Genomic DNA, 128,424 nt, shown 5'->3' on the forward strand with positions numbered 1-128,424 from the left:
GTGGCTCTCTCCAGCCTTTTATCTTCTCCAGTAATTTCTGGATGTGACTGTGGGGCCAAAGGGCAGTCCCAGCACACCCAAGTGAAGAGCAGAATTCCTGGCTGTGTTAATTAACTCGTTTTTCCCTCTTTGCTGAGTTCAGGCAGGTCACTCATGAGCAGCTCTTCGGGGCTGGCTCTCAGTTGCACCAAGCAGTGACCAAGCAGCCCACGATGAGAAAGGGGAAAGGTTTCCAAGGCCAAGGAGAGCCCAGGCACTCAGACCTCTCTGGAGCCATGTGGGAAGGGGCTGAGGGAGGCCCTTGGGCCTGATGGTCCCTGACCAGCTCAGCCAGCACCAGAAGGTGCAGAAGCACCCACATGCCCTTTACTTTTCAGCTGCTTTCCAGCTGCTGGAGCTGGGCAGGTGAGGGCTCCAGGATGGATTCAGAATGATGAATGATAAATTCAGAATGAATCATGAACTCAGAGCAGTCCTGGCCATGCTCTGAGCAGTGCTGGGCAGGTGAGGGCTCCAGGATGGATTCAGAGCAGTGGGTTCCCTGCAGGGCAGGTGAGGGCTCCAGGATGGATTCAGAGCAGTGGATTCCCTGCAGGGCAGGTGAGGGCTCCAGGATGGTTCAGAGCAGTGAATTCCCTGCAGGGCAGGTGAGGGCTCCAGGATGGATTCAGAGCAGTGAATTCCCTGCAGGGCAGGTGAGGGCTCCAGGCTGCATTCAGAGCAGTGGGTTCCCTGCAGGGCAGGTGAGGGCTCCAGGATGGATTCAGAATGATGAATGAGGAATTCAGAGCAGGTCTGGCCATGCTCTGAGCAGTGGATTCCCTGCAGGGCAGGTGAGGGCTCCAGGCTGCATTCAGAGCAGTGGATTCCCTGCAGGGCAGGTGAGGGCTCCAGGCTGCATTCAGAATGTCGTTGAGGATGGATGCTGTCCCTGGCCAGCCCCCTGTGCCTGGGGGTTGTGTCTGGGGCTGGCAGAGCCCCAGCTCTGGCTGGGAGCTGCCCCCACGCCCTGGAGCAGGCCGGGCACACGGAGCTGTCCCTCCGCCCCAAAGGCACAGCCCTGCAGCCCGTGGTGCCATTGCCATGGCAATCAGCACCACACAGGCACTAAAAATAAACCCCAGCTCTGCAGAGATCATCCCGAACCAGCCCTGAGTCAGCCCCAGCCTGGGGCTGTGGGTGCTGCTCCCTGCTCCTGCCCAGCCAGGGCCGCCCCCTCAGCTTTGCCTTCAGCCCGGTCCAGCCCAGGCTCTGCCACTGAGGGTGCCCAGGAGCAGGTGGGCATCACCCCAGTGTTCATCCAGGGAACCTCCTCTTTTCCTCTAAAAGCCCCAGATTCCCCCAATTCCTGCTGCATTCCTGTTCCCTGAGCAGTATCCCCCCCTCCACGCCAGGGAGCCCCGGCAGCTGGGCCAGACCCAGCCCTCAAGAGAGAAGCTGGGCCCTCATCAGTGACTTGTTCCAGGTCACCTTGCCCAAATGGTGACAGAATTTCTGCAAAAGCAGCGCCCAAAGCATTTCCCAGGGGATAAAGGCTGCTCAAGAGCATCATTCCTGGGCAGAAACCCCTCAGGAGCCAGCAGGGCAGGGCCACACCCTGTGGGTTTATCCCCTTGATAAACCCACAGAACCCTCTCCAAAGTTTCATTGACCCCACAACGTTTTTTTCCACCCTAACATTTAAAAAAGGGAAGAAATCCTGCAAGCAGCTTTATATTAATCTCTGTATTCCCAACCACATGGGAAAGGAGGAATATTCTCTGAAGAGCCCTAATGGGGCTCTTGAGCACACATTTAAATTAATTACATCCATAAAACCAGCTTCCTCAACCCAAAATACACTCCTATTCATAATATAGTTTTACACATCAGTCCTTAAAAAATAAAATGAAAAAAAAGTCACGCCAAGGCTCAAACATAATATTTTTATTTGTGGATAAAAATTAAGGCTCACAGTACTTTATCATTTCACAAGCAGAAAAATGTTAAAAATTGAGACTGATGGGGAGTGCCCCCAATACAAATTCCTCTAATTGCTGACATGTTTTACTGAAGACTCGAGGTGAACAACTGTACAGGGGCAGCTACAGGTATTAGTTTGTAAACTAGGTGCTAGATAGAACTGGTTCTTGAGAAATGTGAGCAGAGTGTGATGGTTCTCTCCACTCTGGCTGTCCAGTACACAGGGCTTGCACAGAAACACCCAGAGCTGCTGGGGTGAGCACAGCAACCTCCCAAAAACCAGCCAGAGCTGCTGGGCTGAGCACAGCAACCTCCCAAAAACCAGCCAGAGCTGCTGGGATGAGCACAGCAACCTCCCAAAAACCAGCCAGAGCTGCTGGGCTGAGCACAGCAACCTCCCAGAACACCCAGAGATGCTGGGCTGAGCACAGCAACCTCCCAAAACACCCAGAGATGCTGGGCTGAGCACAGCAACCTCCCAAAACACCCAGAGCTGCTGGGGTGAGCACAGCAACCTCCCAAAAACCAGCCAGAGCTGCTGGGCTGAGCACAGCAACCTCCCAGACCAGCCCAGCAGGGCTCCAATGCATGGCACAGCTGCAGGCAGGGCTGAGGGGCACAGACTCCACTCCCGTGAGCCATTCTGATTCATAGTGCAATAGTTCACGCCTAGAATGTTCCATATCCAACCTTCTGAGCTGAGGAAGGGCAGGAGGTGCTGCCCAGCCCCAGGAGCACAGAGGGGAGCAGCTCAGGGCTCCAGGGATGGTGGCAGTGCATGGCAGACGGGGTGCCCAGGGTCAGGATTGCAGCTCCAAGGACTTTTCCAGGGCTGCAGCCTGCAGGGAACCAAAGGCTCCTGCCCAGGAGAGCTGCAGGGGGGTCCCAGGGCTGTCCCAGCCCCCTGCAGCCCCAGCCCTCACTGGGGGCACATTTCACCCCTCACACACCAACTGCAGCTGCAGGGGACAGCCGGGGACAGCCCGGGCAGAATGCAGCAGGGGCTGGGCTGCAGAGCTCTCTGGATTATTTGCATTATTTTTAGTGATTCCCTCAGCTTTGCTTGTTTGCTGCTGTCAAGGCAACACAGCAGCCACGAGGACGAGCCTGTTGCTGTGAGAACTGAGGGGGTTCTGCCTCTCACCAGGGATTCAGCTCCTGGCTCTGCACCCTTTTTGGAGTGAGACATCACCCAGAAACGACAGCAGCTGCCCCCAGCCCCTCCTGAGCAAGGCTGGATGCACAGAACGTCCCTGGGGAGCTCCCTGTGGGGACAGCCTCACCTGCAGGCCAGGTGCTGCCCCAGCCAACAGCCCCTGCGGGGTGCAGGCAGGCACGGAGCCATCCTGTGGCACAGGAATCAATAATGCCTGACATCACTGCAGCTCTGAGAGGCTGTGACAGCTGTGGGTGCACATCACCACCCCCTTTTGGAAAGGAGGTGACTGAGCAGCTCAGCTCAACGTGCCCAGGCTGCAGAGCCCCCACCCCAATTCCTGCCCCCATGTCCCCAGCAGCCCTGGGAGCACTGGCTGGGATGTGGCACCTCCTCCCCCTCGTGCAGAACAGCCCTCAGTGACACAGGCAGGAAAACACATTTACACCAGCTGGGCATTTCCTAGGAGCAGAAATTTCCAAACCCCATTTCCATAACGTGTGGGCAGGGAATGTAAGAGCAGGAAAATGCCTGCCACCAAAAATATAGAACAAACTCTTTCAGTATGATTCCAGTTCAAAAATCCAGGCAAGGGCAGAGAGGAGGCACAGCCATGGAATACTCCATGTTACTGAACAGTTCAAAGCAAGTATTTCACCCCATAACGCTGCAGTGATCTCACAGCTGAACAAAACACAACTGCTTGAACTGAGAAACCAGGGATAAGAGGGGTGGGTGCACATTGCAGTTCCCCAGTGAGGGGTGCCAGCAGGCTCCTGGAACCTGCCCAGGTCAGAATCCAGCTGCTCCTGTCACAGAGGCTCAGGGGGATGGAAATGGCTTTGCCATAGAACACCAGAAAGCTCCTGTCCAGCAACCACCTCCAATTATTGCTTCACTACCAGCAGCAGGACAGGAGGGACAGGAGGGGCTGCAGGGCTGGGGAGCTCACACACACCTGGGATGGTCTCACAGACTGAGCTAAGCACAGCACACCCCAAACCCTGCCAGAGCCAAGCTGCAGAACACAAACCAGCACCAAAGGCCCTGCCAGAGCCAAGCTGCAGAACACAAACCATCACCAGAAGCCCTGCCAGAGCCAAGCTGCAGAACACAAACCAGCACCAAAGGCCCTGCCAGAGCCAAGCTGCAGAACACAAACCATCACCAGGTACAAGGGAAGCACAGGGCAGTGCTGGGACACAGGAGGCACAGCCCAGGAGCTCTGCCCTGCCAGCTGCACTCCCAGTCTGCCCTTGTGCCATGCCAGAGCCAGGGGCAGGAGGAGCTGGGAGCTCTGCTGCGGCCCAGCAGGGACAGACACACGGACAGGCCGTGCCAGGAGAGGCCAGCACTGCTCCCCCTCGCTGCCATGCCCAGGAGCACAGAGCAAGGGCACAGCACAGGGCACACGCAGCCACTCCACGACTCAACAGCACCCACCACTCCATTTGGCAAAATATTTATTTATAATAAATCCGTCCCAAAGCGGTTGGTCACAAAGATTCAACTCCTCTTACACGTCCGGGCTGTAACAATGCTTTTGGTAGAAGTAAATAAACTGCTTCTTTTTCCACAGTGTACAAAAACAAAGAGACACCAAAATGACAGGCAACAGGACACGGGGGACTGGGGGCACTGGAGAGGCAAAGGCAAAGCAGAGGGGCCTGGCTGGCAGCGCTGGCACCGTCATTTACCCGTACAGTCTCAGCCCTGGGCTGCACCTCTGCTCCAGCAGGGCAGGCTGGCGCCCTGCAGCAGCTCCAGTCGCTCTTTCACAGTACTGCATGTCAACACTGGGAATGGTTTCTGATATGGTTTAGACTGCACACAGTACTTGCAGAGGGAAAAGGGAGTTACTCCCACTCCGTGGTTCCCGGCGGCTTCGATGTCAGGTCGTACATCACCCGAGAGATGCCAGGGATCTTCTTGATCTCTGCCACCATCTTCAACACCACCTGTGGGGCAGGGGAGGCAGAGTATCAGGAAAACAGCGTGTGAAACAGACCTGACGAAAATCTGTCGCCCTGGTTTTTTAACATTTTCTAAACCTTCTGATGTTTGCATTCTTGTAACGAGCTTTCTCACACACTTTCTGTAAATAACTTACTGTTTCGCATTCTTTTATAAAAGAAGAGAAATTTGTTAGACTGTTGGTTTGTCCAGTGTCATTGGAGAGGTGGCACTGTCACCCTCCAATCCACTGTCACTTTTGGAAATCTATAAATGTTAGAGTCAGGAAATAAACCCCCCCTTTTCCACTTTGAGAACAGTGGTGTGCACTCGTGTTACTTCGTGTCCTTTAGTGACAAAAATCACCCTGGAAAGGCTGCAGGGCAAACTGCTGACACCAGTTGTGCTGGACACCAGAGCCTGTTGGTACCAGCACTTTGCCACCAGACATGGAATAAAATCAGCTGGAAGAAAACCTCTGCTTTCCAGTGAGAGCCATCTTCCAGGGCTCACAGTTAATCCAGGTCAGCAGCAACATTCCAGGCGAGAATCTGATGATCCTGAGAAGTTCAGCTTCCTTAAAAATCCCCCAGTTCCCAGCATCACTTACATGACCTGCTGTTCTGTTTATAGTGAAAGCACAAATTAACGCTGCATTGCTCTGCATAGAAAAATTTCATTATTTCCCCCATAAATATTGTTCATTTATTTATTTATGATTATTCTCTATAACCTCTACCACTTAGCCACCACACTACCACCTATCCTTAAAATGACCATTTTTCCTTTTGAAGAATGCAGGGTTTTTGTTTGGGGGTGGGTTTTGTGGTGTTTGGTTGTTTTTAAAGACAAATGAATCCTCATTTGATGCAATGGGACAGTACTTTACATGGCAACCTGAGCTGTTCTTTCCATGGATAGGCTGCCCTAAAGTAGAGGGCTTCAATTATATACAATTACTAAACAATGCTCATATGCTCCTAAAGTGTGTTTAAAATAAAAGGTCAATCCTCCTCCTACAGTGCATTCCCAGAGGGACAAAGTACTTGACTGGACATGGATAAAGTCAGGAAAAAAAGAAAAAGCTTGAACCTGACTCATAAGTCCCCTTAGTGACCTAAAGAGCAAACAGGGCACTGAGATATTAAACTGCAAGTTCCAGTAAAAGCAGAAGTGCCAAATAAAGGCAATTCCTAACATCAGGAAAGTTCCAACTATGATGCAAAAATTAACTCCAAATCCCAGGAATGGCTGGGGTATTCTTTCCTTTTAACTGGTGGTATTTTAGCTCAGCTCTGCTGGAAAGCCTTTGAGTTGTCACACCCACCTGCCAGCCCCTCAATTTGTTAGTTTTTCCTCCCAGAATGCCACAACTTTTTAATGATTAATTACAACAGGGTAAAACAGCAATAAACTCGAGGTGAAGGCAGCGGGGGTGAGAGTGCAGTGAGAGGAGAGCTGAGTCAGGAGCAGGGGCTGAGGAGGGAGAGCAGGGACTGAGGAGGGGAGCAGGGGCAGCAAGGGCTCAGGAGGGGAACAGGAGCTGGAACACCAAGGAACAATGAGTGCTCCAGGGATGAGCTCCCTGACTTTGGAATATGCATCCATCCAGAAGAGGCCAGCACAGAAAAAGTTGTATTTCTGTGTTATTTCCACCAGAATCACCTTTTTGTGCTCTGTCCAAGATCATCTAGCACCAAAACCAAAGTACAAAATACATTGCTGTATTGATATGCAAATATCTCATGGGATAGACATGAAATAAGTTACGGTCAGAGTAAAGCATCCACACTGAAATCCACATGGGGCTTTCCCCAACATTTCCCAAATGTAGGACAGATCAATATTTAAAAAACCATCCATTCTTATTTTTCAGCAGTGCTGCAGGAGAAAAGCCAAGGTGTATTCTGTGTATTGTGAGGGTGCACACAGGATCCCTCGTGCTGGGGTGCCCTCACCTCCTCGGGCACCTCGCTGCCCGGCGTGGCGGCGATGCCCGTCATGAAGTCGCTGGTGATGAAGGGCCTGATGACCACAGACCTCTGGCACGAGGGCTGCTTCTGCAGGGGGTCCCGGTCGAAGTGCAGCGGGGTCAGGATTATTGGCATCTGGCTGATCTTCCCAGCATAGCCTGCAGCACACACGGGGCACACGCGGGGCACGGTGACACCAGCTCTGCAATGCTCCCACTCGCGCCTCCTGCTCTGAACCACGAGTGCTCCTCACCCTGTGGGATCTGCTGCTCACCCCGTGGGATATCTGCTCCTCACCCCGTGGGATATCTGCTCCTCACCCCATGGGATATCTGCTGCCCACCCCGTGGGATATCTGCTGCCCACCCCGTGGGATATCTGCTGCCCACCCCGTGGGATATCTGCTGCTCACCCCGTGGGATCTGCTGCTCACCCCGTGGGATATCTGCTCCTCACCCCGTGGGATATCTGCTCCTCACACCCCGTGGGATATCTGCTCCTCACCCCGTGGGATATCTGCTCCTCACCCCGTGGGATATCTGCTCCTCACCCCGTGGGATATCTGCTCCTCACCCCGTGGGATATCTGCTCCCTCACATCCCATGGGATCTGCTCCTCATCCTATAGGATCTGCTTCTCTCACCCTGTGGGATCTGCTCCCCCATCCTGTGGGAGCCGTTCCCTCACCTCCTCTGGGATCTGCTCCTCATCCTACAGGATCTGCTCCCTTCACCCCATGGGATCTGCTCCCCCACCTCCTGTGGGATCTGCTCCTCATCCTATAGGATCTGCTTCCTCATCCCATGGGATCTGCTCCTCATCCTATAGGATCTGCTCCCCCCCACCCTGTGGGATCTGCTCCCCCATCCTACAGGATCTGCTCCCCCACACCCCATGGGATCTGCTCCCCCCACACCCTGTGGGATTCTGCTCCCTCTGGTCCCACAGCAGTGGTGCAGCTCTACAGCTGCAAACAGCACTGGGAGGGCTCTGGCACAGGTTCCCAGAGCAGCTGTGGCTGCCCCATCCCTGGAAGGGTCCAAGGCCAGGCTGGACAAGGCTTGGAGCAGCCTGGGATAAGTGGAAGTTGTCCCCAGGGCCTGGGGCAGATGATCCCTGATGTCCTTTCCAACCCAAACCGTTCTGAGATTCTATAAATTGCCACTTGAGATGATCCTCAGCCTTTGCAGGCATGCAGAAAAAATCCCAGCTAATCTGTGTTATCCCTGTAACTCACTGTGAATCAATGGAAGAGCCACTTTCCTTCCCACATAACATAAAACCAGGGGGCTTTATCAGTCCCCATTTCAAGCCCAATAAAGAGATATTCCCAAATAAATCTTTGAAATAGTCTTTGAACTAGTCTTTGAAATACTATTCTTTGAAATAGTCTTTGAAACACTCAGGAGAAAGCTCTCCAGTATTGCTGGCTAGGGGTGGGCAGGTAACTCCAGACATTTCCCTCATTTTCCAGCATCTGCTCCTGAAAGGCAATGCACAGCTCCCCAGTTTCCCTGCTTCAAGGTCCAAAATCCAGGTGTGAGGAGCTCCCACTGCTCAGGCTCCCTCCCTCTGCCAGCCCTGGCCTGAGCTGCTGCACAGGGAGGGTTTCTCACTGAGCCACAACTCCAGGCTTATTTTTAGGAGCAATTCATTCACACAGAGCCAAGTGTCACCAAAAGTTAGCGAGACACAGCTACAGCTTTACCAACACAGCCAACAGTGTTATCTCAGCCTTTTGAGGTTAATTCTGTACAAATTCTGTTCACACAGCTCTGCAAACTGAGTATGGATCCTCAGAGAGAGGGATCTGCTGTAACTTGATTTATAGCAAATACAGGCAGGGCTGTGCTTCCCACACAGATCACATCTCCAAAGGTAATTAAGTAAAAACCTGAAGAGGCTGAACCTCAGAACTGTTTATTCCCAGGCTGTGCCTGTGTAGCACATCCAGGGGACCCCACACTCCCTGGCAGTGCAGGGTTGGGGCTGCAGCTTTGACTTCAAGTTAAGAAATCTGAAACCACCACAGGCTGTGAGCATCACCCCCACGAGAAACCTGGCATCTGGGCCTTCACCAAAACCAACACCATTTAAAAACTGTGTCAAGTTCCTTCACCTCAGGTAAACACTGAGCTCAGCAAAGAGAAGGGATTTGGGTAACTGAGTTGCCTGCACAAGTCTGCAGTGAAGCAGCACAGCTTTGATCTTCATGATGTGTCAGAGGCAAGTCAGTCCCCAAAATCCCCTAAAATTAATTCCTGGCCTTTGGCTACCAGCTTCCACAAATTTTCACTGCCATTCCACTAACTGATCACTTTTTGGACTGCCATTCCACTAACTGATCACTTTTTTTGAGACACCTGCTTGCAGATTTTGACAGCACCACTCTGATGGCGCCCACTGGGCTTGCAGGGGTCTGGAAACACGGGTGTGACCCCTGGGACGAGCTGGAGCACCTACCAGACTCCCTGAGAATGTTGTGAGCCTCGAAGTCAGCTTGCCGTAAAGTGCTGAGGACTCCTGTGGTCAGGAAGGTGGGGGTGACATCTGTGGGGGGCTCCTTGACAGGGGGGCCAAACACATACACCACTCTGCAAGAGACAGAACAAAGCACCCTGCCTCCAGCTGCTGCTGCTGCTGCAGAGCCAGCACTGAGCTGGCAGCCAGCGCCAGGCTTCACTCTGCCCACAGCTCTGGACAGGAAAGCACCAGGCCCCTGTGAAATGCTGCACCTCACTGTTAATGAAGGGCTTCAGCACAGGCCACTAACTGCAATTTATAAATCTACACAAGCACATCTGCAACAAAACATCTTCTGAATTCAGAGCAGTCACATCAGCTTCATGGTTTTAGTGTCGTTCCTTGTGTTTCAGAGGCTGCAGGAGAAGCAGCAGAGCTGGAGAGGCCTCGTGCATGGATCCACCACGAGGGGCTCCCAGCTGCTGTGTGGGCCTGCAGACACAAAGCAGGAGTGCTTGTCTGAGGCCCAAAACACACAGATACACCAGTTTGTGTGTGGATTTCTGTGTGGAATGCAAAGCCAGCTGGGCAGGAGCCTCCTCAGTGCGGCTGGAACAGCAGAGGAGCCTGCAACGAGAGCAGAGCTCCCAGAGCTGTGGGATGCTCAGGAGGGCACTGCTGAACCCAGCAGAGCTTAAGGAAATCAGCAGTGCTCTGAAGCCACAAACTGGCTTTTATTTTCATTTTTTGACACACTCTGGAACTGCACAGGCAATCCTGATTTACGCCTTCTTTTGTCCCCTCTGCACTTAATTAAAACAGGTGCCTTGCAATTCCAGGTCTCACCTTTCAGAGTAAAAGCTCTGTCAGTAGGTGTCACTTACGTGAGAAAATGAAGTTTTGCTATAAGCAATTCTAAGCACTTTTGGCAGAAATCTCACAGCCAGGCAAGGAGGGTATAATTCTCCAGAGCTGATTTCATGTCTAAGCACCTTCAGCTGCTGGAAAAGTTATGGACTCGAGTGGGCAGGAAATGTATCCTCAGAGAGCTCAGCTGAGATCAAACTGCCCAGCTCTGGAGCCCTCCCTGTGCATCAGAACTGACAGCCCCTCACAAATCCCTTCCTGACACAAAGGCAAAGCAAAGTGCAGCACATCACAGCTCAGCCCCAGCCCCAGCCCTGCAGAAGAGATTTGCATAAATTATAGTGGGGGCTGCCTAATCCAAGGATATAGGCCAGCAATTTCTTTTCAAGGAAATAAATCCATATTTTGATGTAGTGTGTATTTTGTGACCTCTGTATGAGACACCTGTCCAACATATAAAAATATCACAGCCCAGACTAAACAGAGAAACGTCTGCACCTGCCAAACTTCCACATGTGAATGAGACAATTAAAAATAAAGGTAGGTCAGTACTCACCTGTTGATGTTGTGGCACATGCGTGGTATGAGCCTGGCAAGGAACATCAGGGACTCCCAGTGTGGGGCATCCTTGCTGGAGATGCCACAGACGTAGCTGTAGGAGCGACAGTCACCCTGGGGACACAACAGCCACACTGAGGGCCAGCCCTGCTGCCACAGCCACTCACAGCCCCTCCTGCCCATGCTGCAGGTGACAGCAGCACAGCTGGGGACAACATCCAGCACACACCAGGCTGCTGACACCAGTGAGAGACTGAGTGGGTCAGAAAACAGAGAGCAAGATGAGAGAGCTGTAAAAGGAAATAGTCAGGCTGGGAAGGCTCATCTCCAGTGGCCAGTGTTGGTATTTAGGTGACAAAACACAGAAATTTGGTGACACTGCAGCCTGAGACAGTAACCAAAGCTGACTGCAAAGAGCCACACGCAGCATTAGGGAGGTGAAGATAAAATATGAGGAGGAATTCAACACTGAGGGTGCAGAGAAAGGTGCTTGACTGCTCAGGAAGGCAATCCCAGAGTTACTGCACACAGCTCCAGGAGTGCCAGCCCTGCACCTGCACCTGGCTGTGTCTGTCCCACGGGCAGGGAAGGGCAAGGGGCTCAGCTGCTGCCCAGATCCCAGTGCCCTGCACTGCTCCAGCTCCTCAGGGGTCAGCAGAGCTCACACAAGTGCTGGAAAGGGCAACAAGCAGCCCAAAAGCAGCAGAGTGGGGTTTTAGAGCTCTCCTGAGCCTTGCTGGGGCCAGCAGGGTGACAGCAGAGCTCAGGAGCTGCAGTGACCCCCCCAGGCTGGACAGTGCCCCCAGAGAGGCCCTGGCACGAGTCAGGGACCCCAACCCTGCCTGCACCCACCAGGGCAGGGCTGGCACAGCTTCCCTGCAGAGCCAGGCTGCATTCCCAGCCCTGCATTCCCAGCCCTGCAGCTGCACAGGGGCTCCCCAAGCCTGCCCTGCTCCCTGCACAGCTGGGGGAGCCCTGTACCTGCACTCCCACAGTTTTGATGGGCAGCAAGAAGGCATTCAGTGAATGTAGGCTGGTGATCTGCATCAGCTTCTCCTGGTCCTCCTCACTCGTGCACGCCTTCACCCTCTGCAGCAGCGTGTGGGGCTGCCAAGGATGCAGAACAAAAATTTAAATACATTAAATTAAACACAGCTCCCAGCCCCTCAAACACAACCTGCACGGCACAAATAAAATTGCAATTTAAATAAATGTTTGCTTAGTCTACATTTACCCCTTGGAGCTATTTAAAGCAGACCCCTCATCTGACAATTAAACATCAGCTGAAGCACTTCTCTGTGATTACACTGAGTTTGAGGCTGAAGCTCTCCAAGGCCATAGGGGAAGCTCTTTTCCTGTGCTCATTTTCTCCTTCACAAAGCTGCACTTTCCAGTTTTATGGCGCCACAATTCCATCTTTTAAAGGAAAGGCAGATGGAAATCCCTGCCCTTCAGGATTTACCAGAAAGGCTCTGGAAGTTGTTTTGAACTCACACCTCAGAGCAGACCCCAGTAATGCCTGACAGCCTCCACAAAGGTCAGCACAGGTAGGAGATGGGGAAGTCAAACATCAGCCACTGGAAATTCCAGGTTTTGGATCAGGGCACCTGGGCAGCTCCTGGCTCCTGCACTTGCATTTACACACCCAGTGATTTTGGGGTGAGCAAACCTGGAATGCTACAACTCCTTCAGGGGGGGGAAGACCTTTTCCTGTCACTGTGTGATCTCATCTGCACAAAGTTTAACTACAACAGCATTTGTTTATTATTTGCAAGGTAAATAAAGTTCCATTTTCCAGAAATGCTTCAAAACACTTGCACCAGTGACAGCACTAAAAATTCCACTGAACAGCTTCAATTGAGCTGCACTTGGAGGCAGCATTCCTCAAGGAGCACAAACCTTTCAACCTTTCAGCAGACTAAACCTCCTTTTAACCTTCCAGCAGGCTAGGCCTCCCTGCAGCTCACTTCAGAGCCATCACTCAAAATTAAAATTTAGGATTTCCTTACCTTCTTCACACTGGCAGAAAAATCTGCCACTATTTTCAAGATGTTGTTTGTTTCTGGGAAGTCTTTGCACACGTAAGGTTCCTCAGCACAGATCACTCTGATTGCTAGGCCAGGGCCTGCAAAGCAACGTTGAAGAGATATTATACCAAATAACAGGAAGCTGGTTTTCAGCTGGAAGAGTGGAACAGTGAGTCAGTCACTGAGTTCTGTGCATTCTGCCATTCTATCTAAGCTTCAGCTGCACAAACACCCTCAAGGACAGGAAGAAACCAACCCATAATTGCCAACTTTGCTGTTTTCTAGTGGAGAACTCGTGTTGGAAATGTTGAATATTTACTTTCAAGACAGCAAATGCCCCTTGGAAAGGCAGAGCCAGGCCATTATTCCAGCTCAGATCCACGTGGCAGCTCAGGCAGAGCTCACTGCACTTACTGAGAACTCCTCCTTTGGCTTCCCCCAGCAAAGCCAAACAAAGCTCAATCATAGAACATTATGTGAATTTATCAAGCTGCTCTCAAGTCATCTTTCCTGAAAGATTGTGCCTAAGTGAAAGCCTAAATCCATTTTGTCTGTGTTTGAGGATCAGTTCCATACTGCAGTGACTCTGGATGTGCTGAAGAGCCCTGCTGTGACCCAGCAGCTCCATACCTGGGAAGGGATGCCTGGACACCAGCTCTTCAGGCAGGCCAAGCTCTCTGCCCAGCACTCGCACCTCGTCTTTGTGGAAGTCTTTCAGTGGTTCTATTACTTTACCCTAAAAAAGAACATTTAAAAAGAGGCGATTTACACTCCAGCTCAGACATCCCAACAAAAAGCCTCAAATGTTTGGGTCCTGGCACCTAAACTGGCCTGACCTCACAGCACCAGTGCCAATGATTCCATAAACACTGGAAAGAAATCCCAGGTGAATGTGGGCTTTGTAGAACAGCTGCAGGACAGAGGGTGAGACCAGGAAGCTCCAGGTTGTGGCAGAAGAATCCGTGGCTCCAGCAGGGCAGACAGACCTGTAAGGCCAAGCTGGCTCTGCCTGCAGGAACTCAGACCTTTCTTGTCTCTGCTGGATGCTCAGACCAACCCCACAGCCCTGAAAGCACCTTGTGCAGGGAGCAATACTAAAAATGGGATTATTAGTTCTCTCCTGTGGGTAGCTGGAAACTGAGCACCTTCCATCAGATTGCTGGGTGAGGCCTCTCTGCTGTGCTGGTTCCTTCTCTGAGTATAACACAGTTAGAGAACTCACCACTCCAGTGCCAGAAAAACAAACCAGGCAGCCTCCCACCTTTGCCTGACATGCTAACACTAAAGAGCTGTGCACAGAAAGGTGTTTAAAAGGCTGTTCTGGACTGCACACAAACAGACCCTTGGTAACAGAAGAAATGCAATAAATTACAAATGACAATGGACTCTCAGGGGCCTTGTCACAGCCATCAGTGCCAGTGGCAGGAGCAGCAGAGCTCCTGGTTTGGTGCTGGCTGTGTGGCAGAGGCAGGGGCAGCAGAGTTGCTGGTTTGGGTGCAGAGTCCCTGGTTTGCTCCTGGCAGGGGAAGGCAGGGGCAGCACAGTCCCTGGTTTGCTCCTGGCAGGGGCAGCACAGTCCCTGGTTTGCTCCTGTCAGGGGCAGGGGCAGCACAGCCCCTGGTTTGCTCCTGGCAGGAGCAGCACAGCCCCTGTTTTGCTCCTGGCTGTGACAGGGCCAGCACAGTCCCTGGTTTGCTCCTGGCAGGGGCAGTGCCAGCACAGTCCCTGGTTTGCTCCTGGCAGGGACAGCACAGTCCCTGGTTTGCTCCTGGCTGTGGCAGGAGCAGCACAGTCCCTGGTTTGCTCCTGGGAGGGGCAGCACAGTCCCTGGTTTGCTCCTGACAGGGCCAGCACAGTCCCTGGTTTGCTCCTGGCTGTGACAGGGGCAGCACAGTCCCTGGTTTGCTCCTGGCAGGGGCAGGGGCAGCACAGTCCCTGGTTTGCTCCTGGCAGGGGCAGGGGCAGCACAGTCCCTGGTTTGCTCCTGGCTGGGGCAGCACAGTCCCTGGTTTGCTCCTGGCAGGGGCAGCACAGTCCCTGGTTTGCTCCTGGCTGGGGCAGCACAGTCCCTGGTTTGCTCCTGGCTGTGACAGGGCCAGCACAGTCCCTGGTTTGCTCCTGGCTGGGGCAGGAGCAGCACAGTCCCTGGTTTGCTCCTGGCAGGGGCAGCACAGTCCCTGGTTTGCTCCTGGCTGTGGCAGGAGCAGCACAGTCCCTGGTTTGCTGCTGGCAGGGGCAGCACAGTCCCTGGTTTGTTCCTGGCAGGGGCAGCACAGTCCCTGGTTTGCTCCTGGCTGTGACAGGGGCAGCACAGTCCCTGGTTTTGCTCCTGGCAGGGGCAGCACAGTCCCTGGTTTGCTCCTGGCAGGGGCAGCACAGTCCCTGGTTTGCTCCTGGCTGTGACAGGGGCAGCACAGCCCCTGGTTTGCTCCTGGCTGTGGCAGGGGCAGCACAGCCCCTGTTTTGCTCCTGGCTGTGACAGGGGCAGCACAGTCCCTGGTTTGCTCCTGGCAGGGCCAGCACAGTCCCTGGTTTGCTCCTGGCTGTGACAGGGCCAGCACAGTCCCTGGTTTGCTCCTGGCAGGGACAGTCCCAGCAGCAGCCCCGGGCTCACCTCCTCGCGCAGCTTGCGGATCAGCTCGGTGTCGTTGTGGTGGGTTTTGATCACCTCAGCCTTGCCACTGGCCACCAGGGAAGCACTCTCAATGAGGTCAGGCCTCAGGGTGCCCTGAGCAAGGAACACCTCCTCGGGTTTCAGGTTCATCTCCCCGATGACCTCGTTGGCAATCTGCAGGAGGGGCACAAAGAGGAAGAGTTCCGGCACTTTTGGGGCTGTCAAAGATCTCAAGAAATTTACAGCAGGGAGCTGGAAAAGCACAGTCAACCAGCAAACTCAAGATACCACTGTCCCACTGCTGAAACACTCCTGTAACCCCATCTTGTGTTGAGCAGAAAATGGGAAAAGCACCCCCAGAGCACAGGAACACCAGTGCCTGTTAAATATTCTCCCAGACCTTCCCAAACCCTTCTGGGGTCATCCACAGCTCACACAAAACTCCTGACACACTAAAAGATGTACCCAGGAATCACAGTATTTAAAAACTTCAACCAAACTACCAGTAAACATTACCTTAACAAAGGTGTCACCGATAATTTTTCTCTTCTCTTCAGGACTTGTAGTCATATTTAAGGTCTTGCTAATTCTTTTACGTGGAGTTCTGTCCTCGTCTGAGATGGGCAGAGTTGTTGTGCCATTATAGAATGAATGGGCTGCATTCACCACTGCAGGAAATCACAGGGAGTTTTTCGTTTTTTTTTTTTACAAAATCAATAAAGATTTTTGGGCAGGTTACAAAATAGAAGTTTCACTTTATTACTTTAAAAAAAACCCACCCAAAAATAAAAATAATTTCCTTTGACTAACTGCATTAATAGGGCTGCTCAATACCTCAAAAATTAATTTTAACAAGAGCCTTTTATTTCTCTTATTAACCTATTATTTTTTCCGTATCGCGAGATTAGGCAGCCACATGCAAGTCCAGTTCTTGCTTCCCTCTCAGATGATAATTTACTTGCTTTAAACAGTTTACAGACAGTGTTTCCCCAAGGCCTTTCTGCAACCAAAATTAAATGATGCACTATTTACTCATGCTACATTATGCCACTTAATTCAGAGAGGCTCCCAACCCAGAGATCAGCTGGGAGGCTCTCTGGCATCCTTCACCAGCACTGAACTCCCTGACCTGCACAAGGAGCACTTGCAGCAAAGGGATTCCCTCAATTTGCTCCTCTGGCTGCCTGCCAGAGCCCAGGTTTATTGCTCCATGGACTACAAGAATAAGACATGGATTTTCCACTAAAAAAAAAAAAGATAAATGTAGAAAAATGTGTTTAGAATGAAGCTGAGGACACTGCAGCCCAGGCTGCACTGTGCCAGAAGGAAGCACTGCTCACCCAGTGCCAGAACACAGGAGAGCCCCTGGGCAAGGCAGAGAGCCCCAGGAGAGGCAGCCCTGGCTCAGGAGTTCACCAGGGAGCTCAGAGCAGCTCGTGCTGCTGGCACAAACTTGGTCTTCTCTGACCTCCTCATACCTGAGGTACCAAAAACCTCTGAGCCTCCTCATCTGCCACGTCTGGGCACTTGCTGCTCTCTCAGTGAACTCCTTCACAGAATCATAAAGGCTGCAAAACACCTCCCAGATCACTGAGTCCAGCCTTTGACCAATCAACACCTTGTTCTCAAAAGGCCACTCCAAATCCATTAAAATGCACCTCTTTCAAAGCAAGAGAAAATGCCTTGAAAGTCATTTTGCCTATAGTAGCATTCAGTCACCCAAATGAGCTCACAGTCGACAAAGAAAGAGTCTCAGGATAAGAAATGAAGCCCGAAGTGGTAATCAAGATACTGGAGAAAATGGAAATGCAGTGAGCTCTGCAGCAGCTGAACAGGATCCCTCAGCAGAGAAGTGACCAAGGCACAAATCCACTGCTCTGCTGTGCCCCCCCTGCACAGACACCAACATCTGAAGAGATGGGGCAGCTCACTGTGTGCTCCCATCAAGGAAACAAGGCCTAACACTCCAGGTTTAAATTCTGTGCTCAGGTTCAGGTGGTCCCACATCACCGACCCTGCCTCGGTACCAGAGTCTGGAACAGCAGCTCAACAAAGCCCAACCCTAAGGGTGGATTCTGGGGAAACCTTCCCAGGTGGCAGTGGTGGAAGGACAGGGAAGCAGGGGGAGGTACCTTTGACGTGGATGCCCAGCTTCCTGAGGGCCTCCTCCACGGCCTGGCTCTCCCTCTTGCGCATGAAGCCGTTGTCGATGTGCACGGCGATGACCTGCTCGCGGTTCAGCGCGCGGTTCAGCAGCGCCGTGCACACCGTGGAGTCCACACCCCCGCTGAGCAGCACCTGCAGCACAGAAACAGCCTGTCACACCTGGGCTGGGGGCAGGGGCCAACACAGCACCCACCTGCACTGAACAGCACACTGCCCCAGCTGTGCCCCACACTGCGCGATGGCACAGACAGCTTTCATGGAAAATCCTCTCCTTAGGATTGCTCCTCCTGAGAAGCTGAGAGGCCTCAGGAACAAAATGTAACCAATGGTTATCTGCTGCTGTGGAATGCAACAGGTGGGTCTGTGATTGGGCTCATGTGGTTGTTTCTAATTAATGGCCAATCACAGTCAGCTGGCTCGGACTCCCTGTCTGAGCCACAAGCCTTTGTTATCATTCTTTCTTTTTCTATTCTTAGCTAGCCTTCTGATGAAATCCTTTCTTTTAGTATAGTTTTAATACAATATATATCATAAAATAATAAATCAGCCTTCTGAAACATGGAGTCAGGTCCTCATCTCTTCCCTCATCCTCAGACCCCTGAGAACACGGTCACAGGGCGACTCCCCCAAAACCTGGGCGTGCAGCACCCAAACCACCACAATCCTCCACATCAACCCCAGGCAGTGCAAAGCAGCCCCCAGCTCTGCCCCTACTCACCAGGACCTTTGAGGAGCCCACTTTGTCCTTGATGTCCTGGATGCACTGGAGCTCCCTGTTCTCCACGGTGAAGGTGCCGCTGCAGCCCGCGATGTCGTAGAGGAAGTTCTTCAGGATCATCTTCCCATTCACTGTCAGGCTCACCTCGGGGTGGAACTGTGCTCCATACAGCTTTTTAGACTCGTTTGCTATGCCTGGTACACGTGGCAAAACAGAAATGAATAACTGAGCTGGAACTGAAGGTGTAGCCAAGTCAAGCAAGAGACTCAAAGTGGCTCTTTGGGATTGGTAACTCCAGTGGCTTTCAAACTCCAAATTCTAATGTCCCACAATTTCCTGTGACAATCTCTGTGTGATGTTAAAGCCCTGCTTTCAGTACCTACATTATTCCTGCTCAGTTGAACATTCATGCAATATTAAATACAGTAACAAGTTAATAAAGCTTTAATAATTAAACAGTGCCTGACTTGCACTGTGACAGTGCAGAGCCCAAACCCCACTGGCACTGCACACCACAGTGCAGGTCTCCCTCTCCCCTGCCTTAAGGGCACAGGAGATTTTGTTTCTAAGGACAAACAACACATGCATGCTTTAGAACAATATAAGCTATATAAATAATGTTAACTTTAACCACATTTAAATCAGGACCATTTCTTTTAAAGTCTATTTCTTTATAATCATGACAGCTTGACATACAAACACACTCCAGAAATTGTTAAAAACAATCCATTTATCTGGCAATCAAATAACAAGGGCTATTACTCCTGTCTGCCATAATTCTTTACCAAACACTATCAGAAGACAAATTCAGGATAAAATAAATACCTGCTATGATGTTCCCAGACTGTGCCACCACTTTGAATCCATCAGCCACTTTATCCACGCTATCTCCATGAGTGAGGAGCACAAGCTCTTCCTTCTGAAGGCCTCTAAACCAGGATTAAAAACCAGAATCAATTCAGGGAAGAACAAAGACAGAACTCTGTGCCTTTCCGAGAGATGCCCCGAGGGGTTCCCACAAAAGCACATCTCGACAGAGCAGGACATTTGAAATGTCTGCAGGATTTCCTTCCCAGGAACAGCCATCTGCAGATTTGAGATGCCTCCCTTGGAAACTGCCCACGTCTCTGTCCAACACACCCCTCCTGCAAGAGGGAACTGACATTTACTCTGAAGGGTGTGTGGGTTTCTCCTTACAGACACCCCAGTACTGAAGTCCCCTCTGGGACATGGGGAGCCATCTGGAGTCAGTCAGGATAATGGGAGTCTTGCTTTTTATTTCAACAAAGTGAACTTTTCTTGTTCAAAACCAGGTGTTTTCAGGACAATTTGGGCACATCAGACAGCTCTGCATGAGCCCTACAGAGGGAAGATAATAAAACTGGAACAACAGGGATGAGTAAACTGTCAGACTTTTCACAAGGAACTTGAAAGCCATCAACAGAATTATCAAGAAGTCTAATTCTGGTTTATAAAACATCACAAAGCAGTTTTAAAGGAAGGTAGAAGAGGAATGGGTTGGATTTTTTGCGCCCTTTCCAAAACTGGATGGGCACCAACAAATACAAGAGCAGTGCACAGCAGGAGACAAGAGCTTAACTCAAATATTCTCAGATCATGGTGCACTTACAGTGCTCTCAGTGAAGACTCTGAAATAAGGAGTTTATACAACACTCCCAGCAAATACACCTGCTTTTTTAGAGCCAAGTGGAAAGTTATCCCTAAGTATTTGTTTCAGTGAGTAACCTGCTTATTTGTGACCACACTTGTAAAAGTTTTACTAGAAATTATCAGCTAATTCACTGTTTTAAAAAAAAAAATAACCTTCCTCTCATCCAGACAGCCCTTCCCAGGCTGATAGTGCTTTGATAAATGGAAATGTGTGTGCACCTGAAGAGTGAGCAGGTGTTGTCCAGGGTGATGCTGAACACTCCGTCCTCCCGAACGCTCTTCTTGTGCACCGTCCCTCCAAACACCTTGTTCATCATCTGAGAGCAAAGGGATCCATCAGAGAGCACATCCCCACCTGCACCATCCCTCACCTCCAAACACCTTGTTCATCATCTGAGAGCAAAGGGATCCATCAGAGAGCACATCCCCACCTGCACCACCCCTCACCTCACCTCCAAACACCTTGTTCATCATCTGAGAGCAAAGGGATCCATCAGAGAGCTCCTCCCTACCTGCACCATCCCTCACCTCACCTCCAAACACCTTGTTCATCATCTGAGAGCACAGGGATCCATCAGAGAGCTCCTCCCCACCTGCACCACCCCTCACCTCCAAACCCCTTGTTCATCATCTGAGAGCAAAGGCATCCATCAGAGAGCTCCTCCCCACCTGCACCACCCCTCACCTCCAAACCCCTTGTTCATCATCTGAGAGCAAAGGGATCCATCAGAGGGCACCTCCCCACCTGCACCACCCCATCCCTCACCTCCAAACACCTTGTTCATCATCTGAGAGCACAGGGATCCATCAGAGAGCTCCTCCCCACCTGCATCATCCCTCACCTCCAAACACCTCACCACATCCCAAAGCTGTAAGGATTCCCTCCAGAGTTAATCCTGGCTCTGTACTGGGCTCGTTCCCCTCTGCCAGCAGAGCTGCCACACACAGGGAGCAGAGCCCCACAGGCAGAGGTTTGCAAAATTCTGTATATTCCATAGTGTGCAGCCCCTTCCCTCAGAAACAGCTGCTCTGCAAACCAGCTGAGTACCTGAGGCCATGTCAAAAACCTGAATTATTCCCTTGGTTTTATTCTGGGACTAACCCTGGAAAAACCAAGATGCAGGAGCAGAAGCCATGCACCTAAAGCAGCCCTTGTCTCCCTGGAAGTTGGTTTTGCTCAGCTGGGATCCACCAGCTCCCTGCAGGACCACCAGAGAGTCCAAAGGGAAGTAAGGGTTATTTCTTTTCTCATGAGGGAGTGTTAAGCACTCTGAAGAACTCTGCCAGGAACAGCCCATGCCTGAGACACTGCCCCCCTTGTTTCCAGGGGAGGTGCCTTTTTCAGCACCCCCTGGGCAGAATCAATGAGTGACTGACAGGTTATATTCACCCTGACAAGAACAGGGAGTGTGGAGCTCAATTCACAGCACTGCAGCAAAGAAAAACCATGTATGCAACTGATCCCAAACTGGTTTGGGTTGGAAGGACCTTAAAGTTCATCCCATTCCACCATCCCCAGGAGCAGGGACACCTTCCACTACCCCAGGTTGATCCAAGCCCTGTGCAGCCTGGCCTTGGGCACTGCCAGGGATCCAGGGGCAGCCCCAGCTGCTCTGGGCACCTGTGCCAGGGCTGCCCACCCTGCCAGGGAAGAGCTTCTCCCTAATGTCCAACCCAAACCTGGCCTCATTCAGTTTAGGGCCATTACAAGGTCAGGCAGAGCCAAGAGAGGAACACACAGCAAGCTCAGCTCATCCATGATGCTGCTGTGGCTCTGCTCTGGCTGGAGAGCAGCTCCTGCAGCCCTGCCCTGCAGCCATGCAGAAAGGAGCCTGAAGGAGGCTGTGGACAGGCACATTTAACAGCTGCACTGGCTCCTGGAGGTGTTGCCCAGCCCCAAGGACCCCGTGCTGTTCCCCAGCAGCACCTGCATGCCATAGCAGATGCCAAGCACTGGTTTTCCTATTGTGAATATGGCTGGGTCGAACCATGGTGCATCTTCTGCATACACAGAGTTTGGTCCTCCAGATATGATGATGGCTCTGCAGACAGAACAGGAAGAAATCGTTAATCCAAACACACTGGTTGCCTTGAAATCTATTTACTGCAAGCACTGGCACTGTCTCATACCACTCTTAGAACAGATACTTTCTAACACACATTTCAACACAGATATCATTACATGCAACTTGATTTTTGCTGTCAGACCCAGCAGGTTTTCAGGGAGGGATTTCCCCAGTTTAAACAAAGTCAAACACAAACCATCATAAAAAGTATTTAAATTTTAAATTTCTCATAGCCAACCAGCAGCTATGAGAGAAGCAGGATGGCTGGGACAAATATAGAGTATTAGCATCAAGATATATATTTTTATATATGTATATATATACACACACAATTTATGAAGTCTGTGACATCTGGAGGAGACCTGCAGTCAAAAAATCTACTCCCTAACTCCTAAATCTGCTGAAAAAAAAGTCCCTTTGTCCATTCTGGTTATGCAGAGATGGCATTAGCAACAGGCTGAGAATTACAAGCACAATACACATGATCATGTAGGGTTTGGAGTCAATACTTCACCCTATAAAAGAAAATTAAACCATCTAAAAGGGCAAGAGAGAGTTTTTGCAAACCACAGTGATTTCCAGGACCATGAACTGCAGAAGCACCAGTTGGGCAACACTTCTGGCCTCGTGCTGGGATGGAGCAGGGCTGTACCAGACCTTGGACTCAGAACTGTTTGTTTCACAGAGAACATCAAACTTGCTCTGAGCCAGAAGTGCAAACCCAAACCAGACAGGAGCTGCACAAGTGGGATGAACAGAACAGAGCTGTTCTGGCTCTGAGCAGCAGGAGCTGCCCACTCCTGCCCGTGCCACCAACAGGAGCAGCCCTGGCACCAAGGTCACCTGCAGCCAGCAGGGATGGAGCTGCAAGGGGCAGCGTTTGTTCCCCTGCCTGCTGGCACACCCAGGCCAGCTCTGGAACCAGCACAGCTGATGTGGTGCAGTTTGACACAGAACCACCCTGAGAGCTGCTCCCTGCAGCTCCTGCACAGGCACTGCTGGCCAGCCTGGAGACACGGGGCATCTCCTGACCCTGGACTGCCATGAAGAGTCTGAACTCTCTCTGTGGCTGCTGCTGCTCCTGCTCCAAACCACTCCATGCACAGAAGCATCTGCTCAAGTGCCAAATGTACAGAACATTATTTAATATTAATTAGAACCACAGAACATGCTCCTGGAGCTCAGGGCTGTGCCCATTCCCTGGGGAGCCTGGGCAGAGCCTTTCCCTGATCTCCAACCCAGAACCCCCCTGACACAGCTCCAGTGCTCCCTGGGGTTCTAGGAAGGAATTGAAGGAATACAGCCACACCTATAGACTGAACATTGTGATGAGAAGTCAAAATAGTTACACACTTCTCTAGTCAAAAATAGAGTCCTAAACACCTGGGTTTTTTCCATGCCAGTTGAAATTTGGCATAATACAGAGGGGTTTGCAATATGCCCAAGTACTGAAGTACAAAAAAATACAAAAAACAGACAGTTTAGACTAAGAGGACTTGCATCTTCACAGCTGTGCAGGAGAAGTCAGAACCTGCACAGGATGCAGACTGTGCCAGCTTTCCTGCAGCACTGTGTGATTTCCTGCACACTTGTCTGTGCTGGTATGAATATCCCTTTCTCTGGTTACCCTAAACCCCTTCCCAAACAACCTGACCCAGCTCTGGAAAGCCCCTTTGCAGTGGATTACAGGCACCTCAGGAACACATAAAAACACCCAGGGAAAATGTGTGCATTGACAGCCCGAGGTCAGGACTCCTGCCAGAGCCCAGTGCCAGAGCCCAGAGTAAATCCAGAGCCAGGATATTGTGGGAAATGCTCATCCACATTTAGGTGACACTTGTCACTGGAGAGTGCTCTGAATGACGAGGAACTGCCTTTTCAAAGCCACCATGTAAACATGATTTAGCAAAGTGCTGGCTCTTGCTGCCACCTCAAAGCTCAGCACAGGTGCAGCTCCTCAGCCCTTCCATGTGTGAGCTGCAGTGTGGGAGCCTGACTGTGCCCAGGACATGGAAAATGCACCAAACCCTGCAGTGACACCACAGACTCAGTTTGACAGTGACCATGGCTGTGGATCTGTTGGGTTTGCTGACTGACACTGGACACAAACAGGTTTTGTGGACACAAACACAGTTATTGACCAGCCTGGGTGACCTGAAACCACCACCCCAACCTTGGGAAGTGACCTGGGGGAAAAGGCTCTGCCCCATTTCAGACAGCAACTGTTTGCAATGACAGCTCCCACAGGCCTGATCCCAATACTCTGAAAAACTTTCAACTGTTCTGAATTCTTCCCACTGCAAACCTGCATCAACACAAACTATTTACTGCTTCGCTAATTATCACTGATTGGGAAAATGCACTTCTGCAGCACTGTCTTATCTGTTACAGAGCACAACCAAAATCCCACGTGCACCACATTTCTGGATTTGTACCAAACTGACAAGTAAGTACAAATCTTTGGTGAGTTGTAGACTTCAGGGTATTTATTCTCCATACACAGAAGTGATGTATATCCTAGAAAGCCTAACAAAACATGAAAAATTAATGTACAAACTACCAAGTAATTGTGAGACCCTTCTTTGCTGCAAACAATGAGTGGCAGTGTCAATTAGGGATTTTTTTTTAGCTGCTTTCCAGGAACATCTGGCACGATTTACCACAATACCTCCAGTATTCAAGTTAGTTTAATTTAAAAAAATTTAAGTAAAAAAAATAAATTTAGAAGCCTACAAAAAATTCAGCAGGTAAAACAGCAAAATCATCTACATTTTGGCAGATAGTTAAAATGCAGCCTCCTGAAGGATGCTCTGCAATTGAAATTATCAAAATGACATTAGGAAACAAATGTCCAAAAAGGCATGGAGGGACAAATGTACTGGATGGATCTCTGCCCAAGTGTCCCCAGCACAGCTCAGGTGTTCCTGTGGCCACACTCAGATGGAATCATTCACACCATTGGCATTAGAGTGTTGTACACAGGCAGAGATATTATAAAAGAAAGGCTTTATAAAATCAGGGACTAAGCCTGTTGCTTCCTCCAAGTGCAGCTAACCAGCTGGCTTGTAAGCTTGGATCAAAGAAAGAGGCAAAGGAATAAGAAGCAGTTGGCACAACAACCTATTCTAGTAAGAAAAATAGGTTGCACCTGTAGTAACAGAAGATCTGTCCCATAAAAATCCACAAAGAAAAATGTAAACACCTTGGTGAAGAGAGAATCTTCGAAAAATGTAAACACCTTGGTGAAGAGAGAATCTTACCACATACACACAAAAACACCTTTGAACCAATGAATTGGGCAAGAAAACTACCAGCCACTTGGAGCTGGACACAAGGTCTGTGAAAACTACATAAAATGAGTTATGTGAATAAAGAATTGCCTTTCCCTATGTGAAGAAATGGAGTCCCATGTGCTTTGCTGCAACATTAGAGCCACTCCCCAGGTGGTGAGCAGGGAACAGAGAGCAGGGAAGGGGCAGGAGGTGAGCAGGGAACAGAGAGCAGGGCAGGGGCAGGGGCAGGGCCCAGGCAGTGAGCACGGAGCAGGGAAGGGCCAGGGAAGGCCAGCCGTACCTGAATCCCTGCTCGCGGATGGCGAAGGCCGGCGTCTCCAGCGGGAAGATCTCGGACTGCACGAAGAGCTCGCGCACGCGGCGGTCGATGACCTTGCCGTACTGCGCGCCCGCGTCCAGGATCACCACGGCGCCCTCGTAGTGGTGCTGCCCATCCTTGAGCTCTGCCCCGGCGTTCTCGGGCTGCCAACAGCACCCGCGGCAGAAACCACAGTGTCAGCCACACCCGCGGCAGAAACCCCACGGAACCGCCGACACCCACGTCAGAAACCCCACGGAACCGCCGACACCCATGTCAGAAACCCCACGGAACCACTGACACCCATGTCAGAAACCCCACGGAACCACTGACACCCATGTCAGAAACCCCACGGAACCGCCGACACCCATGTCAGAAACCCCACAGAACCGCCGACACCCATGTCAGAAACCCCACAGAACTGCCGACACCCATGTCAGAAACCCGACGGAACCGCCGACACCCATGTCAGAAACCCCACGGAACTGCCGACACCCATGTCAGAAACCCCACGGAACCGCCGACACCCATGTCAGAAACCCCACGGAACCACTGACACCCATGTCAGAAATCCCATGGAACTGCTGACACCCATGTCAGAAACCCGACGGAACCGCCGACACCCATGTCAGAAACCCCATGGAACCGCTGACACCCATGTCAGAAACCCCACGGAACCACTGACACCCATGTCAGAAATCCCATGGAACTGCTGACACCCATGTCAGAAATCCCATGGAACTGCTGACACCCATGTCAGAAACCCGACGGAACTGCCGACACCCATGTCAGAAACCCCACGGAACTGCCGACACCCATGTCAGAAACCCCACGGAACCACTGACACCCATGTCAGAAACCCGACGGAACCGCTGACACCCACTCAGCAATCCCACAGAGTCACCCACACCAGCAATCCTGTAGGGTCACCCACCCAGCAATCCCATGGAATCACCAACACCCATGTCCCACCGAGTCACCCACACCCCTCAGCAATCCCACAGGGTCCCCGAGACACGAGGCTGGAAAAGGCCTCTGTGAGTGGCCAGAGTCCAGGTGTCCACCCAACCCCACCACCCTGTTCACCAGTGAACTGTGCCCTCAAGTGCTGCTTGCACGTATTTTCAGAGCCCTCTCAGGGATGGTGACCCCACCACTACCCCAAGCAGCCCCCCGAATGCTTTACAAATGTTTCTGTCAGGAAACGTCTCTTGATATCCAGCCTAAACCTTCTCTGGCTTTACACTGACAGCCCACTGACTAAGCCAGATCCTTTTAACAACTAACATGTGCAAGGCTTTGCTAATTAACTATGCTAATTTATGATAAAAATTACAAAGACCGGCCAAGAAACTTCAAAATGCAAAAAACAAACAAAAAAGAAATCTTGAAGATGATAAGGACCAGTTGAGGCACTGGCAAGATAAAGGTGCTGGACACCAGCACAGAACATCCACCCCAAGCAGACACACAGACATGACACCCCCATCCCCCAAACAAAACGGCATAAATTAGGGAAGAAAAATGCTAATGATCTAATGAAGGCAGAGCTTTCCACAAGCAAGAGCTCATATGCCCTGATCACCATCTGCAGCCTCTCCATCTCTTTCCAGTTTCCAGTTCCACATGAACCCCAGCACAGCCCATGAGAGCATCAGCCTTTTTCTCAGGCAAAACAGCACAAAACTAAACAAAAAATGTTTTCCCCCCGTCATGCTGGCTCGTATGCTGAACTTGACTTGACATTACCTCCTGGAGAGACTAAAAAGGGGAAATTGAGAACAAATGTCCCTGCTAAATTATTAAAAAAAAAAAACCCAACAGATTTTGAGTGCAGCATTTGAGCAGGCTGCACGTCAGAACAAAGCAGTGGTTTCCTCTGAGCCCCTCACGCCTGAACTGCCAGGCCAACTTCAGCCAAATCTGAAAGAGTGCTAAAATACACAAGGCCAAGTTTCCTCTTTAAAGAAATGTGTGAGGAGAGCAGCTATTCCATGGAAGTGTCCTTATCAGAGCATCCCCGAGTAAGAATCAACAGCCATGCTCCAACACCAAAAATCCACTGCCTAAAGAATTGAATTCTGTTAAGGTGCTCTTCCCCTAACTTAAAGCTTACCCTGTCCTTGCCAATGCAGGATGGGGAAGGACAAACTAGGAAGGGTTTTACTTTGGCAAATGCTGCCTCCAAACACCTTGGAGCTCCATTTCAAGTTTTACTGATGGCAGGTTGGAGTGGTTCTGCTGGTTTGGCCCAGGCAGCAGAACCTCCACCCCAGGACTCGCCTGTGCTCCCATCACTGCTGCTCAGCCACGTCCACCTGGGGCAGGGATTCAGGCCAGAGCAGCCACGGGTGACTCTGGAGAGCATCATCCTGCTGGGACACAGCCTCCCAACAAACACACTGGAAACGTCCAAAGTTCACACCAGCTGCAAGGGGTTTTATCTTAATTAAAGAACCTAAGTGGGGGAAAAAATAGTGCTAAATCCCTCAAAAGCCTAAATCCAGGTTAAACTCAGATATTTAATTTTTGCCCTTCAGCTGGCAGCCAAGTTGCCTGATGGGGAGCTCTTAATGACATTTACTCCTGGGTTACACAACAAAAAGTACACATGCTGGAAGAGAGCAGACTTGAGCAGCCTCACCCCCAGCGAGGCAGAGTCACCAGAGCTGTCCTCCCTTCCAGTGCAGGGAGGGAATCACTTTTACAGTCATTCTGGGCATTTTCACCTGGCAATTTCTAAATTAGCAGCTCTTGCCAGACAGACCAACATCCTTGTGCTTTCCTGAGCCCATCTTGGGGAAAACACTATTCCTAGCAGTGCCATGTTTTTATTTCAAGTCTTTAACTGTTTCAGAGCAATAGGTTGTGTCATTTAGGGCCAGAGCTCTGCAGCCCACCCACAAAAAAACGACTAAACAGAAGTTACTGTTGGTGTCAGCTCAGCTGGACTGATAACCAAGCATCCGCACCTGTAGCTAATAAATAAATGAATAAATCTGGTTTTCAGTGCCCTACCCCCTGGTGCTTTGGGCAGGCAGGTGTGGTTAATGGGGGCATAAGCAACAGTTATGGGGGAGACAGGAGCGTGAAAACAGAAAGAGCCTGAAGTTACACCAGGAGTAGCTTGAGAAGCACTGCTAAAGCAGCATAAGTTGGTCTGTGTCTGAACCTGCATCTCCCTCAGACCCCAGCAGAGGCAGGACAGCAATCCAGACTCCTGTGAACTCACCAGACAAGCAGAACTGTAAGGGGGTTCAGAACTAAGAGAGCCCAATGTGCACCACCGTAAATCACAGGCAAAAAGAGGAAAGGAAAAAGGGAGAAGAGTCATCACAGGATCTGGCTTTACTTATTGAAAGGCACAGTTCCAAGGCTAGGGGTTTTAAACCCCAATTTACCACGGGAAACGTCACTTGATGAAATCCCAAAAGGAACAGATGCTGTTCATGTGCAGCCAGCACGGCAGCTGAGCTCTGCACACCAGGGCGTGCCAGCAGATTTAGAGGACAGCAGACAGCCCAGCTCCTGCAGGGACAGACAGGGCTTATGGAGCCAGCACCTCCTCCTGCTGGGGGCTGACAGCCCTAATGAAAACCCCTTTTCCCCTCAGTACAGGTACAACTAGAGCTCCTTGTCTTCTGGTCTATCACACAAAAGTCAGGAGAACGCACGGGTTTTGAGAGCTCCTGTGGAGCTGCTCTGACACCTGTCCCAGAGGTCCAGGCACGGGGCAGAGGCACCAGACTGCTGTCTCAGAGTGGGACTGAAAACAGGCTAAACCCTCCTGCACACTGAGAGAAGAAAGCCTCTGCTCAGCTAACTCAAGTCACAAGTCACCCTGAACACCACGGACCCGGGACATGGCACCAAGGTGCCACCTGAGCCGCGTGGTCACCCCAGCTGTGCTGCCAGCCTCATCCCAGCACCTCCGCTCCACCACACCAGCACTGGAGGACAGAATCTTCCATCACTGCTGATCTTCTGCATCAAAAACAAACAATTCTGAGTTCTCTAGTGAGCTGAGGTAGGAGAACTGGAACCAGGCTTGGTCACCAGCCAAGGACACCACAAATCCTACCAAGTGCCTTAAACTGAGTGTGCAAGCTCCTAGCAGCCCACTTGTGCAGAATCAGGGGATTTTTCAGCATTTCACACACCCACATGCTTGCAGGTTGGTCATTAATGCAATTTATAAACCACATTTCCATACAGACCAGTCCCATTCTGGAGTACTGGAAAATAGCAGCAGCTCCTCTGTCCAAGCCCCGGGCCCTGAGCTTTCACCCACACTGGTAACTCAGGACAAGCCTAAACCAGGAGCCTTGATCTTAAACTTTCAAGCCAGCACAGGTTTTACAAGAGTTTAACTGTTTCCCTGTGGTATTAAAATTAAGCAGGTCTAAGAATGCTCACTCATATTTCACAGCATAACAGGAAAGCAGCTCCGTCAAACTCAGGCCATCGCCAGGAGCGAGACAAGAGCCCCCAAATCTTTCTATCAGGGAGGCTTTAACAGACAGGTGTGTCCTGCAGGTGTCAGTGGGCTGCAGGAGGAGCAGGAGCCGGTCCCTGCACAATCTGCTCTCACTCTGCAGGATGAGCCGGGGCTGCACACCCCATGGCCAGGAGAACCGGAGCCCCAGGAGCAGCCCCGGCCAGGGAAGGTGCCTGTGACCACGGCGGGGAAAAACAGGCCAGAAAATTCACACAGGAACGAACCGAGCACTCAGAAACCCTGCAGAAGCACAGCTTCTTACAAATGAGATATGGAGCCGAGCAGGAGGGAGGAGAGGAGCAGCCCTGGCCAGGAGGGGAGGTTGCGAACACGGCCAAGGGAAAGCGTGTCAGAAAACTTACACGGGACCAAGCGGGCTCCCAGAACCGAGCGCCCGAATCCCCCGAGTCCCCCCGGGTTTTCCCAAACTAGATAAAGAAACCAGAACAAGTCTTTAATCCCGCCACAGCAGCGGCTGGAGGCAGCTCGGTGGGAAATTGCATTATCAGAAAGCGCTGGAAGTTCCCGCGGCGCACGGCTCGCTCCGTGCCCCGCTGTGCCCGGGCCACACGGACACGCGGCCGCAGCGGGACACGGCCGGTGAGGGGACACCCGCGCCGGGGCTGGGAGCCCTGCCCGTGCCGCTGGATGAACCGAGCCCATGGCCCGGCTGCGAGCGGGGACACGGCAGGGCGGGGTTAGGGTTAGAACGGCCCTGCTCGGGGGGTTAATCAGTTAATTAATGAATTAGCGCTCTGCGAGCAGCCAGGGCTGCGGCTGCGGCGCGGGCGGTCCCGCTCCCCTCCCGGGCCCCGGGGCCCCGCCATGTGCCCGGGCGGGCCGGGCCGGGCCGGGCCGCAGCCCCGCGCCCCGCGGCCGCAGCACTGACCTTGGTGTCCCCGTTGCACAGGGCCATGGGGGCGGCGGGCAGCGCGAAGAAAGGGCCGCGAGGAGCCGCGGCCGATGAGCTAATGCCGCCCGCGGGAGGAGGAGCCGCCCGGCACGGCCGCTCCGGCGGAAGGGGAGGAGCGGCGGCGGGGTCAGGGGCGGGCCGGGGACACGGCGGGGACACGGCCGGAGAGCCCCGCACCCCGTGGGGTTTGCGCTCCGACAGCGCATTTTGCTCGGTTATCGGGGTAAAAACAAATCGGAGCTTTGCAGTGAGTGGGGGTTTGTGCGTGAGCATCCTGTGGTACCATGGGATCGCTGGCTGCTTTGGGTTGGGAGCTTAAGCCCATCTCGTCCCACCCCCTGCCATGGGCACGGACACCTTCCATCGACCAGGTCCATCCCGGCCTTGGACACTGAACCTGCTGTGCCTGCTGGGTGAATTCCCCAGCGGACACCGGAGAACGTGACTGCAGCCGTGGAACCCTCCTGGAGCGGTCCCGGGGCGGTTTTGATGCCTTTCCCTGAGCATCAGTGTAAATAGAAGGAATGAAAGAAGGGGTGAATGAAGGAATTCTGGTAAAGGAATTCGGATTCTGCTGTCAGATTCCAAACACTTCTGACCTGAGCCTTATAGAAATGTACAGGTTTTGTTCAAAGTCGGGCTTTCTGGTCTGTTTTTTCTTGGGGATGTGTCCTTCTTTTACAGTTCTATTTTCATTGGCATTCAGGCAGGGTTATCTCACAGCACATGGCACAGGATTGTGTCCAGACAGGTCTGCAGTATCCCCAGTGAGGAGACTCCACACCCTCTCTGGTCTCTGTTACAGTGCTCGCAGCAGAGATCTTCCTTCTGTCGAGGTGGAACTTTCTGGGCTCAGTCCCGGTGCCATTGCTGGGTCTCGGGAACAGAGCCCTGGCAGAGCAGAGCTCTGACCCTCCCTGCACCCAGGGACAGACGGGGACAGTCAGGGCTGAGAGTCCCTCTTGAGACTGAGCAGCCCCAGCTCCCTCAGCCTTTCCAGGGCACGGAGGCTCCAGTGATCGCGATCCTCACCGGTTCCCGTTCCCGGTTCCGCTCCTGCTGCCCCTGCCCCGTCAATCAGGGTCAGGGGGCGGTGCTATGCATGACGTCACCTCCATTGCACCAATGAGGGGCGGCCACGCCTGGTCCTCGCGGGGCGGGGCCGTTCCCTCAGCGCGGCGGCGGCGCCGGGGCCGCTCCGGGCCGTTCCCGCCCGTGCCGGGGCCGCTGCCGGGCCGTGCCGGACATGGCGCCCGCCATCGCCGCCGAGGAGGGCGGCCGGCAGCGCCGCGCCGCCACCCGCCAGCACAGCCTGGACCTGACGGGCGACCCGCCCCCCGACGGGCTCCCCGGCGACACCGAGGCGCTGCTGCCGGCGCCGGGGCGGGCGCGGGGGTACCGCGCGGAGCTGGGCAGCATCCTGCTGCTGCTGGTGCTGTACGTGCTGCAGGGTATCCCGCTGGGGCTGGCGGGCAGCGTGCCGCTCATCCTGCAGAGCAAGAGCGCTAGCTACACCGACCAGGCCTTCTTCAGCTTCGTGTTCTGGCCCTTCAGCCTGAAGCTGCTGTGGGCGCCCTTGGTAGACGCCGTGTACCTGCGCGGCTTCGGCCGCCGCAAGTCGTGGCTGGTGCCCACGCAGTACGTGCTGGGGCTCTTCATGATCTACATGTCCACGCAGGTGGACGCGCTGCTGGGCGACGGCCACGGCCGCGGCCCCGACGTGGCGGCCCTCACCGTCACCTTCTTCCTCTTCGAGTTCCTGGCGGCCACGCAGGACATCGCGGTGGACGGCTGGGCGCTCACCATGCTGTCCCGGGAGAACGTGGGCTACGCCTCCACCTGCAACTCCGTGGGGCAGACGGCCGGCTACTTCCTGGGAAACGTGCTGTTCCTGGCCCTGGAGTCCGCCTCCTTCTGCAACAAGTACCTGCGCTTCGAGCCGCAGCCGCGGGGCATCGTCACCCTCTCAGGTACGGCCGGGTGTGCCGCCCGCTGTGCTGGGACAGAGCCAGAGTGCGCTGGTTTGGAGGGGACTAAAGCGATCCCATGGCAGGGACACCTCCCACTGCCCCAGGGGCTCCCAGCCCCAGTGCCCAGCCTGGCCTTGGGCACTGTCAGGGATCCAGGGGCAGCCCCAGCTGCTCTGGGCACCTGTGCCAGGGCCTGCCCACCCTGCCAGGGAAGGATTTTTTCCTAATGATAATGGTTATATCTTCCTCAGGATGCTTCTTCCCTGTGCCTGGACCCCTCTGTGGTTTGATGCTGGGAACCAAACAGATTTGGTGTGTCCCTTGCCCCGTGGGAAAGCACAGCCTGCTTGGAGGCTGGCAGAGCCCACTGGTAAATGCATTGGACTTCAGATTTTTCTGGGCTTTAACCTGCCTTGTCATTATCTTGGCTGACCTAAGCACTTTGGAGGAACTCTTTTTTTTTTTTTTCCTCCTGGTTTAATGGCCATGGACTAGATTACTCTTTAAGAAAAGCAAGCCAAAGTCTCCATGTGGGAAAGAAGAAACAAACAAACAAACAAAAAAAGATTCTTCCAATATGATATTTTTCACAGAATAGAAGTGAAAGTGTTCAGGATTGAGCATGTAGCCAGTTTCTGAAGGAAGGCCTTATTTTAGTAAATTAAGGGGGATTTGCTTTTTCTCTTTAGCGAATTAAATGGAGTGTGGTAATCCAAGCATAACTGGCTGTCAGGGATGGAGGGATGTTTCTGTTTGCTGGGGTTTGGGATTTTTCTCAGAAAGGTTCTGTGTGGTAGTTATGTTAGGGGCATTACCCTGGGGATGCTTGGAAGTGCAGCTGGTTTGGTTGCAAGGTTGAGTGAGGACAGGAAATGCTGGCACCATTCTGGCTGCAGCCTCAGGGTGACCCTGGCAGTGGAGAGCAGCTCCCCAAGGTCTCAGTCTCTGCTCCCTCACACTGATTGCCTTGCCTGTGCCATCTCAGAGATCAGGTATGCCAGAACAGGCTGGAATGGTGTGAAGGGGAGCTTTGCTTTCTGTCCTGCCCCTTAGGGATGAGCCAGGACAGCAGTGTCCACACTGCTGTGCTTGCCTGGTCTCTGCAGCTCCCAGCACTGCTCAGCAGTCCTCCCTGTGCTCCCAGCTGCCAGCCTGGTGCCTGGCCTGTGCCAAGGAGCTCAGAGTGGCCCTGCAAGTGTCCCAGCTGGTTCCTGGCTTTCCCTGGGGCTGTGCAGCTCCTGGGCTGGGTGTCCATCCCTCTCACTGCAGTGCACACTGACGTCTCTGCTGCTGATGCAACTTGCAGCCACTGCTGTTCAGACAGCCTGGCTTGGCTGTACTTCCCTCACTGCCCAGGGTTTTGGTTGGTTGGGGTTTTTTCCTCTCAGGGCTGTTTATATAAATGGGTTTTACTATTACCAAAGTGCTGTTTTTAAAAGATATTATCCCCTAACCCAAACAGCACCAATGCCACCTCCTTAACCTGCCCTGGAGTATTGATGTGGGTGGAGTAAGAACAGCAAATAACTGACACTATAGTTGCAGGATATGGTTTTTCAGGTGGTAAAGCTGTAAGAAATTTCTGTTTCTCTGTCGTGTGAGTGGCACAGTTTGGTGTTTCCCTGGAGCAGCTGAGAGCAGCAGGAGTTACCAGCTCACCAAGGAGCACAGGGGCTCATTGGTCCTTGCCCTGGCTGTAATGGGCTCGTGATGAGCAGGTTTGGGCAGGTAAAGCAGCAGAAAACTTCACTGCTGGAAAAGGTGAATGTTCTCTGCCAGCTCAGAGCTCTGAGCACTTTTGTTGTAGGCTGAGCCCCGTGGCAGGGAAAAAACAAGTCAACACTCCATGATCCAGAGGGAGCTGGGCCAGGGCAGGGTTAGGTGGATAGCAGGGAAAGGTTCTTCCCCAGAGGGTGCAGGCACAGCCCCGGGGCTGCCACAGCTCCAGGAGCCTTTGGGCAGCACTGCCAGGGTTGTCTTGTGCCAAACCAGAGCTGGGATGATCCTTGTAGGTCTGTCCCAACTGAAGATATTCTGTGATCCTGAGTCAGCCTGGAGTTGTTGAGAAGCAGCAGCAGCATTTGTTGTTCTCATTAACTTCAGGAAATAATATGGACAGATGTAAACCCATCATCAAACTCACCAAACCAGAGGCTGTGCTGGGCTGTGTCAGGTTGAGTGCCAGAGAAGGAAACAGGAAAAACCCTTCTGTGGGCTGATTGTCCTGGCACGTCCAGGGGTTTATTCAGCACTTGCTGTTCAGGTGACTTCAGTTGATTGAAGAGCAGGGGAAGCTCCCTGGCTGAGTTTGTGATTCCTGCCTGGTTTGCCCATTCCTGGGGAAGGGAGGGACAGGGAAAGAGTGGACACAGAACAAATGTGCCCCTTAAAGGCCTCCCCCACTCAGCTGTGCCAGGGACCGTGGAGCACCCCTCCTCCTGGGATCCTGGGTACCTGTACCACCTGGTGCCTTCTTCAGGCTGTTTGCCAGCCTGATCCATCCCTGATCTAGTTCAAAAACTTGTCTTGCCCCATCTCAGTGGTTTATTTTGTTACTAGCAGTGTAGCTGCAGAAACAAAATAGGGATGGGGGAAGCAGCAGTGGTGGGACCAGAAAGTTTGTCCTTGAAATCCCTTATGTAAACTCGAATTTCAAACTTCTTCTGCTTGTAGCCTGTTAGTGAGTTTCCTTGTATTTGAAAGGAAATGTACCTTATTTTTGTGTAAACTGCCTACAGCCTCAAAAACCCTAGTTTTTCTTGTCTGAACTACTATATATATATATATATGGTGGTTTTTTTTCTTTTTTCTTGCTTTGCTTTGTTGCTGATGCAGCCCCTGCAGTGCTGTGCTGCAGCTGACAGGGCTGGCCTGATCAGGAGCACTCATGTGATGATGCTCAGAGCTATTTCTATCCCCATCCTTGCACTGTGTGTCTTTCACTGCAGTGATAATGCTCAGGGTTATTATTAGAGAGCTGCTCCTCTACATCCTTTGTAGCCAGCAGCTGTGAGTCGTGAGACTCTCAGAAAATGCATCTTTGCTTGAGAATGTCTGCTCAGGGCACCTTGTGTTTTTAGGAGACAGCAATCTGACAGCGTTGCTTCTGAGGTCATGTTTATTTTAGGAAAGGGAAAAGTAGCAGAAATGGCATGAGGAGCCTTTTTTCTGTTACCCTAGGAATGGTGGGACACACCTGGAGCAGTCCTTGCACGTTTTCTTCCCTGCTGTGCAGGAGAAGCAGGCAGTGATTGACCAAACCTTTGTCTCTGCCCTTTCACCAGCCCTGGCTGCTCCTGCTGGGTTTCCTGGAGGCTGCTGGAGCTGCTCCTGACCAGGAGGAGTAAAGGCTGCTTCTGTCCTGCCCCCTGCACAGGCTGGGTTCCTTAGGCTGCTTCTGTCCTGCCCCCTGCACAGGCTGGATTCCTTAGGCTGCTTCTGTCCTACCCCCTGCACAGGCTGGGTTCTTTAGAGGCTGCTTCTGTCCTACCCCCTGCACAGGCTGGGTTCCTTAGGCTGCTTCTGTCCTACCCCCTGCACAGGCTGGGTTCTTTATGCTGCTTCTGTCCTGCCCCCTGCACAGGCTGGGTTCCTTAGAGGCTGCTTCTGTCCTACCCCCTGCACAGGCTGGGTTCTTTATGCTGCTTCTGTCCTACCCCCTGCACAGGCTGGGTTCTTTATGCTGCTTCTGTCCTGCCCCCTGCACAGGCTGGGTTCCTTAGGCTGCTTCTGTCCTACCCCCTGCACAGGCTGGATTCCTTAGGCTGCTTCTGTCCTACCCCCTGCACAGGCTGGGTTCTTTAGAGGCTGCTTCTGTCCTACCCCCTGCACAGGCTGGGTTCCTTAGGCTGCTTCTGTCCTACCCCCTGCACAGGCTGGGTTCTTTATGCTGCTTCTGTCCTGCCCCCTGCACAGGCTGGGTTCTTCAGGCTGCTTCTGTCCTGCCCCCTGCACAGGCTGGGTTCTTTAGAGGCTGCTTCTGTCCTGCCCCCTGCACAGGCTGGGTTCCTTAGGCTGCTTCTGTCCTGCCCCCTGCACAGGCTGGGTTCTTCAGGCTGCTTCTGTCCTGCCCCCTGCACAGGCTGGGTTCTTCAGGCTGCTTCTGTCCTACCCCCTGCACAGGCTGGGTTCTTTATGCTGCTTCTGTCCTGCCCCCTGCACAGGCTGGGTTCTTTATGCTGCTTCTGTCCTACCCCCTGCACAGGCTGGGTTCTTCCCTGCCCCTGTCCTAGAGGCAGAGGATAGGATGATCTTGAACTGGCCATTCACTCAGTCAGAAAGTACTCTGTTGGTGATTTTTTACTGGCCCACATCCATGATTTAGCAGATTCTGATCTGCTTAAAACAGAGCACTGGAGTGCTGCCAAGGATCCACTTCAGCCAGATAAATCTGAGGATTCCTTACAACTCTGTAAAAACTTTCCTTGGGCCATCTTCACCCTCCTAAATGCCTGTTTCCTGCAGGTGGGAGGTGGATATTAGATAGGGCTGTAGAGCTGAGGCACAGAGGTTCCCTGACTGCAGGGTAAGGGAGGAGCTGGGAAGGAGCTCTGCCTCTGGAGGTTCTTCCCTGTTTTCTGACTATTACATGTGGTTTTCCTCCTTCATCAGCCTGTAGTGGTTTTGTGTGTAATCCTTCAACACGTTCATTTTTGCCTCTGTTCCTCCTCCAACGTGCTCACTGTGGTAAGAACCCACCAAGCAGCAGGGAGGTGGCCTGGTTTGCTGCTGCTCCTCTGCCTCAGCTCCAGCAAACACCTCCTTGCAGAGGAGGGCAGAGCTGTGTCACTCACTCTGTGCTTGTGGTTTGATTATTAGGTTTATATTCTACAACTGTCAATCATGGCTGCTGCAAAGAGATTTTTATTTTATTTTATTTTCCTCTCCAGATTTCCTGTTTTTCTGGGGAGCTGTCTTCTTAGTTACCACTACATTGGTTGCCTTTTTGAAAAAGGAAAACGAGGAGCTAATACCAGCAAAGGAGGAAACAAAAGGCATCACTGACACATACAGGCTGCTATTCTCAATAATCAAGATGCCAGCAGTTCTTACTTTCTGTCTCTTGATCCTCACTTCAAAAGTAAGTAAATACATTTAAGAATTGTTAAATGCTGGCATCAGAGTCTGCAAGGCTGCTGAGTCCCCGGGATGTAACTTAGTTTTGCTGTTGGCTGTCACAAGAGCTGTGAATTTTCACATGAAATTCAAGCAGAATGGGTTATCTCATTGTGCTGAGTAGGGCTGTGCAGCAGAAAAGCTTTGTGAGAGCTTTTGTGTTTGACACAAGCATTGAAGAGAAGTTTGGTGGCAATGTGGTATTAAAGTAAAGAACATTTTTAAACAGTCTGCGTAGCCTGCAGTTAAAAGGGCAGGAAATGTTTGTTTTTAGCTCAGAATCCCTAGCTCTGTCCAAGCTGGGTTTCCATGGCTGCTAGTTGGACACTGAAGATGCCAGCAGCAGGGAAGGCACAGGAATGAATGGCAGTGCTGCTTAATGTTCCTGGAATAGTTTTGGCTGTGAGGAGTAAGAGTGTGCAAGTGTAGAACTAATCTGGAAATCAAATCAGGGGCAGAAGTGACTTCAGTGACAGTGTGTTCTGTATCCCATTTCTCAATTTACGTGATAGGGAGTAAATTGAATTTCCAGCCAAACTCCCTGTTCTCCTCAGCTTATTTTGTCTCCCTGACATTGCAGATTGGGTTTTCAGCAGCAGATGCTGTAACAGGACTCAAACTGGTGGAGGAGGGAGTCCCCAAGGAGCACCTGGCTCTGCTGGCAGTTCCAATGGTTCCTCTGCAGATCATCTTGCCTCTGGTTATCAGCAAATACACAGCGGGCCCCCAGCCCCTGAACACCTTCTACAAAGCAATGCCTTACAGGTAAAGCCTCATTTTAGTGGAACACAGTGATATGTGTGCTCAGTTTGTGTGTTCAGATCACCTGGAGGGTTTTGTGTGTAACTCTCTGACTTCCAGGTCCAGGGAAGTGTGTCAGGATTGTCACAGTGAGTTGAACTGTCTGGTTCATGCAGTGTCACTGTGTGGAAGCATGGGATGTGCATGTACAGCAGCATTAGAGCAGTGCTCTCCTGCTCCTAACTAACAATGCCACTGCTTGTCAAGTATTTGATATCTAATTCTGAGATAGAAATAGGTGTAACTATTTGGATCTAAACTCTGGTAATGTACTCTCTGTAGCTGTTCAATGGTTGATTTGTGTTGAGGAAACACATGGGAAGAATTACTTGGAATGACAAATCATCTTTCTCATCCCTCCAGGCTGCTGCTTGGCCTGGAATTTGCTTTCCTGGTGTGGTGGGCTCCTAAAGTAAAGCATGAAGGAGGATTTCCTGTCTACTACTACGCTGTGGTGGTGCTGAGCTATGCTCTACACCAGGTAACAGTCACGGTGTGGGGAGGGGAAATGCTCTTCCCTGTCTTGTCCTGGGTCACACTGGAATCCCTCCAAGCCTGACCTGTGCTATGTGCCAGGACTGACTTCTAATACTCTTGCCAGTGTTATTCCTCCCTATTCCCTGTGCTCCATTGGACGTCATCTGTGAGCTGCTTTGAGTTCTCCATGCCTGGTGTAGTTCCCCAGATTCCTTTTTCCCCAGACCCAGAAGCTCAAAAGCACAGAGGACCTGGAGAAACCCCAGAACTGTGTCTGAGCTTGATAGGCATGCTGATGGTTGTGCAAACAAAGTTATGTGATCCTGGTCCTAGGGAAAATACTCAGTTGTTAGAGGAACATCATAATGGATCTGATCCAAAGACTTGGGAAACAGGCACCTGATACAGCGTGGTCTTTGGATCAGAACTGGAATGCAGAGCCTTGAGAGGTGAATTTTAAATGCAGAAGGGTTGTGTTTAGGTGCTGGTTTAGCTGGCTGATTGTGTTTCAGTTAACCCAAGTCATGCTGGTGCATGTGAGGCTGGGTCTGTTGCAGCATGACTTGAGACAGGCAGCAAGGCCACTGCCCGAGTTAGCACAGGGACAGGCTGCAGCAGGAACTGCTGCTGGCATCATTTTCCACTCAGTGCTGCTGAGCTCAGGGGAGCTCTCAGCAGGGTTGTGCTGGGGGTTTCAGCCCTGTCTGTGTGTCTGTCTGTGTGTCTGTGTGTCCCCAGATCACCCTGTACAGCATGTACGTGGCCATCATGGCCTTCAACGCCAAGGTCAGCGACCCGCTCATCGGGGGCACCTACATGACCCTGCTCAACACCGTCTCCAACCTGGGTGGCAACTGGCCCTCCACGGTGGCCCTGTGGCTGGTGGACCCCCTGACAGTGAAGGAGTGTGCTGGGGCCCAGGGCCACACCTGTGCCACTGCAGCGGCCACAGAGGTGAGCCTGGGGGCTGGGGGTCTCTGCTCAATAGATCAGTGAAATGGCTCCTTTGGGAACCTTCATAGTGTATGGCCTGTGCTTAAAAATTCCCACTGATGGAGCTCACTTTCCTGGCTGATAAAATCCAGGCTGTTAGCAGCTGTGCACTCTGAATAAGCACCCCTTACCCAGGGTTTGCAGCTGCAGAGTAGTGAGCCCTTTCTTCCCATGCTCACCTGGAGTAGAAGCACCAGACTGGTGCCACATTCCGTGCAGTGAGGAACCCGTAGGGTGGTTTGAGTCAGGGGCTCTGTCCTTGGCAGGCTCTCTGTCCCTCCCCCAGGGCCTCCATTTCTGTGGTTTTTCTTCCTCCCTGGAGGCTTCTTATCTGCCTGCCTTGATACCTTCTCCAAGATGCTGCTCTGCTCTCTGATTTTGGTGTCCACTTTCCCCATGAAATCAAGTGGGACTGGCTGCCTGCCCAGTTCTGGGAGCCCTGTGGAAGAGAACAAAGAACTTGCTGTACACAGATCAAACAACAGGACACAAAACTGCTGGGAAAGCAACATTTCAAATTCACCTCCTCACAGCAAATGAGACATTTGACATGGCTGAAGAGTAGAAATGTTTGGGGTTTCTTTTTTTCTGTGCTCATGACTGAGATTTATTTCACTCCTGAATGCCAGGATGCTCTAGGACATGGAGGTTCTCTAAATTATCAAAGTGCTCTGGAGTCCATCATTATTTGTCTGAACTCGAGTTGCAGTTTTTATTGGTGCAGAGGGGAAACTGCTTCTGCAGTAGATGCTTCCCCAGCCTCTCACTCATTAGTCTGTTACTAATTAGGTTCCTTGTGTCTCAGCCTCTACTGAGCTTGAGTCCTTCCTCTTTCACCTCACTCCTCTGATCTTTTCTCACATCCTCCTGGTTGGTGACATTCCACCACCACCACCACCACCACTCCCTTCTTATTCCTAATCTGATTTTGACATGTCTCAGAATAATGAAAATGCTGGCAGAGCCTCAGCTCAGAGAGTTGATTAATCCTGGGATTAGAGCAGTGTTGAAAGCCAAACAATAGCAGCAACAATCCTGGGCTGTACAATCACCCTGTGAATGCTAGGGGTTTGTCTTCCAGTTCAAAGCCATCCTGGGCGTGTTTCTCCCAGGTACAGAATCATAGGATGGTTTGGACTGGAAGGACCTAAAAGCCCATCCAGTGCCACGCCCTGCCATGGGCAGGGACACCTTCCACTGTCCCAGGCTGCTCCCAGCCCTGTCCAACCTGGCCTTGGACATTTCCAGGTCTGGGGAGTCCACAACATGGATGGCTAGAGAAAAAAATCATCTTTGTCTGTGAGCTGGGGAGCAGTGCTTGCACCTGCAGGCCAGCACGGACAGCGGGGCTGTGTCTGTTTGCTGGAGTTTGCCCTTTGGGCTGATGTGCTCCATTTCCCACATGTTTAGGGCAGGTTTGGTACTTTGTTACTTTTCATGCTGCTGATAAGATCGAAAGCCTCTCTGACAAACTGTATAGGAAACAACAAAGAGTAAAGAACTCTATTTAGTCCTGCCCAGGAGCAGGGAGACAGCTCTGGAGTGCTGGTGCTCAGTGCATTCCCTGTGCTCTGTTTCAGCTGTGCACAGCAGCTGGGGGCTCCTGTGTGACCACCCTGGACGGGTACTACGTGGAGTCCATCGTCTGCGTCATCCTGGGCTTTGCCTGGTGGTTCTTCCTTGGACCAAAATTCAAAAAGCTGCAGGACGAAGGACAGTCCTCGTGGAAGTGCAAGAGGAGCAATTGATGCACTTAGGTGTTGGATGGACAGCGAGATGGTTTTAGTTTTATTACAAAGACGTACCCCCTAATCAGCACCCCGGAATCTCGGTGTTCTGTGCCACGCCAGATCTGCGTGGCCGAGGCAGGGCTGTGCATGGCACCACTGCCCTCCCACAGCACAGCAGTTCAGAAAGGAATGGCCAAAGCAGCACCTCCGTGCCCCATGCTTACTTACCCCTGACTCCAGAGCTGCTGGTTCCATAGGGCACCTCTGGGAAAGCTCCTGGTGCCGTGGCTGTAGAGGCAGCAGCATTGCCAGCTGAGTGCCAGCTTTTATTTTCACACAGAAATGATCTGACAGGGCAGCTGGGCCAGGGAAGGATGCCCAAGGCATTCTGACTTGGAGGTTAAGTATGGTACTGTGGAATTCCTTGTGGGAAGATCAGTGTGAGATGTCTGTGGGCTTTGCTTCTTCTCACTTTCTGAACTGTAACCGCGCCTCAAAGGATGAAATGTTCCGGAGATTCTTTTAAATGTATTTTCTGGCTTTTATAAGCTTTAAAGGTTTATAAGAAACTATTTTTATAAGCAAATTACATTTGTTTAATTTATTTCCGCTGTTTCAAGGCAGTTTGATTTACGTTCAAGGTAATTTCTTGAAGGCAAAATGCTGTAAGGTAGGGCTGGAATAACGCACAATCCTCTGAGCCTTGAGTCCTGCAGCTGGAGCTGGAGGTGCTTCCCAAGGGAGGGCACGTGGGCCTTTGGAAGGGGTGAGTTGACAGGGGAAAACCAATCCATTGGTTTTCCAAAGTGTATTACTAAAATTTGAATGTTCATTCTCAAAAGCAGTGGGAGCGCTGAGAGTTCCCCCTGGCAGGGGTGAGAAGAGTGAGGTGGTGATGACAGAGGTGCCAAATTCCAGGGAGCTGGTGCAGGACTCGCCCTCACACCAGTCCAAGGGGCACAGTCCTGTGGCAGAGCTGCTGCAGAATTCACTGCTGGTGCCATGTGGTGGAAACATCCCCGCTGGATTTCTCTCACTGCGCTCCCTCCTGAGTGCCTTAGGGACCCACAGGTGCTGCAGAGGCACTTGGACCCCGCTGGGTGTATGTGGAATATTGGTATTAAAAAGGGAAAACTATTAAACATCCCTTGCAAAGGTGCACGAGGTTCCCTGCCACGTTTCTTGTCAATATTTGAAAGGACTGGGCTGGGAGGGGGTTTGGGATCTTCTGCTGCTGTGTGTTGGGGGAAAGGTGGCCCAATGCCACCTCTGGAGTGCTGGGGGGTGGGTGGGTGTACAAAGGGTCTCCTTGGCATCAGGGGTAAGGAGGGGACTGGAAGAGGACACTGGGACCTCGTGCTTCACTGGGCACTGCCTCCTGTCCCGTGTCCCCTCCCTCAAGGGACACACACCTCACAGTTTGCTTCAAGCACAGCAAAACTACTCGTGCTAGGTGAAATCACATGGGTCTTACTGCCCCAGCCGAATTTCTTCCAATTTCCCCTCTGCATAAGAACAAAACATTAAAATATATCAGATTTATGTCTGCCCCTTTCAGTCCCTGTCCCACCAGCTCCACTGTAGTAACTCTGTGAAGCACTTCAGTTCTGTATCCCCTCTGGAACCATAGGCTGCTTATTGAATTATATCTTGCATACCTAGAGGGGTTGTTTTAACTTTTCTGATTGTGAGGAAAAACTTCAAGTGCACAAGCTGATAAATTAAATTTGCTGTGTATTAGATTTGGGTTTTACTTTGCAATTTTTTTTCACTATTTCTAAAGGTGCCAGTGAAACTTGTCACTAATAAAGATGGCTTAAGGATTAACTCAATCAATAATTAGATAATCAACAATGTCAAAATTGCACATAAACTCCAAATAGGTAGGAGTAGATATGTTACCTGAAATAAATAACTGTGTTATTTTTCAAACTGGTGAAACAAGTTATGGATTAGTGCTTTTAATTTAAGTACCTATTTTGTAAGTTGGAAATGTTGCTGCTGTGCCAGCCCTTTAGCAGGCTGCTGAAGAGCACCCATAAAATTTTGATCTTGCTACTTTTTTTCTACCAACTCTGATCAAAAGTGTTTTTTTCTTTTTAACATTAGAATTTGTACAGACTTAAACATCTTTAGCGTTAGAAAAACAAACAAAAAATAAACCCCAAACCAACAAGAATAACAAACTAAACAAATTTGAAATGCCAAGAAGAAAGGAGCATCTGAAGGGTCGGAGGAGGTGTGCTACAGGTTTGAGGAGATCAATGCAGAGTTCAGGAGCTCAGAGCCCCTGGCAGGGCCTGAAGGGGCTCCAGGAGAGCTGCAGAGGGACTGGGGACAAGGATGGAGGGACAGGAGCCAGGGAATGGCTGCCAGTGGCAGAGGGCAGGGATGGGTGGGAGACTGGGAATTGTTCCCTGGCAGGGTGGGCAGGCCCTGGCACAGGTGCCCAGAGCAGCTGGGGCTGTCTCCGGATCCCTGGCAGTGTCCTGGCCAGGGCTGCTCGGGGCCGGTGTCGCTCCATGGCACGGTGGCACTGGCGCTGTTCGTTTCCCGTTCCCGTGGCACGGTGGCACGGGGCGCTGTTCGTTCTCCGGCGGCTCCGTGGCGGGGCAGCACCGGGCGCTGTTCGCTCCCCGGCTCCCGCGGGGGCGCTCGGCACGCCGCGATGTCGGAGCGGGGCGGCGGCGGCTCCGAGCGCGCCGCGCTGGCCCTGGCCCGGCTCTCCGAGTGGGCGGACGCGCACCTGGGGCTGCTGCGGGTACCGGGGCTGGGCGGGCACCGGGGCTGGGCGGGTTCCGGGCCGGGGGGGGCCCGCTGGGCCCGGCTGAGCCCCGTTCTCCTCCGCAGGGCCTGATCGCCGGCGCGGCCGTGGCCGGGGTGCTGCTGCTGGCCCGGAGCTTCCGCGTGGTGAGTGCGGGGCCGGGCCCGGGGGATGCGGGAGAGCCCGGCACGGGCCCGGGGGATGCGGGAGAGCCCGGCACGGGCCCGGGGGATGCGGGAGAGCCCGGCACGGGCGCAGGGGATGCGGGAGAGCCCGGCACGGGCCCGGGGGTGCGGGAGAGCCCGGCACGGGCCCGGGGGATGCGGGGGAAGCCCGGCACGGGCCCGGGGGATGCGGGGGAAGCCCGGCACGGGCGCAGGGGATGCGGGAGAGCCCGGCACGGGCCCGGGGGATGCGGGAGAAGCCCAGCACGGCCGCTCGGAACGGAGGAATAAGTGGAGAGCCCGGCACGGCCTCCCAGAGCCGGGGTGAGCCCGTCACGGGCCCGGGGGATGTGGGGCGAGCCCAGCACGGCCGCTCAGAACCGGGAGATACGGAGAGAGCCCGGCATGGGCCCGGGGGTCGGGGGAGAGCCTGGCACAGCCCCTCAGAACCGGGGGCAGCCTGGCATGGGCCCGAGGAATGCGGGAGAACCCGGCAAGGCTTCTCAGAACCAAGGCAGGCCGCTCGGCCCGCGGTGGAGGGGTCGGGCCTGCCCTGCCCTGCCGTGCCCGGCCCTCCCTCACGGCCGTGGCTGCGCCGCCCGGGGCAGTTCCGCGGCATTCCCGTGTTTTGTTCGGGTTTGCGCAAAGCGGGAGCAGGAGGCTCCCGCGAAAGGCTGCCCACTCATCAGTACTTAACAATATTTATATATTTTAACAAACCATCAGCATTCGCTGCTTACAAATTCTGTAACTTTTCCGTCAATTCGCTTTCAGCCCTTCTGTGTCAGCTGTGTCTGTAGTTTCTCATGCTGATCAGCCTCAGCCCTTCCCTCTGCCGGAGAGCGGGGTCCCTTTGGCCCGGGTGGCCAGTGCTCAGTGGTCGGTAGCCGGTGCTCGGTGCTCAGTGCTCAGTGTTCAGTGCTCAGTGGCCGGTGCTCAGTGCTCAGTGGTCAGTGCTCAGTGCTCAGTGGCCGGTGCTCGGTGCTCGGTGCTCAGTGGTCGCGCTGTCCCCCTGCTGCAATTGCCTTTTCCCCGGGACGGCTCAGCCCGGCCGCCCCCACGGCTGGTGGCTCCCGCCCAGACAGCCCATTCATCTTGGCATTGTCTTCCCTTTTCCTTAAAACTAAAGATTAGCCAAGCGTGCAAGGTTCACAGTGCGGTTGCTTAATCATAACGGTCCTGCTACAGCTACTGATTAACAAGTGAAAAAAACAGCAGAGTTTGATTCAGGTCCTGAGGGGCTCGATATCGCTGTCCTGTGGCATCTCCACGGGTCCCTTGTTCTCGCCTGTTCCTGAGGCCCCTGGGAGGGGTAATGACCCCTTTGCCTGTCCCACTGCAGCTCGAGCACCCTCCCTTGTCCAAACACAGCTGAAACAGCCGCTTGCCTTGAGTATTCTCTGTCCTTCCACACGCAGAACTGCTTCTGAATGGTTTTAAACATCACCCAAATCTTCCCTCGCTCTCAGGATGGTCAGGGCACGCTGGGCTAACACCATGCTGCTCACTCCTGGAGAAGCTGAACCTCCACGGGCAGGAGCCAGGAGCCACCGTGCTCCCACAGGGTTCCAGCTGCTTAAAAAATCACAGTTACCTTCACCTTCCCCTGCACAATTCCAAATGATACAAAAGAACATTTGTGTGGTGTTTTTACTTAAACATTCTACCAGGAAACCTGAACTACAAATGTTGCCAGAATGCTTTTTCTTTGTCTTTTTTTGGTTGTTTTGACCCAAGTGCCTGTGAATGCATTAACCTGGCTGGTGGAGCAAACGAGATCAGCTTTGAACAACTTTTATTCCTAAAAACCTCCAGGTTTCCTGCCTGCAAGGTCCCAAATTCCCTTGTTCCCAGTGGCAGGCCCTATGGGCCGCAGAGGGGGAGGTTTGCTGAATAAATAACACACAGGAGACAGCTTTAGTTGTGGTGTTTTGCGGGTTTATTTCCCACAGTTGTACAGCACTGCTCAGTGAGTTTCACAGCTCTGTAGCTCAGTGCTCTGCTAAGGCCTCTCACAGTGTCTGAAATTTTGGGGGTCTTAATTTTTTGGGGTCTCACATGTCCTTCTGCCTCACCCCAGACCTGTGGCTGCTCCATTCCTGTGCCAGGGCCCAAGTCTTTGCTGCTGCTCAGCTTGGTTTTCCTGTGTGATCACATAACCATCCCCTTTGGATCCTCCCAGGCTGTAGTATCAAATTTAATCATCTTGTGATCTTCTCAAAGCTGTTCACCTGCCTTTGTCCCTCTCCTGGTTTCCTCGGGCATCAAAGGCGGGGTTGTTTCTGCCCTCCCTGCTCTGCCTTTGTTTTCAGCGTGTCTGTCCTCTGGCTTCCTTTCACCCCTCTCCCAGCCCCATTCAGGCTGCTTCTAAAACACTTTTCTCGGGGAATCAAGTGAACTTCAATAGGCATTGCTCAAAAAATGGCAGTTTCTGTTCTTTCTCTAAACCTGGCTTTTATGTCTGTGCTGACATTGCAAGCCCTGTAAAACAGGGAAAATGGTAAGTGTGGAGAGGCTGGCACAGCTTCTGCAGCTGATCACTATTAAATATATATCTATATTTACTTGCCCATGGTGTGTAATAATAGAGGTGGAATTTCCCAAACTGTTTTGAGATGTTGGATTTAGTGTGGCTGTAACTGCTCTGTATTTTTTCTTAAAATTTTGTCTTTGTCTTCCTTCCATTAATAGACAACGAAATTCACAAATCCTTTGGAAATACCCGTGGAGTTTGTAGAAAAGAATGTGAAACTGAGAGGGAAATTACATCACATCACAGAGAAGGGCCTGGAAGTTGAGCACATTCCCATCAGCATTCCTTTCATCTCAGCCATCCAGAGAAGATGTGAGTAATGAGGAAAAGAGTGTGAAGAGCAAAGGCAGAAATGAAATGTGCTGCTCTTAGAGTGGCTGCAAGCTTGAGAGGAAGGGCTGAGGCACATTTCCAGCTCTGCCTTTTGGTCTTTCTGTGCTTTGCAGGTGGAAAACTGGGAAATAAAAAACATGAGGAGACAGAGAGTTTGTCACTACAGTGTTTGTGTTAATCCTTACAGTTACTGTGATAGTTTCCAGTAGCAGAAGTAAGCACGCAGGCAGTGCTTCTGCTTGCACAGCTCATCTCATTCCTGGCAAAAAGCCTCTGTTGAGATTGTGTTTTTACTTGCAGACACCAGTTTTTGGGGACAGTTTTTCTGTCAGAAACAAACTGTCCATCAATCCGTGACTCACACTGGCTGTGCAAACACCAGCAGGTGCTGATGCTTCTGCCCCTGTGGATGAAAGATAGGGACTGAGAGTGGGGACAAATCTTTTTCTTTGCATGCACAATAAGCCAAATTATGAATTAGGCAACCTTGAATTGATATATTTTTTTTTCCCTGAAGAAGAGATGAGACCAAATTCCTGTTTGCTTTGAGGAAGTAAAAGGGATTGTTTTAGTGCACAGGAATCAATTCACTCCCAGCAGCTGAGGGTGGTGCTAAGGCTGAGCTGTGCCCCAGCAGCAGATCTGTCCTTTCCCTTGCAGGGCAGCCAGAGGGGCTCCTGCTGATCCGCCTGGCCGGGGTGGAGCTGGCTGCAGGTGGCACGGCCTGGCTGCAGCGGGAGCTGCTCCCCAAACAGCCCCTGTGGTTCCAGCTCCTGGGGAGGGACAGCTCGGCCCTGGACTGCCTCGTCCTAGTCCATAAGGTAAGGAGACACACAAACACTGTCTCAGCTGCAGTTTTAGATGTGACTGTAGTCACACAGTTCTCTCAGTGCATTTAACAAATGCTATTGTTTATGATTTATCATCCTTGGTGTGAATTTTAAATGTTGCATTTGCAAATCCGATTGCAGGAGCAGTAGTTTTTCAGACTGATTCATGGCAGCTATGTGTTTCTCTGCCTGTGCCAAAAAGGCATCTGTAGTTCTGATTAGCCTAATGTTTGTTATCCAGTGTTCCCTCACAAATGCCTTGCATTATAGAATCACAGCATGGTTTGGGTTGGAAGGGACTTCCAGACCATCGAGTCCCAGCCCATGGGCAGGGACACCCTCCACTGTCCCAGGTGCTCCCAGCCCCAGTGTCCAGCCTGGCCTTGGGCACTGCCAGGGATCCAGGGGCAGCCACAGCTGCTCTGGGCACCTGTGCCAGGGCCTGCCCACCCTCACACTGGGGTTGGGTTTGAAGTCACCTGGATTCCTCTTCACTTCTAACTTCTCCTGACAAAGTGTAGGTACAGCCATGAGTAAAGCTTGTACCTCTGAGGGAGTTCACACCAAACCCCAAATAACCCTGTTTCAATGGTGAGTATCTATTTATTGTGGTTTTTCTAGGGTGGGTTTTTCAGCATGTGCTTGAACGAAGAGCTCCTGAGCCAAGGGCTGGCCAGAGCAGCCCGGATTGAGGGGCTGCCTCACCACTCCCGCCTCTACTGGAAACTGCACAAAAGGCTCCTCCAGGCCGAGTTAAAGGCTGTGAAGAAAAATAAAGGCATATGGAAAGAACAGAGCTACTCTGAAAGAGTCCAGGAGAGCATAAGCCGCAATAAATTCCTGCAGAGGCTGAAACAGTTTGTGAGCTGGGTTAGAAGCTCTACTGAGAGGTGAAAGGGTGGGAAATGCAGCTCCCCAAGTTGTGGGGAATGTGTATGTTTGTGATCACAAACAGTGCTATGATGTTGAGGGTCCCTGTCTCAAGCACAAACCCCACAGTTCATGGTTACACAGAATGGAAATCCCCAGTTCGTGGTTACACAGAATAGAAATCCCCAGTTCATGGTTATTTAGAATATATCCCATATCATAACCCCCACGGGATTGCAGTTTAGTAGCAGTGTGCAGGCCACCAGTGAAAATGTTCTGATGCCAAACTTCTCCACAGTGATGTCCTGAATTAGTTGTCTAGTTTTCCACCTGCTGCACTCCTCCAGGCTGCCCAGTGCAGGTTTGAGGGGCAGGGTCCCTTCACACCTCTGTAATGTGCCACTGCTGCTGAGCCCACACTGGACACAAACCCCATGTCAGGCCTTGACAAAGCTCGTGGGATGCGTTTAAACACAACCTTTTGGTTTGAATTCTGTTCTTATGCTACTTTTTGGTGTAATTTGTGGTTTAAAACTCATTCATCTTGAATGATGGGTTGCATTGTTAGTGATATAAAAGGTGATTTGTTACGGTTGATCTTAAAAAGCTGATAAGGTTGTAATAACTAAAGTTCCTCAGGGGAAAAACATCACTTGGTGCATCAAAGAATATAATGTCAGGAATCCAAATATTTCAAAGACAACTTTCATTTGAAGAGGAAAAAACCTGTGGGTTTTTTTTTTTTTTTCTGATGGCTCTGTATCTAAAATTAGATTAATATAAAGCTTAAACATGGAATTTGACAAGGAGGATCAGACTGTGCTAAGAACTTGAATTCTTGCTTTATTTTTGATACACGTGTGAAGTATATGAGTGTATTACTATTTATGTTTTAAATATTCTCAGAATAAAGATTGAATTTCTCAAGTTCATTGTTACATGTTTTATACACCTAGCCCTTGACCTTTGTTTAACCTCCCACAGTCCCAATATTTATTAAAAGTGAAGTGTTTTACAGATTTTCTTTCTTTCTGTGTGATTGCTTTCCAATGAAACACTGGGTAGAAGAGTGTGGTACAAAAAAACCTTAATAATTGACCACTGCTTATCTGGCAATTGATGTATCTGTTGCTACATCAGCATTTTCTCTACTGACTTCAGGGCAAAGTTTTGACTCTTGAGATCCTCAAAAAAAAATCCAGTTTCCTTGGGTAAGAATAGATGTTAGTGGTTCTTTAGTCCTTTTGTTCCTGGTCCTCCCAGGGTGAGGCTGGTGCTAGGGAGCAGCGAGCCATGAAATACCTGCAGTGTTGGAACCCAGTGTGGGAGAGAGGGGAGGCAGCTCTGGGGCAGCAAACCAGGTGTCTGTGCCTGTTTGAAAATGGAAAATAAGAAAAGTGATATCCTGGGTTTATGCATAAGACAGTGGAGGGCTGAGCCAGCCACCACTGTGGTTCTTGGACATGAAACTCATAAGGCAGTCAGGGATTTGGGATTGGCTGTGGCACCCTCCAGAGCAAAACTCTTGATTGTTAACCCCAAAGTACGCATTCAGGCTCAGCAACAATCCACTTCTGGGGGTTTTTAGGTGTTCCTACGTCTGGGAAGTAGGAGGAGCTTTTCCAAGCTGGGCATAATTGTACACTGATGATTTATTTTCTGTAATAATTAAATATAATTCTGGACTTCACACTTCTGTTCTGTAGATGAGTCACAGGAGGATTTATCACAAAAATCCACTGTAAAGCTGAGAGAAAAGTCTCAGGAAGCCACATGCTACATTTCTAGCAAGCAGAGGTGAGGTGTGGGCGAATGTGAACAGAGTGTGTTGTTCTCTCACATGGGTTTGGGCTTGCAGTGACAAATGATTTCTTGAGGGTCAGGTCCTGTAATTGTTTGTTAATGCTGTTTTCCTTATCACGCAGGGCTTATCTTTAAAAAAAACCCCAACCCACCAGCACACCCTCCCCCCTCAGAAAGAGCCCAATTCAGTTCAAAGCTGTGCTTTCCATCTGTGCAGGGCTTGAGAGGTTGCAGATCCTGTCTCTGTGGGAGGCCTGGCTATTGGAAAAGCAGTAATAGGAGCAGAGACAAATATCTCTGCAGCCCCCGGCGGAGCTGGCTGGGGGAGAAGCAGCATTTTGCCCCCTACATAAACCCCTACATAAAACGGCTGTCTCTCAGCAGCTCCATCCCTCCCTTCACCCGCAGCAGTGCCCAGCAGATTTCCAACAGAGAAGGCAGTTCTGTGGCTGGGAATAGGGACAAGAATTAAACTGTTTAGCACTTGTGCCTTTGCCCTCCCAACTCTGAATGCGTCGTGAGCGATGCAACATCTTCAAAAGACCTCAGGGAATGAAAGGAGAAACCCGGCCTCCAAATGGCCCAAGAAAAATACCTCCGACACTGCACAGACTTTTTATTGCTGGTGTGGCATGTCAGGCAAATGGCAATAAACATCCCTCAGAGCCCACCGGCAGCGCGGGCACCGGGCTGCTCTTTGCATCCTTTGGGAACAAACTTCTGAGCAGGGCTATTGTCATGGGAGAACGGGGAAGGGCTTTAAACGAAGGGAGATCGGTTTAGATTGGATTTAAGAAAGAATTGTTTTACTCAGAGGGTGGTGAAGCCCTGGTGCGGGGTGCCCAGAGAAGCTGCGGCTGCCCCATCCCTGGCAGTGTCCGAGGCCAGGTTGGACAGGGTTTGGAGCAGCCTGGGACAGAGGAAGGTGTCCCTGCCACGGCAGTGTGGGGTGGGAGGGCCGGGGGTCTCCATGGCACCCGCTGGGCGAGGGGCCGCCCCGAGGGGCCGCTTCTCGCTCTGTTCCCATCGCGTCTCACCGGCACCGCTCCCCACGGCTCGGCCGGGGAGCTCGGTGAGTCCCGCGGGAGGAGACTCTGCCGGGCGGGAGGGGGTCGGGCCGGGCAGCGCTGAGGGGATCGATTCGGGGGACTCGGTCCTGATGGTGCTGAGGGGAGCGGATCGGGGAGCTCAGTCCCGATGGTGCTGAGGGAAGCGGAGCGGGGGGCTCAGTCCCGATGGTGCTGAGGGGAGCGGATCAAGGGGCTCAGTCCCGATGGTGCTGAGGGGAGCGGAGCGGGGGGCTCAGTCCCGGTGGTGCTGAGGGAAGCGGATCGGGGGGCTCAGTCCCGATGGTGCTGAGGGGAGCGGAGTGGGGGGCTCAGTCCCGGCTGGGCGGTGCTGAGGGGAGCAGATCGGGGCGCTCAGTCCCGGCGGCGCTGCGGGGAGCGGAGCGGGGGGCTCAGCCCTGGCTGGGCAGCGCTGCGGGGAGCGGAGCGGGGCGCTCAGTCCCGATGGCGCTGAGGGGAGCGGGCGGCGCTGCCCCGCCGCTCGCAGCGCACACACAATGGAGCAATGGAGCAGGTTGAACGGGCTCCGGGCCGCAGCAACACCGGGGCTGGATCTCGGCTCGGGCCGCCGCAGCCGCTCCCGGGCCGACGGGACGCTCCGCTCCGCTCTGCGGCCGCTCCGGGTTTCGGCAGGGCCCGCGGCGGGGGCGGGCCGCGCCGGGCTGGGCCGGGCGGGGCGGGCGGCAGCGCTGGGGTTTGAACGGAGCAGGTTGAGCACCCGCACCGGGCTGGGGCTGTGCGTGCGGCCGTGGCGGCGAGGCACAGCACCGAACCGGACCGAACCGAGCCCATCCCGGCGGCCGCGGTGAGTGAGGGCGGACGGGACCCCCGAGCCCCGTCCCCGTGCGCGGCCCCGCGGGCGCTCCTGGCGGGACGGGACTGTGTCCCTGCGAGCCTCCGCTGGGCTTTCCCATGCGGTTGGTGCTGGTTTCTCCCGGTGTTCGCGGCCGGAGCTGAGGTGGGGCTTTGCGAGCTGGAGTTTCTTTGCAGCCCGTTCCACAGACGGCTCCGCGTGCCCCGAGCGCTCGCCGTGCGGAGCCGCCGCTCCGGGGCTCTCCCGGGGGCCGCCCCGTGCCTCGGCCGTGTTTGTGCTGCTGGACGCGGGGAGCATCGCCGGGACGAGCTCCAGCCGCTCTCTCTGCCCCGCTCGCCATGTCCCGGGGCGGCGCTGTCCCGCGGCGCTGCCAGGGCAGCACCTGGGCCGCGGGCAGGGAAACCCGAGCGAGCTGCAGCCTCCGGGCTCGCCCCAGACCCAGCCCAGCCCGCGTTCGGCGAGGCTTTGTGGAAATTCCCGACCCCTCTGAGGAGCGCAGGACAGCAGCCAGTAGCGGGAGCGTGCCTGTCCCCACCTGGAAGCGGCTGGGACGGTGCTGAGAAGAGTCAAACCTCTTGCTGGATTGAGTCCTCCCTAAAATTACCTTATTTCTAATTGCCTACTCCATAAACCATTTAAAAAAATGAAGTACAATGAAGTAGGAATTAAACTCCATGCACGTTTTGCTGTGATTCAGCTACTCTGCAATTCTGGGAACTTCAACTCCAGCTGGCCAAAAAGTGTTTTAGAAGAAGTGTTATTAAATTCCAGGGAGAAAGATATAAGCCTTATCTGATGGACCAGTCATAGGCTCTTTGTTTAGATGTGCTTTAACTCCTGAGTTATAAAACACAATGTTTGCCTGTTTTCAGGGGGCCCTCCTGCTTTACTTGTCCTTGGGACTTCTGGCCCTCATGTTGCAAAACTTAGGAAATGAAAGAAAAGTTAAGGTGTTTGCTCTGAAATGTGAAAGAATAATTGCAGGTAACAGTACTGAAAAGAGAGACAGGGTTCAACCCTGCAGTGAGGCACCTGAGTTAAGATAATGTGCGATATGGAAAGAAAATCCCGGCTTTTTGGGAGGCGAGAGGCAGCAGAGTGCATGCACGCTGCTAAAAAGTCTTCCTGGTTCTTTAAGCATCAGCTCCCTGCAATAAGTTTGAGAGTGCTACTTGTAAAAAATCTGTTTTTAACTCTGAAGGATGCTCTTTTCCTACATTTAAAAATGCCGGTACGCTGTTACAGAAAGAAATGTTGAGTTTTATCAGCTGAAGATGCACGATTTGTGAGAAATGATCCATTCGCTGGTGCTTTCTGGTTCTGTGCTACCTATTGTCTATAAAAACGGGGATCAGCTGGTGGGTTGGGATCAAGTGGCGCACAACTCATTATTTTAACAATAGGGGCTCGGCTTGGGAGGTTGCCTAGGGAATTGATTTAATGCTGCTGTCCTTTCAGCCGTTGAGGCGGGTGTCCCGCCATGACTTTGATCAAAATCACCGGTATTTGAGAAGGAGAATAAAATTTTCACTCCATAAAAGCGAAGGAGAGGTCACCCGCTATTAACAGCTCCCAGTTTTGCATGAGCTGATCTGTAATTTGAAACACTGTCAAGAAATACCCGTGACACTAAAACAGTTTCATGACCATCAAAATGTAGAGTGAAAATTAGTACTCTGTTCAAGATCTGGCTTCCCCTTATTTCTGGGAAAGGCCTTAAGCTGTGTGTTTCTGTTGGCTCTACAAAATAATCTTTCTATAAATGAAACAGTTTTCCTTTAATGAAATCTGAATAGGCTGAGGTTTTTTCTGAGGTGCCACCCAAGATCCAATTGGATTTAAATTGATAACGTTGGTGGCACAGTCAGGGCCACGTGGGGTAGTGTGGTGGTGTGGAGATTCGTTTCATTTGTTTGCTCTGGGCTTTTTAATAACTTTAAACAAGCCTGAATGTTAAAAAAAAAACAAACAAACAAAACCAAACTCTCCAAATTAGGAAAGCAAACGTCTGTTTCCAGGTCAGCTGGGGACCTGCTGTACTGCCTGCAGCAGGACAGCATTTTCTGCCTGTGCCTTCGGAGGCGGTGAGACTGTCAGGCCTGATTGCCCTGGGGGCTCTCACAGGAACTCGGGAGCCCAAGGGTGACCCCGGGTGCTGGGCTCTGTGGCAGGGAGGGCGCTCTACAAGCCCTGTGGTGCTGCTGTTTGGGGGTGTTTTCCTGTGGCACGGCAGATGCAGAGCCTGCTCTGAGCAGTCGTGGCTGTTGCCACACTGGGAGGTGTCAGAGGCTCTGGCCAGCAGCCAGTGGCTCCCTGGGCAGTGGATTCACTGGTTTGAACCTGTGGCTCTGGGCTGTGCCAGCGACAAATCTGGTTTTGTTTGCCAGCCCGTGAGCAGAAGGTGCTGCTGGTGGAGCCCTGCGGGGGTCAGCCGGTGCCAGACTGCTCTAACGGCCAGCAGGGAGCCGTGTGCTCTTGTGTACTCCTTCGGGTTTGTTTTCCTCCCTTCTTGTTTATTGTAGGAAGCTGGAACTGTTTTCTGTAACAAAGGTGCCTTTCTTGTTCCAGTCTCCACGGTCACGGCGGGCACTGTTGTTACTCCAGAGATCTGAGCTTGCCCTCTGCTCTCCTGACTTTGGAGCCTTTTGCTGCTCATCTGACACTACAGAAGGACTGTCCAGGTGTGCCTGGGGCGCTGAGAGTGATGTGGAGCACGGATCTGAGGGATGGCAGGCAGGCTGGGGAATGCTCAATGCGAGGAAGTACCTGGCACTGCACATGGGCACTCACAAAGGGTCCCCAGGGGCAGTGAAGTGCAGAGGAGAGCAGAGTTTGGAGCAGATGCCTGTTGCAGGGCTGGAAGAAGTGAGGCACAGGGTGCTGAGGATGCCACATGCCCTGGTGGAGGCTCAGTCAACCACTGAAGGATGTAAAACCACTCCAAGGGTGTTTGGTGTGTGTGTTACAGGTCTTGGCATGAGGTGCCCATGTGAGTTTCTTCAGGCTGAAGTAACTCGAGGCTGCTTGCAAGAAACTTCAAGTGGAGGCAGGCAGTGGTGTGTGCTCTGTTACCGACGTGATTTATTGGGACTGACACGGAGTTCCTGTTCCTTTGCACACCCAGTGTGACCCAGAGTGTGGCTGGGATGTGTCAGCTGGCATGGTGTGGGTCACGCCAGGCAGTGCTGAGCCCCATGAGCGCCTCCTTCTTTGCTTGGCTTTGTTCCACCCACAGGTGAGAAAAAAGAAAAAAAGGAAGAATGTTAGCAATTGCCAGCTGTGTTAATTGATGTTCAGCACAGAAGATCTTATGGAGTGAAATGCCCACTCCTGGGGGAACCATGCACACACTGGGAAGTGACCAGGTACACAAGGTGCAGGTCATCCATGTCCATGCCTTGGACGTGGCTGCATTGGCACAATCCTTTCCAGGTGTCCTATTCTCATCTCCACAGTTTATCACATTGTGAGTTGTCTCTGTACACTTCAGATTTTCATTTTCAAACTCCTGCATTCATTTGCAGTTTGAAACTCTCTGTGCAGTGAACCCAAACCTGATTTTGATTGGTGAATGGGTGTACAGAGCTGGCAGAGGCAGCAGGAAGGTGTGCAGAGCACTGAGGTCTGTGTAAGGAAAACGTGGAAAATGCTCACTGATATTTACCCATCCTGTGTCTGGTGGGATGAGTGTTACCCTGAACAGGGTGTGCAAGGCAGGTGCCAGCTGAAACTGTGCCTGCTGGACCTTGGAGGCAGCAGCACGCTGCCCTCCTGCACATAATTCCCTAAAGAGGAGAAAAACAAATTCCATCTAGGCTTCTGGAGGAATGGGGAGCAAATGCTAATTCCCTTTCAGGGTCCGTTGCCATGGGGAGTGGGTTCAAATCCTTTCTAATGCCTTCCTCAGCAGCAAGTTGTGCTGACACATGCTTTTCATGGCTTCCAGAAGGAGTGGGGGAACAACTGGGAACAAAAGCTGCCTGGGAATGAATAGCCCCAGGAGCAGCAGGGGCTGCTGTGGGCCGGCTGGGCTGGCACAGGTAGAGGTGTCCTTTGCACATTGCCTGCCTGGGAGGGGTGGGTGCTGGGGAACTTGTGTGCCAGACCCTGGCCTGGTGCTGTGCAGGGAGCCCAGCCTGTTCCTCGTGCTCCTGAAGAGCAAATCCTGGGAATTTGTCCTCTAGCATGACCCAAACTGCTGCAGTCAGGGTTGGGCTGAGCCTCTGTCCTCATCTGGTGAGCGATGCAAGATGTATTTAGTGCTCTGCTGGGGGAATAGCCAAAACACCAGATTAAACCCAGTAAAAATGTCTAAAAACCTGCATTTCAGTAAGTGTCCTCTATCTAAGAGCATGCAAGTGCAGTATCTGCATCCCAGACTCCGTTGGGACCTTTCCCCTTTGATGAGACGTCTCTGAATTCTGAGTTTGCAGTAGCTCCCAGGGAAATCCCCAGGATGTGTTCCTTTGCTCCTGCTCTGGCTTGCCCCTTCAGACACCTTTGCTGCCAGTGTGGTGCCAGCACAGCTGTTCTGGCCTCTTGGCACATTTGATTGGGGGACTCATTGTCAGAAAAATAAACCAAGCTAAAATCTCTGCTTTTGTTCCTCCAGACCAGTTCCTAGAGAAATAAGAAAAAGATCCTGTACTGGATGGTTTTATTTTCTATTGCCAAGCATTGTTGATATTTTTTTCCATGCTGGTAATATTTATGGTTAAATATTTGCTGTTCAAAAGGGATTGTAACACTGAGGATATTTTTTAAGCTTTTTGTTTCATACAAGATGCTTTAACTCTTGAAAGTAGCCATACATTAATGACATAGTTAATAACATAGGTAGGTAAAACTTTGTTTTGTAAATATGAAAATTATATCAATTTGTTGGAAAAAAATGTCTTTTTGTGTCAGCAGTATGGAACTTCCATCTTGTGTGCCTCGCCTATTCTGCCTGGCTCCCATATGTGTAACTTTAGCAATGTTTATGCAAGTTATTTTGAGTGAATGATGATATTTGATTCTGATTAAAGTGGAGATTTGCACAGATGATGTGTGGAACCCTTGGAGCCTGGCTTGTGTGACAATTAAATCTAAATCTGCATGAATTTAGACCAGCTTAAATGCTTAGCAATATTTGGGTGACTGTTAGTGGCTTAGTGGAATAAGAAGCCCAAGACTGCAGATGGGTGGATGCCCCATGGAATATTGTCATATTAAGGTTTTATAATCTCTTCATATTTGTGCTTTTTAGGTCTAACTATGGCTAAGCTTTTCATCCAAGAATTTCTTTGGTTTGTGGGTACTGTTTCAAAAAATCCAGCCCCTGTTGTGCAGAACTGGTCTCTGAAAGCTTGAGAGCTGTTCTACCAGAGTTGTCACTTTGGTTAGAAAGTAAAATCATGGACTGGGAAGTTCCTGTTGGTGGCTACTGATTAACTAGAAGAGAGCCTGCAGCATATTTTAATTGTGGTCCAGGGAAAGGGAGCTGGGGAGGGCATGAAGTTTCCTGGTTGCAGGTTGATGTGTGAACAGAAATGCAGATGACTGCTCTCCCTCTGGTCAGTGCTGTTATTCCTAATACCAGTGGAACAAAGGGCTGAGCTCTGGGGGCATGTCCTGCACAAGTGTCTGTGTGCCCTGCAGTGTGCTTGCCAAGATGCTGAGTGCTGATGGCACCTTGGGAAATGATGCAGAGCTTGATGGGGAGCATTTCTTTACTGAGCTAAGAAACTGTAGGGAGAACCCAGTGATCCCCTGTGGGCAGCCCTTGCTCTGTTCCTGAGGAGAGCAAGTGAATCTCTTGCTTATTCTCACTTCACTTCCTCCCTTCTAATAACACTGAAGGTTTGTTGTGAAGCTGAATTGCTTAGGTTTTCCATACCACTTCAGGATTCTCCAGGGAAAGTTCAAAGTGGTATTTGTCCTTTGGTGTTTATTTTCTGCTTGCAGGGGCTGGGAGGTGGCTGCCCACACGAGGTGATGTCACCAGAGATGCTGCATGCCCCCGCCACAATCCCAGCTGCCACACTAAAGCCCAGCCTTTCTCTCTGGACTCTATTCCTGCTGCTTAGTGCCAGCCAGATGGTGTGTCCTCCCTCCCATACTGAGATCTCTAAAGCTCATCACAGGGCTCTGGCCATAGCTGGGCCAATGCAGCATCATTTCCATCACAGCGTTATTTCCACCACACACTTGGGGTGGCCTTTGTGCGACTCTGGATTGCTCTTCTCATTTCTTACCTTTCTAAAAATTCATATTATTATTTTGTTATACTTTTCCTTTATGTCAATTGGAGAGCCCGGTATCTCTGAACTATTTTTCATGCTAAAATTTGTCATTAATGGGCACAAGCTTCCAAAATCAGTAGCCCACTTAATATTCAGTATTTTCTGGATTTTCCTTTAAATACCAGGAACATGAACCTTATACACCATTTGGGGCTAAGGAAAGGAATAATTTTTTTATAAGTCATACTTTCCACGTGTGTTCACTGGGCAGATCTGAGCTCTGAAAGTGGAGCTGTGGTTTGGTCCATAGGGACAGTGCCAGTGTCCTGCAGCTGTGCCCTGCCATCAGGAATGATCCCTGGTGTCTGATGGAGTCACCTGTGCCAGTGTCCTGCAGCTCTGGCTGCCATCAGGAGCAATCCCTGGTGTCTGGTGCAGTCTCTGCTGTCACCTGTGCCAGTGCCCTGCAGCTCTGGCTGCCATCAGGAGCAGTCCCTGGTGTCTGATGCAGTCTCTGCTGTCCCCTGTGCCAGTGTCCTGCAGCTCTGGCTGCCATCAGGAGCAGTCCCTGGTGTCTGATGCAGTCTCTGCTGTCCCCTGTGTTGGTGTCCTGCAGCTCTGGCTGCCATCAGGAGCAGTCCCTGGTGTCTGATGCAGTCTCTGCTGTCACCTGTGTTGGTGTCCTGCAGCTCTGGCTGCCATCAGGAGCAGTCCCTGGTGTCTGATGGAGTCACCTGTGCCAGTGTCCTGCAGCTCTGGCTGCCATCAGGAGCAGTCCCTGGTGTCCGATGCAGTCTCTGCTGTCCCCTGTGTTGGTGTCCTGCAGCTCTGGCTGCCATCAGGAGCAGTCCCTGGTGTCTGATGCAGTCTCTGCTGTCCCCTGTGTTGGTGTCCTGCAGCTCTGGCTGCCATCAGGAGCAGTCCCTGGTGTCTGATGCAGTCTCTGCTGTCACCTGTGCCAGTGTCCTGCAGCTCTGGCTGCCATCAGGAGCAATCCCTGGTGTCTGATGCAGTCTCTGCTGTCACCTGTGCAGTGCTCTGGCACCGCAGGGCCGAGGGCAGGTGAGAAGGGGCAGGATCAGCACTCAGTGCTGCTCTGAGGGCTGGCCCTGGGCTCAAACACCTTCCTGGCCGTGTGCTCATTCCCTCTTCACCCCGGGCACCTGCTCAGGGTCTGAGTTACACAATGCACGGGCACATCTGGGTTGTGCTGCTGCTCTCCAGAACAGGTCTGTGCTGAGCCTTTCCAACAGCCCGAGCTGAGAAGGTTTCAGAGCAGCTCAGCCTGCAGCTGCTGGTAACAGCACGGTGATTCCCTGGAATGAGGGAATTCCCTGCTTCCCTGCACAGCACACGGGCCTGTTCTGTGTGAGAGGGGAAGCTGCAGAACACAGACATGGGGGTCAGGCATTGCACTTGGTGCTGAGCCCCTGCCGTGAGAAGCATCTCTGCCAAGCCAGGCAGGGCATGTGCATCCTCTGCTGCATTCAGAATGCCTCACTCATTTCCACTGCTTTTAGAATCAAATAACTTCATAAAGCATGTGTAGAATGAAACGCTCCTTGTGAGGAGTTTCCCCACTTTCTGGTAACAAAGAGGATCATATCTGTTCATCTCATCTGTATCTGCACTGTTTATTCATGTGTGCACACGTGAATATAAGTTAACTTATAAGTTAACTTATTCCTTGTATCCAACTTTGAGCAATGTCAGCTTACTTCTATTAATAACAAGCAATACCAGTTTACCTCCATTAATAACTTGAACAGTATCAGTTTCCTTCCATTAATAACTCTCTTGTAAAGTACAGCTCTGTACAGCTAATCAAAGCTCTTTGGAAAAGTGTCTCTCATGGAACACAGTGCTCAAAGCACAAAAATAAGACAGCTGACAGGTTTAATAGAAATGAATCAGCTGAAATAGCAGATGCAGTTCTCCCAAGGTGCTGTGTTTCTGCACAGCACATAATGGACACCTTGCTCAAGGCCCAGGTTAATAATACACTTTATCCAGATCCAAAGTGGGTGGATTGCTGACACGCTGCACTAGCATCTCTGCTCTCAGGTAGTGAAGCACCAACTGTTTTACCTTTTGGAATGAATGTGGCAGGCTCAGGACTGAACCTGCAGGAATTCTGCTTACTGTGAAAATGATACCACAAGCTGAGAAACCTGCAGAGTGGAAAAGTGAGGAGTGTTTTCAACTCTCTCTGAATTGGCTGCTTTATCAAGCTGGTTTTGAACTCAGATTTATATCTGGTCAGGATTTTGGTAACTTTTTGCCAAAATACTTTTGTTGTTACAGTCCTAATTAAAGTAATTATATACTTATGGACAATTTTACCTCAATAGTTTATTCTATGTTTTCAAAATAAGTGATACAGGTACAGCCTGCATTTTAGTTAGTGGCATAGACAGAATGTCCTTTTTCTCCTGTATTGACATGATGCAAATTTGTATACAGTTAAGTTCCTGCGTGTTCCTTTGAAATTATGGTACTTGGCCCAAGCGTGGGGATGGTTGGGATTTTGTTTGCCTTTTTTTTTTTGTACTGTAGGGTAAGGCATGATCTTGGCTGGGCTCTCCTGGAACCCTGTAAAGCAAATAACTTCGAGGACTATCCAAAAAGCTGCTGGTGTTTCTTGGGAAGGTTTTCTGGTGGGATGTTTGTGTCAGCTGATGCAACCCCTTCGGGAGTCTGCCTTCATCCCTGATGTGCCCGGGAGAACCTTTGTTCCGAGGGGCCACCGCGGTGTGGGAGAACCCTTTGTGCAGGAACAAAGGAGGATTGTATCGGCCGTGAGAGGGAGGAGAGGGGGCTCGGGGGCTCTTTCAGAGGCACTGCAGGGCGGTATTGACAGCCACAGTTCCCTGTAAATCTCCCCTGTGATACGGGAGAGATCTGTGTGGGAGCCGAGCACGAGATAAGATCTGCTTTTATTGTGTGCAAATTCTTGGAGGTGAATATTTGATACGGTTTCCTTAATTAAAACATGATGCCCCTTGGACTTCTGTAGCCTAAAGCAAAAAGCCTGGCCTAGGCTGGACTGTGGTGCTATTCCTGTGCTTTAAAGGTAACTAACATCTTGTGTCCTGCTATTTAAAGCAGAGTGGCCTTAGTGCAGGCTATAAGGGAAGCTCGTGGGTGGTGAGGGTGAAAGTGCAGGAAATGTAGAAGATGAAGGCTGGCAGAGGTAGTGGCTATTGCTGCTTGGGTTCCAAAGCTGGGAAAACATGCCTTTAGTGTAAGCAACACACGGTCCATACCCAAAACACACCCTCAGTGGAGCCTGGGGACGTTTTAAGATGGAGTAAAGCACAAACAAGTGTTTGTGGCTCCCACCTGCAGCAGAGCATCCAGACCATCCCTGCTGATCCTGCACGGTGTCACACTGGGACTGCCCTGTGGGTCTCTACCGCTTGCAATCAGCATCAGCATTGACACTGAGGCACTGAGGCTGCATGGGGACAGGGGAAATGTTCTCCAGGTCCTTCTGTTCCTTTGTTAGCTGGCTGCACCCCAGGAATGGATTGCGGCTAAATCGGTCGTTGAGGATCAGAGGAGTCCTGTTGGCTGGGATTTCAGATTATTTGTTGTCCTTTTTGTTTTGAATGAAATGGATCTGTGTCTCTCAGCAGAGCTGCAGGCCAAGCCCTTCATGTGCTGTGGTGCTTCATTTGGGGGTGGCTTTGTTACTAAGGCCCCCTGGCAGTAGTTTAGTGAGGAGATTTGGGTGGCAGTGTCCTTGCATCCTGCTAGAATTGCTCGGATAAAGACAGTTGGAGTTGTTTGTGCCAAGTGTGGGCGAGCAAGCAGCTGGGTTGGCCAGAGTGAAGGTGGGAGGGAGATAAAATGGGAGACCAAAGTGGGCTTGTAACAGGAAGGGATGTCTGAATTGCTGAAACCAGAACCTGAACTTCATAAAATAGCAAAGGGAGAAGGAGGATCCAGTGAAAGGATTTGGTGTCAGGACAGGAGATTAAGAATTCCATGGCTTCAAAGAAGTATGAAATGCTGGTGTGTCTGCCTGTAACCGTCAGTGTTAATTTTGGGTGGCTGATGTAACTGCACCTCCCCAGGCTCAAGCTGCCAGTCCATGGGCGATTTCACCCTGAGTGCCTCAGGCCAATCCCTGCCAAGGGCAAGGGCACAGGGGCCCTGTGTCCTCATAACTCTGCTCTGGTCTCAAAGTCAGGGGGTGATTACCTCTGAGTCACCTCTTTAATTACTATAACCTTCACTTGGGGAGGATTTATAGTTCTGTGGTGTTGTCAGATGTGTCTGTAGCCTGTTAAATATGGGACAGCATCACTGAATGGATTAAATTGATCGTGTCTCCAGGCCCCACAGTGGCCTGTGCTGGCTGGGGGGGTGATGGTGACAGAGGTGCCCATTGCTCCCTGCAGCACCCTGGGACTTGCTGGCTGGTGGCACCAGTGCAGTGCAGCTCTGGCTCCATGCAGGTGATGTGTCCGTGGGGATGGACACGTTTGGAGAGTGAAGAACTACCTTTGTCGTCATCTTTGTGTGAAGCCGACGGAACGTTTTGCATGAAGGGCTCAAATAACTACAGTGCCAGCAGTAGCTGGGGACATCTTTTGTAAATTAAGCCCCAGTTACTCATTCCCGTTTCCCTTGCAGGGTCAGAGCCTTTGATGGTGAGCGGGAAGCTGCCTCACGATGAGTTACTGGAGTCTGGATAAGAAGAGCTGCCTGCAGTACTGCCGACACTTCCTAGCGGACAACGGCGTGTTCCACGGTGAGTTACAGATACTCTGCTTGTCGGCTGTCGGTGTTCCCTGCTGCCGGCGGCGCCTGACATTCTGTATGCCCGGGGTATCTCCTGGGGACGCTGCTCCGGGGACAGCGGGGCCGAGCCCCGGCCGTGCGCGCTCCGCTCGGGGGCGCGCGGGACCCCCGGGAGCGATGGGGGAACGGCGGGGCTGCGGCGGTGCCGCCAGGGGGCGCTCCGGGACCGCCGCCCCCCGGTACCGGCTCCGACCGATGTTCCCCGGTCCGACCGATCCCCCCCGGTACCGGCTCCGGCCAATCCCCCCCGATCTGACAGACTTCCCCCGGTACCGGCTCCGACCGATCCCCGCCGGGGCTGCTGGGGCTGGGTCTGACCGATTCCTCCGGTACCACCGATCTCCTCCGCTGTGGCCGTGGCTGAGTCCCCCCGATCCCCCCCGGGGCTGCCCAGCTGGATCTGCCAGTGTCGGACCGTCCCCACCCGGTGTTGCCGGGGCTGGATCCGACCGATTCCACCGGGTCCCACCGATATCCCCCGGGGCGGGGTCTGACTGATCCCCCCCCCCCCCGGTCGCACCGATGCCCTCTGGTGCCGCCGGTGCTGGAGCCACCGGGGTCCGACTGACCCTGCCAGTAGCGGACCCGCGGGAGTGCGCCCGTGGCCGGTGCTCCTCCCTCGCGGCCCGTGCAGCACCGGCAGCCCCGGGCAGGCAGAGCTGCTGGGCGCGGTGGAGCACCGAGGCCCCAGAGGAGCTGCAGCTCAGCTGTTCGGGGTCGGTGCTCCTTGTGCCTTGGGGGACACGGGCTGGGGGCTCCAGCAGGTCTGCTCTAATCAGGCAGCTGGACCCGTCTGTCTGCTGAGGGAGTGACTTCCTAATGCTGCTCTGAGGCACACACCTTGTATTCTTTATTCCCTTTGAGGTCAGTAATTAAAGCCCATCGCTTTAGGGCAGATTTACGGAACTATTAATAACAGTGGCATGGAATGGCTATGAATTAAAGATAGAAATACTCGTCTCATTCAAAGCAAAGGTGATTTTTTTTTCCCTGTAGAACATACAGCTCCATTTTCAGTGTGTCTGTCAGGACTGGAGAGGTTTGTAGCCCACTGTAAGACAAACTGTATCTGCATTTTTGTCACTGTGGTTATGTCACCATTGATGAAGTTAATGGCTTAGTGGGACAATTAATCATTTTTCAGTCTGTGAATCTTCCTAATGAAAGCTGGTTCAGAGAGAGCCCCATTTCCCCCTGTACTGCCTTTTTTCCTTGCCCACAAGCACTTCTGGTCCTATTTGGGACACCAGAAGAATATTAATAACTTTCTGTAAGTAAGTCTGACAGTGGTGGTGTCACATTAATTCATGTGTGTGCTGCACTTGGGACTTGTGTTAGAGGAAAAGTGCTGTCATCTCCAGGCAGAAGCATTCTGCTTCTCCAATGAAATGAATTTGTTCCTGGCATTTATCAGGCCACTTGCGTGGTCCCACTGGTTTTGGTGGGATCGTGTTCCTTCAGAGCTCCCTCTGACCTTGTGGAAGGCAGGTGCTCACCCAGGTGCCCCTGGGCACTGTGGCAGTGTTTTGGTGGATGCCTGTTAATCCCTGTTCTTCCCAGGCAGCTCCCTGCTCCCTGCACCCGTGTGTGACTGCAACAGGCACAGGGGTGTGGATGTGCAGCTCTGCCACTCCAGAATAGTGCAAGAGAAGTCTGGCCCATGCTCTGGGACCTGAGGTGTGTTTCAGCTCAGAGCAGCACCTCGCCTTTGTCCTGCTAATGGTGCAAAGGCTGGATAATGATCCATCAGCACAGAGCCCAGCAATCCATGAACAGCTATTGAGGGATGAGTCTGCAAAGTGATAATCATCTACAGCCCAGGGCATAATTAGCAGGAATCCTCACCAGAAAGATTTCATGGCCTAATTTATCTATCTTTGATTGATGACCAGAAAAGATTAACTATTTTTCCCTGACAGAATCCATCAGGGCTTCCCATTTGCCTCCTTTAACCTAAGCAAGGCACTGCAGGACAGTTCCTTTCCCTCTGGGTGTATGGAGGGGCTGAATTCCCCCTGGACAGTGGCAGAGGTGACAGTCCCACAGCACGGGGAAGGATGTGTGCACGTCCCAGGAACTAGTGTGGTGTTCTGGTGCTCCAGAGAGGCTGGGCTCCTCCAGGGCTGTGCTGATAATTCAGGCTGCTCACATTATCCAAGTGCACCCTCACTGGGAGCACTGGGGCAGGTCAGTGGCATCAGGGCTGTCTGGAGTGATTGTCTGGAATTGAACCTGTGAGCTGGAGGAACTGCTGCACCTTGGGGCAGCCCAGGTAAAAATACCCCACAGGGCCAGTTGGTGTTCTTAAAAACCATAGGAGCATCCTTAGGAGAACTGGAAGTGTCTGCAGAGGTGCACAAGAGGAATTTTGCTGCCCAGCTGTGCTCATCTCTGGTGTTTTCTTCACACCCTTGTGGCACCTGCATTAGTTTGAGCACCTGAGCGGATGGGGTTGCATTTGTTCACCTCCTGTGAGGAGTTCAAATGGAAGAACTCATGGATTGCATTAATAAAAATGCTGAAGCCTGTGTCTATTTGGAGTGGTTTAATTGTTTAGTGTAAAAAACCCAAAACCCAAAAGACCACCAGCAAAACCCCAAACAAAACCAAAGCTCCCCAATAAAAGCAAAAGGAAAAAAGGCTCAGCTTGCAGCAGAAGCACGCAGGGGAGCCTGCAGAGCCTGCAGCCCTGTTGCAGTGCAGTGCCCCTGCAGCAGGAGGACAGCACCTGCCCCGTGGGTTGCAGCAGTGTGGGATGGCACATCCCTGGAAGTGTTCAAGGCTGGAGGGGGCTTGGAGCACCCTGGGGCAGTGGAAGGTGTCCCTGCCCATGCAGGGTGTGGAACAAGGTGAGTTTTAAGGTCCCTTCCAAGCCAAAGCGCTCTGGTTCTGTGATCAGTCGAAGGAAGATGCAATTTTGAGCACTCAGTAAGATGAAGGTGTTGGTGCCACAGGGCCCAGGCTAATGCAGTGCTGGGCAGCAGAGTTTGAGCAGGGGGAGCTCAGGAACAGGGAGAAGGGTACAGAAGGGGAGATGAGATGAGTCAGGCTTGTTTAGTTTGGGAAATCAAAGATTGAGAGGCGATGAGAGGCTGGCTCAGAGTGCATTGCAAAGGGAAAGCTCAGAGAGGAAAAGGCTTATTTGAGCTGATGGGGGAAGTTGGCACCAGAGCAAGTTGAAAATTGTCCACAAGTATATGAAACAGGCCCAGGAAAAACTAAGGTATTTTGAGTGGGAGATTGGCAGGTTTTGGAAAAATTGTTACAGCATTGTATTTGTGCTCTTTCTCTGAAGCTGAAAATGTGATTAGCAAGCAATGTATTGACTAATGGGAAACAAGGCTGAAGAACTCTCTGTGGTCCCAGTTCAATCCCTGTGTCCAGTGAACTTCAGCTACAAGCAGCAGTGCTCCCATTGCATTCAGAGGATGCTGCTGTACGTGGGTCAGGCTGCTCTCTGCTGGCTTTTAATGGTGCTTTGAGACACTTGCAGGCTGGTACACAAGCACTGTTGATACACAGCTGTGGGGCTTTCCACGGGGCTCTTCTGGCTTGTCTTTAAATAATGACTGAGATTCATGTGTGTAATGAAGTACTGGGTGCATCCACATTGCCTAAGGCTCTCTCATCATTTCATAATTTTATTAAGAAAAGCTGCTAATGGCTGCATTTGCAGGATATTAAAATTCTTATCTGTTTATGTCTGAAATTTTTGGTTACAGAAGTGGAGGTTGCTGCTGTGCCTTGTACTCTGGGGAGTCTTATCTGCCCAGAAGCAAAAATGTCAGTTTTCTTCAGCAGCAGCAGCAGTGAGATACAGCAGTGTGTGTGCACACAGAGAATAACAGACCAGGGGCTGGGGTGAGCTGTTTTAGCAGTTTCTGCAGAACAGAGAAGACAAGCAATTAGAATGTTTGGAATAGCCTTGAGGATTTGATGAACCCACTTTCATTGCCTTCCTCTTGCAAGCAGTTCCAAAACACAAAGTACAGCATCCCTCTAGGCTTGGAAGAAGAGATTTTTTTTTTTATTATTTTTGCAGGGGTTTTAAGCTGTAAATGTGCATCATGTTTTGTTTGTTTGCTGGCAGTAACAATGTAGGAATGGCTGTGCTGTCAGAGCAAACATCCATTTAACTTTGCTGCTAGATGGTCGGGGCTAGAAGTATAAAGGGAAAAAAACCCAAAGTGTACAGAGCAGCCCTTCCTGTGGCACCCAGTGCCTCCCAGTCAGCAAGGCAAGTACTTCCCCAGCCAAAACTGCATCTAGATAATTCCAGTTTTTTTCATTGCATCTGATAGTTTTGTTTTTTTCCAGAAGATATTTGCAATTCATTTATGCTTGTGACCATCTGTGGGAATTAACCCCAAAACTTGTGGTGGTTGGTGTGAACCCTCTGGCTGAAGGGAAGCAGGGGTGGAGCAGGTTGTGTTTCACCTTGGAAAGGGAATTGCCTGGAAGGTGTGAGTGGGTCTGAGCCTGACAGGGGACACAGGTCCTTAAGTCATATTGGGCACACCCTGGTGGCTTTGGCTGTCCAACATCCTGATGAGGAAACCACGGAGAGCCTCTCCTTGCTTCAGTGGCCTTCCACTATTGTGCCCAATGAGAAGATAAAATGCCTTCTGTTGTCCTTTTTAATGCAGTCAAATGGGCTATTTTGGTTATTGGAGCACAAGAGTTTTGGGGGAGCAGCCCTGGAGCTCTGCCAGATTGCACAAACCCTTCAGGCCTGGTGTTTGCTGATGGGCAGTGCTCTATAATTAGCTCTGCTGAAGCCTCGTGCAGGGCTGGGGGCACAGCTACAGATGCCAGCTGAGGGCTGCAGGATTCAGCCTTTTATGTGCAGCCGCTTCAGCTGGAGTTTCAGAATGGTTCTGGGAGAGCAGAACGAGTTGGGAGTGCAGGAATTTGTGTTTGGGTTCTGTTCTGATTTATGTGAAATATCCACAATCCATTTCTTGAGACAAACAGATGTAAATGGAAATGTGTTTGCTAGAAGAGCATTAAGGAATTAATGCATTGAAGTCCACTGAGGTTTGAAAAGGACCTGAAGTGCCTGAAGAAACTCTCTCTGCTTTGTTCAAGAACTGTGTCTGCCTCTGCATCTGTTAATGAAAGGAGGAGTCTCATGTGGGATCTGTCTCCAGACAATGTTTCAGGTCCTCGTGTTCTAATGCCAAGTATTTTTCCCTTTTAATTTTTGTGTGTTTCTCAGCTTTCCGTAGAACCATGTCTTCATTAACGATAAATGAGTTGATAAAAGCTTTAATCTGATAAAAATGACAAGTTTTCTGTGCAGCTGATACAAAGTTTTATTCATTGCTGGTTGACTTTTCACAAGGAGATTGTCTCACAGTTCAGATCTAAGATTACACTTGGAAGATGATTATGAAGACGTTGTTATCTCCTTATTTCATTATCTATTCCCTGTAAGAGGTGTTAGTTCTCTAATCAGCTTTTCTTGCTCTTTAGCAGAATTAGGCTTTGTGCTGGTTTCCAGCTATTTTGACAGTGATAAAGGAAAACCCAATGAGCTAGAAAATGAACCTTCCTCTGATGCTGTAATTTCCAAACTGTTAGTTAAATCATATTCTCATTTATTGGAAAATGGATATTTTGCAGTAGAACTTGCAGAGTTGTGTCTCTGTCCAGTAATCTGAGCCTCGTGAGGTGTGGGCAGGAAACTCAAGCAGGAAAAACAGGCATGGAGGTGAGGCTGTTACTGTTCCTGCCAGACCTTAGCTGGGACTGTGCAGCACCCCCAGGACAGCAGTGGTGGCTGAAAAGATCTTGTCTTGCAGTGATCATTGATGTCAGTCAGCTACAGGTAAAGGAAAATGAGGTTTTGTTTGAAAGCTTGTTTGTCACCATCGCCCCTGGGACTGCTGGAACTGTGTGAGCTGTGGCCCTGCAGAGCATTCCCAGCAGCAGCCTGGGAGCCCTGGGAGCAAGGGAAAAGCCAAGCCAACTGACAGGGCTTGGGATTACATGCAAAACCTGGCTTGACACTGAGGAGTTGTTATGGGGATTGATTTTGGAGGTTTTTTGAAGTTGAATAAACCTACAGGTCCTCTTATACCATTTGGCACCTGTCAACTGAATTACACAACATCTTCATTTGTTTGCTGTAATGTTCTTCTAACCTATATAACATGCTTGAATTTCTAAAGACATGTAGCATTTAGGCATGTCTGGTTTTAAAAGGAAGCTTATTTTGGAGACAAAATAATGAAGAGTGTATTGGTGATTGTGTAAGGTTTCTTACAGAGCAGCTGTGGCATTGAAGGTGCTTGTATGTAGCTTGTATTATAATTAACAGAACAGTAGGAGTGTGAGTAATTTGCATTTAACACATTATCAAGTGCAATCTGATATATCAATAATTAAACTGTACAGCAGTGACAGTTTATTTTTTGTTGTTGAACTGCATAATTTCAAAGCACAGGCATTGGTGTAGCTGTCTAGAGGCCTCACAGTGGTGATTTCAGCCATGAACGTGGTGAGCTGAGAACCAGAGCTGGGGTAGCACCGTGGCCGCCCCATTTCCCTTGCTCAGGCTGGCGATGGGTGACACTCCCTCCTCAGAGTGGGACTTGTGCCCCCTCCTGCCATGCCCTGCTGACAGTGCCACTAGAGCCACAGCTGAGCAGCCTAGAGATCCTGCAGTGGGTCTGGGGTCTCATTTCACATTCCAGGGTGCTGGACATGGCCCATGGACACCCCACAGAGTGCTGAGCTCCATCGTGGGGGCTGTGGGAAGGCTCTCTGCGTTACCAACAGCTAAGAAATAATGATTTCTCAGGAAGTAAAACATGTCAGCTCCACTTGGATTTTGTCTCCCATGCCACTGAAGTTCTGCAGGCATGTGGAACTATGAGGGGTGGTTTTTTGAGTGGTTTTTATTTGTTTTCCTCCTCTGTCACGTTGTCTCTCATGTAACTTTTTCCTGGCCTGTGCTTGACAAATTCTGTCTCTTTTATTGCTGTCACAATGTTTAGGAATACAGCTGGGAATTCCTTTGCTGTGCTGATGTAAATGTCACAGTGGAAGAGCCAGCTGAAGAGGGAAAGAATTAGAAAATGCAATAAATGAAAGATGTGAAGCATTGTATGTGGAGCTGACTTCGTTCTTGCTGTGCTTTCCAGCCCTGCGAGCCCTTGGGCTCCGTTGTAAGGAAGTGCAATTTCTGCAGGTCTGAATGCTTCTGCCTGTTGTTCCACACTGCCTGTGACCCCCTGGTTTCAGGAGCACTGGGATGCCTTAAACCAGCCCAGAGTTTTGCCAGGGGCACGGGGGGTTTCTGTAGCTGCTGGCAGAGTTTGTGCTCAGCACCTCCCGGGGCACTCCTGCTCCTTGCTCCTTGCCCTGCTCAGGGATGCACAGCCCGACCCGAGTGCATTTGGCCTGTCCCTGCAGGGTGGCTGTTCCCGGAGTTAGGGACAGTGGGACAGCGGCGGGACGAGGGGCACGGAGCCCCTCAAAGGCACACAAAGGTGCTGGGGGCTTGTCCCCTCCGGCTGCAGATGCGGGGGTTACTCTGGAGCGGGCTTGGATTTCCCCTCCCGCATTCAGCCTGCGTCACTCCGCCGCTCCTGAGCCGGACTGTGGCAATCCCTGCCCGCCCCGCGCCCCGCTGGGAGTCCCTGCGCTTCCCGGGGCCGGCCACGCTCCGGGCCCGGAGCCCTCGCGGAGCCCGGAGCCCTTGCGGAGCCCGGAGCGGTGCCGTGGCCGGAGCCCTTAGGGGAGCCCGGAGCCCTTAGCGGAGCTCGGTGCCCGGAGCGCTGCCGTGGCCGGAGCCCTTGCGGAGCCCGGAGCGGTGCCGTGCCCGGAGCCCTTAGCGGAGCTCGGAGCCCCTTGCGGAGCCCGGAGCGCTGCCGTGGCCGGAGCTCTTAGCGGAGCCCTGAGCCCCTCGCGGAGCCCAGAGCCCTTGCGGAGCCCCTCGCGGAGCCCGGAGCGCTGCCGTGGCCGGAGCTCTTAGCGGAGCCCGGAGCCCTCGTGGAGCCCGGAGCCCCTCGCGCTGCCGTGGCCGGAGCCCCTTGCGGAGCTCGGAGCTCTCGCGGAGCCCCTCGCGCTGCCGTGGCCGGAGCTCTTAGCGGAGCCCGGAGCCCCTTGCGGAGCCCGGAGCCCTCGCGGAGCCCCTGGCGCTGCCGTGGCCGGCGCTGTGTGCGGGGCCGCGGGAGCAGCGCCGCCCCGCAGCTGCAGCACGGGCAGATGCTGGCGGCTCCCGCGCAGCCTGCGCTCCTCCAGCGTGAGCGGAGTTACCTGCTCTCCCCTCTGGATTTGTGCTGTGGATCACCGAGGGCTCCTGGCTCATCCTGAGGAGTGGTGCTCGGCTGTACTTCCAAGGATTGCTTGGCTCTGAAGACATGAAGATCAAACTGAGCCTTTCCCGAAGGGAGAATTTCCATTCTGCTTGCCAATAATGCCCGAGTTACAAATTTAATGGCAGACCTTGAAGTATATAAAAATTTAAGTCCAGAGAAAGGTAAGGATGTTTGAGTTTGGAATTGCCATAGGATGAACTGGTAGTGTGTCTGCAAATAGTTATAGAAAAATCAGGTAACTTAACCCTTGGGTTTGGTAAATTCAGTGTTTATGTGGACATTGTCGGTATAACAAGTGTGTATCTATTCCTGAATGTTTAACAAGAAAACGTGGTGGGTTTGTATTGACTTGAAAGTCAAGTCAATTTCCCTATGAAAACATGTAGCTTGTGTTTGAGATACTGCTCTTTTGATGAGAACAAACTGCACTTCTGTGTTAGCCTAAATTATTACAAATGTGTTTGCCTTCAATGAAAACATTCTTGACCTTTTCATCTGTTGGGAATTTTGCTGTGGCTTTCAGTGGAGAAGAGTTTGTTGGTTTTTTTTAGTAGCACTTATAAATAGTATAGCACATTTGCAAGTGGTATGTAAAATTTGAATGAAAGCGCTGGATAAAAGATGTCTTTCCAAGAATTGCAGGAGATGGCACAAAAAAGGAAGACATCTTGAATAACTTTCTTCAGTATCTTGTAGTTTATAACATCTAATTTTTTTCAGTTTAAGTCAGTGCTGAATGGAAAGTGGCAGTTAGCTTAAGCCTCTAAGTGGATAGAGAGTGAATGCTGTAGAGAGAAGGAGAAATCATGGTAGATTCAAGTTAATTTTTGTATTTTGCTCAACCTTAAGGATGTTGGATTATGTTCTTTTAAAGCAAACACTTAGAAAATACATTTAGCATAAGAGCTTTCTTGCCAGAATTGTGTAGTGCAGAAGAAATTTTTTTGACCAGATTGTCTGTAATTTTAAATCAAAGAAGCTAATCTAAAATAAAGCCATCAAAAGTCATGCATTATACTTTGAAATATCATCTTTCCCATTATAAGATGTCAGAAAATTTCAGGGCAGTGTTGGCAGTTGATACTTTTTTTCCTTTGTGTCTGTCATAGTTGATTTTAGTAGATATTTTTTATCTGCTGGAGGTCTCTGGGAATAGGGACAGCTATTGTATAAAAACCAGAGGCTATTTTAGGCAAAAGTGAGTTATTTGAGGATGCCCTGCGGGGAGGGCTGCCTGTGCTGGGGCTGCTGAGCTGTGGTGCCAAGGCTGCTGGTGTTGGGTACCTGGAGCTCTCCATGGAGCTCTGCTGGCCGTGGCTAAAGGAGGGCAGGTGTTACTCCATCTGCCTTCCCAGGTGCAGCAGGTAATGGATATGGCCCCACTGAATAATTCACAGCAGCCAGCGCTCCTGGAGGGGCTGGGACAGGCCTGCAAGGAGAGCATCGGGTTCAGGTTTTGAATCTCATGGCCCTGTATGTGTGGGTAAGCACATTCCACACTGGAGAACACAGCTGAGGGTGGAGTTCTGCTCCAGGTCACTCTGCAGTGCCTTCCTCACCCAGGTGTGACAGCAAGGCCAAGTGCCAGCTGGTCATCCTTGGCTGTGGCAGTGCCATCTCTGTGTGGGGAGGGCAGCCAGGGCTGTAGAGCTGTGAGTGGCTGTCCCTGCTGTCCCTGGGGTGTCCCTGGCACTGAGGTTTGGCCGCTCAAAGGTGGGGTCATGGCCGGGCTCCCCCTGCAGCAGGGATGATGGCACTGCCCTGTTTAATGTCCTTATTAGTGCTGCTTTGAGACTCCTGTGCCTGCAGCTGGCCAGACACCTGTCCAGGCACTGGCTGTAGGCTCTGGAATCCTGGTATGTAAGGGAATTAGCCTGGAACAGCAAACTGGTCTGAGTGGATACGGAGGGCACCAATCTCCTGGGGAGAACTTGGTCATCCACAGGTTTCACTCCAGTAACAGCTTAAATCTGTCTCAGCATTAAATGCACTCACAAGAAGGTAGCACATGCACATGGCAGCTTTGGCAGGTGGAGAGCCTCCAGATGGTTTGGTGCATCCTGAGGAGGTTGCCCCATGTTGCCCTGCGTGTCACAGTGGGGCACCACCAAGTGTCCCTCATGGCCCTGCTGAGGGTGCTGGAGCTGGATGCTGATGGCTCCAGGGGCAGTGTCTCACAGGCTCTGCAGAGGATGTGGTTAGTTAGAGGAGTAACTAGGTTATGTGCTAGTTGTTAGTTATGTGCTCACTTGCTAACTGCTTAGTGTTCGTGGGTTTGGTGCTTATGAATGAAATCTACTCGTTTCAGTAAATCCACAGAACACTGTCATGGTGTTAGGGGAAACGTTGTGGTCCTTTTTGTCATTTGCTGAAGAACTGCTGTCTTTCCAAAACCCTGGGGCATAGATGAGAACTGTTGAGGCAACTCTTTCAGTGCTTAGCTGGAGCCAGAGCTGCCCCAGTGCCACACTGGGCTCAGTGGTGGCACACAGCAGCCTGGGGACACCAGGGGCTGTGAGCAGAACGTGCTGACAGAAACCTTCCCAGCTCTGTCCAGCACTGAGCTGGCTGCAAGGGGCGGGTGTGTGCTGGTTTTTCCTCTTTCCTCCAGCAGCTGGTGCCTCAGGGAGCACGTGCTGCTCGTGTCCCCTTGCCTGACTGAAGTGGGAGCTGGGAGGAGCCCGGGCTGGCTTTTCCCTGGCTGTAGGGCAGGGAGCTGGAGCCTGTGCTGTGGCAGGTTATCAATACAGCAGAGAACAGGCTCACAGGTGTTCCCACGTTACCAACAGAAACATTGATCAGCCTGGAACTCAGATGCACAAACCAGCATCATTTTCAGTAATAAAATCACTTTGGTGTTTGAGACTGTCAGTTCATTGTTTGCCCACAGATGACTCACTGTCGGTGACTTGCACAGAGGTAATTTAAAATAGAATAGATAAACATGTTTCTTTAGCAAGATGACTATTTCTGAGGAGGGTGAATAAATTAGTTCATATCATCTGTTGCACTGCAGTCTCCATTCATTACTTTTAAAGGTTAATTAACTTCACCTTCCATTCTGTTCTGCTTTTTCCCCTCTTCCTAGTCTGTAGCCGAGCCCCAGATGTGGCTTTGTTTGGCAGCCTAGAGGGAAGCAGTGCTCCCTGCAGCCTGGCCCCAGTGCAGCTGCTCCTGTGCCCTGTCAGCAGGGCACTCCCCTCCCAGGAGGTGCTGCCACACCTGGCTGTTTGCTGATCAACCTGCAGACATCAGAGCTGGCTGTTTGCTCTGAGGCTGGCACAGTTCATCCTCTGCATGGCTCTGTGTGGGCACAGGAGTGAGCTCTAGGAACGGCCTTTTGGTGGTGGTTTTTTTTTTTTCCTATTTTTTGTTAAATTGGTGAAGTTCAGTGGGAGGTGTGACATACAAAGGGCGGTGTGGTGAATGAGGAGGTCTGCCCTAGCTCAGTGTGTTGTGGTGGGAATTGTATTTGTTGCATCATACAACACAGGGAGGCTGAGAACAAGATCTAATTCACTGGTGTATGATCCTTATTTAGGTACTTACTGGTTTTTTTAGAGGGCAGATATGGGATTCTGGCAGAGAAAGAGCTCGTGGCCCACTGCTTCCACCTCTGCATCCAGAGGCACAGCTCCTGGGGTGCTCAGAGTGCTCTCTGCCAGTGGGGAGGCCTCAAAGGAGGAGCCCCTGGCACTGCAGAGGTGCCTCAGCTGCAGTGAGGGAGGGATTGCCCTCCTGAGCAGAGATTCCCCAGCCTGGGGAGCCCTGCAGTTTCCTTTGGGGACATGGACACAGACCTGGGGATGGTGCCTGGTGCTCCGGGCCATGGTCACACAGGGGGAGGGTGCTGAAAGCCACCTGGGGATGGTGCCTGGTGCTCCGGGCCATGGTCACACAGGGGGAGGGTGCTGAAAGCCACCTGGGGACGGTGCCTGGTGCTCCATGCCATGGTCACACAGGGGGAGGATGCTGAAAGCCACCTGGGGATGGTGCCTGGTGCTCTGGGCCATGATCACACAGGGGGAGGATGCTGAAAGCCACCTGGGGATAGTGCCCAGTGCTCCGGGCCATGGTCACACAGGGGGAGGATGCTTTTCCTGAAAGCCACCCCGGATCTGGCACAGTGACACCACACACCTGTGTGCTGGTGCTCCCCTTGGCAGGGGCAGCGGAAACTCTCCTCCTCCTCCTCCTCCTCCTCCTCCTCCTCCTCCTCCTCCTCCTCCTCCTCCTCCTCCTCCTCCTCCTCCTCCTCCTCCTCCCTTTCTTCCCACCTCCTGCTTTTTCCACTTTCTGGAGTGTCATAATCGACTGCTGTGCCCTCCCTGCTGAGGGATCCTCGGGGAAGAAAGAGGATTAGGATGTGCAAACTTAACTGTGTTTGCTTAATAAATCTGTGCTCCTTGTTCACCCCATTGATGTGACAATGTGCCTTGGCACTTGGCCATGGCTGTGCTTAAACGATTGTGCTTTTCAGTGTTGACAAAGGACTAATTCCATAGTCCTAATGGAAAACGTACAGTCCTCAGCCACCGTGCTGCTGTGGCACCAGGGCTCTCACAATGCACAGCTCTGGAGGAGTTGTTTCTGAAGAAAGGATGAAACCTGGGCTAATTGCTTGAAGACAATAAGTGGAACTTTGCTGAGCTGGCAGGAGGAGAGGTCCTTGGGCAGGGCTGGAAAACATGCATTATTCATGGTGTCCAGCAGGGCAGCACAGCCCCTGTAAAAGAGGCTCTGGCCTGGCAGGACATTTCTGCACTGCACAGTGCTCTGTGAAGTCTCGGTGAGGGAACAAAGCTTGTCATTAAGGACCATTCAGGCTCTTTTTGGATTAGACTGTAGTGCCAAGCTTTTGTTTGGATACTTCTGGTTCCTTTCTGATCTCTAAGAGCAAAAGAGGAGGGGCCCTCAGTCTGGGAAGGAGCTCTGGGTTCTCCCATGGCAAGAATAACTAAGGGCTGTCAGGGATCAGCTTAAAAAGGTGAAGAGCAGAGACCTTTCACTTGTAATGTGAAAATAAGATGAGTTATTGGTCATCCTGGAAGCACTGAGCCCACAGTGTCAATAGGGGAGGCTGAAAGACAGTTCCTGTGAATTATGTGTTACTCAGACATGACTTCTGGGAGCTGCTGCTCCCACGTTTTTGCATTTGTTTTGGGTTATTTTGAAAGAAAAAAAGACACCATCAGACAGTTCTCAGACTTACAAAGAGCCGAAACATGCTGATAGATTTCGGTTGTGCTTGGGGTTTCTCCACTCTGTATAGTGAGTGGTTTTGCTCTTAAGCTTCACCCCTCTTTTGTTTGCATATTATTAATGACTTTACAAGCACGAGCTGCTTCCCAGAGTCAGTGATTTCCTTTTATTAGACACCATTCAGTTGTTTTGAGTAGTCTCAACTTGTGTTTGGTTACTTGTGCTGATGCTCTGCATCTCCAGGGCTGAGATGAATTGCCTGTGCCCTTTTCAGCCTCTGGTGTCTCTGCTGGTGCTGTGTGGCTTCCTCAAGGGTTTCTTGGGAAATGCAGAAGTGTGAGGGATTGATTGTCCATCTCATGTCCATGGACTTCCCAGAGATTACCATTAAACCCACTGTAAGAAGCTTACTGTGAAATTCGTGAGGCTGGAAGAGCTGCTGTGAGGCAAATTAAACTGGCATAAAATATGAGCTGTGGCTGTTTAAACCAAACCCCAATCCTGCCTGGGGCCCTGCAGTGCCCCAGGCCTGCATGTGCCCTCTGTGCCCCCCGGGCTCTTTGGCTGTTATGTAACCCCCGACAATCAGCACCCTGAGGGCATTAGTGCTGCTCTGTGGGATTTAGATGAAATGTGCTCGCTGGGTGGGCCTGGCAGAGAATGGTGTTTAATGGCATTACTGGAACGGCAGACTTAGGCTCAGGGTGGGGGAATGGTGCAGGACAGGGCATGAGGAGAGAGCAGACAGCTGAGAACACGGTGGGGCTCGGGGGTTTGGGCTTGGGTTGGATCCAGGCTATTTTCACTGCAGGACAGGACAGTGCAGCTGTGTGCGGGTCTCCAGTGCAGGGGTGGGGGCTTTTTTGGGAAGGACCTTTCAGATAATGAAATCCAGCCATCAGCCCAGCACCACCACAGCGTTCAGCACTAAACTGGGTGCTCAGGAGCCACATCCACTCATTTTTTCACATGCTCCAGGGACAGCGGCCCCACCACTGCCCTGGGCAGCTGTGCCAGGGCCTCACAGCCCTTCACAAAATCCATAGTAAACCCCAAAATACTGAGTGCAGGGGAGAAGAGCGGCTGCTGCAGTTAGAAAAGGAACTCCTGCATCTCATGGGTACCTTTTATCTCTTCAAGCTTAATGTTGGCTTAATGCAGTTGATGCCTATCATTTAGAAACCCAGTTTATATCCTCTTTCATAATTATACTTCTCAGTGTTTGGTAATGCTCTTTATACCTTGTTTAATCTTTTTGTTTTGTCAGATGGCTGTAACAGTAAGTCCATAAAAGCAAGAGGAGACCAGACCTTTTGTCATTTGAAATATTAATTTCTTAACATACAGGAAAATCAAAGAACTGTTTGTGGATGGCAATAAGAAATTTGTTTTGATCTTTAAGTAAAATTATCTGTCTCACAAGAGAGGTGAGACAGATAATTCCTTTTGCTGTATACTCTTGGCAGTAGAGTTGTGCTGCTAATGTTTTCTTGAATAACTCAACCCCAAAATATAGTAGCAAAAATTAGCCAGGATATTTATTTAACCTCAGAGAACATGTTTTATGGGAGGGAGTGTTTGTTTCACTGCAGGGATGTGCCCTGTATAGCAAAATGCTCTTGTGTTTGCTGAAAAGTGCTGCTCAGTGGAATGTCTTACTTCCCCAAATAATTTCCTCTGGTATCACCTGCAGGGAGGGTCCTGCACAGCCTGAAGTCCTTGTGGTGAGGCACCAGGCAGGCAGAAGTGCACTCACCGGTGTGACTGCTGGGATTAAATGAACTTTAAAGCAGAGAATTCCCAGCTCCCAGGATGCAGGGAACAGCCGTGGCTCCGAGCCATGGGGGCTTGTGGGGATCCTGGGGGCTGGTGCTGAGCCATCCCTGGGTGTTAGAGGATAACCTGAGGGCACGGGGAGGGATTAGGGGCACAGGGATGGAGGGTGGCATGAGGGGATGGAGGGTGGCACAGGGAGACGGAGGGTGGCACGGGGGGATGGAGGGTGGCACAGCGGGATGGAGGCTGGCCCAGGGATGGAGGGTGGCACGAGGGGATGGAGGGTGGCACGAGGGGATGCAGGGTGGCACAAGGGGATGGAGGGTGGCACAGAGATAGAGGGTGGCACAAGGGGATGGAAGCTGGCACAGGGATTCAGGGTGGCCCAGGGATGGAGGGTGGCACGGGGATGGAGGGTGGCACAAGGGGATGGAGGGTGGCACAAGGGGATGGAAGCTGGCACAGGGATGGAGGGTGGCCCAGGGACGGAGGGTGGCACAGGGATGCAGGGTAGCCCAGGGACAGAGGGTGGCACGGGCTGGTTTGGGGATTAGTGCCATGGAGTGGCCGCAGCTGCCCAGCAGTGCCAGCTCCGTGGGCAGCGAGCGCAGCGTGGGCAGGGGCACCCCCAGAGCTGCCTGGCACCCTGGCTCTCAGGGATATCCCAGGCTCTGCTCCTGGCCTCAGAGGCCTGCCATGTGCTGGGCAGCGTGGCCAGCCCAGAGAGGGTCGAGCTGGCACAGGTGGGTTTGTGCCTGGTTTACCCTCGGTACAGAAGCAGCTCCTCCCGTAAGGAGAGGTTTGTGTTAGGAGTGATTCTCTTGGCTGCACTAAATTAAAAAGGGCTATTTGAATTCAGGTCTGTGTTGCTTTAAAGGTTATTTTGGGAGGAAGAAAAGTAGACTGGTGTTTCATTATTAAATCCCGTTAAACTCCAGGATGTCTGTTGGGATGATTTTAGACTGTCAAGTTTGCATAACTCTGCAAACAGAAGTGAATGTAGTTTTCAGGGGTTTTTAATTTTAAATTAAAGCTTCAACTATCATAGAATCATGGAATGGTTCACTGGTTCACCCAGTTCCAGGCCTCTGCCATGGGCAGGGATACCTTCCTTACACACTGCATAAGCATAATTTTTTATTTAAACTTCCAGATTAATTTTCTTTGATCTTGTAACATAAACTACATTGTGTTCTAGTTTAATTTAATTCATTTTCAAACTTTGAGCAAAAAATGCACAGCTAGTCCTTGTGTTAGAAGAATATCTTTTAATGGGAATCATGTCTTGCTTCCCCAAATTTTAATCTATGTCTGCATTGAGGAGCTGCTTCATTTACTCTGTATTCCTGGTTTATCTACAGGATTAGATGTTTTTCTGGAACCAGCTTCCCTATTCCTTAGTGAAATCCTTCCTGAACTGCTCTTCTGGAGCTTTATTCTGCCCTGCACTGCTCAATACCTTCCCTGATTCAGATGCTAATGTGTGGTGTCTGGCAAGGGACCGGCATTAGCATACTGAGAATAGATTTGAAAAAGACCTTTTTTATTTGCGTGCTTATATTTTATAAATAGCCTGAAGGGGAGGATGGGGTGTTTTGTAAATGGTTTGCAGAGCTGAGATCCAGTGGGCTCGTGATTGCTGTGGCGTTTCCATTACCCCAGTCCCTTTCGAACATGGAGCCTTTGTTATTAACACCTACACAGCAGGAATGATGCCGTGAACTCTCTTACTTTTTTTTTTTGAATGTTTACTATTCTTTAAATGTTTGCATTCTCATGGTACTTCCTTGGGATTGGGAAAGTGCAAGCAGCAAAGATGGTGCTCCCTGGGGCACTGGACCTGCTGCAGGTGGGGTTTGGGAGTGGAGGCTGTTGAGATATTGGGTAGGAACTGGGTTTCTTCCACTTTGTAAAGAAAAGTGTTTTAAAATCTATTCCCTGTGACTGAAGTGTGCCTGAAGCATGAATGTGACTGCACCCATAACAATTCCAAATGTGATGTAGAAATGTTGAAGCAATTGAAATGGTGAAGAAGGAACTGGATTGCCTTTTATAGTTTTTGTTTTCCCCCACATTTTTGTTGTCTGCAGTTACCTGACTGTGGCCCATTCTCTGCTTTTCTTGTATTGAATAAATGTGATCTTCTCCCTTCTGCCTTTTGCTGGCTGTCCTCAATGGCATCTCAGTGAAACCGGGCTGGGATTTTTTCTCTGAAACTGAGCTGGTGCTAATAGAGAGACTTATGTGAGAATTAGATCTTTTTGTAAGACTTTCACCAGTCACTGCTAGCCTTAGGTGCAAAGAAGCAGATTTTCTGTGTGGAGTAGCTCGTTGCTAAGCCTCTTACTGAGCTAAAGGCCTGCTGGAGTGATCTCTCTATTAGTGAAATCAAAGGTGCCAGGCTGATGGAGCAGGGCACGTTTGTGTACTCACACTCACAGGGGTGACTTCCCTCATTGCTGTGCTGGGACAAGTCCTGTTTGTCTTGGTAGGAGTCCAAGGCAAACCTGATCTAGACCCAGTTCCACAGGGAAAGGCTGGCTCTGCCAAGAAAAGGCATTCCTGTGTGGATGTACATAGGGACTTTTAGAGACTACTTTTGCTTCAGTTCATCTTTCTTCTCTCGGGTTTGGAGTTTTCCATCCCTTGTGGTGTAAATGTTTGTCTTCCTGGTACTTTGTGCATCTTCAGATAGATCCAAGTTAATGCTGCCCCAGCCAACATGTGGATGTGGTCTAACATCTCCTTCTGGCTTGATTTATGTCACATTTCTGGTTTATTTAAAGCCCTTCCAAACTCACCTTCATTCGGTGTGTGCTGACCCAGGGGTGCCATTATTTATGGACATAATGAAGGACACATTTATTGCACTCACGTGAGGCTTTCAGAAGAATTTGGTTCTGTTCAGCTCAGCCTCAGTCCCCTCCTTCCTCCAGAAAGAGAACTCAGGAAAAAGGCTCCTGATGGGGTTTATTCCATGTGGGGTTTGCTTTGCCAGCTCCTGGTGAGTGAGGGAGCCAGGGGAGGTCATTCCACTGCCCAGGGCTGTTCAGCCCTGGTTTCCTCAATGTTTAGATGCTGCTCTGACTGCCCATGAGCGTGTCAGAGCTGCTGGGAGAATAAATAAATAAATAAATCCCAGCTCTGGCAGAGGAGTGGGAGTGTGGGTTAGTCTTTGCTGTGACACTGAGGAGCACTGGAGAGAGAAGTGCTGGAGAGAGGAAGGGTGATAAGAAATAAAGACAGACCCAGAGAGTTTATTTGGGAGCCAGCCAGAGTGTAAACAAATCACCCAGGGAGATGAATTTGGAGTGATACCAAGTGAGGAGAGGCTGTGAATGGATAAAACCAGAAGGTAATTTAAGAGCATGAATATATACTGAGATCAAGAGGAAATCTTATCTTGATCCTTGTGTTTGGAAGGCTGCAGGAGGGAGGATGGGAGGTGAAATGGAAGAAATGGGTTTATTTTAGTCAAAACACAGAGGAGGAATAAAGCCTTATCATTCGGATGGGACGGGTGGATAAAAGGAAATCATCCCAGTGTGAGTTGGAAGGTCGGTGGCAGCATGGAGAAGGTGTGAATGTGTCTGTGTCATTCTGTGAGCAGCTCTGCCAGTGTCACAGCATGAGGGACAAACTCCAGGGCTACTGAGCCCAAAGGACTGGGGGTTTGAATGAGCATCTCACCAGTCCAAGTACATGGAGTGCTGGGGTTTAAATTACAGCACTGTGTGCAGTAATAGAAAAAATGTAAATAAGATGAGCATGAAACAACTATAAAATGTTTTCCTTCAACATAGATGAAAGTTTTCTTTGCCTCCTTTGTTGTGAGGATGTTCAGACAGATGAGCTGTTCCATTTTCCTGTGTGCAGAAGGTGGCAGTGAAGAAAGAACAGTCTCCCAGCACTGCCCACTTTCTGTCACTGGAGGTTCAGGTCAGAGCTGGGGTGTGCCTGGCAGATGCTGGGCAGCCCGTTAGCCATGGGTTAGTGGGTGAGGTGGCTGTTCAGCTGAATTTGTTCTGCTCTGCCTCACAGTTGAAAGATGCATGAGTGTGATGCAGTCTGGGACGCAGATGGTGAAGCTGAAGAGTGGAACCAAGGGGCTGGTCCGTCTCTTCTACCTGGACGAGCACAGGACCTGCATCCGATGGAGGCCCTCCCGGAAGAGCGAAAAGGCAAAAAGTAACCTCCTCATGTTTCTTCTAATTTCTGGGGCAGTTCAGTGTTAGAGTGTGACTTACAGAGCCACACAGGGACTCGTGGGCTGATGGGAGATGCTTGGTCTCTCTCCTGCACTCCCTTTCTGTAGCCTCAGCCCTGTGATGTTCCGGGCAGTGCTCAGAGCCTCTGGGGCAGCTGGCACGTGGCACAGCCATGGCAGGGAGACCTTCAGTCCGACAGGGCTTTGGGATGTGAAGATGTAACATTAGTAAAGTTTAATGCCTCTGAGCCTGAATAACTCAGAACTGGGAGAAGCAGGAAGAGGCTGGCTGGCTGTCCCAGCGTGGCCTTTGGCTTCCCTTTCCCCCCAGTTGTCATCGACTCCATTTACAAAGTCAGCGAGGGCCGGCAGTCGGAGATCTTCCACCGCCACGCCGAGGGCAGCTTCGACCCCAGCTGCTGCTTCACCATTTACCACGGCAACCACCTGGAGAGCCTGGACCTGATCACGTCCAACCCCGAGGAGGCTCGCACCTGGATCACGGGGCTCAAGTACCTCCTGGCCGGGATCAGCGACGAGGACTCGCTGGCCAAGCGCCAGAGGACGCACGACCAGTATCCTTTGGGGGGCCAGGCCTCCTCCTGGCTCATATTCCTGCCTTGGTTTCCAGGCACCCCAGCACAGCCTGTCCTTTCTCCTCCTATTAAGTGACCAAAACCCTTCCACTGATTGCGATGGAAACCTGAGCAATAGGTTTGACACGGACACTTCTGTGTGTGATAAACCATGGGCTGTGCCTTGGGGACTGGATCAAACTGCAGGGGAGTCAGGGGATAGGCTTGCATTTTGTTAATGAATTCCTTTTTGAAGGGGAGAACCAGTTATTTCTAGTTATCTCAATATCTCAGTAACTCCTGGCCATCTCTGTTGCTCTTGTGTAAGTCAGATGCCTGTGTCCTTTCCAGCACAAATCCTTAAAGCTCCTTAAATGTTTGTTGTAGCCCAGTAGCCAAAGAGAACCTCATGTTCTCTGAATATTTTCTTCATGTGCCTTTTTTTTTCCAATAGTTTTTTTCACAACAGTGATGACTAAAATGTTATACACAAAGAACACTCTTCCCCCAAAAACCAAACCCCAAGGCCATCTTAATTAAAATTGTAACCTGTCTGTTCTTCTGCCTCATGGAACTCTCCAGTGGTACTCCTGGAGAATATACATATTTCAGGTATTTTTAATTTATATCTCCCGTGTTTGATTCCGATTCACAGCAGGCACAGGTCCATTGGGGTTGTATTGCATGCTCTGTTGCACCTGTCCTCAGCTTGCTATATTTAACCATGGCTTTTCTGAGCTGCTCCTGTCTGCTGTATCTTCTCTCCTGGTGAAACATCACTGCAAGTCCTGTTTTATCCAGTGTGGCAGCTGGGAGCCTGCACACAGAATGGCCCTGTCCCACTCCCAGCTACTGCAAGAACTTAGCAGGAGGTGCTGAGGGATATTTGTGCAAGGAGGGGGTGAAAGGTGCTGTTGGGAGGTGAAGCTCAGGTAGAATGAAGGGACAGGTGGAAGAGATCCCAGAGTAAGCCCAGCAATATTTGAAACCTTTGGAGCACGTTCTCAGAGGAGGAACCAGCACCAGAAATGGGAGTGCAGAGGGGCTGAGCTGTGAATAATTGCCATAAACCAGTTGTGGTTCAAGCATTTGGCTGAGCTGTAGTAAGGGCAGGGCAAAAGGGTTCTTTCCTGAGCTGCCCTGCCTCCCGTCCGTGGGGAGAGCCCTGTGTGCCTGTCCTTGACACGCTGGCAGCTGGGTGAAGCAGACCTTCGAGGAGGCTGACAAGAACGGGGACGGGCTGCTGACCATCGAGGAGATCCACCAGCTGATGCACAAGCTGAACGTCAGCCTGCCCCGCAGGAAGGTCCGCCAGATGTTCCAGGTGCGTGCCTGCAGCACCAGGCAGCAGCCAGTTCTGGGCACAGCCAGGGCAGGCTCTGCAGCTTGGGACCAAAACCACAGCACTCACAGGCTTCCTCAAAGTCTTACCTTTCTGTAGACAAAGAGGCATCAGGACATTGTTTAAATGGCGTGAAGCACACAGAAAAGTTACCAGTGCTACTCTTTCTGCTGCATTGTTGGATTCAGCTCCGTGAACTGAACCGTTCAATGCTGGCATCGATGGACAATGAAGTCACTCTGTTGCTACCGAAATGTTTATTTCATTTCCTTTATGGAGAATTATTTAATAGAAACTGGCATTATGCAAGTAATTAAGTTTTCTTTAACAACTTCCTCATATTTAGCCATTCGGATTTGATTGGTTTAGAATCAATTTTTTACTTCTGTTGTCTGAAAACAGCTCCCATTTCCCACCAGTCCTTGTGTTTACTGCAGGAAAGGAAAGATAAACCAAGGACATAATGGAGAGCAAAAAAGGTCATCTTCACTTTTCTAAACCAGTACCAGCTCAAAGCTGGTTTGCTGTAAAATATGGGAAAGTTGAAGAATCTTCTGTTCTTCATAAATTCCCCACTAGAGATACATCTTTGGAGTCTGGAGTTACTCCCAAAGACCTGGAAACTGGTGGGGCGGTGTTGCAGAGATCACTTTGGGTTGTACTAGTTCCCACAGATTATAAATGTCATCTAAGGTATGTAATAGATCTAAAATGATTTAAAACCCCATTCAACACCATTTAGCTGAGAATTCCTTTCCTCCCAGCTGCCTTGCTGTGACAGGAGTTTGCAGCTCCTCTCTGCATGGGGACCCACACAGTGCCTGCCAGCCGTTCTCCAGAATATATTCTTTGTTTTGAAAATCCAAAGCAATCCTCTTAGGCAGATGTTCACAGGAAAAAAGCTTGTATTAGTGTGTGCTAAGTACTGTTTTCTTCTCTTCCTACCTCTGAGGAGAAGCAGCAAATGCAGCCTGGAGATGCTGGGTGTATGTTTTGGTGGGGAGCCTCAGTGCTGCTGCAGAGCTGTCCCCTCTGCAGAGTGCTGCTGGGGCTGAGAGTGCTGCAGATTAAATAATGTGCATTTAAAGCTCTGCCATTGTCCTGGATGGTTTAAGACATCAGACTGTTGTTGGGGAAGCCTTGGGTGATATTGTTATGCCTCTTGCTGTGTTTTAATCCAGGATAACTGCAGGGCATACAGGAGGGCAAGAGATCAGAATAAAGCCCAGGGTGAGCCTCTTTCTGGGGGAAATAAATATGGAATTAAAGAAGGAAATTAGAGTTTAATGGGGAATCTGTGGCTTTAGTTTAGTAACCATTTTCACCAGAAACCCCAGAGATGATGATATAATTTTGCAGTTATTTTAGCCTGTTAGATTTTGTGTCTGAACAGTCTCACAGACTAGAATTTACTACCTTTCTGTTGGTGTACACAAGTCCTGCTCTGTTTTATTCCCTGATTTCTCCTGTGCTGAGCATGTTTACCTGAGTGTCATTACCTCTTAGGAGGCAGACACAGATGAGAACCAAGGAACCCTGAACTTTGAAGAATTCTCAGTGTTTTACAAGATGATGTCCTTGCGTCGAGATCTGTACCTGCTGCTCCTAAGCTACAGTGACAAGAAGGATCATCTCACTGCTGAGGAGCTGGCCCAGTTTCTGAGGGTGGAACAGAAGGTAGGGCAATATCTGCACCCATGTCTATGGCCATGCACTTACATCTGACTGTAGGGAAAGGATTTTATGGAAAATATTAACTTGGGGCAGAGGGCAAAGCACAGATGTGACAGAAGAGAGTTCTGAAGGTTTTATTGTTTTTTGAAATGCTTCTAGAAGGAGTCTGAGCTGCTTTGCATGATTTTTGAAGTGCCAGGATAGTGGTGTGAGAGGGGGCTCAAGGACCTGGAGCAGGAAGAGGAACACGTGGCAGAGGTGGGGGAGCTGCCTTTGGGCTGCACAGGGACATTATGGACCTGCTGATGCAGCAGAACCCTGGGGCTGTCAGGCCTGGCATGCTGTGTGCTCTCAGTGCCCTGTGTGCCCTCCTGGAGCACGGCGTGGTCTGGGGAGCTGCTCTGCTCAGCACTGCTCCAGCACAAAGCACACACAGTGAAACAGGAGCTCCTGCAGGTGAACCTCGTGGCTGGGCAGGCTGGAGGCACCTTGCAGCCCTGTGCCCCTTCCCAGTGCCAGCACTGGGAGCTCAGGAGATTCCCCTGAATGTTCCAATGCCAGCATTGCCCCAAAAGCTGATTGTGCTCCCAGCCAGGAGGCAGCTCCCCAGCGCCCTCAGCACCCAAACAGCATCTTGGTTTTGCTGTTGTCTGGGTGCTTGGAAATCTGTGTACAGTCTGTTCTGCTCCATCTGCTACTCATTTGGCAGGACATGAAACACTCTGCAGCCTGAGGACAGAACAAAAGCGGGTTGGGGTTTTTGTTAGCTTGCTAAACTGGCTTTTTTAGGAGACCTCCCTGTTTAGGAGAACACTCCATATTATTTTTAGTGGAGTACTCTAAAGTATAACCAAAAAATGAATGGCCAAAGTCATCACCTCTCAAGCTACAATTAAAAAAGCACAAATGTGTGGACTTTTCCCCAGCAGATGCAGCTTTGGACTAGATTAGACATTTCCATTCCTCAAGCACATGAGAACCCCACACTGGGCCAGCAAGGAGCCATGGAGGATAATGGAAAAGTGAATTTGAGCCAGCTCGTACCAGAACAGGGCCTGCTCTGAGCAGTGTTTGCAATCAAACACCAACCTGAACAAGGATAATCAGTTATTTTTTCTACTGAATTCTTCTTTTTTATTATCCTGTGTAATTCTGCAGCATCTCAGTATGGTTGGCTTAGCTGGGACAGTACAAACAGTGAACAGGATGATGGCACAAGAAAGGTGCCAGAGGTTTGAGAGCCAGTATTGTCTTCCTGTGATGTTGGTAGTGGAGAAATGAAATCCACCCAGTCCTCAGTCTCCCTTTGGTTCTCTACAACTCAAGGCAGTGAGGAAAGATGAGATGGGAGCTACTCTTTCCTTTAGTTCTGAAGGAAATATAAATGAATACTTGTAAGTGCCCCACAAATCAGTTGGAACCTCAGCTGTGGCCTAGCTGAAGCTGTTGACAAAATTCCTATTTGTTTCAGAAAAGCTGCTGTTTTTCATTTCAGAATGTAATTATTTCTCTCCTAGCCTGTGTGTTACAGTGAACTCCCTTGGAAGTAATGAAATCATAGGAGTGGAAAAGGCATGAAAATGAAATCCAAGCCTGCCAAATCTTTTTGCATGTCTAAGAAGATTATATTAAAAAATATAATATTATAGTTCTCATTTCAGCAGTATTGGCCAGTACAACTATTAAGGCTGCTAAATAGCTAATTTTAATCTTGAGACTAAAATGACATAGGTTTTAATTGGTGGCTGCCTCTCACTCCTGTTTGTCTCCTCCAGGTTAAGTAGATTTTCACATGCTGGTGATGCTAAAAATGAGTGTACCTCCGCTGTTGTTTTTGTGCAGATGAATAATGTGACACCAGAATATTGTCTGGACATCATACAGAAGTTTGAAGTGTCAGAAGAAAACAAGAAGCAAAATGTTCTTGGGATTGAAGGTAAAAGTTTTGTTTTCAGAGTGAGTTTTGTGTTGCCATGCTGCAGTGGAGTGGAAGTGCTTTGATGGTGTTTTGGTGAGGCTTTTGCTGTCCCCTGGATCAGCAGTCGGGAGTGTGGGTGTGTTTTGTGAGTCAGGGGGGAGATGTGAGTAGGTGTGGTGAGGCAGCAGCTCTCAGCCATCCATCACAGCCATCTCAGCAGTGGGGCTGGATGCCTGAGGCTGTGGGGATTTATTGCTCACTCTTACAAAACTGTCCTGTACCATGCAGTTTATCTACAGCCTGCTCCCAGTCAGGTAATGAGAGCAAAGTGTTCATTCTGCCTTGGCTCTGGGGCTCTGGGATCCTGCACAATCCATTCTTTTATGCTTCTGTGAAATAAAGTACAGATAGCTGCATTTTCATTGGGCTTTAATACCTGATTCCCATTGCTTGTGGAAGCACTTGTAAATTGTATGTTTATTCAGAATCCAATTTAGTATCAGATCAACCTCAGAGCTGAGGTGAAATAGATTAAAAGCCATGTTGTGTTCCTTTGCCCAGAAGGAAGCTTTGTGGAGCAGCATAATGTACATGGTGATTTGGGGAGGGGAGAAGTAGGAATTTTCCTCCACATGGTATTTAAATCCTGGGTATGGCCTCCCTTCAACAAGCTTCTGATGTGACCCAGGGCGCTGCACTCAGACTGAAAAAAGGAAAGTAAAACAAACAAGCTGTGACACTTAAACAATGTTTCTGCAAGCATTTCTGCTCCTCTTAACCTGCTGCTGCAGCTGCTTTTATCTCTGAGCTGCTTTCAGGGCTGGTATTGTTTGCACCATCCTTTGCAAATATTTTACATTTCATTCTTAAAGGAGGTATTTTTAAAACTTTCTCTGTACAGTGCTGCTCTATTTAGAGGGTATAAATGAAGTGCCATCTTCTTGAATAAACTTGCAGGAAAAAGGGAATTGTGAAGTGAGGATGATGGGTCAGTGCCTTGGCTGCTGATGCATGGTCCTGCTTTGGGCAGCTGCTGCCCTGCGTGCCCCCATCCGTGCTGAGGGCACTGCCATTCACAGCCCAGGAGTGCCACCAAGGAGCTCTGCTGGGAAAGGCATTTGTGTCTGAGCCAGGGTGGCCTCGCTGTGCCCTGGCATCCGCAGCCACTGTCAGAGGCTCAGCTTGGGAGGGCTCAGAGGGCTCTCCCTGTGTCCTGATGCGTCCCTGTGCCCGCAGGCTTCACCAGCTTCATGCGCAGCCCGGCGTGCGAGGTGTCCAACCCGCTGCACCGCCAGGTGCACCAGGACATGCAGCAGCCCCTGTGCCACTACTTCATCGCCTCGTCCCACAACACCTACCTGAGCGGGGACCAGCTGCTCTCCCAGTCCCGCGCCGACATGTACGCGCGCGTGCTGCAGGCCGGCTGCCGCTGCGTCGAAGGTGGGCAGCACGGGGCTGCATGGGGCTGTACGGGGCTGCACGGGGCTGTATGGGGCTGTATGGGGCTGTACGGGGCTGTATGGGGCTGTATGGGGCTGTACGGGGCTGTACGGGGCTGCACGGGGCTGTATGGGGCTGTATGGGGCTGTATGGGGCTGCATGGGGGCTGCACGGGGCTGTACGGGGCTGCATGGGGCTGTATGGGGCTGCATGGGGCTGTACGGGGCTGTACGGGGCTGTAGGGGGCTGTATGGGGCTGCATGGGGCTGCATGGGGCTGCATGGGGCTGTATGGGGCTGTATGGGGCTGTATGGGGCTGCACGGGGCTGCACGGGGCAGCACGGGGCTGCATGGGGCTGCACGGGGCTGTACGGGGCTGTATGGGGGCTGCATGGGGCTGCACAGGGGCTGGCAGCACGAGGGCTGTATGGGGCTGCACGGGGCTGTATGGGGCTGTGTGGGGCTACATGGAGCTGCACGGGGCTGCAGGGGCTGCATGGGGCTGTATGGGGCTACATGGGGCTGCATGGGGCTGTATGGGGGCTGCATGGGGCTGCAGGGGCTGCATGGGGGCTCTATGGGGCTGCACGGGGGCTGTATGGGGCTGTATGGGGCTGCACGGGGCTGTACGGGGCTGTATGGGGGCTGTATGGGGCTGCACAGGGCTGCACAGGGCTGCACAGGGGCTGGCAGCACGAGGGCTGTATGGGGGCTGCACGGGGGCTGTATGGGGGCTGCACGGGGCTGTATGGGGCTGTACGGGGCTGTATGGGGCTGGCAGCACGAGGGCTGCACGGGGCTGTATAGGGGCTGCATGGGGCTGCATGGGGCTGTATGGGGGCTGCACAGGGCTGCACGGGGCTGTATGGGGCTGTATGGGGCTGCACGGGGCTGCATGGGAGGAGCACTGCAGGAGCACAGGAATGGATGAGACTGGGGACATCTCTTAATGTGTGACTTTTCTGGTTTCTTGACAGTGGATTGCTGGGATGGCCCAGATGGGGAGCCAGTGGTGCACCATGGCTACACCCTGACTTCCAAAATCCCCTTCCGGGACGTGGCAGAAACCATCAACAAATATGCCTTCATCAAAAACGAGTAAGTGTGGAGCCAGATTTGAAGCTATACCTGTTTTCTGTAGTTAATCCCACACTGAAAACAACCATCAAGCCCAGGAAGTGCAAATATTCCTTCAGGCACATCAGGGTAGATTCTGTTCCCCTGTTTATTGCCCATGTTGTGTTTATTGTTCAGCTGCACAAGCTCTTCCCATCAGCTGAGGGAGAGAGTTCTGCCTAAGTTGAACCTTTTTGTGCTCTTGAACTCAGCAAGGCTTTGGACAGTCTGACAATGCTGATTATCTTTCAATAGAACTTCCCACTCACATCCACAGGGAAACTCCTGAAAAATCGATACTGTGATGTTCTCTACCTACTGAAAATACTTTATTTCAGCAGAAAAATTGAAAAGCTGTCATGTGTAGTTTGAGGAAATACTGAGGTGTGGGGTAGTGTTCTGAATCTGTTTCATTTGCCACGGTGCTTTATAACAGTTTATTATGAAAACTGTGGATTTTTACCTATATATATTTATATATATATATACACACACACAGAGCAGTCTCAAATTATGAGTGGGTGTCGAGAATTTTGAGTAGCTTAAAAAGAATAAAAGGAAAGTACTTCATTTATTTAAATAAAAAGCACCCAACAATGGATTTGTGGGAAAGAAGACAACCAAGCCCAAAAGTTTGGTGTCATTGATAAGAAGTACAAGGTGGTACTTTCAAAACTAAAGGAGGTGGTTGGGGTTAGTGTGGGGTTCCTTGTGATAGAACCCTGGGGCTGCCAAGAGTTTAGAAAACAGTGGGGCAAAGCTGTGGAAGAACTCAGCTGTTCCATTGCCAGGTGGGTGGTAAGAGTGCAGGTGTTGTCTCTGCACACACAGCTCTGAGAGTGTCTGGGGCTTGGTTTCCAGGTTTCCAGTGATCCTGTCCATTGAGAACCACTGCAGTATTCAACAGCAAAAGAAGATTGCTCAGTACATGAAGGAGATATTTGGTGACAAACTGGACTTGTCATCTGTGAGCACTGGAGACCCCAGACAGCTTCCCAGCCCTCAGGATTTAAAAGGGAAAATCCTAGTGAAGGTAACTTGCTGCTGGGCATGTTCAGAATGCAACAAAAGTCAGCTTGTGATATTTATTGTAGGTTTTCTTTGGAGGACCAGTTCATATCCCTTTAGCATCTAAACATTATCTGACAGTCTTTCCTTGGACAAAGTACTTTGGAGTGATAGAAAAGTGAAGCTTTCCTGCCCTTCCCCTCACCCAGCAGGGAGCTGCAGTTCATGGGGTGGAACTCTGTTCATGGTTCATCTGCTGTGTTCATGGGAGAAGAGCAGCTCAGGAGGAGCTGAGGAGGCCCCAGAGCTCTGTGCAGGATTAATTGTGTGAGCCTCTCACTCCAAACAGATTTGCTCTGAAAGGAATTCCAAAGGATGGATAGAACAGGGAAGAAGCATAAGGCAGACCTTTGGGAGGATGATTAATAGAGTTCTGCCCCATTAGATTGTCTAATTTACTTGGACACAGGGGGGCAGTTACTTCTGTGTGAACTCTCAGGATACTCTGGCTTCCCCCCCGTCCTTGGCATCAGTCTGGCTGCAGGGATTCTCAGTTTGTCTGATGTTAGTTTGAACATGCTGCAGTGCACAGTACAGAGCTGACCCTAAATTAGGAGCCCTTTGAGTGCTCAGCTGTGATTCTGCATTTCACTGCATCAGTTTTCTGGGGTGGCTGCTGGTTAATGAACTGTGCAAACACAGTTTGGTGTTTGAGGGATCCACAGGAAGTCATGGAGCATCACTCCTGCAGAAATCCCATGGCACTGCTCGAAAGGCAGCAGAGGCTGGGTGCTCTGGGCTCTTACCTGAACTTCTGAGCTGCCTTTTCAGCACGTCTGAGGCTGTCATTGCAGTGTGATCCTCCAGCTCTCACTGCTGGAGCCCTGTGGGTGCAGACTGCTGTGGAGCTGAGCTGCTTTCAGAATGAGAAATTCTATCTTGAGCATCACAGGATCCCTGCACAAAGCCTGTCTCCCATCCCCTGCTCAATTCAAGCAGCTCTGTTGGAAAAGATAAAATCAGATTTAGGAATCAGTACCTTGTTGAGAAGTAAGCCAGCTTCTCATCTTTTTGCTATTATTTTTGCTCTTTTTATACATTTTCCTTTGAAAGGCAGTATTGATTCACTAGCCAAACAATTTCAAATAATGGCGTAATTTTCATCCTGTAAGTGTATATAAAAAGTCAATCTAATAACACTCAGGGATTCAAGCCTGTGTAAAGGTACCAGCATGAAGTGAATTTGATCCACTCATTAGCAGCAGCATTATTAATTTCAAAATGCAGCCTAAAAATCAATCCTCTGCATTTCTGCAGAAATCTGAGTGTCATTCCTAATTCCCACTGATGAAGGAGGTGGGCTGAGAACATTTTGTGCACAGGAGCAATATCACAGAAGTTTAGTAGGTGATTTATTTAGGAGCAGATGGTGAAGCAAGAGGAGCAGACTGGGTGCACCAACTAACACTGACCACATTTATTGGGAGTGTTTTTTCCTCATTTTAGGGTAAGAAGTTGCCCTGCAGCCTTGGAGCAGATGCTGAGGAAGGAGAGGTTTCCGAAGAGGACAGTGCTGATGAAATTGAGGACGACTGCAAGTTAAAGCCCTGCTTTGTACGTGCACACAGTCAGTTCCCAGAGTGTGACAGCTCTGCAACTCTTACATGCACACTCCATGTCCTACTTACAGTTGTTAGCAGTTTTTCTTTCCTAAGTTTTTAATTCCTGTGTCAGGTTCATGCTGCTCCATAGGATTCATTTTTACTTTAAGTGCCTTATGTAAGAGACTGGTTTGAGTCTGTATAGTCTGGATGACTGTTAAAAGAAATCACTTCCTTTTTTCACTACTTGGAGCAGGGATCTATTGCTTAGGGTGTCTGTAAGTGCATTAGCTGGGAATTCATGCTCTTCTGAAAGAGAAGGGGGGGCTTGTGACAGCTGTGAGGCAGAGATCCCATGGCGAGGTCCTGGGGACCTGTGGGAGGACTGGGAGCTGAGCTGGGAGGGCTCAGGGGAAAGGGAGAAGGGAAATGGCAGTGAAAGCCACAGGCAGAAAGGGCAGAATCAGGCAGGATTGTGCAAGGAGTCTTTTCTTGCAGAGGGAAGGAAATGGGAGCACTGTGTGACCTTCAGTGTGCAATGGGATGGACACAAACCCCTGCTTGAGCTGGGTTTTCCTGGTGTCTTTCAGAGCAATGGTGCAACTCAGCACCAGGTGGAATCTTTCATACGGACAAAACTGGAGTCTCTGCTAAAAGAGTCCCAAATCAGGGACAAAGAGGATCCTGACAGCTTCACTGTGAGAGCCCTGCTGAAGGCAACTCACCAGAGCTTCAGTGTGAACCTGAAGCAGGTATGTGGGCTCTCCCTCACAGCCCTTGTGAGGAGGGAACAGTGCAATGTGCTGCAGATGTCTCAATGAGAGAGCCAGGAACTGAGGAACTGGATGCAAACTCCAGGGACATTAAATACAGAGTGAATTTTCTGTGGAGATGTGCCTGCTCTGGAACCAGTGTCACTGAGCTCTTTTCTGGGAGTTACTGTGTAATTGATGGACTAGAAAGGGAGCAGTTGGGTTTTTTCCTGTTTTTTTTTCTGGTCATTTATTTTTCCTTCATTACCGGTCTGCCTTCGATTTTTCCCAAATAATTGCTATTAAAATAAGTAAAAATCTGCTGAAGATTCTTTCTACATGTTACAGAGACTTCCATCCTGAGTTCTGAGCAAATCTCTGAACACAGGCATTGATTTTGCTGGGCCCCCAGTGCCCTCATCGTCATGAAAGCCCAAAGTGAGTCCAGCTCAGCCCTGAGCAGGGAGTAGCTGGAGTTCACAGCACTGAAGCACTCACCCAGCTGAAATGCTGGGGGAATATTCTTCAGTTTTGTTTTGCTCTTCAGAAGATGAAGGGCTGTGTGTTCCTGACAGAAGAAGTGAGATGCTGCCAGCAGTTATCCAGCTGATGTCTGGGGGCATGGCTGGGAATGTGGAACTCAGCCTGCAGGCTGCCTATGAGAAGTCCACATTTATCTGCTAGGAAATTCTTTTTCCTCTCTCTTTTTCCCTTTGTGGCTGCTTTCAAGATGTCTTGGTTTGTTGTTATTTGCCTGGTTTTGCTAGACTGCTTTTTCTACATGGCTTGTTGTTGTCTTGAGTGCTAATGATAGTATTTTTCCTTACAGTTAGATGATTCTAAACTGTGAAGCATATAAAGAAATTAGAAAAGTCCTGTAATGAGATTTTGGATTTCAATTTGTTCACAGATCAGGTTTTAACTCACTTTGTCTCATTTGCAATAATTTTACTTTCCCAATAGTGAGCCAGGGTGACATACAGGAACTTGTATGAGGTTGAAATGCTGCCTTTTGGAGACTGTAGCAGACTCCTTAAAGACATTTCTGAAGGTATTTAGTTATGCTTTTTATTGCACTTTTTCTGCACAGAACCTGGACACAAAAGAAGGTGGAAAAAAGTCTCATGGTCGATCATTAATGGGCAACTTCAGTAAACACAAGGTGAGTGAAATAAATGAGAGCTGAGGTTGCTGTTTGAGGACTGGCAGCATTCCAGAGACCCTGGCAATGTTTTAGTGCTCCAGACAAGTGTGGTGGGCATGGGGGCAGCGAGGAGGGAGCTTCTGTGATTACATGTGGTGTCTTAATCAGTTCAGAAGATTGAGAACCTTTAAGATGAACAAAACCTTATCACATGGCTAAAAGATCACATGGAATTGCTGATTTTCTGATCAAACTTGCAGCAGCAGAAGAGCAGCAGAGACAAATGCCTTGGCATACCTTGTTTTCCAGAGAGATGGTGGTGCCTGGTTCAGTCAGGGCCCAGTTTTGCTGTGTCCCACCCTGGGCAGGGCCGTGCTGGGGCTGTCCCTGCTCCCAGGGGCTGCTGTGGCCGAGTGCTGGCTCTGGGCTCCTGCTCTGTGCAGATGAGTCCTGCCTGATCTCCTCCTGGTTTTCATGTCCTGGTTATGTTTGTGCAGCTGCTGGGCTGGACTGCCTGCTCTGCTGCTCCTCAGGGGTGTCTGCACTGGCCCAGGCAGGAGCTGAGGGCTCTCATTTCACAGCTGGGCACAGAGCAGCCCCCACAAGGGACAGTGCCCACGTTTCCTCCCGTATCCCATACCCTGTCATCTGCCTCCCCTACTGCCACACTCCCACAGCACCCTGAGCTTGGATTTACAGCCTCAGCCTGAACTGCTGCAGCTGCCAGCCCCCTTCCTGCTGCAGCCAGTGAGAGCTGCAGTGTGTGGCTGAGCAGAGGCAGCTCTGCAGCCAGTGAGAGCTGCAGTGTGTGCCTGAGCAGAGAGGCAGCTCTGCAGCCCAGCCAGGGAGAGCTGCAGTGTGTGGCTCAGCAGAGAGGCAGCTCTGCAGCCCAGCCAGGGAGAGCTGCAGTGTGTGCCTGAGCAGAGAGGCAGCTCTGCAGCCAGGGAGAGCTGCAGTGTGTGCCTGAGCAGAGGCAGCTCTGCAGCCCAGTCAGTGAGAGCTGCAGTGTGTGGCTGAGCAGAGAGGCAGCTCTGCAGCCCAGCCAGGGAGAGCTGCAGTGTGTGCCTGAGCAGAGGCAGCTCTGCAGCCCAGTCAGTGAGAGCTGCAGTTTCTGGCTGAGCAGAGGCAGCTCTGCAGTCAGTGAGAGCTGCAGTGTGTGCCTGAGCAGAGGCAGCTTTGCAGCCCAGCCAGTGGCAGCTGCAGTTTCTGGCTGAGCACAGGGGCAGCTTTGCAGCCCAGCCAGCCCCTGTGCCACCAGCAGCCCTCTGCCCCAGCCCTCCAGACTCTGCTCTCCATGGTGAGGGCTGCACCCAGCTTTGGAACTGAGAATCTGAGCAGTTTTTTATGATTAAGAGACATTTCAAAGAACTTAATCAGCCACCAGTCCATCTGCCCTGAAGCCAGCTAGGAGCCATCAAAATTCCCTAAGCAGAGACTACCAGGGCTCATACTTACACTCCAGTTCCAAGCTTGCATCAATTACAGTGCTCGTGTTTCCTTCAGCACCTTCAGCTCAGTGCACGTTCCCCCTCATGGGTACCTGTGGTCCCTGAGAGTGGGCACTGCCCCTGGCACCCTGTGCTTGCTGCTGGCCACACAAATGCTGGGTTTGACATGTCACAGGCAAACGTCAGCCACGGGAATCCTCTGGTTCTGCTGAGGGCTGAAAGTCAGTCAATAATTTAATTACTTCAGCTAGTTATCCTAATGGATGTAGCAGGTTTGGAAAGCCTGTTCATTTCATCTCTGGTGAAAAAAATAAGAGTATATATGGATTTTTTTTTAGAAAATAGTGATTGTATTGTAGACTGAGGCAACAGAGACATCCTGTAACTGCTCCCTGATGCCCTTCCAGCTGAAGGGATGCCTGGGAAGACTGGTTACTCTTGATCTTTTTGCAGATACAGAATTGTCCACCCAACAATATTGACACATGACATTTTCAGCCAGCTCTTGTGCCAAATGAATAAACGCTTTAAAAACTACTGGGGAGGTACAAAGACACTAAAGCTGGCAATTCCTGAAAGTTAAGTGCATGGAACATGCTCAGTGCAGACCTTCAGACTCCAAAGTGAACTATGCAAATGATTTCCAATACAGTCAGCTTCATGTCAGCACCAAACACAGCAAACTGAATTATGTCCAATAGGGTGTATGACAAGAGGAGGAAAGAAATCAGTGAGCCCTGTGCAAAAGGATAAGGAGCTCTCAGTTATATTAATTACCTCTTGATGAGAAGGGGATTAAGTAACTCTCACTTGAAGCTGTGTTTAGCATTACAAAAGATGTAATGTTGAAATGGGAAACTGTTAAAATCATAGGTGCTTACAAAAAAGGGGATTTTGAGGTTTTAATCTTTTTATCATAGCTATTTTCTTTATAGTGTAATAATTTAGAATCACTTGAATATTTGTATGTGGCTCAAAATGGGGCAGGAAGAACATTTTGAACACTGAACATTTTGCCCAGACTCTGTTCACACCTTCACTAATGAATATGTTTAATTTTCTGAACTGGGGAGAGGCACGGGTGGGCATAAGCAGTGCTCTGTATATTTAGACCCTGCTGTGTGTTGCTGTTTGTTGAACAGGACACAATCCCCTGGGATTTCAGCAGGAGCAGTGCCCTGGAGCCAGGGGAGCGGGGTTGTCCTCTGGAGTTGGGAGGGAGCAGGGCAGGGGCAGAGCACAGAGCGGCCTGTGCTGGACAGACCCGTGGCAGAAATAACACCCTGAGGCCTGGCTGGGCAGGCAGCACCCAGAAATGACCCCTGAGGCCTGGCAGCCCCCAGAGCTGCTCATGCCCACAGCTGGAATCCCTGCTGTGGGTGCAGTGTGCTCTGGGCTGCCTTTCCTTCTCCATGGCAGGGAAACTCTGCCGGCCCAGCCCCAGGGGTCACTTTTGTCCCTGGAGCTGCAGAGCCCAGCTCAGCCTCCTGCCCAGCCCCAGCCACAGTAAGGGAGCCCCCAGTGACTGACCCTGCCTGGCTCTTTCCCCACAGAGAGCTGCCAAGGCGGCAGCCAAAGCCCACAGTGCCTCGGATGATGAGGATGGCCAGCAGCACCCTCTGGGCAAGGAGCTGGGGCAGCCCCACAGGTGAGCTGGAGCCCCTCAGGTGAGGCCAGGGCTGCTCTGTGCCACCAGCGTGTGAGGCTGTGCCAGAGCAGGTCCCGTGTGTCACATGTGATGTGTCTGTGTGTCACGTGTGATGTGTCTGTCACACGTGACAGCTGTCAGCTGCCTTTGCTGGCAGCCCCATGTTTTGGCTGTGTCACCTGTCACAGGCTGCAAGCAGCAATTAACTGCACAGAAGTGTGACAGTGCCACTGCTCATGGAAAGGTGCCAGGCCCTTTTTCACCTGCTGCAAACAGAGCAAACTGTGCAGGTTACAGAACATGCATCACAGTCCAGGCAACTTTACTGCATCTGAGAATAGGAAAAAAAGCAATCAAAAAAGTGCCACTGAGAATGTGTCTGCTGTCACTGAAATGCTCCTTGGTTTTGTCTAGAACAGCCATGGTGCAGCTATTCCATTATGTTTTAAATGAAAAATTTGGTTTGTGTGGATGGGCTGTGGAGGTAGAGGGGAGCAGTCATTCCAGAGCCCTCTCCAAGAGAGTCGCCACACAGGGTACTCTGCTCACAATTCTTCATTTCCTTGTTGTTGAAAAGAACTGAAAGGGGGATTGAAATGCACCTTCAATCCTGCAAGTGCCCATTCCTGTTTGCTTTCACCCCGCAGGCTGGCCCGCCGCAGGAAGACAGTGAAGCTGTGCCGGGCCCTGTCTGACCTGGTGGTGTACACCAACTCTGTGGCAGCCCAGGACATCGTGGATGATGGTATGGGGTGGCACAGGGCTGGCACAGGGCTGGCATGTCCCCTGTCACTGTGAGACATGGGGCTGAGTGCTGCTGTTAGGGTGGCACAGGGCTGGCACAGGGCTGGCATGGCCCCTGTCACTGTGAGACATGGGGCTGAGTGCTGCTCTTAGGGTGGCACAGGGCTGGCACAGGGCTGGCATGTCCCCTGTCACTGTGAGACATGGGGCTGAGTGCTGCTCTTAGGGTGGCACGAGGGCAAAGCCAGAGCCCAGCAGGGCACTCCCTCCCTGGCAGTGACTCCTCTGGCCCTGCTGCCAGCAGAGGATTTTGGTGCAGGCTCCCCAGAGCTGCCACGTCTGGGGGTCTGCAGGAGGAAAGGTCCCAGCAGGAGCCCTGGAGCTTGGGCTCTTACTTGGCTTTCCTTTCAAGTGTGCAGATTTGAGGGGAGAACAACAGACCCTCCTGGAAGGGGGAGAGGGGGAGCTGGTGCCCTGCAGTTACCCAGGGTGCCTGATTTGTGTTAGACAAGACAATCTGTCCTGGAACACAGGACTAAATCTCGTGTTGCCCTTGATGAATACCCAGGTAATGAGGTCTGGGCTCAGGCCCATGCCCTGGGACTGCTTGTCACCTGTCTGTTGGTTGTACCTTGGCACACAGGCTCCACAGGGAACGTGCTGTCGTTCAGTGAGACCAGAGCCCACCAGGCAGTGCAGCAGAAGGCTGAGCAGTTCATGCTTTACAACCAGAGGCAGCTGACCCGGGTCTATCCCTCAGCCTACCGGATCGACTCCAGCAACTTCAACCCTGTTCCCTACTGGAATGTGGGCTGCCAGTTAGGTAGGAGCTGCATCAAAGGCTCCCTTCCCTTTTGGTGTGTATGTGCCCAGTAATATTATCTGTATTAATGGCACCCCACTTCTCTCTTTCAGTGGCCCTAAACTACCAGTCTGAGGGACGTGTGATGCAGTTAAATGAAGCAAAATTCAGGGTAAATGGCAACTGTGGTTATGTCCTCAAACCTCAGCAGATGTGCAAAGGTAAGGTTCAGTGTAGTCATCACTGTAGCTGCCAGGCCTTTCACAAAGTGTCCTTCACAGCAAAGGCACAAGAAAGGAAAGTGCAAACAAATCTAGAATCTCTCATATTTCCATGCACTCACAGCTCTTAGACTTGTACCAGTGTGCAATCTCTTACTGTGATCATATATCTATATCTATATATATATATATGTGTGTGTGTGTGTGTGTGTGTATTTTGAGGTCTTTGCCTTATTAATATGAGTTTAAAAGAGGAAAAAGGGGACCTAGGGTGACCAGCTGCAGGAAAGTACAGCAAGCTCTGCAGTGGCCCAGGAGCAAGTATCCAGGGCTTGGTCGAGCTCTGCCTTGGAATCACAAAACCAAGGGGTCTTCTCTCAGAAAAGGTTGTTAAGAAAGAGGAGGAGAATTTAAAAATTACTAAGCAGCTGCTCCACACTCATAGTTTCTCATTTCTGACTGAATTAGTCTGTCTGTGTGTGTCTTGGGGGGTGATATTTATTATTGTGTTATCTTTTTCCTTACAATCTTATTCTTGCCATCTTTCAGGCACGTTCAACCCCTACTCTGCTGATCCACTTCCTGCCAGTCCTAAGAAGCAGCTGATTCTGAAGATCATCAGTGGGCAGCAGCTCCCCAAGCCTCCTGACTCAATGCTGGGGGACAGAGGAGAGGTGAGATGCTCTGGTGCCAGGGGAGCTCCTGCAGTGACAGGCAATGTGGGACTCAAACCTTCTCCTTACTCAAATACACCAGTAAATTTCAGATACTGTCAAGCTTTTGGTCACTACATACCACCCTTCCCCCAGCCTGTATCCTACTCATGATTTGTTTTGTATTTTAAAGGGTGACTTTTATGAAAATTAGTCATAGCTGTCCATAGCTCTTGATGCAAATCATACATCAACATGGACTTCATGGAACCAATTCCCATGATAGTGCTGCTTGAAAATTCATGTCAATCAAAGGAGTTTGAATTCTCATATGAATTTAAATCAGCTCTCTCCATTAATTTCTAAAAAAAATCACCTTCATTTGTATTGCTGGCTTGCTTTTAAAATGTTGTGTTTTTGAAAAACAGATAATAGATCCCTTTGTTGAGGTGGAGATTATTGGGTTACCTGTTGACTGCTGTAAAGATCAAACCAGGGTGGTGGATGACAATGGTAAGATAATCTAAGTGATCTCTTCTTCTTAGAGTAAAATGCCAAATAAGTGCAAATGAATTACTGTCTGTTATTGCTTTCTAAATTGCAAAGCCTCTTATCTGATGAAATCAAATGATTGTATTTTAACAAATTATTTCTGCTTCCCAGACAAAATTTCTGGTGTGGAGACAAACAAGTTAGAGGTGAAGGGCAGGAGTTGTTCCCCACATTGCCTTTTAACCAAATTGTTCTTAAATCTCCTTTATGCAGAGGCTCAAATCTATCTGTATCTGTATCTATATCTGTATCTATCTCAGGGCTTGCCTGGGTATCCCTGCCAGCTCCCAGGCAGACCCATTTTGTTTTTAAAGCAATCCTAGAGGCAGATCATCATTTAATGACTGACATGATGGAATTGTCACATTGCTGCTGCTGTGTCCTTGTGCCTCCTGGAACTGAGGCAGGCGCTCGCTGTTTGCCCTGCAGGGTTCAATCCTGTGTGGGAGGAGACCCTCACCTTCACCATCCACATGCCCGAGATTGCCCTGGTGCGGTTCCTGGTCTGGGACCACGACCCCATCGGGAGGGACTTTGTGGGGCAGAGAACTGTGGCCTTCAGCAGCCTCGTGCCTGGTGAGTCCCCCTGTTCTCCTGGGTGTGCAAATCCACCCTCAAACCCAGGGAGATGTTACCAACACGAGATGATAGATTTTATAAATCTTATCTTATCTGTGACTTCATGTGAAGCTTGAACAAATCTTCTCTTCTCTTAGGGTGCTTTATGCACCATTCCTCAAAGGAGTTTGGTTGTCTATGCTTTTAGAAATTACTGCTGGTGTGTTTTTTATAACTTGGATGCAATTTGTACTGGGGCTCAGAAAACCTGTGAGGACCCCAGAGAAGTCTACTAAAGGCACCAAGTGGCTTCCTGTGTGTACATCACTTTTATAGGCAGTCATTCCTAGCTGGGCATAAAATGCAAACTGCTGGTTCTTGGTGGAGGTTTGTGTGGAAATATTCCTATTTCTGTTTCCCCAGGCTACCGCCACGTGTATTTAGAAGGACTGACAGAAGCTTCCATATTTGTTCATATAATCATTAATGAGACCTATGGAAAGGTAGGTACAGGTGGAAATTTACATCTTCCTTCTGATAAAAATGGATTTAAATGTAGCCCAGAACCTTCCAGGATTTGTGCTGGAGTGCCCAGGAGGCTCAGAGTGTGTGGGGAGTTTCCTTGCAGGAGATCAGCAAGGAAGGGTCACCATACCATGACTCCACTCCTGCTGTGCACATACTTGCAGATGTTCTTACTGTTAGCATCTAACAATTATCTTGTCTAGGTACAAGAGGTACATTTCTTCAGTGAGCTAAACTGATCTTATTTTTATTTCTCAAGTAGATCTTGAGAACTGTTGCTGCACCAGAACATAATATTTGACAAGCTATTTTTAGAAGCTAATTTAATTAATTTAAATTAACCTAATTTATTTTTAGGTTTTAGTGCATAGATTTTGCTTTTCTGTAAGTTTGCTAATTTTAGAATGTTTTTAAAGTGAAAGTGAAAGCACAGTGCTTTTTCTGTGCTTTCAACTGCTCTTCCTTAGCTGTTTCTATCTGGAGATAAGCAGCACAAGGAAATTAAGGCCATGTTCAGCAGAATGCTAAAGTAAAATAGCATCCTAGCAGTGATTTAAGAAACAAAGATAAACACAAAACCCTGACCTTTGTGAGGTTTGAGGTTGCAGAGGACACTCAGCCCTCAATCTCTGTGCCTTCTGAGAGGATGCAGAGAATGTCATGACAAACATGAACCCAAAGTTGTGCAGCACCCACAGAAAGCTCAGGGGAACAGGGAGAGAACAGCAGAGAGAAGGGCCCAGGGCTGAGGTTTGCTCTTGTCCAGACCCTCTCCCATCTCCACTTCCTTTCTCCTCCCTGATCCCCTCAGATCATGGGATGGGATCTCATGTATTGGTATGTGCACATCTGGGCATATCTGGGAGATCACACCCCTTGGGGATGGTTGGCTGCTGCCCTTGTAAGAACCAATATGCTCAAGAAAACCAGCAGTGTAACTCCAGAGGGGAGGCAAGGGGAGCAGGAGGGGACACCTGCTGGGATTCCATTGCTGTCCCTGGTCTGCTCCCCTGATGCTGCTCTCAGTCGATGATGAGCTGCACTGCTGTGTGACCGTGGTCACTGCGGTTCTTGGATGAGGGAAGAGACGAGAATGTTGACTCTATGTTCAGAAGGCTTGATTTGTTATTTTATGATATATATATATATATATATATATATATATTACATTATAGCTATACTAAAAAGAAATAGGAAAGGAAAAGGTTTCTTCAGCAGGCTAGCTAAGCTAAGAATAGAATAGAAAAGAATGATAACAAAGGCACCTGTCTCGGACTCTGTCTGAGATAGCTCAGTCTTTGACTGACCATTAATTATAAACATCCAAGATGGGTCAGTCACAGGTGCACCTGTTGCATTCCACAGCAGCAGATAACCACTGTTTACATTCTGTCTCTGAGGCCTCTCAGCTTCTCAAAAGGAAAAATCCTAAAGAAAGGATTTTTAGTGAAAAGATGTCTGCGACGCTGCTGTTTCTCATAGGCTGAGTGAGGAGATCTGCTCAGTTCCTGGGGGACACATATTCAGCTAAGAAATAGCTTTAAATGGTTTGCTGTAGAGTGGTTCTGTTTACAGCTGATGTACTGTTACCTTATTTGCTTGCGTGGCAGTCTTGAAAACATTAGCCAAATGGATTTGCATTTCTTTTTGCCTTTCAGTGGAGCCCTTTAATCCTCAATCCCAGTTACACAATAATGCACTTTCTAGGAGCCACAAAGGTAGAGCTCATTGAGCATGCACTTTGCACTTGCTGGGCACAGACTTTCCAGTGGTTCCCAATCGCATGATCTGCAACTGCCAAACTGGAACCATTCTCCATGCAGGCTCTGAAACATCTGCATATTGCTTTGATGAAACCCATGCATAGAAAACTCCACGTTAACGTGCCGCCTGTCACGGCCGAGCACTTCCTAGAGCCTTGTCAGGTCCCATTAGGAGACTGAGCAAAGCTCTCTGTAACTGTGGCAGGCTGCCATCCTAATGAGGAGAAAGGCAGGCATGCATGAATCCATGGAGACCTGTGCTGGGAGCTCCTTGCTCAGAGTAGCTGTGAGTGGCTTGGTGTGGATTTTTGCTTTGCTGCGTTTTGAACTTTGCCGTCATCGCTCATCAGCACTGTGAGAGCAGCTCCTTGCCCTGTGAGCGAGCGTCAGCTCAGGCAGGCTGTGCTGTTGTGTCCCTGCAGAGCAAGCAGCTGATGGGGCTCCGAGGGCTGTTCTCCAAGGCGCCCAAGGCGGGCACGGCCGAGCCCAGCGGGCACCACGTGCGCAAGCGCTCCATCGGCGAGCGCATCCTGCGGCGCACGGCCAGCGCCCCGGCCAAGGGCAGGAAGAAGAGCAAGATGGGCTTCCTGGAGGCTGCTGAGATGAAGGACAGCGCCTCGGAGCCAACAGACCTGAAGGACAAGGAAGGGGTGCTGCGGCGGCCGAACCGCGCCTCGCAGGCGCGCCCCGCGTCCATGCCCGTGGACAGATTCCTCATGGTAGAGCTGCCCGGCCCTGCAGAGGACACTGCCCAGGAGGCCGACCGAGAGGACAACACATCTGGTAAGGTGCTTCCAAAATTAGTTTTGGTGAATAGTCAGGGCTCCCCTCGCTTCTTCCAAGAGTACCTGATTTCTAGCAAGCATTAAAACCAGTATCTATTACACCAAGTTTACTTCTATAGTCCCTGCTTCATTAAATCTCCAAAGGAGTGAGTCACAGAGCTCAAATCTGGCATAGAAAGACAAGAGGATTTGTGGAGAAAACATACAATATGTGTTTTTCGAGGAATTCAAACCCTTGCCCTTGTGAATGCTGCCTGCTGGTAGAAGATCCAAACAAAATCCTTGTACTGTAACACTTTGCAGTAACCACATATATAAACCAGTCTGGAGTCCATCTACTCGATGCTTTTGACTCAGCTTGAAGCATGCATCTTGTTTTCAAGTGTTGTGTGTTTTAACAGAGCTGTTTTGTTCTGTCTTTATTGCCACGCTTCTTTATAGTACAAATGTGACTAGGAACACAGCTGAAGGTAATGCCACGTGCAAGCTATGATGTGGTACCTCATTAACATTACTTACAACAAATATTACATCACCTGCCTGATGTAATAGACATTCCAAGGAAATTTCAATGAAGTGCCTGCAGTTGTATTTTTCCATTTATTCATGTCACTCAGATAATTTGTACTAAACCTGCACAACCCCATGATTAAGTTCTGTCACAACTGTACCTGGTTTTGCGTTCTCCATTTGTCTGTCTAAGGACAAAATAGCTGTTGATAGACAGAGCAGAGTCTTGTATGCCACTAATATGTTTCTTGTTTAATTTAGTCAACAGTGATGACAATACAAACGAGAAGGAAACAAGCTTGAAAGAACTGGGTTTTCCACGTTCGGAGCAAAAGTCAAATGCTTCAAATTTAGTATCTCAGTTCAAGAAGGAGAATGACCAGAGGGATTCTACAGCTGACTGTTTAGTACCACCTCCACAGCAGCAACCTGAACATTTGGTTTTTGCAAATGGTGTAGCTCAAGCAAATCACCTTGTGGATTACCAGGAGAATAATCTTTCTGATGGAACTGTCCCCTTAACGCAAGAGTCTGACTCTGAACTTCCCACAGAAAAATTACACCACAAAAACTGTGCAGACAGTAAAAAGGAAGATGACACAAAAGGATCTAAGGAAGGGATGGGGACTTCTGTTTCTCAGAGCACAGAGGTGGAGAATCACAAATGTGACACGAAGAAAAGCACTGCAGCACCTCTTTCCTCTTCTTCTGCCGGCTGCTCCGAGGACCCTGACTGTCACTCCATGGTGGCCCTGCAGGACAGTGACATTTCTCACCTCATCGATGAAGTCTCTCTCTCGACTGAGAGCGAGCTGGACAGCGCTGTGTCCACTCTCATTGGGCAGCTCGATGGCACAGATGACCAAACTCCCCTTGCCCCTGTCTCCAGCCCCCACGGCAGCAGCAGCCAGATCCCCAGGGTGGGGGCTGCACTCCCACATGTGTTTGCTGCAGACCTGAGCAGCCCCTGTAGGCACAACTTCACTCCCACAAAATCCAACAAATCCTCTTTATTCTCCACTCCGGACACAGCCATGTTCTGCAGCCTGGAGGATAGAGAGTATTCCACATACACAATTATCCATGAGGCATCTCCAGCTTCTGAATGTAAGAGCCATAGGACATTAGTTTGCCAGAAAAGATTAAATAATCTAGAAAGTAACTTGCCCAGCTCTTCTTGTTCTTCATCCCTCTCTTTGCTAAATGCAAATCCCAAAAGGAATTGTGCTACAAAGTGTGGACCAAGCTGGGAAGCCCCCGAGCCTGCCAGTTCCTTTGGATCCAACAGCCTCATCTTTGAGGAGCCGCTGGGATGCCCTGGCCCTGGGGAGCACTCGGCCAGCAGCAGCCTGCTGGAGGTGGATGGGGACTGCCAGGAGCTCCTGGTGACTGCCCGTGAGTACCGACGGGAGGACATGAGCCAGCTGGCCTCGCCCGTGAGCCTGAGGCAGAGGCAAGAGCCCGGGCACGGCGGTGACAGGGCCGCGGCGAGCAGCTCCACCGGGCACGGAGGTGACAGGGCCTCGGGAAGCAGCTCCACCGGGCACGGCGGTGACAGGGCCGCGGGGAGCAGCTCCACCGGGCACGGCGGTGACAGGGCCTCGGGGAGCAGCTCCACCGGCGGTGACAGAGCCTCGGGGAGCAGCTCCACCGGGCACGGAGGTGACAGGGCCTCGGGGAGCAGCTCCACCGGGCACGGCGGTGACAGGACCGCGGGGAGCAGCTCCACCTCCGTGCTCTGTGCCGCTGCCCGGCACCGTTCCGAGACCTGCGGGGCTGCAGGGAGCCAGCTGGCTGTCCCCGCGTGTGAGAGCGCTGGGGCTCCGCGGCAGCAGCCCTCGGAGAAGCACAAGGCTGCCGTGTGTGCCCTCCAGGCCGGCTCAGCCTGCCCCCTGCGCCCCGGGGCTCTGCCGTTCCCCACGCACCCGGCCATCCAGCACAGCAGCCCCTGCAAGTCCAAGAGTCTGGGAGACCTGACCTCGGAGGACATCTCCTGCAACTTTGAGAGTAAGTATCAGTACATCAGCAGGAGCTTCATCTCCTCGGGCCTGAGGGACGGGAAGCTGGCCGCCGTGCAGGGCGTGAGGCCGCACTCGACGGACGCGCTGACGGAGCAGCTGCGGAGGCTGCTGTCCCCGGAGCAGGAGGACGGCCGGGAGCCGCTGTGCCCCAGGCAGCCGGACGAGGACTGCCCGCGGGCCCTGGTGAGGAAGCTGTCGTCCCGCAGCCAGAGCCGGGTGCGGAACATCGCCAGCCGCGCCCGGGAGCGGCAGGAGGCGGCGGGCAAGCCGCGGCCGTGCGGCGGCGGCGCCGTGCCCGGGGTGGTGCTGCGGAGCAAGGCCCCGGGGCCGCCGCTGGCCGCCAACCGGCACTCCACGGGCTCCTGCATCGGCCGCTACCTGCGCGGCTGCCCCGGCGAGCGGCGCGGCGTGCCCGAGGGCGCCTGCTCCGCAGTGCAGCAGCACGGCTGCGGGGAGCTGCCGCTGCCGCCCGGCGCGCAGGAGCAGCCCGAGATCTATTTCCTGCTCCGGCTCTAGGCACGGCCCGGCTGCTGCTCTGCAGGGGTACAGGAGCTGCTCGGAGCCCACGGGGTATTTCTGAACGCAGTGTGATGCCAAGGAGTCAGGGGCGGTTTAACGCGTCCTTTCCTGCCGGAGCTCAGGGCGGCAGGAGCCGCCCTCCATCCTTAGGGGTGCTGCTGATGGAGCCCGTGTGCATCTGTAGCGTTCTGTGTCTGTCGTGCCGTGCTCCAAAGCCTGACGTTGCACTGAAGGCAATACTGGTTTCCTTCTGTCCTGTCCTCCTGCTTGGAAAAACACTTTTGGTGATCACTTTTGGCCTTTTGTGAGGATTCTCCAAAGCACTGTGGTGTCTGGAATGCTGGACTGGGGCTTGTTCTGCCCAACAGGCAGCGACCCTTTATTAGCATCACTTGTTCTGAATTGTTACTATAAATTTTACATGTTTTCATGTATGAACTGTGAGTCTGCAGCAAATGGTTTGTAGAATTAGGGTTAGTCCAGATTTGTGAGTCCTGTGTAGATTTGTCTTCTGCCCTCTCTACAAAGTGTGACAACAGTTGTCTTCCTTTTTGGTTACTGTGTTGATTTGGGACAGAGTGGAATGTGGGAGTAATTCTGCTTTTATGAATGAAAACACTTTATTTCTGCTTATTTTGTTATGTATTTTTGCTGTTGGTTGTGTGAGTAGCTTCGGTACAGTAGATCCATTTTCTGTATATTTGTAATTTTATTGCTAAATTGTCGACAGTCAGTGGAATATTTAAACTGACATGGTAGAGTGACTATTTTGACTGTTCACCTTTTTCTATGAAGGCTGAAAGTGAATTGGGTGAAGGAATCTCAGACACCTAAAGCTTCCCCGTAGGGAACAACATAGCTTTATTTTGGTTGGAAGATACTCTATGCCTTTGCTGTAAGTTTTTCTGATATGTCAAAGACGTACCTTTTACCTCTTTCTTTTGTAATGCAGAGTATTATTATTCTTGAAAACGTCATTAAAATAGATTTTTAAGCACTTGGTTACATGTTTTCTGAAAAAAATCCATCCAAACAGATTGGTGCTGAATCCAGCAGCAGTTAGTGGCTGCACACATCTGTCTTGGCAGGATGTGCAAGGAGGGAGGACCCTTCATTTCACAGGGTGCTTCTTGGCTGGAGGTGGCAGCTGAGCTCTGGGTCTCCTTTCTGGGTCAGGAGCCACACTTGAGTTTGTCTGACTGCTCCACTCAGGCTCTAACAGGAGAGTGCTGTGGCATCACTTGGGACAGAACAGTGGATTTTCTAAACAAAAAGCATTTTTCCATGGAGGACCAGAACCAGACACTGGATTAACCCCTTAAGCTTTGGACCTGGATTTCTCATAGCCACCTCCCATAGTTTGGGAGGTGTGACTGAGGCCTAGCAAAAGTGCCTGGTAAGGAAGCAAATGAGATCTTCATTGTGGGAGGTGAAAAAACTTGCTTTAATTGGAATTAATTTAGAAAAATTGTATGGCGCTTGCAGGAGGTCAGGATAGATTATTGCAGCAGTGTTTTATCACATAATCTCTTATACTCTCCTCTTAATTTTAGAAGTTAATCCAGATGGGGACAGTTTTTTGTGTGACAGTGACATTTGGCTAATGGAGCAGGGCAGGGTTTCTGTAGTGCAGAAGCCAAATACACATCAGCCTTTATATATATAAAATATTTCTTCAGTTTTTAGTTTAAATGAACAAGCTTCATTTTCTTTCATGGAGTGGAAGCAACACAAACAAATGCACCAGCTGCCAATCCAGCTGCTCCTGTGGGGTTGTTCCTGCCATGCAGTGCCCTGGGGAACCTGAACCACCCTGCTGATCCTCCTGTGCCCAGTGATGTGTGTTACTGGTGAGTACTGGTGATGCCAGCCCCCAGCTGGTGTGGGACACTCTGAATGTTTGTGTCACTGTGAATCCATGCTGCTGCTGCAGCAATTTGGGGTCCCAGAAAATCCAGCCTGGGGTGCCATGCTCTGAGCAGCAACTCCAAAACTCCCTGGGAATGGGGCACTTTGGGAGAACTGCAAATGCCTCCTTCTCCAGCTTTGTGCCCTGCATCATGAACTGAAGGGATGCTGGGTGCAGAAATTCAGCCTTGAAACTCTGGGAACAGCTGGTGTGTGGTCCCAGCAGCACTGTACAGAGCCAGGGTTTTACACTCCTGGGTGGGACAGACCAGCAATCTGCACTTCAGACATCTAGATGGCCATTCAGTTTTAGTTCTCTCCCCAGATTAATTAAACTGTCTGAACAAGGCTGCAGCTTGTTGGACATCCATCTAGTGAAGACTTTTTTGGTGCAGAATCTGCACCAACACAGAATAAACAACCACTTCAGCCTAGTAAAGGCTTGTGGCTCACATCCTGGGTTAGCAGGCTTAAATTGCTTTGCTAATTCATGACAGAAGGCATAAATTAAGCTGTTCAAGAATCTGCAGAGAACAGATGGGTTTGGAATATTACTTTTGAGAAATTATATATTTTCTAATTCAAAGCCAGGAAGAGTGTCCAGTTGCATTTATATGATTGTTTACTGGAATATCAACAGCCCCTGCTTTAAACAGTTGTACAGAATGTTCCAGGTGTCAGGAGCCATTCTACATCACTCACTCCTGCACAGGAGCCCCTGTTCTGATGCTTAGGTAGGAGGGCTTTCATCCTGAGTTTCCCATTCGCATCTTAAATGAGATTAAGGTATGTAGGAATAAAACATTTTGTGAAAGAACAGCCAGGTTTTCACCCAGGAGCATGTTGGGTCAATTTTGTTCTTGGACTGATGCTCATTTGGATTTGTTTTGATAAGATTTTAATGCTGTTCCTTTTTGCAACAGGGAAAATCATGCAGGACCCTCAGTCACATGAGACAGTGGCACAGTGATTACACTGATTACAGATCTGCTTAGACATGCAGGAGGAGAAACAAATTGAATTTCTACCAGAGATTATCTTTTAAAGTCCTGTGTTGGTTCAGACAGAAAGAAATTAAAATGAACAGTGCCTGGCTGGCCTAGTTGAGGTGGGATTTTGTGCTTGTAGAAAGCCATGGAAGTAGAAATATCTTCTTTTGCACGTGACTTTAGTCTAGCTGTGGACCAGCCAGGAGAGTTTGCAGTCTGGGTGCAGCTGAGTTACCTGGCCTTGTGTCTCCTCCCAGTGCTGGCCTGGCAGATGGGCACGGCTGTGTTTGTGTGTAGGGGAGGGAAGCAGGGAGCTGCAGTCAGTGCTTTGTTAGTCCTTGCTTTAGGAGCAGTTGGGGGTTTAACATGAAAGCCTCTGCAGCAGAGCCTTGCCCTGTCACTGCTGCATCCCAGCAGTGTTTGGAGGGTCCAGCTCCTGCCTGAGGAGCTCTGCAGCCTCTCTGCAGGTGCAGCCACTTGGATTTGCTGCTCTGGTTCCGTGTGTGTGTGTGTGCAGTGAAAACACAGCAAAGGGATGCTGAAAGGGGAGGCTCTGAACAGCCTGAATCTCACTGGTTGCTTGGCTGGGCACTTGCAAAGAAAGATAAATCCCATTCTTCCTGGTGGGTGCCTTTAGAAGAAATAGGAACTGCCATGTTGGACTTGATAATGACACAGAAACAGTTCATAATGACACAGAAACAGTTCCTTTATGGTCAGGTTATTTCCAAACCCCACTATTCTCCAATCTAATCCCACAGGGAATGCAGCCATGTACAAAGGGACCCCAGGGCTGGGAACTCTGGTGTCTGACAGCCCCAAACTCTGGGTGTGGTGCAGCCCTGTGGGTGTGAGGGAGGGCTGTGACCTTCCTTGAGGAAGCCCTCCCTGGCCCACTGCCCTGGGCTGTTGCACCAGGAGCAGCAGATTCCTGGGAAGCTGGGATGAATCAAGCATTGCTGCAGCACCGGGGGGATTTGCAGGGTCCCCTCAGGACCTGCCCTGGGGCACTGAGCTCCCCAAGGCCTGGGGGTGGCACTGATTGATGCCCCTGGAGCTCTGCAGCTCTGCTCCAGGCCCAGCTCCAGGCATTCCTTGGGTGGATAATTAAAGTGCAGCTGGGGGCAGGCTGCAGCTCCCCGTGCAGTCAGACAGTATTTATGTGATCCCATTTCAAGGAGTAATAGACTTAAGGAAGCACATTTTTAAGGTAACAGACGTCTGGAAGCAGATGATTAATTTGTGCTGAGTTTTCAAGCACTCATTTAACATACAAGCTCTTTAAAGTGGATTTTTTAATTTAGTGTTTCACGTCTTAAACATTTATAGTCAAAATCTTATTTCAGTTAAGGATGTGTTTGTCTAAAGTGATACTTTTAAATTCAGTGAAGTTCTGCAAATGAGCACTGCTCAGAGAACAGAATATGAATAGTTGCAGAGTGCTGCAAGTCATGTTAATTTGACTTTCTTATTTCCAGGGCTGGTAACATTTTTTCAGTAACATGGAAATTCAGCTGCATCCAAGAGGATCCTATGGCAGTGCAGAGTTCAGCAGGATGAGAGAACACAGCTGAGTGTTAAATTTGTGTTAAATTTAGGTTTTAGGTGCTTTAAGCAGCACCCAAATTTAACACTCAGTGTAACTGGTGCAATGGGTGGAGTTTCCCCAGGTGTGTGCTGGGGTGGGCTCTGTTTCTTGTCTGCTTGTCCAGGCTTGGTCCATCTAAAGCTGTTCCAAAGGCACCAGAGGTGGCAGTTTGGTTTAAAGCATGTGTCAGGTTTCTTGTACTATTTCATCTTTGATTTCCAAATAGAGGTGGTGCTGAGTGAGTCAGATGGTAATTAATATTCTTGTATTTGTTTTGTCTTGGGACTATGATGTTAAATATTTAGAATGTGCCTGTCCTTCTAAGGATGAGCCACATTTCTGCTATGGCTTAAGCCTCCTGGATGGATTTGGGCTCTGGCTGTGTGCACAGGGTGTGCAGGGGGACTGCTCTTAAGTGGGTGCTTGTTGGCTCTCTAAAGCTAATTTAGAGGGGGAGCTGTAGAAGCACTGGGGCCATGCAGCCCTGGTTGCAGTGAGATCCTTCCCCAGCCAAACTGAGAGAGAAAACTGCAGAGGATTTCATCTTTCAACATTTCCTGAAACCAGCGTGTGCTTCCATGAGAGAAACCAAGATTTAGCAATCCATGCAGTTTTTAATTGGAAGGATAAATCCTCAGCAGCTCCTCTGCTCTGTGTTCCAGGCACACTGAGAGCAGCAGCGAGGGAAAAGGGCTGATGCACACATGTCCAGGACTGCCCCTTTGATCTCCTTGCACAAAAGCCCTAGGTTTGACTCAAGGGAGGTGTTTCACTTGCAGTAACTCAGGTCCATCCATCTGCAGGCCCTGCTCTGCTGTAGGAGTGGTGCAGAGGGATTCAGTCCAGAGCAGGAGGAAATGGTTCCTCTCTCTGGGATGGTTTTGGCAGCACCTCCTGCTGCACATAATGGAGATGCTGAAAGCTCAGCAGGAGGAATTCACACTGCAGGCCCTGTGCTGCTCTGAGGGGAAGCTTTAAACAAGGAGTAACTCCATGTGTTTGGTTTGAGGTATATAATAATCTAAATGAGGCCAAAATTCTGAGTTGGTGGTCATTCACATCCCATATATTCTCATTTGTTACCAAGTGGAAGAATTGTGGGGAGTGCTGGCAGTCCTGCAGTGCTGATCCACCAGAGCCTTCCCAGGCTCAACAGTCCAGAGGCTGCAGCTGCTGAATGTATTTATCTTTATTTTTTATTGAAATGGTTTTAGAGTAGTCAAACCATTACTGATTGATGAGAACTGGAATGTGATCTCCAGTTTGGATTTCCCAGACACTTTTCCTGAGGCATCTCCTCTGCAGGAGGGACAGGAACACAACCCCTTGGAGCTCACAGTTTTCACCCCAGCAGAATCCAATGGCAGCTTTTGCTGAGGAATTCATTCCACCAGCTCTTCTCTTGCCCAGCAGCTTTCCTTCAGCCTCTTTGATGGAACAGGATAAACAATAATGGAATTCTGTTAGTTTCTTGAAGTTTCTTTGTTGTTGTTTCCCTTGAAGTTTCTCTAGCATTTGTTAGTTTTTCCATTTAATTTCCACTTCTTCCTAGGAAGTTACTCCAACTTCAGCAGTGATTTTCATGACCAGTGAGCAGGTTAATTTGTTGATTTAAAAAAACAAACCATGTTTAAATTGATACCTTCTCAGAGGCTTTCCTTCCATGGCTTTTCCCAGCCATGCTCCTGTGCCTCCTGTCCGTATCACTTTGTGGTGATGCAAGCTGTGGATAACATTTGATCTGTGCAGGCTGCAACAAATCCTGTTTGTGTGGCACCAGAGAGACAGAATTTTCACCCCCCACACCAGAACAAACCCTGGCTGCCCTCAGATGGTCAATTACCTTAACTGACTTCTCATATTTATTAACAGATCTTTAATTAATCTTCCACTCTTACCATCAGATTTCTCCCCAATCTTTCCCCAAGTGTGAGACGAGGTGATTTCTATGCACGGGCTGTGCACTGAACAGATGGATCCGACAGCAATGCCATATTCTCCCACCAAAATTGACAGGATAATAAGTGGAGATCTTGTTAAACTTGGCTGTGTTACCATCAGTGCTTGTTTGCTAATATTGCACAGCAAGGCAGACTGGCTGACAGGGCTTTGCTGAATGCATTGGCAGCAGCCTTTTCTGAAGCTTAAAGAAATAAAGAAGGAAAAAGGAGCAGGGATGGCTGGAGACCTTTCCAAGACCAATCCAGAATGTGATGGGGAAGCTCAGGGGCCGAGGGAGCCCAGGGCTGCCCATCTGACACGGATGTGACCCTCCTGCCAAAGGCTTTTCCATCCAGGCAGCTCCTGAGCCACCCAGAATTACACACAAAGCTTTCTTTGGCTGGGAGTCTCTCCAGATCTTGTATCTCTTCAGCAACTGCAGCCTCTCTGCTGAACCCTGGGCCTGGCACACCTGGGCACACCTGGGCACACCCGGGCCTGGAGGGCTCAGAGGCAGCAGCAATGGACTGGGGGTGGCAGCAGCAGCAGGGGAGGATTTCACAGAAACCCCTTGGGTTTAACTGGGCTCCCTGAGCCACAAAACACCTGCTGGAGCTGGGCACAAGAGCTAAATAGCTGCCAGCCAGACACTCGTTAAAGTTTAATTAATCCCTCAGCCTCTGAGTGTGGATCCAGCTCTGGGGCTGCACACCCGCGTTCTGTCACTGTCCTGTCTGCTGCCAGTGCTGGCAGGGACCCTGGGTGTCTGCAGAACAGATTGGCACAGCTGTGGTGCCACCCTGCTGCCTCCTTGTGAGTGTCTGAGTAACACCCAGCTCCTCCAGCTGGAATGAGCCTTTGTTTCCAGGGGACAGTTAAACCCCAGTGTGTTTCATAAACCTGTTTGCAGATACTCAGGGGTGTCAGGTTTGTAGGACTCAATGAAGTGATGTGTTCTCTGGGGTCAGAATTTGTCTGGAGTTTTTCTCCTCAATTTCTCATGTGTGGCTCCCCCTTTTTTTGCTATTCCATGCTATATACAAAAAAATGGTGATTTTTGTTTTTTGTCACTGAGCTGCCCTCATGGTGTCTCCATGTGGCATCCCTGGCATATGTCCCTGTTCACTGGTGAATGTCACTTCTCACTGGTGAATTCATCATGTTGTCAAGACTCAGTACACCTGTTGATCAGCTGGGATAGTAGGTGAACATAAATATCTGTTAAAGCACTCAGCATCTGTAGGAGCCAGAGATGAGCGAGCTCTCCTTGGTGGCACACATGAGGTCAGTGCCCCTCCACCCTGGGGACCTCTTACTCTTGCTCATCCTCACCCAGGTGTGAGCAGGAGGAGCCAGAGAGGATCTGGCAGCAGAAATGGGCTTGAGTCACACCAGGTGAGCAGGGTCAGTCCTTCCCTGGCTCCATCACAGCTCCCACTGCTCCAGGAGAGCAGCGTGGGGAGAATTGGGCTCTCTGAAATGTTTGGGGGTTTGGTTTGCGCTTTGGAGTTTGGTTCCTTGGGGTTTTTTTTAATGTGAATCAGCGGCTTTGTTCTTTGCCCTTTAATAAATGAAACAAATGCCATCTGTGCTGGAGGAGCTGCGGGGTGGCTTTGCTCTCCTGGCATGTCCTTCCCTCCTGTGTCTCAGCCTGAGGAGCAGCTCGCGCTCCAGGGCTGGCTCTGACCCAGGGTGGGACTGGAGCCTCCCACTGCTGCCCCAGCTGATGGCGCTGGCCTGGGGGCTCGGGGGACTGGGCTGGGGCTGGGCTGGGCTGGGCTGGGATGGGCTGGGGCTGGGCTGGGGGCTCGGGGACTGGGCTGGGCTGGGAGCTCGGGGGGCTGGGCTGGGGCTGGGCTGGGGCTGGGGCTGGGCTGGGGCTGGGCTGGGCTGGGGCTGGGGCTGGGCTGGGGCTGGGCTGGGCTGGGGCTGGGCTGGGCTGGGGCTGGGCTGGGGCTGGGCTGGGGGCTCAGGGGCTGGGCTGGGAGCTCGGGGGGCTGGGCTGGGCTGGGCTGGGGCTGGGCTGGGGGCTCAGGGGGCTCAGACCAAGGGGAGCCAGGGCAGTGCCCAGCAGGGGCCAGGGCAGTGCCCAGCAGCAGCAGGGGCAGTGCCCAGCACAGCAGCAAGGGCAGTGCCCAGCAGCAGCAGGGGCAGTGCCCAGCAGCATCGAGGGCAGTGCCCAGCACAGCAGCAAGGGCAGTGCCCAGCAGGGGCCAGGGCAGTGCCCAGCAGCATCAAGGGCCGTGTCCAGCAGCAGCTCGTGCTGGAGCAGCCCTGGGCAGGATGTGCAGGGTGTGGGGTCATGCTCCACTGGGCTGTCAGTGTGCTGCATCCTGGGCAGGGTTATTTTTTCTTGCTGGATGGGAGCATTTAAGGTGAGATTTGATCATTATTTTCCAACTCCTCTGTAACCATGGAGACCAGGAGCTTCCTAAAGCAGAGCAGGAGCTCTCGAGGTGCAGCTGGAACTCGCTCAGACATTTCTGCCTCTTTTGGCCCCTTGTCAAATCCTTTTGCTGTCGGGAAACTGAAACAAGGAATCTGAGCAGCACCTGCAGAATATTACACTTCAAATGAAAGTTCAGTGGGATAAACGTGAGTGGATCTGCATTTGAAAATGAAGGGTAACTCCAAAACTCCTCTCCCACAGCCCCTGCTCTGAACATGGAGGGTATATGCCAGGAAAATGAGCAGGTACAGCAGATCTCTTCCTTCTCTATAAAACAAAAGCAAGATGACCTGTACCTGGAAATGACAGAAACTGAGGAGGTGGAAAAATATGATGGAAAATATCTCATTAGTCATACATATATTTGAATCTGTAAACTGTTGGATAGAGATAGGAAAGTCTCTGTCATCTGACTTGCCATGATTAATTGTTCCCACTGTGGCAGGATTGCTTTGTGCCAGGTCCAGCTTGAAGGGGAGAGCTCTGAGGATCAGTGCAGTGAAGCCTGACTTTGTTTAGCATTCCTGCATCTTGAGCTAATCATTCTGCTAAATGTGCACACGGTCTTGCCTTAGTTTTGTTAGATGATCAACAACTTTGTTGTCATCCTTAGTTCCTCACATTCATGTTCAGAGAGCAGAATTTATTTCCTCAGCATTGGATTGCAGTGTGTTTAATTTGGGATATGGCAGCAGAGAAAAATGTCGGGTGTTTTATTTCTGTAATTCATGGTAGGAGCTCAGTTTCCCTGCTGTCTGTGGCTGACGAGTCCCCCAGAGAGCTGGGGTCTGTGATTTCAGTGTCCAGGGCACATCCCTGAGGCAGCTGAGCTGCCCTGGCCCAGCTCCCAGCGGGAACTCTCCCCTCCAGCACTCCTGGCTTCCCTCCATGGAGGGAGGTGAACTGAAGAGAGAATATTTCCTGGATGTGGAGCAGATAGTTCAGTGAAACAGCAATAAAGCCATCCCTTAAGGAGAGCCCATGGCTTCCTGATCCTCCACTGCCTCACTCCTCAGGCTGGGAGTGCCCTGCAGGCTGGGAATGCCCTGCACCCTCCCCGTGCCAGCAGGAAATGGGGCATTGTGGAGCAGAGTGTGTTTTACTGCATCCCAGAGCCCAGGAATGGGAGGGTCTGGCTGGTGTGTACAGCACTGTTCAGCTCCCTGGTGTGGCAGCAATCCCTCCCAGCAGGGAGGGAGGAGGGAACGAGCCCTGAGTGCAAAGATGTGCTGGGAAATGCATTTGTGGCAATGAAAATTCATTGATTTGTGGTGCAATGAGTTGTCACATGTCAGGAGGCACGAATAATGGATATGGATGAATTTTAATGGGATTTTTAAAGTTATCTGGAAACGATCCTGAGTCGCACTGCAGTTCTGTGAGATTTCAGCCCACACAATCATCATCTCCTTCAGAGAATTGTTATACATAAAGTTTGAGTAGCTATGGGGGAATTGTTTTCTTTTCTCTGTATTATACAGAAGACTGAATTTAATGACAGGAGAGGAAATGTCAGTACTAAATAAATGACTAATTCCTTGCAGCAGTAGAGCTGGTGCCATAAAACATAAGTTAATAAATGACAACTGTTTCGACAGGCTTGAGCCACCCTTACTCTTCCAGGCAGTTTAATGGCAGAGGGGGGCTCTGAATGCTTTTCTCTGAAGCCAAGGAGCTGTGGCAGAACCTGGAATTCCTTTGGGATGCTGCCCAGGCCCTGGGCTGGGTGGGCAGCCTCAGGTGTGGGTTGTGCAGCCATGCAGACAGAGGTGCTGCACCTTCCTCTTCTCCCTGGGCAGCTCTGCCTCACTTCAGGCCAAGAAATCCCTCCCTGGCCCTAAAAACCAGCAGTGAGTGCTGGGGTCCTGGGCATCACTGTGTCCTTGGAGCAAGCATTGCTCTGGTAGCCAGAGCAGAGCCAGTGGTGCTCACCTCCATCTGCCCTCCCCCTGCAGCTGCTCCCTGTCCCTGCCTCTGTCCCCTGCCAGCCCTGGCTCCCTTCCTGCCCAAACCGCCCCTGCCCACCCCTGGGGTGCCATCCATCCATCCATCCATCCATCCATCCATCCATCCATCCATCCATCCATCCATCCATCATCCATCCATCCATCCATCATCCATCCATCCATCATCCATCCATCCATCCATCCATCCATCCATCCATCATCCATCCATCATCCATCCATCCATCCATCATCCATCCATCCATCATCCATCCATCCATCCATCCATCCATCCATCCATCATCCATCCATCATCCATCCATCCATCCATCATCCATCCATCCATCATCCATCCATCCATCCATCATCCATCCATCCATCCATCCATCATCCATCATCCATCATCCATCCATCATCCATCATCCATCATCCATCCATCATCCATCCATCCATCATCCATCCATCCATCATCCATCATCCATCCATCCATCATCCATCCATCCATCCATCATCCATCCATCCATCCATCCATCCATCATCCATCCATCCATCCATCATCCATCCATCCATCCATCCATCATCCATCATCCATCCATCATCCATCCATCCATCATCCATCCATCCATCCATCCATCCATCCATCCATCCATCCATCATCCATCCATCATCCATCCATCCATCCATCCATCATCCATCCATCATCCATCCATCATCCATCCATCCATCCATCCATCCATCCATCATCCATCCATCCATCATCCATCATCCATCCATCATCCATCCATCCATCCATCCATCCATCCATCCATCCATCATCCATCCATCCATCATCCATCCATCCATCCATCCATCATCCATCCATCCATCCATCCATCATCCATCCATCATCCATCCATCCATCCATCCATCCATCCATCCATCCATCCATCATCCATCCATCATCCATCCATCCATCCATCCATCCATCATCCATCCATCCATCCATCCATCATCCATCCATCCATCCATCCATCCATCCATCCATCCATCATCCATCATCCATCCATCCATCCATCCATCCATCATCCATCCATCCATCCATCCATCCATCCATCATCCATCCATCATCCATCATCCATCCATCATCCATCCATCCATCCATCCATCCATCCATCCATCCATCCATCCATCCATCCATCCATCATCCATCCATCCATCATCCATCCATCCATCATCCATCCATCCATCCATCCATCATCCATCCATCCATCCATCCATCCATCCATCCATCCATCCATCCATCCATCATCCATCATCCATCATCCATCCATCCATCCATCCATCCATCATCCATCCATCATCCATCCATCCATCCATCATCCATCCATCCCACCCTGCACTGCCCCGAGCCAGGGGCACAGCATTCCAGCCTTTGCATGCTTTCATTTGGCTTTAAGATTAGATTGTCAGCTTTGCAATGTATTGAGGAAAAATTAAAAAAGAGTCCTGTTTTTCTCCTCAAAAAATCAATGTGTAGGTGTGGCAGGGAAGCAGTCTGAGGCTCAGGATATCAACATGTGTAGAGGGATCATTCAGCAGCAGGCTGTTTGAAAACCCAGAAGACAAGTTGGGAAGGAGATTTAATGAGGAAGGAAATGATCTGTGTTTTGTTTTCCTGGAGCAGCTGCTGTTTATGAAATTGAGGCCCACAGCGTGACATCACAGAGGTCAAAGGGTGGAGTAAGCAGAGTTCAGAGGCAGTAGGAACTTGTATTGAGACATGCTTATATTGGGATGTCATGTTTGGTGCAAGACAGTCCCATCATTTAATATCTGTAATTAGTTCAAGATCTATATTGTTAGGAAGATATTTTCCCAAAAGAGCCAATATGCAGCTTAATTTCAGTATTTACATGACTTACTAGAGACTCCTTAATATTTGTTAAAATTGGCAGTGGAGCATAAAGAGTCTCTTTGTAGTTCTGGTATCTCCTTCAATGAACTTGGAATCATCTGTTAGCAGCAAATTAGTGAACAGCTGTAATTATGCTAAAAATATAATGTTGAGAGGATTAAGGCAGGCCAGGAAGAGGCTGGGCAGCAGGGTGGCATGAGGCAAAGTGAATCTGCCCAAAGCAGCACCACAGCTCACAGGCAGCATTTACCCCCTGTGCCAGGCAAAGACAGGGCTGCAGATCCTTGGATTTCCCGGGTATCTGTGGCCTGGGTCACAGCCCAGTGTCCCTGCCATGCCCTGGGTCACAGCCCAGTGTCCCTCATGGCTGGGTCACAGCCCAGTGTCCCTGCCATGCCCTGGGTCACAGCCCAGTGTCCCTGCCATGCCCTGGGTCACAGCTCAGTGTCCCCCTGTGCCCAGACTCACAGCCCATTGTTCCTCACTGCCAGGGTCACCGCCCAGTGTCCAGCCAGGATGACCAAAGCCTCAGCCCAGCACTGTAAGGTGTTTCCCCCATCTCTCTTTGCCTCCCTGCTCCTTTTCCCTGCAGGGCCTGAGCCAGAGCCCTTCCTGTGGCAGGCAGGGCAGGAGTGGCCGGGTGCAGGTGTCCCCCCCTCCTGTACCCATGCACTCCCAGCCTCCCTTTGTCCCAGGATCTGTCACAGCAAACTGCACCTACAGATGTGGAAAAGCAGCAAAAGAACCAATAAAAAGTGTCCTCGGTATAAATTTATGAGCAAGGGAATGGAATAGGCTCATTCTGACACAAGGGTTATTTATATTTGCCTTTTTAATTCGAAGCATTCAGAACAGTTGGAGAGTTTTGATGTGTAATATAACCCTGACCTGTTTTCTGCCAAATTGCAATTGTACAGCCTTGGCTTAGCAATATATTGCCAGCTGGAGCTGGGGCAAAGTAAATCCACATACATTATATAACTTGAATTGGTTTATACAAGGAGAAAGGGATATATCTTAAGCCTTTTAAATAAGGGATAAGTGCAACACTGGGAATTTGTTAATAATATCTCATGCTAAAATTTAAAATGCATTTCCAGGTGCAGCATTTAAAGATGAGGATGTTTAAGTGGGGGGATCATTGGCTTCCCTGTGGCTGGGAGCTGTCACTGCAGGGATGGGATTGAGCTGTGCTTGGGTGGATATTGCTGTGGTGAGACAAGGTTGGGAGGAGCTTGGTGGATATACCTGTATGGGCAGGGAGAGCTTTCCTCACAGCCAGAAAAGCAAGGAAATCAATAGTTTGTCAGAGGCAATAGAAATAGTTGTGGTTTAAGGCCCAGGCTCTCCTGTGATGTTTGTCTAAATCAGTGAAGAGCTCCAAAAGCAGCTCCTTCTGTCAGTATTATTGACCAGCCTGGAGAGAACCATCCAAAACTTTTAATTTTAGTAGGAGAAAATTAATTTATTGACATTTTAAAACATATTGACTACTCTGGGGAGGCTAGAGGATCAAACTTTGCAATATCTCCATTGTGTAGGTTTCTTTATGTCATCATTCCAGTGTCAGAGCTTAGGGCAGAGCACAAAGAGAGCAAAGCTGTGATCTTAGTGACTCCTATGCACACCAATATATAACATATATAATACATGCCTAAGGTCATGCTTCTGGAGTGGCTGGGGGACGAGGTGCAGTGGGACAGGGTGAGCACTGCACTGGAAATGCACTCCAGGGACCTTGCAGCAGTAAGTGTAGTGCAGACAGCAAATTAAAAATAAATCAGCTAGAAATAGCCTGTCCATCAACAAAGCTGAACTCAGCACTGCCAGTCAGCTGTCCCAGAGGAGCCCCAGGTGCCCTGGCAATGAGGGAGGGAGCAGCTCTGCTCGGCTCTGCTGCCCGAAATGCCCGTCTGGAATTGTTTCCACGTGAGGGCATGGGCTGCTCTGGGTGCCACAAAGGCCCCTCTCTCTCCAGCTGGCAGGGGCAGTTGTCAGGCACAGGACAAAGGCCAAAGAATGGCCTTTTAGGACTGTTTTACTCTGTTTTCATTGGGTTTTTAATGCTGTCATTGCCGTGAGCGTTGGCACACTGGAGGCTGTGATGGGATTTGAGTAAATCTGGACGTTGAGGTTTGTGCTGCCCTTGTTCTTCCCCATGGAGAGCAGGGAACAGTTCCCTCCCAACATCCCATCCAGCCCTGCCCCTGGCAGTGGGAATCCATTCCCCCTGTCCTGTCCCTCCAGCTCCTTTGCTCTTTCCAGGCTCCTGTGCCCTTTCCTGGGCCCTGCTGCCGTGCAGCTGTTGGAAGGACAAGGGTGGCATCCTTGTGACAGCTCCAGACTCCTGAAGGAGTCACAGAAGGGATGGCCTGAAGGCTCCTTTAAGCTGTGTGAAGGACACTGTTTTGAATGGAGTTCTCTGGGATCAGTTTTAACTCACCTGAGCTTATTTTAGGAGTTCAGAGCCATGGCACCAAGTCCTGTGTCACCTGTGTCACCTGTGTCACCTGTGTCACCTGTGTCACCTGTCAGTGCCTCAAGGAGCTGCACAAACACAGATCAAGGACAAGGTCAGTACATCACAGATCCTTCATTTAATAACTGCACCATAAAGAATTGTATGCTAATGTGTCAGTACAGAGAGACATGACACTGAATATTAACTGTCTCCATTTGAATGTCGCTTTATGCATCCAGAATTTAAGGTCAATGTAATTACCTTTGCTACTAATTTAATTAGCATTCATTTAGAAGAAAACATCCTTTGGCATTTGACAGCATTTAAACTTTGTGTTGCTTATTCAGAAGTAACTCCCCAGGGAAAAAAGTCACTTAGGGAATGTCTGAAAAATCCCAAACTATTTGGAAATTAAACTGTTGCTTTGCTTCCCTTCCCATGTGTCTGCTCATACAAAAATAAGCCTTGGGGCTTTAGAATCCTCAATTTACATGAGGGAATGTATCTAATAATAATAACAGCAATATCATCATCATCATCATCAACAACAACAACAACAATAATATCAACAATAGCAATAACATTCACTGAATATATTTGTATCAGCTACAGCAGCATCAGTTTCTTTGGAGAGGGGAAGTAAGTGATTTTTGTCCTTATTTTGGGGATTTTGTATATTCTAAACTGTTGCTGTTGGTTGGTGATGATGGTAACTCTTCATGTAACACGTGGAATATTTTGACTTCAGTATTTTTGGGGATTTTTGTAGCCTAGAAAACTCGATGGCAGTTAGAGCACCTGCTGAATGGCAAAGGCTGGTGCTCAGGTAAAAATCCATGAAAAGTTCTGACACTCATTTAGAAAACAAGATCTTGCTATCTGCTGATAAGAAGATCCAGCAGAGATTATCACACCCCAGGAGGGTGATTTGCCTCCATTTTTGCTTTAAATCCAAACTTCAAGATAACTTATCAAAAGACTATTTTTAGAGATGATATGCCTATAAAAACCTTAAAAACGATCTTTTTTCCTCCCAGCCTTCAGGCTTTTCTGCCTGTGCTTTTACTGGCAGCATGATCATAAAGCTCTTAAGTCCTTACAAAAGATAACATGCTCTTGATGAGGTTTAAAGATAGCTTATTTCAGATTAATTTAAATGAACCCAGAATAAACTGACTCCAAGGAAAGCCTTTTACTGAAATAAGAATTTCAGTATTTTTGCAGCAATTACCTTAAAAGTGGAGTAATTAAAGTGGTAAATTTCTGTGTGCGGGGAAGGGCCTGGAAAAAGGATCATTGGCCTTTTATCTTTTGAAGGAGGATTTTATAGACCCATTATTCTTCAAAATATAGCACCAATTTGGGGAAATGTCACTTGTGACCTCTTTTGTCACTTGAGGAGCATTGCAGAACACTGAATTGCTGATTTGTGGGGTGACACAGGTGAGTTCAGGCATTGTTCTTTGCTCCCTAAAAACAAGTGAAGGGCTGCAGAGGTGGGGTAACAGAAATGTGGCCATGGAAATGTTTTCCAGGGCAGGAGGGGCTCCCTTCCCTCGCCAGGGCTGATCTTCTCTCCCTGGTGGTTATTTTAAATAATTCCCTGAGGTGGCTGAGGGGCGGGGAGAGCCGCCGCGCTGTTTGCTCTCTGTAGGTTCTGCATCCCAAGAGGAGGGGTTTGCATCCAGAAATCACAGACAATATAATATTTATCCTGTAATGTAATTAATTCTAGGAATGCTTCATTATTTTTCATTTTTTTACCATTCCGAGGAGTTTTCCCAGGCGCTGGCAGCGCGGCAGGCCCGGCTCTGCGGGCAGGGATTGCCCTCTGCAGGCAGCCGGCCCTGCCTGGAGCAGCCGAGCTCCCCGGGGCCATTCCCAGTGCCCAGCCCCTGCTGGCACCCGGCAGGGCCCCCTGAGCTGGGCAGGGACAGGGCCCGCGGCTCCGGGCTGCCAGAGTGCCCGGGGGCACGGCCTGGGGCAGGGCTGGGGGCCTGGAGTGTGCCAGGAGCCGGAGTGAGCAGCTGGCACTCGGTGACACCCTGCAGGTGTGAGCAGGGCACAGCTGGCACTCGGTGCCACCCTGCAGGTGTGAGCAGGCACAGCTGGCACTCGGTGCCACCCTGCAGGTGTGAGCAGGCACAGCTGGCACTCGGTGCCACCCTGCAGGTGTGAGCAGGCACAGCTGGCACTCGGTGCCACCCTGCAGGTGTGAGCAGGCACAGCTGGCACTCGGTGCCACCCTGCAGGTGTGAGCAGGCACAGCTGGCACTCGGTGCCACCCTGCAGGTGTTTGACAGCTGTGTGTGATCAGGGCACAGCTGGCACTCAGTGACACCCTGCAGGTGTTTGACATCTGTGAGCAGGGCACAGCTGGCACTCGGTGCCACCCTGCAGGTGTGAGCAGGCACAGCTGGCACTCGGTGCCACCCTGCAGGTGTGAGCAGGGCACAGCTGGCACTCGGTGCCACCCTGCAGGTGTTTGACAGCTGTGTGTGATCAGGGCACAGCTGGCACTCGGTGCCACCCTGCAGGTGTTTGACAGCTGTGAACAGGGCACAGCTGGCACTCGGTGCCACCCTGCAGGTGTTTGACATCTGTGAGCAGGGCACAGCTGGCACTCGGTGACACCCTGCAGGTGTGAGCAGGCACAGCTGGCACTCAGGGACACCCTGCAGGTGTTTGACAGCTGTGAACAGGGCACAGCTGGCACTCGGTGCCACCCTGCAGGTGTCTGACACCTGTGTGTGAGCAGGGCACAGCTGGCACTCGGTGCCACCCTGCAGGTGTTTGACAGCTGTGAACAGGGCACAGCTGGCACTCGGTGACACCCTGCAGGTGTCTGACACCTGTGTGTGAGCAGGGCACAGCTGGCACTCGGTGCCACCCTGCAGGTGTGAGCAGGGCACAGCTGGCACTCGGTGCCACCCTGCAGGTGTTTGACAGCTGTGAGCAGGGCACAGCTGGCACTCGGTGCCACCCTGCAGGTGTCTGACCCTCGGCTGTGTCCCTGGCACTCGGTGCCATCCCTGCAAACATTAAAGGGTTGCACAGGGCTTGGAGCATCCTGGTCTCTGGAGGGTGCCCCTGCCCATGGCAGGGTGTGAAACCAGAGAGGCTTTGAGGTCCCTCCCAGCCTAAACCAAGCACTGGCTTCCAAAAGCTGAACCCAGTCAGTTCTGGGAGCTCAGTTTGGGGTGAAATATGGTGAAGAACCTGGAGACATGAGAAGGGCAGGGAGAACTCCTGCCAGACCAGCAGCCAGTCTCTGTTTCTGCCTGCAAATACTGCCCTGGTTACTCAGGGATCTCACCAGCAGGCAGAGTGCCCTTGCCTCTCACCTTGGAGCATCCTGGCAGTGCCAGAGGGACCTCAGGCTGAGCTTCAGGGGCTTCAGGTGCTTCATTTCCTCCAGCTGTTGTGAGATTCACGGGAAAAGGGCCAAAGGCACCCCGGGTGGGGAATCTCCTTTTCCAAAGCCCCAAAAGAGTGAGCAAATCTTCCCTGAGGGATGTTTCAAAGCCAGCAGGGTTAGTTTGGAATCCCCAGCCCACACCTCTGTGTGTGGCTCTGCTGACCGAGCCTCTGCTTCCCTGCACACAGGAATTCGCTCTGGCTGTCACAAGAGGGAACTGCAGCACCAGTTTGGAGCTGCTGCTCTTCACACACCTTTTCTGCAAGGACTCGGTGGCTGCAGTCATCTTCCTCCTAAAATTGCTCCATTCTTGCAAATAAGATTGTCTTTTAATTCGTGCATGAAATTGTCCATTTTTATTGCTTTTGAGAACTTTATTTCTGGTCAGGCAAAACTTGGTAATATCTTCACAGCTTTTTAAGGCTTGCAAAGGCTTTTTTGAATTAATTAATTTGCCATGGTAAATTTAAAAGTGCATTTTTCCCAGCACAGAAGGTTCGTTTAAAAAG

General features: G+C 50.7%; 4 protein-coding genes across 21 annotated transcripts; 3 read left to right on the plus strand and 1 right to left on the minus strand.

The window, feature by feature from the left end:
• Positions 1-1,911: 1,911 nt before the first annotated feature.
• Positions 1,912-31,307, minus strand: GMPS (guanine monophosphate synthase). Of its 8 annotated transcripts, none has more exons than XR_013183732.1 (17): positions 31,173-31,307; positions 25,768-25,949; positions 22,056-22,170; positions 20,348-20,445; positions 19,283-19,386; positions 18,458-18,651; positions 17,706-17,871; positions 16,090-16,241; positions 15,574-15,747; positions 13,590-13,695; positions 12,942-13,057; positions 11,914-12,039; positions 10,931-11,046; positions 9,508-9,638; positions 7,030-7,202; positions 2,520-5,076; positions 1,912-2,397 (listed from the first exon to the last, which is right to left on the minus strand). XR_013183732.1 is itself a non-coding variant. In XM_054639116.2 (16 exons), the coding sequence occupies exons 1-16, from the start codon at positions 31,197-31,199 to the stop codon at positions 4,975-4,977; spliced, it is 2,082 nt and encodes a 693-aa protein (XP_054495091.1). In that variant the 5' UTR covers positions 31,200-31,307; the 3' UTR covers positions 1,912-4,974. The 8 variants fall into 8 exon arrangements, 1 of the variants encoding a protein (XP_054495091.1); XR_013183730.1 differs by having other exon boundaries at positions 1,912-2,437; XR_013183728.1 differs by having other exon boundaries at positions 1,912-2,477.
• A 1,021-nt stretch (positions 31,308-32,328) lies between these two features.
• SLC33A1 (solute carrier family 33 member 1) lies at positions 32,329-44,024 on the plus strand. Of its 2 annotated transcripts, XM_054639249.2 has the most exons (6): positions 32,329-33,166; positions 38,056-38,246; positions 38,862-39,046; positions 39,446-39,563; positions 40,298-40,513; positions 42,133-44,024. In XM_054639249.2, the coding sequence occupies exons 1-6, from the start codon at positions 32,443-32,445 to the stop codon at positions 42,298-42,300; spliced, it is 1,602 nt and encodes a 533-aa protein (XP_054495224.2). In that variant the 5' UTR covers positions 32,329-32,442; the 3' UTR covers positions 42,301-44,024. The 2 variants fall into 2 exon arrangements, with proteins under 2 accessions (XP_054495224.2, XP_054495225.2); XM_054639250.2 differs by lacking the exons at positions 38,056-38,246; positions 39,446-39,563.
• Positions 44,025-44,815: 791 nt separating this feature from the next.
• On the plus strand, positions 44,816-50,796 carry C10H3orf33 (chromosome 10 C3orf33 homolog). The gene is made up of 5 exons (XM_054639505.2): positions 44,816-45,043; positions 45,133-45,192; positions 47,902-48,055; positions 48,737-48,897; positions 49,528-50,796. The coding sequence occupies exons 1-5, from the start codon at positions 44,951-44,953 to the stop codon at positions 49,798-49,800; spliced, it is 741 nt and encodes a 246-aa protein (XP_054495480.1). The 5' UTR covers positions 44,816-44,950; the 3' UTR covers positions 49,801-50,796.
• Positions 50,797-52,381: 1,585 nt separating this feature from the next.
• On the plus strand, positions 52,382-110,321 carry PLCH1 (phospholipase C eta 1). 10 transcript variants are annotated; one of them, XM_077184253.1, is made up of 25 exons: positions 52,981-53,451; positions 64,326-64,443; positions 83,840-83,986; positions 84,337-84,580; positions 85,775-85,904; positions 87,429-87,599; positions 89,439-89,532; positions 90,751-90,954; positions 91,932-92,052; positions 92,932-93,103; positions 94,585-94,692; positions 95,270-95,431; positions 96,522-96,593; positions 99,577-99,671; positions 100,319-100,416; positions 101,059-101,238; positions 101,331-101,438; positions 101,988-102,112; positions 102,520-102,604; positions 103,073-103,219; positions 103,625-103,704; positions 105,385-105,444; positions 105,912-106,272; positions 106,716-106,744; positions 107,046-107,178. In XM_077184253.1, the coding sequence occupies exons 2-24, from the start codon at positions 64,365-64,367 to the stop codon at positions 106,724-106,726; spliced, it is 3,054 nt and encodes a 1,017-aa protein (XP_077040368.1). In that variant the 5' UTR covers positions 52,981-53,451; positions 64,326-64,364; the 3' UTR covers positions 106,727-106,744; positions 107,046-107,178. The 10 variants fall into 10 exon arrangements, with proteins under 10 accessions (XP_077040360.1, XP_077040368.1, XP_077040365.1 ...); XM_077184250.1 differs by lacking the exon at positions 106,716-106,744 and adding an exon at positions 108,447-110,321 and having other exon boundaries at positions 52,985-53,451; positions 107,046-108,407; XM_077184252.1 differs by lacking the exon at positions 106,716-106,744 and adding an exon at positions 108,447-110,321 and having other exon boundaries at positions 52,986-53,451; positions 107,046-108,257.
• The last annotated feature ends 18,103 nt before the right edge of the window (positions 110,322-128,424 follow it).

This window comes from Agelaius phoeniceus, chromosome 10, assembly GCF_051311805.1.
Source record: "Agelaius phoeniceus isolate bAgePho1 chromosome 10, bAgePho1.hap1, whole genome shotgun sequence".
NCBI classification, from domain to species: Eukaryota; Metazoa; Chordata; class Aves; order Passeriformes; family Icteridae; genus Agelaius; species Agelaius phoeniceus.

Coding starts and splice junctions, on each gene's coding strand:
- C10H3orf33 (XM_054639505.2), top strand. CDS start 44,951: ATGTCGGAGCGGGGCGGCGGCGGCTCCGAGCGCGCCGCGCTGGCCCTG. Junction 45,044..45,132: donor CGCACCTGGGGCTGCTGCGG/GTACCGGGGCTG, acceptor TCTCCTCCGCAG/GGCCTGATCGCCGGCGCGGC. Junction 48,056..48,736: donor CTCAGCCATCCAGAGAAGAT/GTGAGTAATGAG, acceptor TTTCCCTTGCAG/GGCAGCCAGAGGGGCTCCTG.
- SLC33A1 (XM_054639249.2), top strand. CDS start 32,443: ATGGCGCCCGCCATCGCCGCCGAGGAGGGCGGCCGGCAGCGCCGCGCC. Junction 33,167..38,055: donor GGGCATCGTCACCCTCTCAG/GTACGGCCGGGT, acceptor TTTCCTCTCCAG/ATTTCCTGTTTTTCTGGGGA. Junction 39,047..39,445: donor TACAAAGCAATGCCTTACAG/GTAAAGCCTCAT, acceptor TCATCCCTCCAG/GCTGCTGCTTGGCCTGGAAT.
- GMPS (XM_054639116.2), bottom strand. CDS start 31,199: ATGGCCCTGTGCAACGGGGACACCAAG. Junction 20,446..22,055: donor GCATCTGCTATGGCATGCAG/GTGCTGCTGGGG, acceptor CTTTGCTCTCAG/ATGATGAACAAGGTGTTTGG. Junction 17,872..18,457: donor TGGGCTCCTCAAAGGTCCTG/GTGAGTAGGGGC, acceptor TCTGTGCTGCAG/GTGCTGCTCAGCGGGGGTGT.
- PLCH1 (XM_077184245.1), top strand. CDS start 64,365: ATGAGTTACTGGAGTCTGGATAAGAAGAGCTGCCTGCAGTACTGCCGA. Junction 84,581..85,774: donor CGCCAGAGGACGCACGACCA/GTATCCTTTGGG, acceptor ACACGCTGGCAG/CTGGGTGAAGCAGACCTTCG. Junction 103,705..105,384: donor TTAATGAGACCTATGGAAAG/GTAGGTACAGGT, acceptor TTTGCCTTTCAG/TGGAGCCCTTTAATCCTCAA.